At 32.9% G+C, this 144,179-nt stretch overlaps 12 protein-coding genes, 1 long non-coding RNA gene and 3 pseudogenes across 24 annotated transcripts; 5 read left to right on the forward strand and 11 right to left on the reverse strand.

The window, feature by feature from the left end:
- Positions 1-7,332: 7,332 nt before the first annotated feature.
- LOC137833459 (uncharacterized) lies at positions 7,333-12,190 on the forward strand. Its single transcript, XM_068641807.1, has 11 exons — positions 7,333-7,491; positions 7,588-7,779; positions 7,883-8,019; positions 8,092-8,197; positions 8,291-8,295; positions 8,448-8,580; positions 8,657-8,811; positions 9,003-9,123; positions 9,208-9,330; positions 11,831-11,908; positions 11,984-12,190. Exons 1-11 carry the CDS (start codon positions 7,333-7,335, stop codon positions 12,188-12,190), a joined length of 1,416 nt encoding a protein of 471 aa, XP_068497908.1.
- Positions 12,191-22,270: 10,080 nt separating this feature from the next.
- On the forward strand, positions 22,271-26,166 carry LOC137833141 (uncharacterized; annotated as a pseudogene).
- Positions 26,167-34,810: 8,644 nt separating this feature from the next.
- Positions 34,811-48,528, forward strand: LOC137831334 (uncharacterized). 6 transcript variants are annotated; one of them, XR_011084414.1, is made up of 5 exons: positions 34,844-35,998; positions 36,125-36,165; positions 36,274-36,398; positions 37,943-38,002; positions 48,335-48,528. It is a non-coding gene; the product is annotated as an uncharacterized lncRNA (long non-coding RNA). The 6 variants fall into 6 exon arrangements; XR_011084415.1 differs by having other exon boundaries at positions 34,844-34,937; XR_011084413.1 differs by having other exon boundaries at positions 35,913-36,053.
- On the reverse strand, positions 38,681-41,059 carry LOC137831333 (cytochrome P450 71D11-like). Its single transcript, XM_068638970.1, has 2 exons — positions 40,009-41,059; positions 38,681-39,569 (listed from the first exon to the last, which is right to left on the reverse strand). Exons 1-2 carry the CDS (start codon positions 40,909-40,911, stop codon positions 38,946-38,948), a joined length of 1,527 nt encoding a protein of 508 aa, XP_068495071.1. The 5' UTR covers positions 40,912-41,059; the 3' UTR covers positions 38,681-38,945.
- Positions 45,782-47,974, reverse strand: LOC137831332 (cytochrome P450 71D11-like; annotated as a pseudogene).
- Positions 48,529-55,738: 7,210 nt separating the features above from the next.
- On the reverse strand, positions 55,739-58,171 carry LOC137831335 (cytochrome P450 71D11-like). The gene is made up of 2 exons (XM_068638971.1): positions 57,126-58,171; positions 55,739-56,686 (listed from the first exon to the last, which is right to left on the reverse strand). Exons 1-2 carry the CDS (start codon positions 58,026-58,028, stop codon positions 56,063-56,065), a joined length of 1,527 nt encoding a protein of 508 aa, XP_068495072.1. The 5' UTR covers positions 58,029-58,171; the 3' UTR covers positions 55,739-56,062.
- Positions 58,172-65,149: 6,978 nt separating this feature from the next.
- Positions 65,150-70,461, reverse strand: LOC137831336 (cytochrome P450 71D11-like). Of its 6 annotated transcripts, none has more exons than XM_068638972.1 (3): positions 69,476-70,460; positions 66,149-66,255; positions 65,150-65,372 (listed from the first exon to the last, which is right to left on the reverse strand). In XM_068638972.1, the coding sequence occupies exons 1-2, from the start codon at positions 70,379-70,381 to the stop codon at positions 66,220-66,222; spliced, it is 942 nt and encodes a 313-aa protein (XP_068495073.1). In that variant the 5' UTR covers positions 70,382-70,460; the 3' UTR covers positions 65,150-65,372; positions 66,149-66,219. The 6 variants fall into 6 exon arrangements, with proteins under 6 accessions (XP_068495073.1, XP_068495075.1, XP_068495074.1 ...); XM_068638974.1 differs by having other exon boundaries at positions 65,244-65,372; positions 66,149-66,252; positions 69,476-70,461; XM_068638973.1 differs by having other exon boundaries at positions 65,250-65,364; positions 69,476-70,461.
- A 12,352-nt stretch (positions 70,462-82,813) lies between these two features.
- Positions 82,814-83,906, forward strand: LOC137833460 (serine acetyltransferase 1, chloroplastic-like; annotated as a pseudogene).
- Positions 83,907-86,524: 2,618 nt separating this feature from the next.
- LOC137831338 (serine acetyltransferase 1, chloroplastic-like) lies at positions 86,525-88,350 on the reverse strand. The gene has a single exon (XM_068638978.1). The coding sequence runs from the start codon at positions 87,963-87,965 to the stop codon at positions 86,763-86,765; it is 1,203 nt and encodes a 400-aa protein (XP_068495079.1). The 5' UTR covers positions 87,966-88,350; the 3' UTR covers positions 86,525-86,762.
- Positions 88,351-92,076: 3,726 nt separating this feature from the next.
- Positions 92,077-94,144, reverse strand: LOC137831339 (uncharacterized). The gene is made up of 3 exons (XM_068638979.1): positions 93,797-94,144; positions 93,151-93,210; positions 92,077-92,678 (listed from the first exon to the last, which is right to left on the reverse strand). The coding sequence occupies exons 1-3, from the start codon at positions 94,040-94,042 to the stop codon at positions 92,367-92,369; spliced, it is 618 nt and encodes a 205-aa protein (XP_068495080.1). The 5' UTR covers positions 94,043-94,144; the 3' UTR covers positions 92,077-92,366.
- Positions 94,145-95,877: 1,733 nt separating this feature from the next.
- LOC137833461 (cytochrome b561 and DOMON domain-containing protein At5g47530-like) lies at positions 95,878-97,444 on the reverse strand. Its single transcript, XM_068641808.1, has 3 exons — positions 97,356-97,444; positions 96,470-96,998; positions 95,878-96,402 (listed from the first exon to the last, which is right to left on the reverse strand). Exons 1-3 carry the CDS (start codon positions 97,442-97,444, stop codon positions 95,878-95,880), a joined length of 1,143 nt encoding a protein of 380 aa, XP_068497909.1.
- Positions 97,445-101,172: 3,728 nt separating this feature from the next.
- Positions 101,173-107,294, reverse strand: LOC137831340 (uncharacterized). 2 transcript variants are annotated; one of them, XM_068638981.1, is made up of 7 exons: positions 107,133-107,294; positions 105,954-106,968; positions 104,275-104,363; positions 104,063-104,185; positions 102,929-103,735; positions 102,082-102,298; positions 101,173-101,996 (listed from the first exon to the last, which is right to left on the reverse strand). In XM_068638981.1, exons 2-7 carry the CDS (start codon positions 106,333-106,335, stop codon positions 101,482-101,484), a joined length of 2,133 nt encoding a protein of 710 aa, XP_068495082.1. In that variant the 5' UTR covers positions 106,336-106,968; positions 107,133-107,294; the 3' UTR covers positions 101,173-101,481. The 2 variants fall into 2 exon arrangements, with proteins under 2 accessions (XP_068495082.1, XP_068495081.1); XM_068638980.1 differs by having other exon boundaries at positions 105,954-106,248; positions 107,133-107,286.
- A 5,491-nt stretch (positions 107,295-112,785) lies between these two features.
- Positions 112,786-113,780, forward strand: LOC137833462 (cytochrome b561 and DOMON domain-containing protein At5g47530-like). Its single transcript, XM_068641809.1, has 3 exons — positions 112,786-112,874; positions 113,221-113,392; positions 113,580-113,780. Exons 1-3 carry the CDS (start codon positions 112,786-112,788, stop codon positions 113,778-113,780), a joined length of 462 nt encoding a protein of 153 aa, XP_068497910.1.
- A 5,705-nt stretch (positions 113,781-119,485) lies between these two features.
- LOC137831341 (DNA-dependent metalloprotease WSS1) lies at positions 119,486-122,916 on the reverse strand. The gene is made up of 4 exons (XM_068638982.1): positions 122,526-122,916; positions 121,532-121,727; positions 120,126-120,803; positions 119,486-119,963 (listed from the first exon to the last, which is right to left on the reverse strand). Exons 1-4 carry the CDS (start codon positions 122,681-122,683, stop codon positions 119,772-119,774), a joined length of 1,224 nt encoding a protein of 407 aa, XP_068495083.1. The 5' UTR covers positions 122,684-122,916; the 3' UTR covers positions 119,486-119,771.
- A 1,902-nt stretch (positions 122,917-124,818) lies between these two features.
- LOC137831343 (large ribosomal subunit protein bL19cy-like) lies at positions 124,819-127,607 on the reverse strand. Its single transcript, XM_068638984.1, has 5 exons — positions 127,448-127,607; positions 126,275-126,529; positions 126,104-126,190; positions 125,872-126,005; positions 124,819-125,130 (listed from the first exon to the last, which is right to left on the reverse strand). The coding sequence occupies exons 1-5, from the start codon at positions 127,562-127,564 to the stop codon at positions 125,028-125,030; spliced, it is 696 nt and encodes a 231-aa protein (XP_068495085.1). The 5' UTR covers positions 127,565-127,607; the 3' UTR covers positions 124,819-125,027.
- A 954-nt stretch (positions 127,608-128,561) lies between these two features.
- On the reverse strand, positions 128,562-130,871 carry LOC137831342 (zinc transporter 11). The gene is made up of 3 exons (XM_068638983.1): positions 130,303-130,871; positions 129,643-129,698; positions 128,562-129,531 (listed from the first exon to the last, which is right to left on the reverse strand). Exons 1-3 carry the CDS (start codon positions 130,769-130,771, stop codon positions 128,998-129,000), a joined length of 1,059 nt encoding a protein of 352 aa, XP_068495084.1. The 5' UTR covers positions 130,772-130,871; the 3' UTR covers positions 128,562-128,997.
- Positions 130,872-144,179: the final 13,308 nt, after the last annotated feature.

Consider the following 144,179-nt stretch of genomic DNA (forward strand, 5'->3'; position numbering starts at 1 on the left):
GCACGGTTGTCTTTATTTCTTTTTCACATACGATTCTGCCTATGCGATCTCGTTCTCATCTTTTCCCTTCATACGCTTCAATTATTTTATCCGTGTTCTGCCCATTTCTCACACTTCGTTGGGCGGTTTGGTATGATTGGGTAAGGTCGCCCGCCAACCCTTACACCCATGGAGAGGCTCACTAAGTGATGCCGTATCGTCCACGGGACGTCTCTGATACCGAAAGGTTCTTTCTTTGATCTTTTAACGCTCGGCGCCCACGCCTAAGGAGAGGCCTGCTAAAGCAGCACCGTATCGTCCCCGGGTGTCTAAAACGCTGAGTGCTGTGGGGTTTTTGTTCCCTCCATGGTCTTTCCTGCCCATAGGTATCGGGGAACACCCTGCCAGTAACCCGCTGGCGTTCGGCGGTTTCGCCTCCCTCCATAGTCTTTCCTACCTGTGGGCATCGGGGAGGCGACGCCTGTGACTAACTTTGCTTTTCTTTGCTTTCGTCTCCCTCCACAGTCTTTCCTACCTGTGGGTATCGGGGAGGCGACGCCTGTCGGTATTTGGGTTGGCGACGCCCGCGACTTCTCGTCTGTCGTCGCCCTTTACGTCCTTCCTGGCAACGCCTCGGGCGTTACCTTTACTTCGTCATTGACCTTAATTCTTGCCTTGGTCAACGCCTAATAACAGCGAAGAGCCCAAGGCTTTGCCTGTGCCATCCACGTGGCGCTCCTTGTATAGCTGATGGGACCTTCTGTCATTCGACTTGATCCACGTGGCGCTGCTTGTATGGTTGATGGGGTGTCTAGTCATTCCATTTTCTAACTCCTGCTGTACCCCTGGCTCACTTTCGACGGCGGATCGTACCACTGGATATTCTGTTGACGGGACATTTTCTGATTTAAACCAGAGGTGCCAGCATCATCCTTTCATCTTCCACCACGTGTATCAATCGTGCGGTGCATCCATTCACGTCGTTTGGCGCTCTAACCGCTTTATTTAATTCTTCAAGCTCTGGAACTATCTTCATCTTTTCTCACTTCTCATAACCTACTTGCGTTCTTTCTTCTTGCACCCTTTCTTCTCTGTCAAAGGGCTGTTCTAACCTTCGCTCCCCTCGCTCAACCCTTGCATTTCTAGCCATCCTGATCTTGCTAAAGAATGTCTTCTCACGATGCTTCCCCCAGGGTCCGTCCCAAAGACTTGTACCCTTGGGCCTCGAGCGAACTTCTTGATGAGTGTTCATGCTTGCTCTCCACCAGGGCCGTACGAGAACACAAATGGGAGTTGTGTTCTTACGACCACCGGGCCTTCGCGAGGAGGCACGACGACGACATCGCTGTGCTCCCATGCACTCTGGGGGAGCCAGTGTGTGGCGACGAACGGGCCAACAACGGGGTCCCTTTCTTTTACTTTTACCAGGTGGTGTTCAAGACCATCGGGGTGCGCTTACCCTTCTCCTGGTTCGAGAAGGAACTGCTGACGGAGATCAACGTGGCTCCAGCCCAGCTATACCCCAACAGCTGGGCCTTTGTCAAGGCCTTCGATGTCCTCTTTGGGTTTCTGGGTTGTGCACCCTCGGTCGACCTCTTTCTTCACTTTTTTGAGGTGAAGAGACAGAGACACAACCTCTGGGTAACTCTCAGCAATGTACCCGGAAGAGTTCTCTTCACGCCCTTCCAAAGCTCGTTCACGGGGTGGAAAGGCCGGTTCTTCAAGATCTGCTGTACTGATCTTGTTCCCGACGCCCTCGATGGGTTTCCGTAGTACTGGGTGAGAGAGGAAAAGGTCCTCAAAGCCAAACCCCTCAAGAATCTGGCTCCAAGTGATCAAATAGCTTGCCGGATTCTTGCTGAGGCGGGAGGTTTTGACTCTGCTACGGTGATCAGCTTGGAGTTCAACGCTAGGACTCTTGAGAAGTACATAAGTAAGAACCACTGCCTTAGGCAACTTCGGCCTTCGTTACTTTCTAAATGTGCCTGTCTTTCTTCACTGTGTCTCTAATACATCTGTTCCCTTTGTGCAGGTTCGAAAATAAGCCAAGAAAAGAGGACACGACTTACTCGAGCGCTGCGGGCTGGGAAAGGGGCTTCGCCTTCCTCCAGTGATGACTCTGATGAGCGCTGAGAAGTGGCTTGTTTGTGTTTTTGCATTTTGTACTGAACATTGCTTGTAACAACAATTTTCCAATATCATAACTCTTTACAATGCCACTTTACTTTTCATATGCCTCATATACCGCGCGACTTCCTTTCGTCTCGTTCTGCCAACGATGCATGCTTTTACTTGGGCGACGCCTTCTTTCTGGGCGACGCCAAGGCCTAGGCGACGCCTTCTTCCTTGGCGACGCCATGGCCTAGGCGGCGCATCACATTACTTCTAACAAGGGAAAATGATGGCTGAAAACCAAAGCACTTCTTTTTCTCAACTGGTTATTCCATTCATTAGGGTGACCTCATTAAAAAACCCCCAAAAGGGAAAAAGAGCGTCCCCTTCAACTAAACTGTTACATGCTGCTTACATAAATCAACTGAAATAAAATTTTAAGTTGGCTGCATTCCAACTGCGCGGGATAGGGCCCCCATCTAAAGTCTCCAGGTTGTACGAACCGTTGCCCTTAGCCTCAGTAACTCTGAAGGGCCCGGTCCACTTGGGAGACAGCTTATTCTCCAACTCGTAAGGGTGAGCTTTCCTCATCACCAGGTCGCCCACCTGAAACTGTCGTGGCTTTACTTTAGAGCTATATTGTCGCTCCACTCTTCTCTTCATCGCTTCTGCTTTTATTCTAGCTTCTTCCCTGACCTCTTCTAGTAGATCTAGGTTTACCCGTCTCTCCTCGTTAGACTCCTCCACCACAAAGTTTTGAAAACGCGGTGAGCTTTCGTGTATTTCTACTGGAATCATCGCGTCCGACCCGTACACCAAACTGAACGGCGTCTCCATAGTAGAGGATTGGGGCGTGGTGTGGTATGCCCACACAATCCTTGGCACCTCTTCCGCCCACGCCCCTTTGGCCTTCTCTAACCTTCTTTTTAACCCCCTCAGCAGAACTCTGTTTGCTGACTCTACTTGTCCATTGGTCTGGGGGTGTTCGACCGACGCGAACACTTGCTTGATTCTCACTTCAGCGCACAGATTTCTCAACTGCTGACTGGCGAACTGGGTCCCGTTGTCAGATATCAGGCGCCTGGGTACGCCAAAGCGACACACGATGTTTCTCCACACAAAATGCTGTACCTTATGCGCAGTGATTTGTGCCACGGGTTCTGCCTCTATCCACTTAGTGAAGTATTCGATGGCGACAATCAGATACTTCATCTGCCTGATTGCCAGTGGGAAAGGGCCCAGGATGTCAATACCCCATGTGTGGAAAGGCCACGGGCTGTATATGGACCGCAACTCTTCAGGCGGCGCCTTGTGCCAGTCGGCATGCTTTTGGCATTGCCTACACCGTTGGGCGTGCCGTGCGCAATCTTCTTTCACTGTTGGCCAGAAGAAATCTGCGCGTATTACCTTGGAGGCTAAGGATCTTCCTCCTACATGGCTTCCGCAGATGCCTTCGTGTAGCTCTGCCATTATCCTGGTGCACTCATCGCCACTGACGCATGTTAGGATAGGGTGAGCGAAACCGTGCCTGAACAACACCCCATCCACCAAGGTATATCTTACGGCGTTCCTTTTGATTTTCATACCCTCTTCAGGGTCCACTGGAAGGGCCCCATCCGCCAGGTACCGTTTATAGGGCGTCATCCAGGTGTCTCCCGTGGACAGGACACAAACCTACATCTGCTCTTCCTCAGACACACCCGCGTACATACTGATGCGGGGCGCCCTCTGCGTATCTTGGGTTAATGAGGAATGATTCCTCGGCCTTCCCCTTGATGCATAAATCTGGAGGACATCCACCCTGTTGTCTTCCACGAATCGACGCGGAGCTTTGAGGGTCTCCTGGATCACTGTCCTCTGTCTACCCCCCTTGCCTGAGCTGGCCAGCTTTGCAAGCAGGTCAGCTCTGGCATTCTGCTCCCTCGGGACGTGTATCAACTCAAGAGCGTTGAACGCCCCTCTCAACAACTGGACGTATTTGAGATACGCCGCCATCTGTGGGTCCTTCGCCTGGAACCCACCCGACACCTGCCCCGTGACCAACTGGGAGTCGCTCTTCACCAGGAGGTTCTGTGCGCCCATCTCTTTGGCCAAGAGCATTCCTGCAATCAAGGCTTCGTATTCTGCTTGGTTGTTACTTGCCTTGAAGGCAAAACGCAAGGCCTGCTCGATTAGTATGCCGTCGGGTCCTTCCAGCACTATTCCTGCACCACTCCCTTGCTGGTTTGAGGAACCATCGACCGAGAGCAGCCACTGTGAACCCGCTTCCACTTCTTGCTCACCTCCGGGCGAAAGTTCTGCTACAAAATCAGCATACACCTGCCCTTTAATGGATCCTCTAGGCTCGTACTGTATGTCGAATTCCGACAGTTCCACAGCCCAGCGTACCATTCTTCCTGCCACATTGGGCTTCTGCAGCACCTTCTGTATGGGGAGGTTGGTCATTACCACCACCGTGAAACTGTGAAAGTAATGGCGGAGCCTCCTAGCCGAGAACACTACCGCCAGTGCCGCCTTCTCCAGCGCCTGGTACCTTGTCTCGGCTCCCTGTAAGGCTTTGCTTACAAAGTAGATGGGCTTCTGACTCTGGCTCTGCTCTTGTACCAACACAGAACTGATGGCCCTATCTGTTACAGTAAAATACAAACGGAGGGGCACGCCCGTTACCGGTTTGCAGAGAATCGGAGGCGTCGCCAGGTACTCCTTCAGTTTAACGAAAGTCGCTTCGCATTCCTCAGTCCATGCAAAGCGACTGTTTCTCTTGAGGCACTGGAAGTACGGGTGCCCCTTTTCTCCTCCAGCGGAAACAAACCTCGAGAGCGCCGCCATCCGCCCTGTCAACTGTTGAACCTCCTTTACCGATGTCGGGCTCCGCATGGCAATAATGGCCGCACATTTGTCTGGGTTCGCCTCTATACCCCTCTCGGTGAGCAGAAAACCCAAGAATTTACCGGCCTCTACCCCAAAAACACACTTCTCGGGGTTCAACTTGAGGCGGTACTTGGATATCGTGTTAAACAATTCCTCCAAGTCTGCCATGTGCTGCATCCTGTTCTGCGACGCCACCACCATGTCGTCCACATAGGCGTATACATTCCTTCTGAGCATTGGCGCCAAGACCTTATCCATTAACCTCTGGTACGTGGCGCCCGCATTTTTGAGTCCGAAAGGCATCACCTTATAGCAATAACTGCATGTTTCAGTCATGAACGCAGTTTTGCTCTCGTCCCTGGGGTGCATCTTGATTTGGTTATAACCTGAGAAGGCGTCCAGGAAGCTTAACACTTTGCTGCCAGACGCGCTGTCCACTAGGGCGTCAATGTTGGGCAGCGGATAGGAATCCTTCGGGCACGCCTTATTCAGGTCCGTGAAGTCAACGCACATTCTCCATTTCCCGTTTGCCTTCTTCACCAGAACGACATTGGCGAGCCATTCAGGGTACTGAATCTCCCTAATGTGGCCAGCACTCAGCAGCTTCTGCGTCTCGTCTTTCACCACCTGTTGTCGCTCCTCATTGAATTTCCTCCTTCTCTGACGCACGGGGCGAACCGTGGCGTCCATGCTGAGGTGGTGGCACAGAAAATCGGGGTCGATGCCCGGCATGTCCGAGGCGGACCACGCGAAGGCATCCATGTGGCGCGAAATCACTTCCGCCACCCCTTCCCGTTCTTCTGGGTTTAGCGAGCTTCCTAACTTGAAAGCTTTGCCGTCAATCTCCCTCTCTAGGATGTTGGTCGCGGGTTGCTCCCTATTATCATCATCGGCGGGCGCCGCTTCTTCTACGGGCGCCGCCTCCTCCACGTGTGCTTCCTCCATTGGCGCATCTGCTTCGGGCGTCGCTCTTTCTGCTATGGCCTCTTCGGGGGTCTGCCCAGCGGCCGTCGCCTCGATCATCGTTGCGTCCGCGCTCGGTGGACGCTCGTACACCATGAAAACGCCTCTCTTCGTCTTCAGGCTGTTTTCGTAGCATTTTCTTGCCTCCTCTTGGTCTGATCTGATGACTATCACCCGGCCACTGAGGTCCGGTAGCTTCATCTTCATGTGCCGGGTGGAGGATATTGCACTCAGACGGTTTAGCGCCGGTCTGCCCAGCAAAATGTTATAAGCAGAATTGGCGTTAACGACGAGGTACCGAATGCTCTCTGTTCGGGAGGCCTCTCCGTCCGTGAACGTAGTCCTCAACTCCAGGTACCCCCGGACCTCTATCTGGTTATCCCCGAACCCATACAAACATCCCGTATAGGGACTCAGTAGATCGGGGGACAGCCGTAACTTATTAAAAGTCGACAGAAACATGACGTCTGCCGAGCTTCCTTAATCAACAAGCACTCGGTGGACCTTTCTTCCAGCCGTGACGACCGAGATGACAACGGGATCGTTGTCATGGAGCACCACATCTCGGAGATCCCTTCTTGTGAACACAATATCTGACTCCCAGGGCTCCCCCGAGAGCCTCTCTTCGATTGAATTTACCCCCCTCGCGTATTTCTTCCGCTGGGAGGCGGTGGGTCCTCCGCCGGAAAAACCTCCAGCAATGGTGTGGACCTCGCCAAGCACAGGCATCTCGTGTGCTGGCTCATCCGCCGGCGACGGCAGGGTGGCGGTCGTGGTGGACTCTGCGACATAATCTTTCAAAAACCCAGTCCTCACCAGCTCATCTAGCTGGTAGCCCAACGACAGGCAATTATCAATTTGGTGCCCGAAAACCTCGTGAAATTCGCACCAAGAGTCTTTACGGGGCCCTAGCACCTTGTCGGTCTTCGCCGGTCGCCTCAGCCTCTCGGCTATGTTGGGCACGGCGATCAAATCCTTCAACTCGACTACAAAGTTGTACCTCGCCGGTCTTGCTCTTTCTCTGGTGGGGCGTTCGCCTCCTGCGGGGCCCCGAGGCTGGGGCTTTCTGGCCTCGTAGGGGCGTCTCGCCTCTGGCTTCTTTCTCCCCGTCGTGGTCTCATTGACTCTGACGGGTTGAACTCGCGCCGGTCCCCTTGGGCGTGAGGGCACGGTACTAGTGCGCTTCACACATACCTCCCCTTCCGAAGCGATATGCTCCACCGCCCTACGCCGTAATTCTGCGAAAGTCCTAGGTCGATTGCGGATATTGTAAATTTGTTTTTTTGATATTTTTGAAAATAATTCTGTATCACCTCCTCAGTATATATATACGTATATGGGTATTTTTGTGTTTCACATTGACCATTGCATTCTACATTTTCCTTTTACTCAAAGGTCACCCTTATAATGTCTGTGTCAAGACAAAATACAAATTGTGTGAAAGATGTTAATCCACAAAGTGAAAATTGGATCCTGATAGCAAGGGTTATATGTTTGTGGTTTGTTTCTGATTTTATGAAAACAAAGTTTCCATTCTCCATGGAAATGGTCATACAAGACAAAGATGTAAAATACTTTATCATTTTCTTTCATATTTTTTTTTGTATTACAGTTTAATGTAATTTTTATTAATCATGCTTAATGTTTGTTGCTATCTTTTAGGGTGATAGAATTCATGTTTCCGTTAGAAGAACTCTAATTTATAAATTTCAAAATGATATTTTTGAGGATAAAGTTTATTCCTTCAATTTCTTTAGTGTGTCTACTAATTCAGGATCTTATCGCACTACCTGTCACCAATACAAAATCAATTTTCAGTTTGGAACCAAAGTAACCTCTGTTGGTAATGATCTGGTCTCATGTCCAAAACCTCATTACACACCAATTTTTGTGTTAAAGGCGCCTGGTTTTGATACAGACTACTTAGTCGGTTAGTAATATTCTTTTACTTGAACAGATTTCTTTGGACATGTTTTTAAATGAATATGTTTTTACAGATGTTATTGGAATATTAACTGGTATGGGAACTGAAAGAGAGCTGAATAGATCAGGGTCAACAATTAAGTTAAATGTGATTTCTATTGAAGCTGATGGGTAAGCTAATATTTTGTACCATAACGAATCCAAAATATTTGTTCTTACAATTGTAATTTTAACTTACAACAGCTACCATATTGAGTGTACTTTATTTGGTAACTATGTTGATGAGCTCAATGCATTTCTGTCATCTGGAGAGCTGGAAAATATTGTCATCAGTGTGCATTTTGCTAAAGTAAAAATTTTCAAAGGTATGTGAAGTGATGAATTTCTAATTTATTTAAATTTTTTTATTTGATTATTTTATTTACATTATATTTTAATGTAGACAAGGTTTTTATACAAAAATGCTTGGACTGTACGAAAATAATATATAATGATAAGTCCAAAGATGCAACCGAACTCAAGAAAATGTTAGTTTAATATATTATTTTTCGATAATTAAAATGTATGAACCTTTCTAACTACAACTTTTACATGTGTAGGATGATTGAAAGTACAGATTCTCCTACACAGGGACTCAGTCAATTGTGTGACTCTGGAAAACAGAATGTTGAGGATGAATTCATCAGCTTCATTCATAGAAATACTATTCAAGGCCCAAAAGATTGCAAAGAGGTATTACTAATATTTTTTAACAGTTTATTGAAATGGATTATTAATATTTTAAGATCATTTTTTTTTCTTTTTACAGGAAAGCACTTTTGTTATCTTAGCTACAATAAAACATATTGTGGCTGATGTCAATTGGTGGTACAGAGCTTGCTTATGCGGTAAAGTTGTTTACCCTGATTCCAAAATGTTTTTTTGTGAGAAATGTAACAAACATGTTATCAAAGTCCAACAGAGGTAGTGTTTGTACTTGCTTGAATTTATTTTTAATTACATATTACATATTTCTTAATACTTATTACTTATTATATTATTATATTAATTATTTTTTACTAATTTTAATTAATAATTTGTTAATAATTAACTATTAATTATATTCGTTAAATTATAGATAAAATTTGTTAACCTTTATGTATTTTATATTTCAGGTATAAGCTGAAGCTGCGAGTGATTGATGAAACGGATTCCACGACTTTCGTTCTATTTGACAGGGATGCCACTACACTTATCAATAAATCTTGCACCGAATTATTTGAAACTCATGATAAGGTAAATTATTGAACCATGCATTTGTTTATTTATGCATATAAGAAAAGGTTATTATATTAACTGATATTTTTTTTTAATATTTAGAATGGTGATTCTAGTGTACTACCAAAAGACTTTGATCTTTTGATTAACAAAGTTGTGTTGTTTAAAGTTGGTTGTGTTAAAGATCAATCTCTTAGGTTTGATCAATCATTTCGTGTCAAAAAAGTTTGTATTGATGATAGTACTAAACAAAGGTGTTCCGTCCTGTTGACCGGGACGTCTTCGTGCGTGGCCTCAATCGTCAGCTAAGGACTCCTTCCCACTGAATGCCTGCAAATTCCCTGCAAAAAGAGGGCAAAGTGGCGCCCTAGCGGCCGTTTGCACTCCGACGCTCAAGTCAGCCAGCAAGAAACACCAAGAAAACTGTCCACCCACGTATCTGAGCACCGCGTGTGGCACTCTGAAGGGTGGCAAAGGAACTGTGTATATGTGTGTGTGTGTGTTGTCCCCTTCAGGCAAAAATATTCTCCAGTCACTTGTACGTAATCCTCAAGCACGGGCAAGCAACCAGAGAGTTTCTCCTAAATTTGTCGAAGGTTCCAACCCTTTTTCCGACATTCCCAGCGCTATTTAAACTGCCCCAGCATTTAAAGCGCCTTAAAGCGCTTTTAATCTCAAACGTAACGCACTCATTAAAGCGCTTAATTACGAAACGTAGCGCATTTAAGACGTTGAAACGCTCGGGAGCCCTAATAGTACCTGAATGCTCGAAAGGGAAACTGTATTGAATATCTTTAATTACCTGGCACCTGACTAGAGGGTGTTTCTATTCTGGCATGGCTGTCGTACACGTGGAGGGCCTCACGACGCCATGACCCCATCTGGGGGCGTTTCTGCCCACCTGGGGACGTCTCTACGTGTGAGCCCTCCTGCTTGGGAGTGCTACTGCGCTAGGGGTGGCTTTTTGGGTGCCAACTCATGCCCCCAAGTATCTAGCCACTTACTCTGAGAGCGTATCTGCCTTCCTCTCGCACCCTGCACCCGGTTATCCTGGGCGTGACCTTCCTCTTGGGTCGTATCTGTCCCGAAGGCGTCTCTGGGGCGGCAGGGGTACTTCACGAGTCAGGCTGCCCTTTACTGGTACTATCACTATGGCCTTGAAGCCACATTTTCCTTCTCTTTATCACTTTCCCGAGATATCGGGTCCTGAGGCTTTCCCACGGCGTCGCTCCCTCCATGGTCTTTCCTACCCATGGGTATCGGGGAACCACACCGTGATTGCCTTGCTTTTACCCTGTTTAATCTGGCGACGCCCTCACCTGGGCGACGCCTTCACCTAGGCGACGCCTTCACCTAGGCGACGCCTTCGCCTAGGCGACGCCTCCTCTTGGCGTCTCTACATCTGGGCGACACCTCGAGCTGACTTTGACTTTCCAGTCGTTGACTTTGACCTTGATGATGACTTTTTACGGCAAGTGCACCGCGTTTGTCAGAAGTAATAATTGTCCCTAAGGACGGATATCGATCCCACAAAGAACAGTGAATCATTGAGTACAATATTCGCTAAATATAACAACAGAACAATAAAAAAGAGTGTGAAGTGATTATGTTGGCATTGATCAATAAGAAAACAAACAAAGAATTAGTTGCTTCAATTGGAAAAATTGGGATTAAGTTTCATCTCTCTCACTCTCATGTATTTTGATTAGCATGTTAATATTAAGTTCTTTAATTGAAATTGATGCCCGTATAAAAATCATTTATATCGATTCCTCGCATATAAAATCCTTAAGAATGTTCCCTAACTATCGATCCCTCGCATACTTATAAGAACAACTTAGAACGAAGCTCAGACGTTTAATAGCAATTAACATTTCAAGTCTATTCCTAACACTCAAATATGTTAAGTATTGTTGTTTAGGTCCGAATCCTAAAAATACCTCCCGGTCAGATTTAAGATTCTCAATTTGTCACGGAGAATTAAAAGTAAAACAACAATACCAATAATCAATCAAGAACTGAATATTAATATATAAAATATCACCTCAATACATAAGAGTTTGAGCAGATTACTCCCAATCCCAAAGGGTAGAATTAGCCACGCATACTTCTATCACCTTCCATTCTCCCAATTGGGTTACAATTCACTCTATGGTGTTTTCCTCTCAATCTAGCACCCTAAGGTTGAGCCTCTAGCCCTCTATTTATCCTAGTTTTCTAGGGTTAGGTTGTTTATTGTGTCGCGCTAATGGGCTAAATGATAAAACATAAAAAAAAGGCCCAATCTTTCTTTGCATCTTTTCCATTCTGGGACCTTCTATCTTTATCTTTTTAGCTCAAATCATTCATCTTTAATCCAAATCTCCAATCTTCCTTAGAAATCTGCAATTAACACCAACTTTGGGAATAAAATACTCTTATTCAAATAAAGATCATAAAAAATGTAAAAAGGTATAAATTCATAAATTAGGGATTATTTTATATGTAAATTAGCAATAAATCCTCATAAGTGCCTATATTTTAATATGAAATATTACTGAAATTAGACACTTATCACTTGACTTAGTCAACGCCCTGATACGGGACGGTACAAAAGGTTTTGTGAAGGTCGTGTTGAAAATGTGGTATGTTTCCTAATTTGAGTGTATTCTTACTTACATTTTACCCTTAAATTGGTTATTTATACTGTTTTTACTTAATTTAATTTAGTTATCATTTTGTGAAGGAACTTCATTCTCAGAAGAAAAGACTGTGTACTATTAAAGATGTCCAACAGGATGAGTCTTCTGTACCACTTTCTCAGGTAATTATCATTTAAAGTATTAACTTAAAAAAGTGAATAAATTAATCTTACTAATATGTTTTGCTATCATCACAGGATTTATTTAATAAATTCTCCACTGAAGCTGCTGAATTACAATCTAAAACTATTGATTTAGGCAGCGATAGTGTGTTATGTACTGCTACTGAATTTGTTGCTCCACGGGTTACAAGAGATTTTGCTTCACCTGCTCACACACCTGATGATGATATCCCACTGAGGATATTAAGGAAAAATATCAAGATCGAAAAGGGAGTAGTATAATTTCATACTGTTTCTCTAACGTTTTGTAACTTGAATGATCTATTTTCATGTATTGTAGACTTTTTTTAATTTCTATGTAGAACATATTATGATGTATTAGTACAATTCTATTTTTAAATCTCTTTATGTAATATTGTTGGTTTCATATGTTGACATTATCTTTGAGTTACGTACTGACTTTATAGTTCATTTTGAAGTTATTATATTTTGTTTTTTTTTCAATTTTATGTCTACATTTTAATTTATTTAATGAGTTTGTTTTTGTGTAATTCATATTATTGCATACTTTTTGTAACTCTATTTTGTAACAATGGTTCTTTCATTAAATATCAGAATCGTAATGGTAAGTCCCTCAACTTTTACTTTTTCTTTAATTCATAAATTTATATAGAATTATATAATATTTTATTAATTATAATTTGTGTTTTTTTGTGAAGGTTATTGAAATATTGTTTTCCTTTCCCAAGTATTTTTTTTCCTTTATTACAGGTATTGTTTTCCTTTATTACAGTTATTGTGTTTTCGTCAATTCATTTTTTATACCTAATATCTTAGTATGTGATAAAAAAAATCTTTGTGTAATGATATGTTTTTCCTTACGAGAAAGATTTTTTTAAAAAAAAATTCCTCTTACACTCAACCTTCAAGGATTCAAACGGATATAGAGGATAGCATTAACTACGTGTCAGAGCAATTAATGGATCACTTCATTTTTAAATTTTTATTTTTGCATAAACTGTCCCTTCAGTATCTTTTACACTTTTTTCAACGTATTCATTTCATCTTCCAAGACTAATTAATTAAAAATTACGGATAGAAGTAATAATTACAGAAGTTAAGAATATTATATTTTAAATTCAATATGAAATTATATTTTCAATTTTAAATTTTAATTACAGGTATGTTATTTAATGTTAGAGGTTAGGGTTTAAGTATTTAATTTAAATATATGTATATATATATAATGATATATTAATAATAATATATAACATATATAATATATTATTTATTATGTTTAATATATTTTATATTATATTTATTTTATACTTATGTATATATTTATTTATTTATTTAGTTATAATATATATATATATATATATAATACAGTTTATGTTCACTATTTTAATTTATTATTATATAATGCTAATTAATTATACGTATCATTAATATTCTTTTTATTTATCTATTGAAATAGTTGTATTTTTATTAATTATTATTTATTATTTTGTTAATAACTTATTTAAACTGAAAAAACCCTGTTATAATAGGCAATGTAAAATGAAAACGTCAAAGAATAATAACAGGTAACAACTCACCTACTATGCTTTTTAAAGTTTTGTCTTTTCATATTTATTTTTCTTTACTTTAATATTATTTATTTATTTATTTATTAATTATGAATATTTTTTCTTAATTTATTTTAATATCATTATTAGATTTTAATTATTTTATTATTATTTAATTTAGTAACTGAAAAGACATGTTGCTTCAGAGAAAATTTAGCGTGGATTTGTGACTGAAAATGTATGATTCCTATATATAAGTAATGTAGGGCTTTTTATTACTCACAAACCTATTGTTATTACTCTTCTCTACTTCTTCCCTACTTCCATTATCCTCATATTTCTTTTTCTCATTGTCATGGTTGTCATTCCTGAAGAGATCGTAAAACTTTCTGCTAAAGGTTTATTTACAACAGTTAACATTCGTGGGGAGGTATGTTTTTGGTTCTGAAATTCCTTACTTTTCATAGTTTTTTCAGTTCTTTGAGTATTTTTATGGTTTTAAAATGGATAGAATGGACACGTGGATCGTGCATTCGCCATCGAGTTTGAAAATGAACTGGAGGAGGAATGGACCCTCAGCGATAGTCAAGGCAATATTCATATAGTATATTATAACAAAGATATACTTTGTCCCAAATTGTGTATGGATGGTCCCGTCTGAGTGATTTTTATGGGTTTAAAGGTGAACACAATATATTGTTTCGTTATGTGGGTAATAACTCCTTCAATATAACTGTTTTTATGGGGGAGTTATGTGAAATGATTATAAGAAAATTTCTGAAGGAAGTTGAAGAGAGGTTGCCGCTCAACAATGGCCCCTTTATACATTTTGGCTTAAAGTTGAGTTCAAAACAGGTCTTTGGAGGATATGTGATAAGTTTACCATCCTTTCTTTTTAAATGGATATTGATATATTCTATTTCTTTTATTAACTAATTATTAACTAATATTTTCGTTATTGTTTAAGGATCTGCCTTCTCCTTTTGCTGAATATGTTCGTAGAGGGAAGTTCGAGAAGGTTAATCTACATGGATGGCTACAAGATGTGGAATGCACCATTTTCAAGTCCAGGTTTCCTTCCAGAAGCGTTACACTCTGTAGTGGGTGGAAACAATTTTGTCGTCTTCATTATATTCGTGAAGATGACAAAATTATATTTGAATGTTATAACAAGAAGCCCTCTTCTGATATCAGGATTCTACTACTGATGACATGTCACTACAAAAGACTTAGTGCTTAGGATAATCAGTTATTGTTTTGAACTATATTAGTTTGTTTAAGTTAATTTATTTTTGCAAGTATTGCTTCGTTTTGTTGGGAAGTATCCAGTTTCCACTTTGAGGAAACAAGAACAGTTTATTTTGTTTACTCTTTATTTTTATTTGATTGTGGTTCTGTTTAATTAGCTCATCTTATTTCTTTGTATTTGTTGTTTAGTGTTCCAATATTTTCAATATGTATATATATGCTTTTAATTTTTCATTTCTTATCTAGCATATTAATAATGTGTTGGCATTTCTAAATATGCTCAATGCTATAAGAATTGCCAGTATATTAAAAAAATCATAAGCCTGTTTTAGATTGTGGAATGCATGCATATTAATTGGATTTTCTATACATTGTTTATGTTTATGTTTATATTGTTCATTATTAATTATTAGTTTATTAGTTTATTAGTTATTGATGTATTAACTATTTTTTTTTTATCTCGAAACCTTTTGATGTACATGTGTTTGTTTTTCTGTATCATTTTTCTAATTTTTAGAAATTTTTATGAGTACTATTTCATTTTAAAAATATTTCTTATATATTTCTGGAGGTGACTTCATAGTTCAATATGAATTTGCCTACAATCTGTTTCTATTGGAAGAAACATACATTTTTTTATTTACAAGGACTTGATTTGGTATAATGTAATAAATTATACTTTTACTTGCACTAATTATTTTGGAGTATTTTTTTTACAGGTTGAACTTAAAGAAGGAAGTTGGTCTTTAATACTTCATTTTTCATGTATATATCTTATGGGAACATAGTATAAGAAATCGTTTTATTTAATTTAAATTAGTTTAAATTATTGTAATGTATTGTAATTTACAAGTTATTGTAAAATTGTGTAATTTTTTTTGTATTATATTTAATTTAATTAAATTAAATTTAAACTTCTCAATTTCACTATTTCTATATTTCTATATTCCTCACTTTCACAATTTTTATATTTAGCTAGACTTATTATAATGTTAAAGTTCAATAAAAAAAAAGTTAAAATGTTGAATAGCATAAAAATATTATTAAGAAAAATTAAAATACCCGAAGAAAGGAAATATATATTATTTTCAAATAAAAAAAAGTTGTATAAAGTAATATTTAAGACTTCGCAAACTTTCAAGTAATCATTAGTTCCACACTGAGTACAAATTTCAGAGTTAAATTAAAAATAAAAAATAAAAATAAATAAATAAATATAATATTAGTGCAAATTCAAAATGACTTAATAACACAATTTTCACTGTAGATCATTAACAAAATGACTGAAGAAGTTTCTGGAAAAGCACATAAAGTTGGTTCGCCTAATATTAGTTCAAACTCACTTGTCCCTTATCATCTTCATCTTCTTCGACATTCATAAGCCAACTGATATCTATTTTTTACATTTTAGAAACAACCTTTGTCTCAACATCTTCTTTTTGTTCATTATATCAGATATCAGATACCAGATCTGCTCTCCATGGTCTACTATGTTTTTGCTTGGTTCTGGGAGATACAACTGAAACGCTGTAGAACGGAAAAGGTAATTAAAGCTTGGATCTTTTTCATTCTAACTATAAATATTAATTAAAGGTGCATGCATTTCATAAAAAAAATGTTTTTATATATATAATATTTCTGTATTCTTAAGCTTTAAGACATAATAACTCTTTCTCTTCTACTTTGATTTCCCAATATAGAACTTGGTAACCATAGGCACTGTAGAGGTATCCATGGAATGGAAAAGGTAATTAAAGTTTGGATCTTTTTTCATCCTAACCCTAAATATTGATTAAAGTTTCCATTTTTAAATGTTTTAAGTTCACAGATTTAAGGTATATACATTTCATAAAAAAAAAGTGCTTATAATAATCATTTTAAGTTCTGTTTTAGTGAAATTAGTAAATACAAAATGAGGATATCTGTTTTGGCGGTATACATATACTACATGTTCTTGCATGCTGTGTATTATTTCAAATATATCCAATGCAAGGATTCCTTTTTTTTGTTAAACAGAAAAGCTGTTCTACAATGGTGCAAAAGAAAGTTAGTCAAAGTTCCTTTTTTTTGCTTAATAGGGTTGTCAGATCAGGGTATATTTTTTTAAATTGATGTACTTTATGTTTCTGTTTTTGGAGGTTGTTTCGTTCTTCTGTGGTTTAAGAGATGATTGTTCCTAGATAAATGTCCGTCCAGATATATTACTATATTTAATATTTACTATATATATTATTATATATACAATCTAATAAATTTATTTCCTGCAGGTTTCCTGTTTCAAAAGTCAACCAACAATTCATTAATGAGAATGCTTAAAGTAGAACGTTGTTCTTTTGCACTGGAATAGGAATTTGTTTTCATATCTTAAAAGTTAAGTTCCCCTTTTTCACAACAACTTCTAGACATGCATTGCATGACCTTTCTTCATTGAACATTGATACTACCTAAATTTGTAAATGTTTTTATTGTTCTTATTATTTGATTTTTTAAGAACATTACATTTCGAAGTTTGATTGTTTATTATGCAAAATAAAGAAAAATTGTTCAAGTTTTATCCCTTTTCAAAGGTAAATTTTTGGTTTAACATTTTTAAGTATTAAATATCATTATTATACAATTATATATAAATAGATATGATTATTATATAAAAATATTACACCTTTTTTCAATATTTTAATATTTAATTAATAACTGTATTATGCAAAGTAATAACATAAAAGGGAGTCCCATGCGTGACCATATACCGTCAAAATTGGCGCCAAACAAAGCTACCGTGAACAATATATTTTACACACTTACTCTTGAAAACAGTACATACTTTTATGGCTGAAAATATTTGTTCTTACTACAATACTCCTGAAGTTCAGTCATTCAACTTTCAATAGTTATGGAGCAACTGAAGCAAAATATTAATAGAAGAAATAGGATTGTTAGCCTTTCTCAAACAAATTCTAATGCATCGGGTATAACAACTACAATGTATATTTATAGTTTTAAGTGTCATATATACATACATATAGATATAGATATAGATATAGATATATATTTCAAAATTATTTTCAGAAAACAATTTCATAGTCTATTATGATGTATATATAATCAACCCTCGGGCCAATTTATGGTAAAAATATATATAAAAAAATAAATGGTATGTTATAGTTCTTAATAGATTTTTTGTTTGTTTATGATTTGACCTATTTTTTTAAATGATTTTTATTTTTCAGAGAATCAAAATTCAAACACAACATGCATATCTGAATCCAGCAATGGTAAGCATAACTTTAAGTATATTGTTTACTTCAAAGTACTCTATGTTATTTATTTATGATTTTCTTTGTAATTTCTTTTTACTTTTTTAGTTCTCGCAGCTGATAATGGAAAATATGGCAGAAGAAAAAGAAAAAATATATTGTATGAATTGTGAAGCGGAAAAGTCAAAACAACAGGTAGTGAACATAATTACCTTTTTTTTATCATTAATAATACTAAATGTCAAAATTTATCCATGTATTTTTATTTTGAAACATGTTAATCAAAATGCAATACACTTAACTCATAATTCTATGAACTTAATTTTACTGGTATCTAATTTTTTTATTATATATATTTAAAAATTAGGTTCATAAAAGAAGTTAATAATTAGTTATGATGTAAGAGTGAATGAACTTTCAACACAATTTATGGTAAAAATATATAAAAAAAATAGATCGTATGTTATAGTTTTTAACAAATTATTATTTTACATGGGTTTTATTTTCTAGAGAATCAAAATCCAAACACAACATGCATATCTGATTCCAACAATGGTAAGTATAACTTTAAGAATATTCTTTACTTCAAAAGTACTTTATCCTATTTATATATGATTTTCGTTGTAATTTTTTATTTATTTTAGTTCTCGATGCTGATAATGGAAAATATAACAGAAGAAAAAGAATAAATATATTATATGAACTGCGCAGCAAAGAAGTTAAAACAACAGGTAGTGAAACCTAAGTACCTTCTTTTTATATAAAGTTAGATTTAAATTTATATTTAAAATATAATTAACATTATTTGTCATCCCTTTACCTTATTTATCACTCATTCTGACTTATTGTTGTAGGTGGAAGTACTCCTAACTCATGTGAAGATCTTGGTTCTTCAGTATCACGAATTATGATAACAAATATCCCTGTTATGAGAAGTTTACTCCCAACAATCAATTAATGCATTCAGCAACCAAAGTATTGTCATCAATGAGTACTGTTAGTAATGTAGAATTGCTTCAAGGTTAGTGAAAACGTATTATAAATTTTATTCATTACAATTTAAACTAATACTACATCAATAAACATTTGAATTTTTATATATACTTTTTTTGTGGAATCAATTTTTTTTTTATATTAATCAGATGTTGCCAAATCTGCAAGGGTAGAGGGAGAAAACTTCATTTATGATCAGCGAGAAAAGGTTGATCAAACAAGAGGTAATAACAATGACATTTTATTTCATTTAACTCTCGCAATATGTCATTCAATGAAATTTGTAATTATATTACTAAAGTCAAATCTTATGCCTAATTTATTTTTTTGTAGGTCAAACTATTGTGAACTCAAGTAAGAAATTTTTGTGTCAAACTTCTCAAAATACAAGCATAAATGATTCTATCTGTGCAAAACTGACTCCTGACAATGAATTCTACACAATGCATTCAATTCCAAAAGTATTGTCATCAATGACTACAGTTAGTAATGAAGAATTTGGGCTTACAGTGAAACTTCATGGTTAGTTCTAATGGATCATTCAACTGTTTTGATTACAATTATAATATTATTACAAATATACAGACAGATTAGATTTATTAAGTATAGTACTAATTTATGTTTTACTATATTTTTTCTAAATCAGCTGAAATCATTAAGTAGTAATAATTACCGTATATATATATGGTTAAAACACACTGAAATGCTAAAGTTCTTCAAATCATTGTTCAAAGATTAAATTTAATGTAAAATAATTTATTAGTTCTTATATACTGATGTTAATTTATTTATCTTATTCGATCACTCATTGAAAGTTTTTGTTGTAGGTCAAAGTACTCTTAAATCAAGTCAGGATTTTGCTTCTCAGACATCTGGAATTACAGGCTCAAATTTCCTTTCTTCTCATAACCTTACTCCTAAAAATGACTTAAACATGATGAATTCTACTACCAAAGCAGTGTCATCGATGCAAACAATTACTCATGGAGACATTACCCTCACTCAACTTCCTCATGGTTAGTTTACGATCCATGATTCGTTATATTTGATTACAATATCTAGCAATAGCACATTAGAATTTTATTTCTTTATTTTTTTTAAAAAAATATTTTTTTTCTTTGTATTTGTGCACATTTTGGTAAAGCTGCAAAAGGGTGATCAAGCTAGAGGTAGTAGAAATATAAATTGAATGAAAATTCATTTAATGAAAGACACTTTTTTAACCTAAATCATTGTGTTTCGCAATCAGTGACCCCTAAGAATCATTTGAACGTGATGGATGCAACTTCTCAATCATTGTCATGTTTACAAACAATTTGTACTACCCCTAAATTTCAAGGTTAGTTCAGGAAACCAATGTAAATTATTTTTCATTGATCTTTTTTGTCAATTAAATTTCAAAATCATACTCATGTTTTAGTACTAATTAATTGTTGCTTTGGAACATATTTTCTCTAGGTAATTCAGTTGCAGGGAGTTTAGGGTATGTATTTAGTAACACACTAAACTTACATAACAAGTCCGGTACACACAGTGTTGAAATCATTGAATAAGTGACTCAGAGATTGAATTTTGACGAAGATATCCAAAATGAAGAAAATAATGGTACTAAAAATTGTTAATTTATAATTCTTTTTTTTTTAATTTTGTAACAACCACTTTCTTTTATTATTTTTTGTTTCAGATGACACGAGTCAAGTTTATACTTCTGAATTATATTCAAAAGCTAAAAATGAAGGTGCATATCTTTAACTCTAACTTCTTCACTTCTTCATGCAAACTAAATCAATTTATATCAGAAAACTAATAGATCACCTATCTTTATTTTCTGAAAATAGCTACTGTTGAATTTGGACAACCTACTATTCAATGTGAATACTGCTTGGGCGAGGTTTGGTATGAAGAAAGATCTCAGAAATCTAAGACTTAGTTAACGTTGATTTTTCTATTTGTTGTCAAAAGGGAAAAGTACAACTCCCTTTCTTACAAGAACCTCCTAAATTGCTGTTAGATTTATTAAATGGGAAAGATAGTCGAAGTCAACACTATCTACAAAATATTAGAAGTTACAATAGTATATTTTCATTTACTTCAATTGGAGGGAATATTCATTCTTCGATAAATGATGGATATGGCCCTCCTCAATTTATTCTGCAAGGACAAAACTATCATAGGATTGGAAGCTTGTTCCCCAATAATGGATCATCTCCTAAGTTTGCACAACTTTACATATATTTGATGAGCATATATTTATTCACACACAATAGCCTTAATCATAGATTATTGGACTATAATAATAAATAAATTCATTGTTTTAATTAATATTCATATAATTGGGTTTATTTGGGCCTTAACTATTATCTTTGGTAACTTTTGTGTTTTTAGGGTAAATTATCTGAAGCATCTACCTTTGTGAATGGGCCAAACATGCAGTAAATTCCCCATTGAGTTCTGAGGTTTTGATCAATAAAAGTTTCTATTTTTAATTCTCTATAGCAGTTGTTTTTATTGTCTAATCTCCTGGAAAACTAGTTTTTGTGAGAGGTTGTACTTGAACGCATGATTGAGAGTCTTCCTTGTCTTAAACTTTGGTTTCTTAGTTAGTTCGCATTGTTCTAATTAATTTCTTGGGCGCATGATTCAAGAGTGAGGAGGCAAGCATTCCCATGGAGTATACGCATGGAACAAAGTGAGTTTGGATTAAACCAGTAGACGCATGCTTTACTGGTGAGTTTCAGTTGAATCAGATCGGCGCATGTTCAATCTGGTTTAGCTCTGTTGGAGGATTGAGAAAAGATTAATCTTTAGAGAACCTGTGAAGAATTCAATGGTGGAAGAACTTGGGATCAACCGCTTTTTATTTGCTATTTTAATCTCTTTTATATTTTCTGCACAACTATCTCAAACCCCCTTTTTATCTTTATTGTTATTGCTAACTTTTATTGTTTGCAGATAGATTTTAAACCCTGATCAACTGATTTTACTATTGGATTCGTTGGGAGACGACTTGGGGACATTTGTCCACAATTATACTCTCATCTCTCTAGTGTTAGACAAGTCTACGCTAGAATCATATTAATTTGACAGCAAAACGACAGCTATCAATATGACACTCAAAATGAAGTGTCAAATAGATTATCTCACTTTGGGTATGTGTTATATTTAGTTACTTTAATGACTTACTTTCTATTTAATGGATTAATTCAAAGATCATTTTTAATGATATATTTTTAAAAATTGCATGTAGGTCAAAAGTGAAAAATGTGAAGTTTGACAAATCCTTGATTGAAGATCTTACCAAGATGATTGATGACAACAATGTTTTGGCAAAAACTTTTAGAAGAGTAAGAGATTTTGTACATGATGATGTAAATTCAGATTTTGCATTGAGGTTATTTAGACACCGATGCAAAGATCCAAGAGTGTACAATACCCCTACAACAGATGAGATAGATGCATTAATTGTGGGTGATATGAGCAACATGGATGTAGGGCGAGATATCATAGTGAAAAAAAATTCAGGACAAATGTATAGACTCCATAAAACACATACAACCTTTATTCCATTACAATATCCATTAATATTCCCCTTTGGAGAGGATGGGTATCAAGAACATATTCCAATACAGAATTCTGGAAGTAACAACAGAGAACGTAAGAGAAGTCGTATTTCATTAAGGGAATTTATTGAATTTAGAATTCAAGAAAGAAATGTGGAGTTTGGGAATATAGTCCATTCACGTCGATTGTTTCAACAATTTTTGGTTGATGCATATACAATGGTTGAAGCTCAAAGATTGTCGTTTATAAGGCTAAACCAAAAAACAATTTGTTGTGATATTTTGCAAGGCGTACAAGAAGCGATGAATCGAGGAGAAACAAATTCTTCTGCAATTGGAAAGCGTATAGTTTTACCTTCATCTTTTACAGGAGGAATGAGATATATGTTCAAAAATTTCCAAGATGCTATGGCCATTTGCAAAACATTTGTATATCCGGATTTATTTATCACTATTACCTGCAACGTAAATTGGTCAGAAATACGTGACTTTCTTACTTCAAAAGGATTAACTGTTGTTGATAGGCCAGACATTGTTTGTAGAGTTTTCAAGATGAAATTATATCAAATGATGATTGACTTCAAAAAACATGACTATTTTGGAAAAGTTAATGCAGGTAATCCACATTAACCTATATTTAACAGTTTCTTTGCTATATTATTATGTATTACATTTTGAAGATTTTTTTTCATATTCTTTTAGGTATGTACATTGTGGAATTTCAAAAAAGGGGTTTACCTCATGCCCACATACTACTGTGGTTGGATGGAGAGAATAAGTTAAGAAATCGAACAGATATTGATGGAGTCATTTCTGCAGAATTACCCGATGCAATTTTATATCCTAAATTGTTGAAGGCAGTGACAACCTACATGATACATGGCCCTTGCGGGGTAAGTCGAATAAGTTCACCTTGCATGATTAATGGTAGATGTTCGAAATTTTACCCCAAGAAATTTAAACTGTTGACTACTATTGATGAGGATGGATATGCATGTTATAAACGTCAAGATAATGGAACATTCATTCTTAAAAATGGAATTAAGTTGGACAATAGAAATGTTGTGCCATATAGCCCTTTGCTACTACTGAGGTATCAAGCCCATGTTAACACAAAATATTGCAACAAATCAAATTCAATCAAACATTTATTTAAATATGTGAACAAGGGTCCAGATAGAGCCAATTTGAAAATTACTTCTGCTGATAAAGACTCTACAGAGACCCCAGTTATTGATGAAATTAAACAGTGATTGTAGATACATATCTCCACGTGAAGCTGTGTGGAGAATATTTGCCTTTGATATTCATCATAGTTGGCCTCCAATTCAACGATTAACTTTTCAACTATTGTACGAGCAACCAATTCTCTTTAAAGACAATGAAGACATTGATGAAATATTGAACTTCAATCAACATAAAACAACAATGTTTTTAGCTTGGTTTGAAGCTAATAAAATTTATCTACTGGGAAAAAATTTGACTTACTGTGAATACCCTAGATATTTTGTTTGGATGGCAAACAGAAGAGAGTGGAAGCCAAGGAAAATTGGTGTTAGTATTGGAAGGTTAACATATATTCCTGCAGGGTCAGGGGAATTATATTATCTGAGGTTATTGTTGAATTATCAAAAGGGTTGTTGTAACTATGATAATATCAAAACTGTTAATGGTTTCATTCACAAAACATATAAAGAGGCATGCTATGCAATGGGGCTATTGGCAGATGATAAAGAGTTTATTGATGCCATTATAGAGTGCAGTGACTTTGCTTCAGGAAATCAATTGAGAAGACTCTTTGTTACCCTTTTAATGATGAATACTATGTCTAGACCAGATGAAGTGTGGAACAAAACATGGAAGTTGTTATCAGATGATATTTTATACCAAAAAAGAAAGGAGTTTGTCCTACCAGGTATAATTTTTTATTTTTTTTAAATTTATAATTGTTGTATGACATATAATTTCTTTCCTAGGTCTTAGAATTGAAGATGCTCAAATTCAAAACCTTTGTCTTCTACAAGTAGAAATGTTATTAATTTCAAATGGTAAGTGTTTGAAAGATTTTCCAAGTCTGCCAGAACCTATTCATTTAGATTCTTTTATTTATCAAAATAGATTCATTATTGATGAATTGAATTATGACAAAATAGAAATGCCTGAAATGCATTGTTCTCTTTTTCAAACTCTTACTCCTGAGCAAGTGGAAGTCTATGAGAATATAATGACAGCAGTCCTGTCAGACCTTGGTGGTTTTTTTTTTCTTATATGGTTATGGGGGAATTGGAAAAACTTTCATGTGGAAAACTTTGCCCACTGGTATTAGATCAAAAGGGTTGATTGTGTTAAATATAGCTTCTAGCGGTATAGCTTCTTTGTTACTTCCAGGAGGAAAAACAGCACATTCTACCTTTTGCATTCCTTTGGTAATAAATGAAGAGTCAACCTGCAATATTCCTCAAGGAAGTCTTAGGGCCAAATTGTTGATCAAAACGAAATTAATTATATGGGATGAAGCCCCAATGATTAATAGGTTATGTTTTGAAGCCCTAGATAGAACTTTAAGGGATGTCATGAGAGCTGAAAGTGAAGAAAATGCTCTTAAACCTTTTGGTGGTAAAGTAATTGTATTGGGAAAAGACTTTCGTCAGATATTACCTGTTGTAAAAAATGGATCAAAATATGACATTGTGAAGGCAACAATAAATTACTCTAACTTATGGAAACATTGCAAAATCTTAAAACTTACAGAGAATATGAGATTAAAGAGTCACACATCAATGCAAAGTCAAACAGAAATAAAAGAGTTTGCTGATTGGATACTTCACATTGGAGATGGAGATATGGAGTTAAATGAGTTGGGACAGGGAATGATTGAAATACCAGAAGAGAATTTAATTTTAGATGTTGAACAACCTTTACTGTAGTTGGTTGAGTTTGTTTATCCCTCCTACATAAACAATGTGACATCTGATGGTTCTTTTGATGATGGTGCAATATTATGTCCAACAACAGAATGTGTGGATCAAGTGAATGAATTCATTTTATCATTAATACTAGGATCTGAAGTTACTTATTTAAGTTCAGACAGTCCTTGTGAATGTGAAGAACAAGAAAAAGCTCAAGCTGAGTGGTTTACAACTGAATTTTTAAATGAGATCAAATGCTCTGGAATTCCCAATCACTGTGTTAAATTAAAAGTCGGAGTTCCAATAATGCTTCTAAGAAATATTGATCAAGCCAATGGACTTTGCAATGGGACAAGACTACAGGTAACTCACTTGGAGAAAAATGTTATTGGTGCCAAAGTTATTACTGGGAAAAATATAGGTGATCAAATATTTATTCCGAGAATGAACTTGACTCCTTCGGAATCAGGTTTGCCATTTATGTTTCAAAGAAGGCAATTTCCAATATCTTTGTGTTTTGTCATGACAATAAATAAAAGTCAAGGTCAAACTCTGAATAAAGTTGGTCTATATCTATCCCGTCCAGTCTTTACACACGGACAATTATATGTTGCTCTTTCAAGAGTAAAATCTAAGAAAGGGTTGAAGATATTGATTTTGGATGATAATGGTATTGCCACAAATTTCACTACTAACGTGGTTTACAAAGAAATATTCGAAAATGTTTGAAGTATTAACTTACAGCCTTACATATGAGGTATGAAAATTCTTTAATTATTTGAAATATATTTTTATATCATATCTTTTTTTGTAATATATGAACAACAATTTAAGAACTAATATACACTATCTCTGATAGGTTTTTACCAATGCTTTTGTTTGACACAAATATTCATGGTCATCTGATCCTATTCTGACATATCTTTGTCAAAGTTTGTTAATTTAATTAATGTTTTACAGGAATTACTTATAAGAAGAAACAATTTTGTAACATTAAAGTTCAAAAATGATGAATCTCTAAAGCACTTCATGAGGATGCTTCTCTGAAGCACTTCATAAGATTTATTCTCTTAAGCACTTGATGAGGTATCCTTACTTAAATTATTAATTTACATAATTTATTATTACTATTACAAATTTCGTGTATCTATTTGTGTACTTAATCTATTATTCAGGCTCTTGAAAGGCAATGTGAAATTCTTGATTTATGGAGTCAAATTCTATTGAGGGCTACGGACTGGATGATCATATCTCATTCAAGATATTAAGGACAAATATCAACATTGATTGAAAAGAGTACCTTATACTTATTCTTCAAATCATATAAAACAATTTTTTAGACTTCAATACATTTATATATTATATATATAAATTTTTATTATTATCTTATTTTAATCAGTTTTTTTATTTATAACTGATATAATAAGTTTTTATCTTGAATATTTCAGGTGAGTTATTTGTTTCAAGAAACTTTACAGGTATGTATAATACCTTATACTTATTCTTCAAATCATATGTACTAATTTGTAGAACTATTTGTCAACAATTGTTACAGGAATGTAAAATTATTATTTTTTCTAAAAATCTATTATTCATGATTTTTTCATAACTTTTATCAAACTATTTTCTCTTATTGTCATCATTTTTGTGTACATTTTAACAGTTTGTTTTATTAGTAATAACAATGTGTTTTATTAATTTTTAGCGGTTTTACTATTTGGGCAGTTTTAGTTTGTATTCGTTACTCAGTACATATTATTTAATTTCTTTGTGTAATGTGTTGGTTTCATCATTGGACAATTTGTTACAGTAATTATGTTACTTTAAACAATTTTTTATTTATAAATAATATAATATAATATTTTTCTGAAAATTTTATGTAACATTGTTTATCATTAGAAACTTTACACGTATGTCAATTACATTATACTTATTCTTCAAATACATGTACTAAATTGAATAACGAATTATTATTTAAATGGTTGATAAATTGAGAATTCTTAAGAATTAGTATTTAAATGGTTGATAAATTGAGTATAATATTGTTACGACAAATTGCATCATATGTCTAACAATGATTTGTTATTTAATCATGCTCTGTTTTTATTACTTATAACTTATACCTTAAATGATTATATAAGTTACTGTGCTCATATTATATCAACATTATGGTCAACAAGATACAAGGGAGATCATTTCTTATTTTCAAGTCTTTTGTTTATTGATACATGGTTGCATTAAATAGGTATCAGAATAATTAACTCAATAATTTATTTTATTCTTTATGAGATAGAGTGTGCCCTTTGTATTTTCCTGATACACTTTTTTCAAAATTTAATTGATTTTTCCTATGCACAGTTAATGAAGCAGGTAATCATTTCATCCCAATTTCCAAATTTTAGGATTTCAAAATTTATTTTTTTACACAATAATTTATTTTAAACATTAGTTAAATTTTAACCTTTGGATTTACATGCTTATTATTATTACTAGCGGGCACACAGGCGAGAGCGCATGTGTATCTGCATTTTTTATTTTTATCATTTATATATATATATATATATATATGTTTAATATTAAAAATTTAAATAAATAATGTTATTATTTGCGCACTTATATTAACAATATAAATTTATAGTATATTATGAATAAAAAATATCATTATCATCATTATTATGTAAAATCATTATACCTTGTGTTAATTGGCTTAATCCATGCGAGTGTTCGATCATCTTTCTAAGTGTTCCATTGTTTTACAAATTTTATTCCTACTAAAGAATGTCAATTATGAATAAATTGCAAAATACATATATATATATATATGCAATATACATATATTAATAAATATCTGTTTGTGTAGATAAATGTGTAAATGCTTTGTGTTGATATCTCCATTCAACTGCAACGCCTGTATTCTCCTCATATCCTCTCTTTGTATTTTCAATCTTTGGAAAATTCAAGAATGGACAGTGCACCCACATGCATAAATAATTTTTAAAAAAAAAGAGTAAATTCACACATTGCATATCCATCTTCTATTTTATAATTGAAAAAACAATACTTACTGGTTGATTTCGTGGTTTTGGAATGATAATATAACCTATGAAAACGAAAAAAACGTTTGATGGGGATAAAAATGAAGATGAACAGAAAAAGATGCAATTGAGCAAGTCTCACTTTGCAATGTTTAATTTTGAATTTAAAAATAGTTATATCAATTATGTTAGTCTCACTTTAAGATATAAAATTAAAACTACTCACAAAAATATCTTCGATCATATATTTGTAAAATAATAAAATAAAATAAAAATATAAAGATAAAATTGAAATAAAATAAAATGTCAGTTAAGTAGGAATCCCTTTTATATATAGGTATAGAAGTATAAATAACATATATTAAAATTACATATAAAAATGTGAAAACATAAAACAATTAAATTATAAAAATAACATATTAAAGTTATATGTACTTTAATATAATAAAAATACAAAACATAAAACAATTAAATTTTAAAAATAACATATTAAAGTTATATATTTTTTAATATAATAAAGATATGCGAAAGATTCCTTTAAGAAGATTGGATTTACTTGAAATTTTAATAAAAAAAACTGTATTTACAATTATTTGTTTAAAAAAAATAAAATTTTATTTAAATAGTATCATATTTATAAAAAAAAATCTTTATGTAAATAAAATATAATTTATTTATTTAATTTAAAATAAATAATCAAATAATTTTTCATTATTTTAAAATAACTAAATAATTTATTTTGTAAATAAGATTATATAATATTTTAATACTATTTTTTAATAAAATTACAGTAAAAAAAACTAAGTTAGTTAATAATAATTTAAACGATATTTCTACATTAAATTCAAGTGACAAACATAAGATTGTTAAAATATAAATAATACTAAAATTAAAATATATTAAAATTAAATAATAAATTTTTATAAATTAAAAGTGCTTAATTTTATAATAATTTCTTTAAAAAAATATATTAAAATTGTAAAACTATTAACTAATTTTAGGATTTTTTTTTCCTTTTCTTTTATATTTTTCATCTTCCATTGTTAAGATTTTGAATGTTTATACCACATCAATCTTTTAAAAATAAAAAATAATTGAATGTAAAATAAATTAATTAGGATTAGTTATATAAAATTAATTAGGATTAGTTATATAATATTTTTAAAATTATTATATATGTCACAATTGTTATCATTCAATTTTTTTCACATTTTGCTATCATAAATACACTTTTTAATAATTAAATAAATATTAGTCTTTGCATAACTAAAAGGATATAATCTCTTTATATTTTATTATTTTTATAAAATTAATATAAACAAAAACTAAAAATTGTAGTCGAGAATAAAATAAAATAAAATATAAAATCCGATGAGAGAGAGTTAGCAACAATATTTTTTGCAAACTTTAGAGTAATATGGGAATTCAACTTTTTTCCAATATTAACAAAAAAGTATGAGATTCAATATGATGAGAATTAAAAGAAAAGAATACTATTATTGTGGAATACTTTTATTTCCAAACATTCCACGAATATGAAAATACATTAATCAACAGTGGTTGATGGTGCCTCATTGTTAACACTACTTTGTGAGGGTCTCAACATTGTTAGAATTTTTTTTCTCAACATTGTTAGAATGGTCAATCACCGGTTCTTCAGATGCTTCATCATTAGTAGTCAGTGTTTTAGAAGAAGGAAGTTTCCTTGTGAGACTTTGTTTCCAAATTGTACATCGAATATATAGAAATATCAACCATCATGCCTAACACCTGGAAGACAAAAGATACTAATTAATGGTGAATTACAATCAAACATAATTTTCCAGATATACAATTACATTACTATAAAAGAAAAAACACTTACGCAAACATTATTGAAAAAACAACTATATGAATAAGTGAAACCCCATGATTGATCTAATACTAAATATAAAATAAGATAATAATAATGATTTAATATGACAATAAAAGTGATTACAGTTCTAATGGAGACATTCTCTCTAAACTCATCCAAAAAAACTGCTAAATATCAAAATAATTGTTTTACCTTGCATACACTGGAAAAAAAATTCCTGCCAAAACTCAAACAAAACACATGAATAAGCAAACAAACAAATCAATGTTACGTTAATAATCATTTTTCCCCAATTAAAGGGAGTGAAGATGAAGCAATATAGTAGAATGAGAAAAAGAAGAATAAAAGTGAAACCTGCTCTTGGAGGGTTCAAGCAAGCGAGATCAGAATCAACCTAGTTGAGATTAGTGAAAGGGGTCGCAAAAGATTGGGAAGAACAGTTGATTCTCCTTCACCTAGATCAGCTTCTCCATTTTCTACTTCTTCCGCCTCCACTTGCTCTTCCAACAATTAAATAATCAAAATTATATAAACTTCTTTTGTGCTTAGAGAGCATTTTGAAAGAGTGGAGGCCGATGAAAAGGCGGAATGGATGTAGTGGACGTGAGACGGGTGAGAGTAGGAGAAGAACACGGAGGGTGAAGGAAGAAAGTTCAAGATGTGTCAAAATTTATGAGCATTTTTTTCTTTGGAGTCGAAATATAAAAGAGAAAATGAAGTGGATGTAACCGGTGAAACTGCTCCTTCCGAAGTGGATGTAACTGGTCCTTTTCAACTACTCCTGAAATCCACTATTCCTATGTAACCCGCTCAATAATAATGGAAAATGACAAAATGACAATATACTCAATAATTTTCAAAATTGCTCACGTTCGACCACTACTCACTACTCACGTTTCCTAATATTTATTTCTCTCTCATCAAACAGACACTCCTCTCATTTAATTTTCAAAATAAATTATCTCTTTAAATTCAAAACAGTTGCTCGATTTATTTAAAATATTTTTTAAATTTATTTCTCTCCCATAATTTTAAGAGACACTCCCTCTTTTTAGCAATTCATTTTCAAAAATAAACCATCTCTTTTAATTCAAAACCGCTCCTCCATTTATTTCAAATATTTTTAAAAAGAAGGAAATGACGCAATACCCAAAATAATGAAATAAAACTAAATATTAATCTAAGGATAAAATAGGAAGAAATTTGAGAGCAGTTAAAGAGGGAATCTCCTTTATATATAGGTATAGATTATTATTTATGTCAAATAATTATATGTTGTCAGAATTGATTTTTTTTTCTGAGACGACTTCTTTTTATGTTATATTTCTCATCATCAAACTTCTTAAAAATGAACAAATTCATTATTCAAAAATATTTATTAAATAAAACAATTTGTTTAAATAAAAAAAAATATTTAAAGGCTTTATTTATCGATACATGCGTGCTTTCCATATATCTGGTAGCAATCAACTCACAAATTTACAGATATTGTCACCTACTTGATTTGTACTTTTTTAGATTGAGTCTAACTTACTTGATTTTGTATTTTTTCAAATACACGTGGCTAATGTAATCTCACACAGTTTTCAAAATATTCATTCCTCTTCCCTATCAGATTTGGTAGATATAGATAATCATTTTAACATTAAACATTAATAGTTTAAATTTAAATTTCGCTTCCCAACAATCATTTCTTTATATAATTAAAATTTAATTCATTTTCAATATTATTTAAATTTAACTTTATTCTTATTATAATTAAATATTAAAAAAATTATATACATAATATATAATATTATATAATTACGTATTATGTATTATTATATTGTAGTATGCCTGTTATAATTCAGTTTAATTGTTATTTTTTAATATTATTAAATGATTATTAATTAATTAATGATGTACTTGAAATGAAAGAGACACTGGACAAACCAAAGGTCATAACATTGTGGTGTTTTTTTCATTTCTACTTAAATCTTCTATAAAATATCCTCCTCTGCTACTTTCTTTCTGGTGCTCTACTACTTTTTTTCTGGTGGTTTCTCTATTATTCTTTTTCTCTCCTACTGAATTCTTGGTGTTTTCTCCATTACTCATTTAATGGCGCCCAGTGCTGAAGAAATCATTAGACTTCAAACAAGAGGAGTCTTTTGGTGCATGAACAGCCGTGTTGAAGTATGTATATTTATCTTTTTTTCCAAAATTTCTTCTTTTCAACATTTTCTTCATTTGCTGACATTTTTGTTTCTTTATTTCAAAATCAATAGCTTGGTTATGTAGATCGGGCTTTCGCCATCGAGTTTCAAAAAGAACTGGGAAAGGAGTGGACCCTATTCAGAAGGAAATGTCCATATAGTGGAATATAACGAAAATTTATTGTCGCCGGAAATATTGAGTGGATGGTTTAATTTGTTTGATTTTTATGGTTTCATAGATGATAACTACATTTTATTTCGTTATGTGGGTCACAACGCCTTCCATATAACTGTTTATATGGATGACGTCCCTCAGAGTGGAGTAAATCGTTAATTGGAAGAAATTGAAGGGAAGGAACCCTTAAACATTGGTCCCTTCGACCATTTTTCCATAAAGTTGTCTCGATTAAGTATCAAACTCAGTTATCTGGTTAGTATAAAATTGATTTATTTAAAAATGCTCGGTATTATATTCTACTTCATTTCTATTTTCTTATTATTTCGATATTGTTGTAGGATCTTCCTGCTAAATTTTCACAATATATTCAAACAAGGGAGATTCAATAAGGTTACTCTGCATGGTTTACTAATGGATGTGGAATGCAAGGTCTTGAAAGGGAAGCCTCCTTCTAGACGGATTAAACTTGGCAAAGGGTGGAAGCATTTATGTAGTCTTCATTCTTTTCGTGAAGGAGACAAGATTATCTTTGAATGTGATACGAGAAATCCTTCTTCTCATATCAGGGTTTTGTTACTTACTTCTATTCACAGTTTAAGTTATCCTACATAATTTCTTTTATTATTCTCATAACATAATAGTTACCAGTGATTAAGAAAGCTCAGACATATTTATGTTTCTGCTTGGACTTTTTTGGAAAACTGAACAGTTAGGTACTCTTTATGTTTATATTATATTCACTATTGTTTAGTAATGTTCATATTCTATTTGTTCATCCATTTCTTGCAATGTGAATACATAAATTATTACAATTTTGTTTCATTATCTGGTATATTTATAATAGGTTGGCATTATTACATATGCTTAACGCTATAACAATTGCCAGTATATTAAAGTCATAAAAATCTTTGATCATATTTTTTATTTTATATATTTTGTGTTAATATTAGAGAATGCTTATATTAATTTTATTTTTTGTATATTGTTTATTATTAATTAGTCATTGAAGTATTAATTATTGTTTTTTTTTATCTAGACACCTGATGATGTATATATGTTTATTATTGTTGTATGGTTTTTAAGATCTTTAGTTATTTATATAATAGTATTTCATTGTATTTATATTTCATTATGTTTTATTTGTATTATATTACATTACATTTTAATTTAATTTATATCATAAAAGGTGAATTCATAATTTAATATGATTTTGCCTACCATATGTTTATGGAAGAAACACACATTTACTGATAGTTTTTTGTAATTTACTGATAGTTTTTTGTAATAATTGTACTTGGTATAATCTACTGAATTCTATTTTTTAATTGCAATAATTTTTTGGAGAGTTTTTTTTACGGATTAAATTACAGTATGAAGATAGCATGAATTTGGTGAAGAGGACTTCAACATAAATACGTAATGGATACATAGTATTAGATTATTTTGTTTATATAATAATGTATTTTTTCAAATTATTTTATTGTATTGTTATTGTATTGTAATGTATTTATTATGACAAAAATATATTCATAAATTTTTAATTATTTATGTTATATTATATTAAATTCATTAATATAATAAAAGTGTGTAAACTTATACTATGGTAATATATTTAATTTCATTTCATCAACTTAATAATTTATATATATCTAAATAAAATTATTATTTTTAATATTGATATTTAAAAATAAAATATTAGAAAAATTCTCGCACGTTGCACGGGTCAATGCACTAGTATTATGTAAACCAAATCATGCAACCTTTTGTCTTTCATTTTTTTTTTTTTAATAAATTTACAAATATAATCTAAATAAATTTCTTTCTACATTCGACAAGTTAATAATGAAATGAGTTATGTCATAACAAAAATAATTATTACTTGCTTATCCACCGCACTCACATCCCAATAAACTATATGTTAAACTTAAATTCTTGATGGTTAACTTTTATAAGTTGGAATTGCGTACCCATAATTCATCCACCATTGAACTATAAAAAAAAAAGAAAAAAAAAATAACTTATGTTATCCATATAAAAGTTGTAACTTATGATGTTATCCATAATATAAACATTTTTTATTCTTAACATTGGATTTCATTCTAACCCTTATCAATTTTATATTAATAATGAATTGTAGAATTGTGCACAACTCTGACGTGACAGTAGGTTCTCTTTTCATCCAAGTCTTTTCCTTCTCCACTACAGTGCTAAGGAACTCTTTCAAGCGTTTAACAAGGGTAATAAAGCTTTTCTTATTTCTATCATTTCAAAGTTTTCATTTCAGATTCTCAATATCTTTAGTTCATCAACAAATAACAAAAGGGTCTTGATTTCAGGGAGTGTTTTAGTTCAATTTTTCCTCTAGTCTGCTTCTTTCTTTTCTTGGTTTTCATGGGGTGGTTTCTTTCTTTCTTGTTTTCCCTAAAGTTGTGCTTTTTCTTCATTTAGTTTATGAGTTTTGAATTCTTGTTTTACTGTTTTGTGCTTTGCATGTTTATGTGGAGGGAAAATTTGTTCTTTCAAGTGTTCTATTGAAGTTTTTGTTTGTGACTTGTTGTGGTACCACTGATAGATATCTGTAACACAAAGTCTCCTTTTGAAAGTCCTATAGCAAAAGACATGGAGATTGTTCCGTAGCACTTTGCCCCATTGTTCTTTAGTTTTGTACCTTTGAACCCAGTGGTACCTTGGTTTATGAAGGTCAAGGCGGAAATCCTAATGTTAGGAGAAATATTTCACTTCGTGATAAACAAATTGGAACGATGAAATTTGGTGCTGAAAAATAGGATGCAAGCTATAAGTCCCATGTGGGTTATATTGAAAGTGATGGAAAGTTTGATGGTGCATTCAGTTAGAATAGCAGCAATTCTCATTACGCATATGTTTATGATAGTTTGTATTTGGTGGATACAATGAAAAATAGGAAGAGGGAGATATGGAAAGCTTGTGTTCAATTTTTCACTAAATAGAATTTTAGGACAACTCCAAACTTGTTTTGCCCTTAAGGATCATGGCGAAAATTCAAGATTTACTCCTAGGAAGAAACACAACAAACCGAAAGGTTGTGTTGTCGAAAAGGAGGTTGTTCGTGTTAAAGATCTTTCAAATGGTCGGAAGAGGTTTAGTATTAGGGTGGTGACTTCAAGTGATCGTGTCCAGCTACCCACATCCTTTATTTATGTCGTTAATACCATTCACTCAATAAAGTTCAAGCAGGAAATTCTTTGTGGCTGTGAAGAATGGTAGCAGAGGTTGACGTACAAAAATTGTCTTTCATTCCCTTCTGGAAGCTTTCTATGTGAGTATATTGGAGAAGTCAGTGCCTATAGATAATGACTATATATTTCACATGGGTATGTTCACGATGGATACTTTCTTTTGTTGTGTTTGGACTTTATTTAACAGTTTCAGTCTTCTTTTGTAGATGTTGGAAAGGTCTTCACTTATGCAAGTAAATGTGGAAATGTAGGAACATTTACTAATCATAGTTGTTCTTCAAATCTTCGTGTCAAAGATGTTATGCATGATCACAATGACAAGAATCTTCCTCACAAAATGTTGTTTGGTGTAAAGGATATTCTTGCTGGAAGAGAGCTGATTTATAAATATAATTCCTTGAATGGAAAATTGATTAAGAGTAGAAGTAGTAGTTGCTATTGGGGAACACCGCAAGGCAATGGACAGATCTACATTTAAAGGTGTAAATTTTAAACTGTACTTTTTTATTGCATTGTTGAATATAGTACATATACTCACATCATTATCATTGTTTGATATGTATAAGGTGGTTCTGAGTATGTCAAGGATGCAAGTATATCTAATGAAGTGTCAATTATAAACATACTAAGGAACATAGAAATAAACATACTAAGGGAACTTAGAAATAAGAATTCTAGTTGATGATTTTATATATAAAGTTGTCATTGACTCTTGTATAGTAATAATTATGTTCAATTATCTCTTGACACACACATCATTTTGTATGGTATGGTTGATGATTTCTGCTCTATCGGCAGAAGTTTTTTCTATTATTCTTGGTCTTGAAAGAGCCAGATGATAAATTGGGTTAGAAAATCTTGTGGCTCGTAAAGTGTCTTGCTAGCTTTTAGATTCTCCATATCTCACTTCTCTCTAATAGATTATGTTTCGTAGAGATAAGAATCATCTCCTTTACTTTGGATTCTCTTGGTTTTGGGGTTTTTCTTTTTTTATCATGAGTTTTAGCTTAGTCCACTCATGATTTGTATTTCTGTATTCTTAATGTGGCTTTGCATGCCAACCCTGTTTAAAAAAAAATTACCTTGACACTTACACATCATCGTAATTGTTTTTCAGTGCAACAAAATGTCAAGCTAGACTCACTTATGAAATTGGAATTTGGAAGCTTATTGTTGAACTTTAGTTATGTTATTGTCACATCTAAGATTGATTAGGAGTTACTAGACTTGTCAATTTGGTTCAGTTCACAGGGCTTGGCCTTGACCCATATGGGCCTTGGTAAAAAATGCTTGTAAGGTCAAAAGTCCCAAATAAGAAAATTTGGTAGGGCTAAAAAGCCTACAAAAGTCCCATGGGTGAGGGCCAACCCATGATCCATTTTTTTAAAAGCAAGTAATCTTTAAAAATGAAAATGAAAATAAAAAGAAACATTTACATAAAAGAAGTTTTTATAAGGATGAAAAATATATGATCAATCCAAATCTAGACCTAGGTTAGTTTGGGCAGGTATGGTTACACTTAAGTAAGTTAGGCTAAGTCAGGATCATGTCAAGTCGAGTCTAGGTCATACCAAGTTGTGGTGGGTCCAAATTAGGCTAAGTTAAGGTTAATGACAAATAATGTGGTACAAGTTTAGAAAAGTTGGTAAAAATCAATCCAAATCGTAAAAAACACAACCATGCTAAGTGGCATAATTTGTCACACCTAAAGATGAACATAAATATAGATATTAGCGTTAAGGAAATGTATTTCACTTATTATTTTTTCCAAAGAAAATAATGACATGGTTGTTTGAAAAAAAAATATGAAGGATAAGTTCAAACCACTTGGTCAAAAACACAAAAAAGAATCATTATTGTTCGGTCAAGAACCATGACAAGTGTCCTACTTATTTGCAACAAAATGATGAATTTAAATATAGAATCGGTCTTAAGGAAGTCCATTTCACTTAATGACATGGTTGTTTGAGTGTGAGTTGTTCTTCATTTTGAAGGTTCTCATTCATTGCAATGGGTGTTTGTAGGTGGTTCTTGGGGTTGTGGTTGGAGGTGGCTGTTGAAGAAGGTGAAGGTTAATTGATGAGGTGAGTTGTGCGTTTTTTTCATGGTTTTCGTTCACCTTTTTTATTTTCGTTTTCTTCTTGTATATTGGATTGCAAAAGTCATAACACCTCCAATTACATACCGAATTGTGTAATTCGGTATACAATGTTGAATCCGGTTTGTGCTTTCGAATTGACCAATCTGATATGCACTTTATAAAAAATAATGAATACCGAATTGTCGGATTGTATAATCCAGTATTCATTTGCTAATAACATAGCAAATTGTACAATTCAGTATGTAATACATACTGAATTGTACTAATTGAAAAATAAATACCGAAATGTACAATTCGATATGTATACCATCCACATACATACTGAATTGTAGAATCCAGTTTAAACAAAATAAAGTTAAGCTACCACCGGGATAAAATAAAATGAACTTACATTCACTGTAGTGCTTCCTTCAACCTGCTTCAAACCTCGCCCTCCATCAAATTGACTGGAAAAATGAAACCTCTTGGACAACAATGGAAGAGGTGTCGCGGCTGTGAAGATATAAGGGGTGCTCCGGTTCACAACAATATCAAATAAAAAGGTGCAGTGTGAGGTTAAGAGAAAAGTAAAGTTTTTAAACAATTTAAATAAAGGAAAAATTGGAATATCACATAGATGAATAATGGAGCTGCAGGAACACCCATTGAGGTGCAGGGAGAATTTGCCAAAAAATAACAACAGAGACTTGTATTTTTATATATTCCAATTCATGTTTAAACACACTTAAATAACAGAATAAAATATCGTGCTTCTTGACTTTAGGAACTCCTACTAATCATGAAAAATAATATAAAAACTTAAATCATCCACTACACACAAAGTGACGGACTTTTTTCTCAAGTTATTCAAAGATTAAAACTGCTACGATAGCATCAGAGTGCACGACCTCAACATCACCAAAGGTTTCAAGTTCTCATTCTGAAATTCATGGGACAGGCAGAGGAAGATAAGGAAAAGGAACCAAGAACAGATCATGCTTTCTTCTAACTGTGATTCCAAACTCTTCACTCATGTCCAATTCTTCACTTATCATTCCACTTGGAAGCTTCCAATCAAAGTGATATAACAACATTGCAAGGGTCACTTCGACAACTCTGGATGAAAATGTGCTTCCAGGGCATATCCTTCTTCCAGCTCCAAAAGGAATGAACTCAAAATTATTCCCTTTGTAGTCAACAGTGCTGTCGATGAATCTCTCGGGATAAAACCTCTCAGGTTCAGTCCAATAGTTTGAATCTCTTCCAATTGCCCAAGCATTGACTATGACCTTGCTTTTGGCTGGTATGTTATAGCCATGTATCTCACATGTTTTACCACATTCTCTTGGAAGCAAAAGAGGAAGTGGAGGGTGGAATCTCAAGGTCTCTTTCACAACTAGTTTCAAATATTTGAGTTCGTTGATGTAATTTTCATCAACCCTTCCTTTCATGTTGAATACCTCTCTAACCTCAGCTTGTGCTTTTCTCATTATTCTTGAATCCTTTATTATTTCAGCCATCGCCCAATCTATGGTTGTTGCTGATGTCTCACCTCCAGCAGCAAAAATGTCCTTAAAAATAGTTTATCAATCAAAAAGGTTTAAAGTAAAGAAATAAACAGACTGCATGCTTCTAGAGTTATTAGGCAAATGTTTTACTACATCAAAGATCTTTCGAGTAGAAAATAAGATATAGAGGGGGAAAAGTGTTTAGATATTTAGGAGCATTTTTGTTTCCTACTCTCTTTTTCGGTTTTAAAAATTCTTTTCCAAAGATGCTATTCAATTATCAGTTTCTCCCCTAGAGTGTGTTAAGTTTTGAAAATTTCTTCCGAAAAAAGTGTTTTAGAAACATAAACCAGAAATTTATAGTTTCTTCATATTTTTAAAACTAAAACCAGTTTCTGAAAATAGAAATCAAACTCATCCTTATTAACTAATTCCACTTTCATAGCAAGTATGAGAAAGGTTATGATCATAAAATGTATTTGCAAGAGGTTATGATCCATACCAGAATTATAGCCTTGACGTTGTTCCTAGTTAAAGCAAAATCCTGGTTGTTACCATCTTCATATTGCATGAGAACATCCACAAGATCTTCTGTTTCCCTTTCGTAATCCTTGGCCTCTGACCTTGCCTCTTTATGCTCATTGATGATGCCTTCCATTATTTGATCGGCTAGTTGATGCAACCTCTCAAGCTTGGGCCTGATGCCAGTAACATGTTGCAGCCAAGTAGCAGAAGGAAACAAATCTCCAATGTCAAAACCTCCTATAAGTTTTATCAAATTTTTAACCGCTGCTATGAAGTTTTGTTGGTCTTTGTATTTCTTGCCAAAGGCAGACCTCGAAGCAATTGAATAAATTGATGAAAGTACAGCTTGAGTGAGATTGATGGGGGATCCTTTCTCCGAATCTATCCATTTGACAAGATTGGAGAGCTCCTCTTCTCTAATTGGTTGGAATGAGTTGACACGTTTTAGGCTTAAAAGCTCCAGTGTGCAAATTTTTCTTAGCTGCCTCCAATAATTTCCATAAGGAGCAAAAGCTATATCTGTGGAATTGTAAGATATGATTTCACTAGCTAGGATTTTAGGCCGCGTGGCAAAGTTAATATCATGGGTTTTCATGACTTCCTTAGCACACTCAGGGGATGAAATGACAATAGTAGAAACCTCTCCAAGTTGAAGATGCATCAAGGGTCCATATTTTAAGGCCAGGTCTCTTAGTTTTCTATGTGGCTGAGAGGATAGCAGATTGTGTATATTCCCTATAATAGGTAGCTTTGTAGGGCCATGAGGTATTTTAGAAGTTGTTTCATATGTTTTTCTGGGTTTGTTTCCAATTTTTTGTACTATAAGGGCTAAGAAGATAAAGAAGATAAGAGCTGAAAAGTAGAGGAGTAGTTGAGCCATGGAAAAGAAGCAGATTTCTAATGTGAGTGTGATGCTGTTAGTGTCTGTTTATATATTATACACCTTACTCAGCATTTCTTAACATCGTTTTTTGGTACCTTGTGATCATCTTGGTTTCTCCTATATTGAGATTTTTGTGTATGAGTCCTTTTCATGAATAGTTAGACTAACAGACATAAGTGCAACTTGGTGGTTTTACATATCACTCTTTGTGCTTTTATTTCCCCATTATGGTTTTGCATGCAGATATTTGAACTAGTTGAGTTGGCACGTTAATTTAGATAGTCATGTGAGTGCCATAAGAGTTTACCTATAATACTGTGAATGGCACGAGAGTTCAGAGAATCACCTGAGTGACATAAGAGTTTAGGTAATAATACAAGTGACACGAAAATTTAGGTAATCATGTGAATGCTATAAGAGTTTAGACAATCATTGTTATCGCAATCAAATGATTTCTATAATACAAGAGTGAAAGAAAAGAGATTTTGTCTTACATAGCACTGTTTGTGTTTTTATTTCCCCGTACGGTACAATACATCCAATATTTAGCAGTGGCACACTTTTGCATACAAATCAGAATTTAGTTTGTAGACAACCTTGGATTATCTGAGCTGCACTCGAAAATCATTCAGAATTTGGGTTTTAGAGAATCGAATTTTGAGCTGGATTTTTTTTTATTTTTTTACGTTTTGATTTATTAAATAATATGAAAAGAGGAATTTTTTGTGTGGAAAATATAATAGTAATTAATTGAAAATAATTTTATTTAAAGAAAATATTAAAATTAATTTAATAATAGTTATTATTATATATTTAGTAAGTGTATAGAATTTAATTATTTAGAGAAGTAAAACGTGAGATAAATAAATATTTAGAAAAAGTAATGGAATGTATGTTATATAATTGCATTGGTTGAGTGTTATATATACAAAATGTTATTTAGGAACTATTGAAAATTATAAAATATAACTGGATATAATTTGGAGTTGATAAATGGATGAATTAATTTTGATTAAGGGAATAAAGTGTTTTATGTCATGTCTAAGAGGGTTTTCTACATATAGAAATGTGGAAAAATAAAAATTGTATGTGAAACTAAAAATTGTAATATTTATTTTTGAAGAATTTGAAGTTAAAAAAAATGATAAAGGCTAACTTGTAGAACTTTTCTTCGTCACAAAGATGAGAATTTGTTAGTGCATGATACTCCATAATCCATGTTTGTTTCGATATTCTTCTAATTAAAAAAAAAGTGACATGTTTTGCACCCAATCATGTTTTGCACATCTTCATCACTTGCAATAAAAATACATTAGTAAGTTTCTCTAGAAGGTAGCAGTGACCTATGATAAAAAAAAAACATTTGTAACATGAATACACAATAGTTCACTCTCAATAAGCATCTTTGTGTGGCTAAGAGTAACACCATTTGGGAACCTATACAATGTAGCATCCCATGTTTTTGACTTGTCATATCCATCATAAACGTGTGTTGACATAGATTGTGTTGGATGGGATGTAATTCGAACATGCATTGGGTGGTTCGAGTGGCTCAAGACACGTGTTATCATCCTATCACATGCACATTGCCACATGTTTATAACTTGTCATTTTCACTGCAAATGTGTGATGACCTAGACTGTGTGGATAGAATGTAAACCTGACATATATTAAGTGACTTAGGTGGCTGAGGAAACATGTCATAACCCTATGACATGCACATTGCCATGTGTTTATGACCTAGATACAAAGAAGATCAAATACGAGATTTAGTGTACAAAAAGTTGTGTAATTGTGTTTTGAATTGTGCATAGAATTTCTTATTTGCTAGAAGAGAGCAACCTGTGAGAATTTGGGTTGTGTGCCTAACCATTATAAATCCTTCATATTGTGAAATATACCCTGTGAGCTTTCATTATTCTCTCCAAACGAAAGGTTTTCTCATTATTGAGAGGTCTTGATCTCAAGGGGAGATTAGGACCGTGTACCTGGAGAGGTTAGAATACTTGGTGTACTTGGAGAGGTTAAAATGCTTGGTGTACCTATAGAGGTTGAAATACTTAGTGTACCTGGAGAGGTTAGAATACTTGGTGAACTTGCAAAGGTTGAAAATACTCTGTGAAAATTTCTCCTCTACATTTTTTCAATTGGTGAGACTCTGATTTAGATGTGACTTGAGTCATTCTTTAACTTTACCTGGTAATGGAAAAGGAAAAACGCAAATGAACATATTCAATATCATCTAATTAGAACCCCGTTTTTCCAAACAGCTCATAAATTGTAGACAGATATGTATACGAATTCTCATGGTCCATGCTAGTAAATTGATGAGTACTTATCAAACTAAGGAATGTTGGTTTCATCGCCAATATCTTAGTAGCACGAGGTATTGCAATGCTGGAAAATTGTTGTAGTCCCTATTGCATAGCATAATCACCAAGTGTTCTTCTGGGTGACAATTGTGTTTCTTCAACAATGTTGATTTCTTCTTGAATTGGTTCAATGTGATTAGTAGACGTGGTTGAAAATTCTTCAATAACTTTTCTTAATTTTGTTTTCCGAGCTGTCTTCTCAATTTCTAAATCCAAATTTCTAAATCCAACTATAGTTTATCTCTAGAAACTTGTCATCTTAATATCATATATCATAAACTAGCTCATGCAAGGATTAACACAAAAATAATAATTTAAAATACATAAAAAATAACTAATTTTTAAAAATAAAAGAAAAAAAAATTAAATAAAAAGAAAAAAAACTAACATAAAAACAAAAACAAAAAAAACTAACGAAAAAAATTTAAAATTAAGAAAAAAAACCAACAAAAAACAACAAATTTAAAATAAAGAAAATATAAATATTCTTAAAAAATAAAATAAAAAATTTAAAATAAATAATAAATAAATAATTTTTAAAAATAAAAGAAAAATTAAAAAATTAAAATAAAGAAAAAAAAATAACTATGCTTTTAAAATAAAAGAAAAGGAAAAAAAAGAATAAATAATTTTTTAAAATAAAAAGAAAAACAACAAATTAAATATAAAGAAAAAAAATCTAATTTTTTTAAAAATTAAAAATAAAGAAAAAAAACTAATTTTTAAAAATAAATGAAAAAAATTAAAATAAAGAAAAAAACTAATTTTTAGAAATGAAATAAAAATAAATACATATTTAAAATTAAGAAAAAAATAACTATATTTTAAAAAAAAAATACAAATCTCAATACTTGGTGAGTTAAACATTAAAATCTTAAACAAAAATTGTTGTGCAACAAGGGCGTCAAAACTTGTTCGCCTAATTTGACAAGTATACCAAGTCAAGTATTTTTATTTAAGTCAGATCATCAAAGATACTTCCCACTCAATTCCAAAGATTTAAATCAATAATAAAAATTCAAGCTTTAAGCGTAAAATAAAATAAAAAATATCAAATAAGAGCATAATGTTACATATAAATATTACCTCAAAACATAGGAGTTTTAAATTATTACATTCAATCCCAAAGAAAAGAAAAGGAATTAGTCATTCCTGCCTCTAGGAGTTCCTCCCTTATGTTGAGATTATTAAAGTCTAAGTTCAAAATGGGGTGAATTGAACTTACAAAATTTTCACAAAGAATATTATTTATCCTCAACACCTTCTTCTTTTCTCTCTGCCTTATACCCTTATTTAACCTAATTAGACTTGGGTTAAGTGACATTTTTATTCATAATATATCCATTTGTTTCATCTCTCCTTAAATTCATGAAAATAACACAAAATTGAGAATAAATAAATTTATTAATCTCAAAACTCCAAAATATATTATTAAATTCTAATTTTTCAAATTAGGGTTGAATCATAGTTTAATCAACAATTAAAATCAATAATATCTAACTTTTTACATGAAATTTTACTAAATAATGGCAATTATCATTTTTATTATTTTATTTTCTTATATATATACATATTGATCCATATCTAATTATTTAAAATTCTTGTTTTATTTTTTATTTTATTTTATTTTTATATTATTTAAAAACATAGTTTTTTATAATTCAAAGAAGTATGTGAAGTAATAATAAAATTAAAATAAAAGTAATTATTATTTTTATTTAATGAGTTTGGATAAAAGAAATTTATCTATATGCTTTCTTATTATTTTATACTCTTTGTATTTGTGTGAATGGTGGGTATAGATTATTGGCAAGAAAAAATATGACATATCTTAGTAGTCATCATGTTATGTTATTCTTGAAAGTGTCAAAGAATATGTCAGTTGGAAAAAATTCATAAAATTCATTACATTGAGTTAATGTTAATATATGAGTCTTTGTATTTGGGAAGTTACAATTTGATACATATGAAAGGCAAGGATCAGGTGGGGTAAGGAAGTTACCAAGTAGGTGATAATCTGGATAGCGCCATGGAATAGGATATTCATAGGTCAGACTTGGGACTGTCTGATACCTACTCAACATCACCAATATTAGATTGTTAATATATATCTCTTTTTATTAGCATATGACCATAATTCTTGAGAAAATTATGATTGAACCAATGCAATTGCCTAATCACTTTCCAAAGTAACTTTTGATGTTCAGAGTGGATCATCCAATGTGGAATATGAATCCATGTGTCATAAAGTGAGATTAAGTCTTATGGTTGAATCAAGTCATAAGGCCCCATTATTATGGTTATAGGTCAAGTCATAGGTTCTCATTGTCTACATTGTGTGAGATTAAGTCTTATGGTTGAGTCAAGTCATATGGCCCATTATGTCATAGAAAAGTTTCTCATTTATTATGTTTTTTTGGAGTTTATGTTTCTATGGCACGTTATCTCTCAAAAAGGAAAATTCATGTTATCAATTGCTAGTTTAAATTGTGGGATAAAAATAACAGCAGAGACTTTTATTTTTATATAGTATAATTCATGTCTAAACACACTTAAATAACAGAATAGAAGATCATGCTTTATTGACTCTAGGAACGCCTACTGATCATGAAATCTGCTATGATAGCATCAAAGTGCACGATCTCAACATCACCAAGGGTTTCAATTTCTCTGTCTGAAATTCATGGGACAGGCAGAGGAAGATAAGGAAAAGGAACCAAGAACAGATCATGCTTTCTTCTAACCTGTGATTCCAAACTCTTCACTCATGTCCAATTCTTCACTTATCATTCCACTTGGAAGCTTCCAATCAAAGTGATATAACAACATTGCAAGGGTCACTTCGACAATTCTGGATGAAAATGTGCTTCCAGGGCATATCCTTCTTCCAGCTCCAAAAGGAATGAACTCAAAATTATTCCCTTTGTAGTCAACAGTGCTGTCGATGAATCTCTCGGGATAAAACCTCTCAGGTTCAGTCCAATAGTTTGAATCTCTTCCAATTGCCCAAGCATTGACTATGACCTTGCTTTTGGCTGGTATGTTATAGCCATGTATCTCACATGTTTTACCACATTCTCTTGGAAGCAAAAGAGGAAGTGGAGGGTGGAATCTCAAGGTCTCTTTCACAACTAGTTTCAAATATTTGAGTTCGTTGATGCAATTTTCATCAACCCTTCGTTTCATGTTGAACACCTCTCTAACCTCAGCTTGTGCTTTTCTCATTATTCTTGAATCCTTTATTATTTCAGCCATCGCCCAATCTATGGTTGTTGCTGATGTCTCACCTCCAGCAGCAAAAATGTCCTTAAAAATAGTTTATCAATAAAAAATGTTAAAAGTAAAGAAATAAACAGACTGCATGCTTCTAGAGTTATTAGGCAAATGTTTTACTACATCAAAGATCTTTCGAGTGGAAAATAAGATATAGAGGGGGAAAAGTGTTTAGATATTTAGGAGCATTTTTGTTTCCTACTCTCTTTTTCGGTTTTAAAAATTCTTTTCCAAAGATGCTATTCAATTATCAGTTTCTCCCCCAGAGTGTGTTAAGTTTTGAAAATTTCTTCCGAAAAAAGTGTTTTAGAAACATAAACCAGAAACTTCTAGTTTCTTCATATTTTTAAAACTAAAACCAGTTTCTGAAAATAGAAATCAAACTCATCCTTATTAACTAATTCCACTTTCGTAGCAAGTATGAGAAAGGTTATGTTCATAAAATGTATTTGCAAGAGGTTATGATCCATACCAGAATTATTGCCTTGATGTTGTTCCTAGTTAAAGTAAAATCCTGGTTGCTACCATCCTCATATTGCATGAGAACATCCACAAGATCTTCTGTTTCCCTTTCGTAATCTTTGGCCTCTGACCTTGCCTCTTTATGCTCATTGATGATGCCTTCCATTATTTGATCGGCTTGTTGATGCAACCTCTCAAGCTTGGGCCTGATACCAGTGACATGTTGCAGCCAAGTAGCAGAAGGAAACAAATCTCCAATGTCAAAACCTCCTTCAAGTTTTATCAACTTTTTAACCGCTGCTATGAAGTTTTGTTGGTCTTTGTATTTCTTGCCAAAGGCAGACCTCGAAGCAATTGAATAAATTGATGAAAGTACAGCTTGAGTGAGATTGATGGGGGATCCTTTCTCTGAATCTATCCATTTGACAAGATTGGAGAGCTCCTCTTCTCTAATTGGTTGGAATGAGTTGACACGTTTTAGGCTTAAAAGCTCCAGTGTGCAAATTTTTCTTAGCTGCCTCCAATAATTTCCATAAGGAGCAAAAGCTATATCTGTGGAATTGTAAGATATGATTTCACTAGCTAGGATTTTAGGCCGCGTGGCAAAGTTAATATCATGGATTTTCATGACTTCCTTAGCACACTCAGGGGATGAAATGACAATAGTAGAAACCTCTCCAAGTTGAAGATGCATCAAGGGTCCATATTTTAAGGCCAGGTCTCTTAGTTTTCTATGTGGCTGAGAGGATAGCAGATTGTGTATATTCCCTATAATAGGTAGCTTTGTAGGGCCATGAGGTATTTTAGAAGCTGTTTCATATGTTTTTCTGGGTTTGTTTCCAATTTTTTGTACTATAAGGGCTAAGAAGATAAAGAAGATAAGAGCTGAAAAGTAGAGGAGTAGTTGAGCCATGGAAAAGAAGCAGATTTCTAATGTGAGTGTGATGCTGCTAGTGTCTGTTTATATATTATACCATTACTCAGCATTTCTTAACATCGTTTGTCGCATTGAACCTTAGTTTGGTACAATTGGAGTTGGTTTGTTTAGTTGAATGAAGTCATTATTTTTTAACCGAAGTGTCATTTTCATGAATAATGAATTGGTTGGAATCATTTAATTTAATTGACTTTTATGGCATGAGATAGTCTCTGGTTGAAATATCATTTCATAGGTACTTCTTTTTCTTTGTCTTTAATAATATGATACTGCGAAACTTTTTATGGTTGAAGTTATGTGATTTTTATAATACAAGAGTGAAAGAAACGAATTGTGTTTTTCTGACATAGCACTCTCTGTGATTTTATTTTTCCAGATGGCAAAGTGCAGCCAGAGAGAGAGCCAGTGGAAAACCAGCCGTAATTTGATTCCTGGGAACTGAATTTTGAGCTACTTTTTTTTGCCTTTTAATTTATTAAATAATATGAAGGGGGGATTTTGTGGGATTTATGACATAATTAATTAAATGGATGTATTTGGAGGAGATATTAAAATTAATTTTAAAAATAACTATAGTAATTAATTATATTTAATAAGTGTGTAGGATTTAATTATTTAGAGAGTGAGATAAATAAATACTTATAGATAGATATATTTTAAAGAAATATAAATAAGAACTGTTTTTAAAGAATTAGAAGAAAGTAGTGGAATGTATGTCATATAATTATATTGATTTAGTTTATATATATATATATATATTAATTTTTAAAAAATAAGTGTATGTAATATATTTAGATAAAGATAGTAAACAAGTAATTATGAATAGGTATTTGTTTATAATTACAAAATGATATTTAGGAAATGTTAAAAGTTAGAAAATATAATTCGTTAAAATTCGTTGTTAAATGAATGGATTAATTTTGATTAAGTGAATATTTTATGTCGTGTGTAATAGGGTTTTGTACACATAAAAATGTCGAAAAACAAAAATTGTATGTGAAATTAAAAATTATAATATCTAATTTTAAAAAAATTAAAAGTTTTAAAAAAATGATAAAGACCAACTTGTAAAACTTTCATTTATTACAAATATGAGAATTTTATATATTGTAAAACAAATTGCAACATGTAACGAAACACATGTAAAATTAAAAATTAAAGTAAATCCAACTTTGAGAAGTTTCCTTCACGATAAAGATAAGAACTTTTATATATAATTTTAAAGAAGACTAAAATATGTAAAGAAACACCACTAACAATAGGGATTAAAACAATAATAGATATGGTATAAACATAGGAACTACAACAACAATTAAAATTAATCATCAATTAGTTACTCTCCACTATTAGTCCATGATGCTCTATAATCCAAGTATACTGGTTCGACCTTCATCAAATTTACAAAATTGACATGATATTGGATTGAGAAAACTGAGAATGACTAAATCAGGTTCTGCACATCTTCATCATTTTTTTTTTATATAAAGTTTTCGTGTTAGGCATTACTATGCAACTTGACATCTCAGCTAAGCTGACACCTCAAGTAACAACAATTATCTGCCATCACATGAAAAAATATTATTAAAAAAAGAAAAAAGAAAGAAAATACAAAAATATGGGGGGACTAGACCAAAACCCATATGTTAACACAAACGATACATAGGTAGATTATACCTATTCATAAATAATTCTAAGAACAGACTAGCAGGGAGTCTATTATACCAATGAAAAGATTCTCTATGAATAAATCCTAAATTAGCCAACTTATCAGCACACGCATTCCCTTCACGAAAAATATGAGTTACCCTAAACCTGATTGTCCCACAAAAATTAAGACAAGTATTCCATCGATTCTGAAGCATCCACGGAACATTAGTCCTAGCAGTAAACGCAGCACAAACCAAGGCAGAATCACATTCAAGCCAGACATTAGTAAGTCCCATTTTTTGAGCTTCCTCCATAGCATGTATAACTCCATAAAACTCAGCAACCAAAGCAGTTTGAACTTCAAGAAACGCTGAAAAAGCACCAATAAATTCTCCCATACTCCCACGAAAAATACCTCCACAAGTAGCAAGACCAGGATACCAGCCCCATCAGTATTAATTTTGACCCAGCCTGGTGAAGGAAATTCCCATCTAATAGGAAGAGGACGAAGAACTTTACCGCTACGAGTCTTAATACCGAAAAACTTAATCACGTTGAAGTCCAACATATCATTCTTCATTGAAGCTTTAGACGAATTTCCCACTAGACAAGTTAAATCTTTAATTATCGAAATAGCCTTAGAAACCTCAATCTTATCCTGAAATCTAACATAATTCCTCATACGTCATATCATCCATATAGAAAAGGTTATCACCGCAAGCTTAATCAATTTAACCAGAGGACTACCATCACTCTTAATAAAAGAAAGTATATCATCCTTATTAGAGAAATGAGAAGTAAGAAAAATTTGTCGTACCCAACTCCAAATATGCAATGCGTTAGAACATTCAAAAAATAGATGTTGAATAGATTCCTCTTGCTTTTCACAAAGCGAACACATAGAACATATATGCAAACCCTTATTCTGAATATGTTGATCTGTAGGAAGTCGCCCATGAAAAATTTTCCAGAGTACTAGAGTTTTGGAAGGCGGAATAGATGCAGACCAAATGAATTTACCCCAACCACCTGGAACTCTGGTTCCAAGAAAAAAGTCCTAGCCGATTTAAGAGTGAAACGACCAGACTCATTTAGAATCCAATTAGGAATATCCTGTTCCTCTCTAATCATGATATGATTAAAAAAAAGAGGCATCTGCTGTAAAGAGAAGGGAATATTCCAATCACAACCTGTCCAAAATTGAGAGACTGTATCCGGAATGCTAACACCATCAGATAACCCTGCAATATTTGCTAAAGAAGTAGTAGAGCACCATTTATCATTCCCGAAATTAATAAAAGAACCTGTACCAACAGTCCAATAAGTATAGTCAAGTATGGTAGAATAAAATTGCTTAATTCCAGGCCAAAGAGAGGAAGATCTATAAACCGTTCGAAATTCATATTTTGATTTAAGAACCCTGGCTTTCAAGAGTAAAGACCAAGGTTTTTCGCTATAAGCAAAGTTCCAAGCAAGCTTAAGAAGATATGCATTATTTTCATGATGAAGATTAATGATATTCAAGCCTCCATCCTCAAGAGGTGAACAAATTTTCCCCCAATTAACGGTAGCAATACCTTTTTTCAGAATATCACCAGTCCAAATAAAATTCCGACACCACTGCTCAACTTGCTTAATAAGTGAAACAGGCCACTTATACATATTAAAACTATAAGCTAGAGATCCAGTAATCACTGTATTGACCAGCTGAATTCGACCCATCATGCTAAGAGATTTACCTTTCCAAGATGCGAGCTTCAATTTAACTTTATCAGCCAAAGGTTGAAGAAACCGACACTTTGGAGCACCAACAAAGATAGGCACTCCTAAATAATGGAAAGGCAAACAACCATGACTACAAGAAAGAATATTTTGAATTTTTTTGACAAATCTTGGAGAATTATCCATGGTGAAGAAACTACTTTTAGAGTTATTTATATATTGACCAGAAAAATCACCATATGTTTTAAGAAAAGAACTCAAATTTCTAAGAGACTTAATATCCCCCCTACAAAAAATAAATATGTCATCAGCATACAAAATATGAGAGGGAGTGAGATAACCGTGCGGACTGGCCATATTTAAAATCTTCTTATCATTCACAAGCTTAGAGAGACCTCTACTAAGAACTTCCTCTGCAAGACAGAAAAGTAAAGGAGACAATGGATCACCTTGTCTTACCCCTCGACTGCAAGGAAAAAAACCCACCAAACTACCACTTATTCTTATAGAAAGCATAGCTGAACGGAGAATTGTACTAATCCAACCGACAAATGAGGGGTGAAAACCAAAGCGTTTTAAAACTAATAATAAGAACTTCCAACTTAGAGTGTCAAAAGCTTTATGAATATCAACTTTGTAAGCCACATTACCTCCTCTAACCTTTTTAGAAAGAAGGTTAATAACTTCAAAAGCAATACCAATGCAATCCTGAATCTGTCTACCCTGCACAAATCCATATTGATTAGGAGAAATGATTCTAGCAGCCACAAGTGCAAGCCTATCCGCCAGTATCTTGGAAATAATCTTAAACTTGAAATTAGCAACAGCAATTGGCCTGTAATCTTTAATGGAATCAGCACCCTGAACCTTTGGAATAAGAGATACCACATTACTATTCATTCCAGAGAGAACCCAGTTTTGTTTAAAAAACTGTTGAACAGCATTGCAAACATCTGTCCCAATAATTTCCCAGCAAGAATGATAGAAAACACCACCAAAACCATCAGGACCAGGAGCACTATTACCGTTAAGATTAAAAACAGCATTTTTAATTTCAGAGAAATCTGGACACTTAATCAACATCATATTCTCCTCGGAGGAAACCAACGCAGGAATATAAGTGCCAATAAAATCTTCCATATTATCAATATCCAGAACATTAGAAATAGACTCAGCATAAAGATTTTTATAAAAGTCCAAAATATGATCCTCAATGATTTTAGGATCCTCCGTAACCTCATTATCAATCCGTAGACGATGAATCCCACTAGAATTATATCTCCTTTTGACCACCGCATGGAAAAAAGCAGTATTTCGATCTCCATCCTTGAACCATAACATCCTAGCCCTTTCTTTCCAAAACAAATATTGACAGTGAAGAGCATGATCAAGCTCCTCCTTAGCAATCTTTTCTTGACAGAGAAGTCCATCACTATCAAACAAACTAGCAGTCTCTAAGCTTTTTTGAATACCAAGAAGGATGTCCTGCTTAAGAAGAACTCCATTATGAACATTACCAAAAGAATTTTTATTCCAGTCTCGGAGCTCAAGTTTCAACCTTTTTAACTTATGTTGCAAGATAAACATAGGACAACCAACAACCTGATTAGCCCAAGAATCATGAATAAGCTTTAGACACGAAGTGTCTTGAAGCCACATCGAAAAGAAACAAAAAGTGCTAACCTTCCGCAAAGAATTACTAGCAAGACTAGCAAGAATAGGGGAATGATCAGAACAATTTTTAACAAGAACCTGATAAGAACAAGATTCCCATTCATCCAGACACACTCCATTACATAAAGCCCTATCCAGTCTTCTGTGAATTCTATGCAACCCTTTCCTTCCGTTACACCAAGTATAACAAGATCCAGTAAAAGGCATACAAGAAAGATCATTAGTATTAATCCAGTCCATGAATTCATTACAAGAAACCTGATTAGGAGACACCCCCCCTTTACAGTCATCCGCCGAGAGCACAGCATTAAAATCTCCCAGAATACACCAAGGCCCTGTGAAGAAACTAAGATCCCTCCATAAAAATCATCTAGACAAGTATGTGTTAGCACCATAAACACCTGCAAAGCTAAAACTCTTATCCTGCAGACGACAAGTTACAGAGATAAATTGATCATTAACCAAGAAATTTTGGACAAGATTAGGAACCGACAAACACCAAAGCTTAGCAACTTTATTAACAATAGGAGACGTAGCCACCAAATGCATATTAACAGATTTGAAAAGGACGTCGAAAGCATTAGTGTACGACATCATGGGTTCAGCAAGAAAAACCATGAGAGGTTTATGTAGGTTAAGTAAACTAAGCAACATCTCCACAGTTTTGTGGTTCCCCAATCCTCTTACATTCCAAAAAAAAGAAGAGACCTTCATTGCGACGTTGTAGAGAGAACTGCCTTAGCAGTTTTCCTGGATTTACCAGTCCCCTTAGGTGGTCTCCTTGGTTTTCTTTTAGTGCGAACTGCTTCCTCCCCATTATCACTGTCATCCTCCTCCATGTCATTAGAGTCAGTCCAAAATTTTGAAACAACCTGATTTTCAATATGATAAGAATTAATTCCAACAATGGTAGGCGGAATAGTTGATGCTCCAATATGAGAATCAACTCCCACATCTGTAGTTTCCAAACCATCAAGAGAAGAAAAGTGATTTTGAAGGACCAACGATATTGCTTTAACATCCCCAAGATATTTAGCCTTTCGAGGGGAGGGATGAGGCGACTGAGATGGTACAGTCACAATAGCAGAGACCTCCACATTAGGAACTGGAGCATTAGTATCCGCATGTGATTTAACCCTCTGAGGAGAGGTAGTACGCAACGGAGATGGTACAATCACAGGAACAGATACCTCCACATGATGATCATCAATAAAAGTTGTTGAATTTGACTCTGAGTCCTTTGCTTGCATAACAGCAAGTGAGTCCAAAGTGGGAGTGGACAACCCCTGCTTGGGTGAGGACCTATCATGATCTGAAGCATCCTCCAGAGGAGGCATATCTGCAAAAACATCCTCCCCTCCACCTGTTTCATCAACTTTCAACTTATCAATGAGGCCTTCCACGAGTTTTGTCTCCGGATCTTTTTTCCTATATTCTTTACGTTGTTTAGGAATCACGGTCCTCCCTTGGTCCCGTTCATCAGAAGATGCCTTCTGAGAAGGTTTATGTTGAGGCCCAAGAACACGACCCTGGTCATGGATCGCCCGACACTGAGCAAGCTCGTGCCCAATCATCTTACAATGAGAGCAAAAAGGAGGGAGCCATTCATATTCCACACCAGCTACAAAAGCAAAGTCTGGACGTTCAACCAAAAGTTGATCGGAGAGAGGGGACAGAAGATCAATATCCACCAACACTCTAGCAAACATACCCCTATTCTTTCTCATAGTATGCTCATCCAAAGACAAAGGAGTACCAAGGCCTCTAACGATGGAATATATTGTATTTGGTTTCCAATACTCCAAAGGCAAATGGTAGATTCTAACCCATGTTTGAGTTTTGGTATTCTTCATGGTAGCTGGGACAAAGTCTTTTGTCCAGGCAAACAATCTCAATAAACCAGGAGATAACTTGAGGGAACCCATTCCGAGGGTCCATCTCATGTCTTCTATAGAAGCAAACTCAAACTCATAGAAACCCTTTCCAAGAGGAATTGCTTTCCATGGTCCAAGAGCTTTCCACACCGGCTGCAACTTTTTAGTTGAATCCAGGTGTGTGAGAGGTTTATCCCCCTTAGATAGAATAACCCGACCATGGAGATGGGTTTTGCAATCCTCAAGACCAGCCAAGTAATCTGCCTCATCAATCTGGACAGCAATCATGTCACCCTTAATACAAGGGGTAGGTAGTTGGGACAAAGGAATATCACATGTATTTCCCAAAGCCTGAGCAAAAGTCTTCCTTTGACCGGACATGGAATATACTTTATTATCAGGACAGACTTTTCGATCGATCAAACAAGTCCATGGAATGAGGAAACCCGCAGAGCCCTCCGCCATGTTAAAAGGCTAACAAGTCCGAACCTATAGTAGGAAACCCTAAAACCCCCAAATCTTCAATTTAGGGTTTCACGGTGGTTGGGTCTATGCGGCGACGCTCGTTTGACAGTGGTGCGGCCCGCTCTGCAGTGTGGCAGCGTCGTTTGGTGTGGCCAGAGCACAACGGTGGAAGAATGATGTTAGAGGACGATGGTTCCTTCAACCTGTAGTGCTTCCTTCAACCTGCTTCAAACCTCGCCCTCCATCAAATTGACTGGAAAAATGAAAGCTCTTGGACAAAAATGGAAGAGGTGTCGCGGCTGTGAAGATATAAGGGGTGCTCCGGTTCACAACAATATCAAATAAAAAGTTGCAGTGTGAGGTTAAGAGAAAAGTAAAGTTTTTAAACAATTTAAATAGAGGCAAAATTGGAATATCACATAGATGAATAATGGAGCTGCAGGAGCACCCATTGAGGTGCAGGGAGAATTTGCCAAAAAAGATCGTATTTTTTTATATTGCAATTCATGTTTAAACACACTTAAATAACAGAATAAAAGATCTTGCTTCTTGACTTTAGGAACTCCTACTAATCATGAAAAATAATATAAAAACTTAAATCATCCACTACACACAAAGTGACGGACTTTTTTCTCAAGTTATTCAAAGATTAAAACTGCTATGATAGCATAAGAGTGCACGACCTCAACATCACCAAAGGTTTCAAGTTCTCAGTCTGAAATTCATGGGACAGGCAGAGGAAGATAAGGAAAAGGAACCAAGAACAGATCATGCTTTCTTCTAACTGTGATTCCAAACTCTTCACTCATGTCCAATTCTTCACTTATCATTCCACTTGGAAGCTTCCAATCAAAGTGATATAACAACATTGCAAGGGTCACTTCGACAACTCTGGATGAAAATGTGCTTCCAGGGCATATCCTTCTTCCAGCTCCAAAAGGAATGAACTCAAAGTTATTCCCTTTGTAGTCAACAGTGCTGTCGATGAATCTCTCGGGATAAAACCTCTCAGGTTCAGTCCAATAGTTTGAATCTCTTCCAATTGCCCAAGCATTGACTATGACCTTGCTTTTGGCTGGTATGTTATAGCCATGTATCTCACATGTTTTACCACATTCTCTTGGAAGCAAAAGAGGAAGTGGAGGGTGGAATCTCAAGGTCTCTTTCACAACTAGTTTCAAATATTTGAGTTCGTTGATGTAATTTTCATCAACCCTTCCTTTCATGTTGAATACCTCTCTAACCTCAGCTTGTGCTTTTCTCATTATTCTTGAATCCTTTATTATTTCAGCCATCGCCCAATCTATGGTTGTTGCTGATGTCTCACCTCCAGCAGCAAAAATGTCCTTAAAAATAGTTTATCAATCAAAAAGGTTAAAAGTAAAGAAATAAACAGACTGCATGCTTCTAGAGTTATTAGGCAAATGTTTTACTACATCAAAGATCTTTCGAGTGGAAAATAAGATATAGAGGGGGAAAAGTGTTTAGATATTTAGGAGCATTTTTGTTTCCTGCTCTCTTTTTCGGTTTTAAAAATTGTTTTCCAAAGATGCTATTCAATTATCAGTTTCTCCCCCAGAGTGTGTTAAGTTTTGAAAATTTCTTCCGAAAAAAGTGTTTTAGAAACATAAACCAGAAATTTCTAGTTTCTTCATATTTTTAAAACTAAAACCAGTTTCTGAAAATAGAAATCAAACTCATCCTTATTAACTAATTCCACTTTCATAGCAAGTATGAGAAAGGTTATGATCATAAAATGTATTTGCAAGAGGTTATGATCCATACCAGAATTATAGCCTTGACGTTGTTCCTAGTTAAAGCAAAATCCTGGTTGTTACCATCATCATATTGCATGAGAACATCCACAAGATCTTCTGCTTCCCTTTCGTAATCCTTGGCCTCTGACCTTGCCTCTTTATGCTCATTGATGATGCCTTCCATTATTTGATCGGCTAGTTGATGCAACCTCTCAAGCTTGGGCCTGATGCCAGTAACATGTTGCAGCCAAGTAGCAGAAGGAAACAAATCTCCAATGTCAAAACCTCCTATAAGTTTTATCAAATTTTTAACCGCTGCTATGAAGTTTTGTTGGTCTTTGTATTTCTTGCCAAAGGCAGACCTCGAAGCAATTGAATAAATTGATGAAAGTACAGCTTGAGTGAGATTGATGGGAGATCCTTTCTTTGAATCTATCCATTTGACAAGATTGGAGAGCTCCTCTTCTCTAATTGGTTGGAATGAGTTGACACGTTTTAGGCTTAAAAGCTCCAGTGTGCAAATTTTTCTTAGCTGCCTCCAATAATTTCCATAAGGAGCAAAAGCTATATCTGTGGAATTGTAAGATATGATTTCACTAGCTAGGATTTTAGGCCGCGTGGCAAAGTTAATATCATGGGTTTTCATGACTTCCTTAGCACACTCAGGGGATGAAATGACAATAGTAGAAATCTCTCCAAGTTGAAGATGCATCAAGGGTCCATATTTTAAGGCCAGGTCTCTTAGTTTTCTATGTGGCTGAGAGGATAGCAGATTGTGTATATTTCCTATAATAGGTAGCTTTGTAGGCCCATGAGGTATTTTAGAAGTTGTTTCATATGTTTTTCTGGGTTTGTTTCCAATTTTTTGTACTATAAGGGCTAAGAAGATAAAGAAGATAAGAGCTGAAAAGTAGAGGACAAGTTGAGCCATGGAAAAGAAGCAGATTTCTAATGTGAGTGTGATGCTGCTAGTGTCTGTTTATATACTATACGTTTATATATTATACACATTACTCAGCATTTCTTAACATCGTTTTTTGGTACCTTGTGATCATCTTGGTTTCTCCTATATTGAGATTTTTGTGTATGAGTCCTTTTCATGAATAGTTAGACTAACAGACATAAGTGCAACTTGGTGGTTTTACATATCACTCTTTGTGCTTTTATTTCCCCATTATGGTTTTGCATGCAGATATTTGAACTAGTTGAGTTGGCACGTTAATTTAGATAGTCATGTGAGTGCCATAAGAGTTTACCTATAATACTGTGAATGGCACGAGAGTTCAGAGAATCACCTGAGTGACATAAGAGTTTAGGTAATAATACAAGTGACACGAAAATTTAGGTAATCATGTGAACTCTATAAGAGTTTTGACAATCATTGATATCGCAATCAAATGATTTCTATAATACAAGAGTGAAAGAAAAGAGATTTTGTCTTAGCACTGTTTGTGTTTTTATTTCCCCGTACGGTACAATACATCCAATATTTAGCAGTGGCACACTTTTGCATACAAATCAGAATTTAGTTTCTAGACAAGTAGGGGTGGCAAAGTTGGCGGGCCATGTGGGCCGTCCCGCGGTAAAAACGCGGGGTGGGTTGATGTTTTCAACCCGCTAACCCGCATTAGTCCGTCCCGCATAACTCGCGGCCCACGCGGGCCAATAGCGGGGCGAGGCGGGCTGGCCCGCTAGCCCGCAAAAAAAAAATTAAAAAAAAATAATTGACTTGACTTGTTAGAATATAACTTTCTCTATTCATCAATTCTTAAAATTTATTTTATAGTGGTTCATTACATTACAACACTAAGGGTTCTAATTAAATCTAGTGTGATTAAACTATTTCTTACAAAATTTGAAGGTTCCTTTTAAGTGATCATCCCTTTATATTGAGACAATGATTTAACAAGACATAAAGTTAATTTTATATTTTGTGAGTGCATGAAACACGGGAATCAATCTCGTTAAAAAAAAACTTTCTCTATTAAGTAACTGGTATAGACATATACATAAATTTTATATCCTGAATCCTTTGTTGCGTTGGTTCTAAGCTTGGTTTCATGAACATTGATTTCCAACCTCTCAGGATTAGACAATAAACTTCTAAAAAGAATATAATAAATCATTAATTTTGAAATCTTTTTTTTTTCTTTTAGATGTTTCTGCAACACTCAATTGTTTTTTCTTCTACGGTTAAAAAAAAAAGCGGGCCAACCCGCATGCGGGGTGGGTCATGAAAACCAACCCACATTTTGTATGCGGGACGGGCCTAAGCGGGGCGGGCCTATGCGGGGTGGGTTGGCCCGCTTTGCCACCCCTATAGACAACCTTGGATTATCTGAGCTGCCACTCGAAAATCATTCAGAATTTAGATTTTAGAGAATCGAATTTTGAGCTGGATTTTTATTTTTTTTTTTACGTTTTGATTTATTAAATAATATGAAAAGAGGAATTTTTTGTGTGGAAAATATAATAATAATTAATTGAAAATAATTTTATTTAAAGAAAATATTAAAATTAATTAATAATAATTATTATTATTATATATTTAGTAAGTGTATAGAATTTAATTATTTAGAGAAGTAAAACGTGAGATAAATAAATATTTAGAAATATATATTTTAATGAAATATAAATAAGCAAATTTTTTAAAGAATCGAAAATGTAATGGAATGTATGTATGTTATATAATTGCATTGGTTGAGTTAAAAAATATATATTAATTTAAAAAAATAAGTGTATGTAATATATTACTTTAGAGAAAGATAGTTGTTCCTGCTAGGGAGATGAGACCTAGAGAACTGTTGAAGTCTTCTTCTCCTTCCTTCGGTCGGTCAGGTGACTGGGTAGTGAACTGAGGTTCTCTTTGTCCTCCTGCTTCTCCTTCGGCCCTCGGTCTCGGCTGAACACCGGATGGTGGGGGTACCTGCGAAGGCACTCCGACGCTCAAGTCAGTAAAGCGGGTGGTCAGCTCTCAGAGTGATAAATGACATACCTTACTCCTTGGGATGCGTACTATTTATATTATTCTAGTGGGCCTACCTTGTTGGGCCCATTTATCGAGGTGGACACCTCTTAGGTTTGCATTACCTAATTCTTAATGATAGATTAACTTCACTGATCTTGGTTTGAGCGTTAACTATAATAGGGGTCGGCCATCGGCCAAATCATCATGGCATGGGTCGGCCATCGGCCATGTTTCAGTGGTCTCGGTCGTCTCGGCCAAGTCTTCTAAGGTCTCGGCCCCTCGGGCAAGTCTTCTAAGGTCTCGGCCCCTCGGCCATCTCGGCCAAGCCATCCAAGGTCTCGGCCTCTCGGCCAAGCCTTCTAAGGTCTCGGCCCCTCGGCCTCTCGGCCAAGTCTTCTAAGGTCTCGGCCTCTCGGCCAAGTCTTCTCAGGTCTCGGCCTCTCGGCCATACCGGTACACTTGCCCCCCAGGCTCAAGGGCAGATGTGTTACATATGTCCGATGAGTCTTTAATGATGGGTGTCGGTCGGTTTCCCTTGATCATGCGGCTATTCCATTTCTCGAGGTGTGACGTGACCCTAGGTGTGATCAAATAAGTTGGATTTGGGCGGTCGGCTTTTTAATTGTGATTTTAATCGAACAAGAACGGGCGATCGGCCATTTAATTGTGATCTTTAATCGAACAACTAAGGATAGGTGGCCAGCTATTACTTGCGATGTTAATCGAGCAAGTGTAGCGGGCGGTCGGCCATTTTGATTGTGGACGTGTAACTCGAGCAAATAAAATATGGGCGATCGGCCGATATTTGCGAGCGTTAAACTCGAGCGAGTAAAATGTGGGCGATCGGCCAATATTTGCGAGCGTTAAACTCGAGCGAGTAAAATGTGGCCGATCGGCCAATATTTGCGAACGTGTAACTCGAGCAAATAAAATGTGGGCGATCAGCCATTTTAATTGTGAACGTGTAACTCGAGCAAATAAAATGTGGGCGATCGGCCAATATTTGCGAGCGCTAAACTCGAGCGAGTAAAGTGTGGGCGATCAGCCATTTTAATTGTGAACATGTAATTCGAGCAAATAAAATATGGGCGATCGGTCAATATTTGCGAATGCTAAACTCGAGCGAGTAAAGTGTGGGCGATCGGCCATTTTAATTGTGAACGTGTAATTCGAGCAAATAAAATATGGGCGATCGGTCAATATTTGCGAATGTTGGAATCGAACAAGCGGGCGTTTGCTAGGCCGGCACTTGCGATGTTAATCGAGCAAGTGCGCATTCGGCAGGCCGGCACTTGCGATGTTAATCGAGCAAGCGGGCATCGGCAGGCCGGCACTTGCGATGTTAATCGAGCAAGCGGGCAGTCGGGCAATACTTGCGATGTCATCGAGCAAGTTTGGTTGGCGATCGGCCGGCACTTGCGATGTTTAATCGAGCAAGCGGGCAGTGGGCGGCCGGCACTTGCGATGTTTAATCGAGAAAGCGGGCGTTCGGCCAATACTTGCGATGTCATCGAGCAAGTTTGGTTGGAGATCGGCCGGCACTTGCGATGTTAATCGAGCAAGCGGGCAGTTGGGCGGCCGACACTTGCGAATGTTGGAATCGAACAAGCGGGCGTTTGCTAGGTCGGCACTTGCGATGTTAATCGAGCAAGCGGGCATTCGGCAGGCCGGCACTTGCGATGTTAATCGAGCAAGTGGGCATTCGGCAGGCCGGCACTTGCGATGTTAATCGAGCAAGCGGGCAGTTGGGCGGCCGGCACTTGCGATGTTAATCGAGCAAGAGGGCGTTCGGCAGGCCGGCACTTGCGATGTTAATCGGTCAAGCGGGCGTTCGTCAGGCCGGCACTTGCGATGATAATCGAGCAAGCGGGCAGTCGGGCGGCCGAGAAGTCGGCCAAGCATTGAGACTTGATGGCGCTCCTCGGCTCATAGCGTATGTCGAACTTGGAGAGTTCGACCGACCATCCTATCATCCTCCCTGCAAGGTCCGGTTTAGATAAAATTTTAAAAATAGGGTAGTCGGTTCTTACAGTTATGGAGTGATTTTGGAAATAGGGGCGCATCCGCCTTGCCGTGAGGACGAGTGCGAGAGCCTCCTTCTCAATCATCTGATATCGGGTCTCGGCCGAGTGGAGGGTTCGGCTAACATAGTATACGGGTCGCTCCTCGCCCTCGGCTTCCAGCACTAGGGCAGCGCTGACTGCTTCTTCCGAGGTTGCTAGATATACCAGGATTGGGTTGTCGGGCCTCGGCTTCTGGATGACGGCCGGGGATGTGAGGAACTCCTTGAATTGTTTGAAGATTTCCCCACATTGGTCGTCCCAGACAAATTTTTTGCCCTTTCGGAGCAACTGGACCATCGGCCTCGTCCTCCTGGCGGTAGTCTACGCCCTTGAAGTCTTCGTCCGTGAAGGTGATGGGTGGCATCCTCGGCCGGAATGCCACTGCGTTGACCTGGTGTACCGCCCAGAGGTGTTTCTTCCGAGCGTTGTTTGTGCTTCCTCCCCCGGCGAAGCCGCCGGCTATAGTGTTGATAACTTCTCGATTACCTCTCATATCTCGGCCTCCCTGGGGGGATCGTCCCTTTGAGGGGGGTCGGCCCTCGCAGGTTGTCGGTCGCCTCTGTTATCTCGGCCATTTTGTCCGCCTGGGTGGATCCGCCCGGCCCGGAGGGTCTCGGCCATTCCTGACGAAACGGTGGAGATGCCCAGCCTGGATAAGTTCCTCGATCTTATCCTTAAGGGCCTGACACTCGTCGGTTGAGTGTCCGGTGTTTTGGTGGTACCGACATTGCTTCCTCCGGTCGGTATTATTTCGGCTGGCCACCTTCCTTGGGGGAGGGATCAACTCGGCGTTGAGGGCCTCGTCCAAGATCCTCCCCCGCTTGGTCGCCAGGGGTGTATACCTTGAGAACCGGATCGGTCGTTCCTTTGACCCGGCCGCCCCTGACGATTCTTCTCTTCCTTGTTTTTCTCTCCACCGGCCTCGGCACGGGCCTGGTTACGGAATTCTCTCAGCTCTTCTAGCTGCATGTACTTAGCAGCTCTCTTTCTTAGCTCGTCCAGGCTGTCGGCCGGCTGCATGCACAGGTTGTCGGCAAAGGGCCCGGACGCAGGGCCGTCAGCATGTGGTGCATGGCGACGTCCGGACTCAGATTTCGGATGCTCATCGCCACTTTACTGAACCTATCCACGAAGGTTCTCAGCGACTCTCCCTTCTCTTGGCGAATGCCTACCAGAGCGATGGAGGTTAGATGGTGCGGCCGGCTGGTCGCGAACTGCGTTTCAAACTTTGTGACGAGCATGGCAAAGCTGTCGATGGAGTTGGGTGAGAGCTTGGTGAACCAACTAAGGGCTGCACCCTTCAAGGATGTGGGGAACACTCGGCACAAGACGGCGTCGTCCGAGGTGTAGAGACTCATATGGGTTGTGTAGGCGTCCATATGCTCGTCCGGGTCGGTCGACCTGTCGTATCGGTCTCGGTTGAAACACTTCCACTTCTCAGGAAGTGGGACTTCGATGATGTTGTTTGTAAAGGGATGTCGGCGGTTCGGGTCGGTCGTCGGGGTCGTCCGGGTGGACCTGATTAGGCACGACTCGTCGCCCATCTCAGTCTCGCGGGGAGGGGGTCGGCCTCTCGTCCCCTCGGCCACATCCGGGTTGGGGGGAGAGGTGTAGGACTTGCCGACCACGTTCGTCGGTATGACAGAGGGTCCGCCCTCCCCCAGCTTCTTTCTCATATCTTCGTTCTCCCTGCGGAGAACTTGCAGCTCTTGTTCATTTTTCTGAGCGGCCTCCTCGGCCTTTCTTCGCATCTCGGCCATCTCCCTCTGGAGAGACAGCAGCAGCATTGTTTGGTCGGCTTCAGTCATTCTTTCCATGCTTCTTGTTGAAACCATCTACTTTTTTCCTTCAGCTAGTTTCCCTCGGCCCCACGGTGGGCGCCAATTGTTCCTGCTAGGGAGATGGGACCTAGAGAACTGTTGAAGTCTTCTTCTCCTTCCTTCGGTCGGTCAGGTGACTGGGTAGTGAACTGAGGTTCTCTTCGTCCTCCTGCTTCTCCTTCGGCCCTCGGTCTCGGCTGAACACCGGATGGTGGGGGTACCTGCGAAGGCACTCCGACGCTCAAGTCAGTAAAGCGGGTGGTCAGCTCTCAGAGTGATAAATGACATACCTTACTCCTTGGGATGCGTACTATTTATATTATTCTAGTGGGCCTACCTTGTTGGGCCCATTTATCGAGGTGGACACCTCTTAGGTTTGCATTACCTAATTCTTAATGATAGATTAACTTCACTGATCTTGGTTTGAGCGTTAACTGTAATAGGGGTCGGCCATCGACCAAATCATCATGGCATGGGTCGGCCATCGGCCATGTTTCAGTGGTCTCGGTCGTCTCGGCCAAGTCTTCTAAGGTCTCGGCCCCTCGAGCAAGTCTTCTAAGGTCTCGGCCCCTCGGCCATCTCGGCCAAGCCATCCAAGGTCTCGGCCTCTCGGCCAAGCCTTCTAAGGTCTCGGCCCCTCGGCCTCTCGGCCAAGTCTTCTAAGGTCTCGGCCTCTCGGCCAAGTCTTCTCAGGTCTCGGCCTCTCGGCCAAGTCTTCTAAGGTCTCAGCCTCTCGGCCAAGTCTTCTCAGGTCTCGGCCTCTCGGCCATACCGGTACAATAGTAAACAAGTAATTATGTAGATTTATTTTATATGTAAACTAATAATATGAGTACGTCTTTGTTTATATATACAAAATGTTATTTAGGAAATATTGAAAATTATAAAATATAACTGGATAAAATTTGGAGTTGATAAATGAATTAATTAATTTTGATTAAGGGAATAAAGTGTTTTATGTCATGTCTAAGAAGGTTTTCTACATATAGAAATGTGGAAAAATAAAAATTGTATGTGAAACTAAAAATTGTAATATTTATTTTGAAGAATTTGAAGTTAAAAAAAATGATAAAGAAGGCTAACTTTTCTTCATCACAAAGATGAGAATTTTTAATTATTATAAAAAAAATTACAACATGGAAAGAAAAAACTATAATAATAAAGATTAAAACAAGTTCAACTTTTTGAACTTTTCTTCCATCATGACCAAGATGATAATTTTTACCATATAATTCCAAAGAAGACTAAAACATGTAAAGAAACACTTGTAACAACAAAGTTCAAAACAACAATAGACGTGGTACAAACATAAGAATTACAATAACAATTATAATTAATCACCAATCAATTAGACTCCTTCATTGTTAGTGCACGATACTCCATTACATGTTTTGCACCCAATCATGTTTTGCACATCTTCATCACTTGCAATAAAAATACATTAGTAAGTTTCTCTAGAAGGTAGCAGTGACCTATGATAAAAAAAAAACATTTGTAACATGAATACACAATAGTTCACTCTCAATAAGCATCTTTGTGTGGCTAAGAGTAACACCATTTGGGAACCTATACAATGTAGCATCCCATGTTTTTAACTTGTCATATCCATCATAAACGTGTGTTGACATAGACTATGTTGGATGGGATGTAATCCGAACATGCATTGGGTGGTTTGAGTGGCTCAAGACACGTGTTATCATTCTATCACATGCACGTTGTCACATGTTTATAACTTGTCATATTCACTAGAAATGTGTGATGACCTAAACTGTGTGGACAAAATGTAAACCTGACATATATTGGGTGACTTAGGTGGCTGAGGAAACATGTCATAACCCTATGACATGCATATTGCCATGTGTTTATGACCTAGATACAAAGAAGATCAAATGCGAGATTTAGTGTACAAAAAGTTGTGTAATTGTGTTTTGAATTGTGCATAAAATTTCTTATTTGCTAGAAGAGAGCAACTTGTGAGAATTTGGGTTGTGTGCCTAATCATTATAAATCCTTCATATTGTGAAATATACCCTATGAGCTTTCATTATTCTCTCTAAACGAAAGGTTTTCTCATTACATTGAGAGGTCTTGATCTCAAGGGGAGATTAGGACCGTGTACCTAGAGAGGTTAGAATACTTGGTGTACCTGGAGAGGTTAAAATGCTTGGTGTACCTATAGAGGTTGAAATACTTAGTGTACCTGCAGAGGTTAGAATACTTGGTGAACTTGCAAATGTTGAAAATACTGTGTGAAAACTTCTCTACATCTTTTCAATTGGTGAGACTTTCATTCTTCAGCTTTACCTGCTGATGAAAAAGGAAAAATGCAAATGAACATATTCAATATCATCTTATTAGAACCCCATTTTTCCAAACAGCTCATAAATTGTAGATAGATATGTATATGAATTCTCATGGTCCATGTCAGTAAATTGATGAGAGTACTTATCAAACTAAGGAATGTTGGTTTCATCGCCAATGTCTTAGTAGCACGAGGTATTGCAATGTTGGAAAATTGTTGTAGTCGCTATTGCATAGCATAATCACCAAGTGTTCTTCTGGGTGACAATTGTCTTTCTTCAACAATGTTGCTTTCTTCTTGAATTGGTTCAATGTGATTAGTAGAAGGGTTGAAAATTCTTCAATAGCTTATCTTTGCTATTCTTTTCTTTTCTTAATTTAGGGTTTAGGGTTTCTAAATCCAAATTTCTAAATCCAACTATAGTTGATCTCTAGAAACTTGTCCTCTTAATATCATATATCATAAACTAGCTCATGCAAGGATTAACACAACAATAATAATTTAAAATACAGAAAATATAATTAATTTTTAAAAATAAAAGAAAAAAACTAACATAAAAACAAAAACAAAAAAAACTAACGAAAAAAAATTAAAATAAAAAACTAACAAAAAAAAACAAATTTAAAATAAAGAAAATATAAATATTTTTAAAAAATAAAATAAAAAAATTTAAAATAAAGAATAAAAAAATAATTTTTAAAAATAAAAGAAAAAGAAAAAAATTAAAATAAAGAAAAAAATAACTATGCTTTTAAATAAAAGAAAATAAAAAAATAATTTTTTAAAATAAAAAGAAAAACAAAAAATTAAAAATAAAGAAAAAAAACTATTTTTTTTAAATTAAAAATAAAGAAAAAAACTAATTTTTAAAAATAAATGAAAAAAATTAAAATAAAGAAAAAAACTAATTTTTAGAAATGAAATAAAAATAAATACATATTTAAAATTAAAAAAAATAACTATTTTTTTTAAAAAAAATCTCAATACTTGGTGAGTTAAACTTTAAAATCTTAAACAAAAATGGTTGTCCAACAAGGGCGCCAAAAACTTGTTGGGCTAATTTGACAAGTATACTAAGTCAAGTATTTTTATTTAAGTCAGATCATCAAAGATACTTCTCACTCAATTCCAAAGATTTAAATCAATAATAAAAATTCAAGCTTTAAGCGTAAAATGAAAATAAAAAAGAGCATAATGTTACAGATAAATATTTCCTCAAAACATAGGAGTTTGAAATTATTACATTCAATCCCAAAGAAGAGGAATTAGTCATTCCTGCCTCTAGGAGTTCCTCCCTTCTGTTGAGATTATTAAAGTCTAAGTTCAAGAGGGGGTGAATTGAACTTACAAAATTTTCACAAAGAATACTATTTATCCTCAACACCTTCTTCCTTCCTCTCTGCCTTATACCCTTATTTAACCTAATTAGACTTGGGTTAAGTAACATTTTTATTCATAATATATCTATTTGTTTCATCTCTCCTTAAATTCCTGAAAATAACACAAAATTGAGAATAAATAAATTTATTAATCTCAAAACTCCAAAATATATTATTAAATTCTAATTTTTCAAATTAGGGTTGAATCATAGTTTAATCAACAATTAAAATCAATAAATATCTAACTTTTTTACATGAAATTTTACTAAATAATGGCAATTATCAATTTTATTATTTTATTTTCTTATATATATACATATTGATCCATATCTAATTATTTAAAATTCTTGTTTTATTTTTTATTTTATTTTTATATTATTTAAAAACATAGTTTTTCATAATTCAAAGAAGTATGTGAAGTAATAATAAAATTAAAATAAAAGTAATTATTATTTTTATTTAATGAGTTTGGATAAAAGAAATTTATCTATATGCTTTCTTATTATTTTATACTCTTTGTATTTGTGTGAATGGTGGGTATAGATTATTGGCAAGAAAAAATATGACATATCTTAGTAGTCATCATGTTATGTTATTCTTGAAAGTGCCAAAGAATATGTCAGTTGAGAAAAATTCATAAAATTCATTACATTGAGTTAATGTTAATATATGAGTCTTTGTATTTTGGAAGTTACAGTTTGATACATATGAAAGGCAAGAATCGGGTGGCGGTAAGGAAGTTACCAAGTAGGTGATAATCTGGATAGCGCCATGGAATAGGATATTTATAGGCCAAACTTGGGACATCTGGATAGCGCCATGGAATAGGATATTCATAGGCCAGACTTGGGACTGTCTGATACCTACTCAACATCACCAATATTAGATTGTTAATATATATCTCTTTTTATTAGCATATGACCATAATTCTTGAGAAAATTATGATTGAACCAATGCAATTGTCTAATCACTTCCCAAAGTAACTTTTGATGTTCAGAGTGGATCATCCAATGTGAAATATGAATCCATGTGTCATAAAGTGAGATTAAGTCTTATGATTGAATCAAGTCATAGGGCCCATTATTATGGTTATAGGTCAAGTGATAGGGCCCCATTATGTCATAGAAAAGTTTCTCATTTATTATGTTTTTTTTGGAGTTTATGTTTCTATGGCACGCTATCTCTCAAAAAGGAAAATTCATGTTATCAATTGCTAGTTTTAATTGTGGGATAAAACTAACAGCAGAGACTTGTATAATTCATGTCTAAACACACTTAAATAACAGAATAGAAGATCATGCTTTATTGACTCTAGGAACACCTGATCATGAAAACTGCTATGATAGCATAAGAGTGCACGATCTCAACATCACCAAGGGTTTCAATTTCTCAGTCTGAAATCCATGGGACAGATTTATGGGACAGGCAGAGGAAGATAAGGAAAAGGAACCAAGAACAGATCATGCTTTCTTCTAACTGTGATTCCAAACTCTTCACTCATGTCCAATTCTTCACTTATCATGCAATATAGAGGGGAAAAAGTGTTTAGATATTTAGGAGCATTTTTATTTCATACTCTCTTTTTCGGTTTTAAAAATTGTTTTCCAAAGATGCTATTCAATTATCAGTTTCTCCCCCAGAGTGTGTTAAGTTTTGAAAATTTCTTCCGAAAAAAGTGTTTTAGAAACATAAACCAGAAACTTCTAGTTTCTTCATATTTTTAAAACTAAAACCAGTTTCTGAAAATAGAAATCAAACTCATCCTTATTAACTAATTCCACTTTCGTAGCAAGTATGAGAAAGGTTATGTTCATAAAATGTATTTGCAAGAGGTTATGATCCATACCAGAATTATAGCCTTGATGTTGTTCCTAGTTAAAGTAAAATCCTGGTTGCTACCATCCTCATATTGCATGAGAACATCCACAAGATCTTCTGTTTCCCTTTCGTAATCTTTGGCCTCTGACCTTGCCTCTTTATGCTCATTGATGATGCCTTCCATTATTTGATCGACCTGTTGATGCAACCTCTCAAGCTTGGGCCTGATACCAGTGACATGTTGCAGCCAAGTAGCAGAAGGAAACAAATCTCCAATGTCAAAACCTCCTACAAGTTTTATCAATTTTTTAACCTCTGCTATGAAGTTTTGTTGGTCTTTGTATTTCTTGCCAAAGGCAGACCTCGAAGCAATTGAATAAATCGATGAAAGTACAGCTTGAGTGAGATTGATGGGGGATCCTTTCTCCGAATCTATCCATTTGACAAGATTGGAGAGCTCCTCTTCTCTAATTGGTTGGAAAGATTTGACACGTTTTAGGCTTAAAAGCTCCAGTGTGCAAATTTTTCTTAGCTGCCTCCAATAATTTCCATAAGGAGCAAAAACTATACCTGTGGAATTGTAAGATATGATTTCACTAGCTAAGATTTTAGGCCGCGTGGCAAAGTTAATATCATGGGTTTTCATGACTTCCTTAGCACACTCAGGGGATGAAATGACAATAGTAGAAACCTCTCCAAGTTGAAGATGCATCAAGGGTCCATATTTTAAGGCCAGGTCTCTTAGTTTTCTATGTGGCTGAGAGGATAGCAGATTGTGTATATTTCCTATAATAGGTAGCTTTGTAGGGCCATGAGGTATTTTAGAAGTTGTTTCATCTCTTTTCCTGGGTTTGTTTCCAATTTTTTGTACTATAAGGGCTAAGAAGATAAAGAAGATAATAAGAGCTGAAAAGTAGAGTAGTAGTTGAGCCATGGAAAAGCAGATTTCTAATGTGAGTGTGATGCTACTAGTGTCTGTTTATATATACACATTACTCAGCATTCTTAACTACGTTTGTTGGTACCTTGTGAGCATCTTGGTTTCTCCTATGTTGGGATTTTAAATTTTACAAAGAAAGCAGTGAACCTTAGTTTGGTACAAATGGAGTTGGTTTGTTTAGTTGAATGAAGTCATTAGCTTTGAACTGAAAAGTCCTTTTTCATGAATAATTAATTGGAATCATTTAATTTAATTGACTTTTAATGCATGAGATAATCTCTGGTTGAAATATTATTTCTTAGGTACTTATTTTTCTTTGTCTTTAATATGATACTGCCAAACTTTTTATGGTTGAAGTTATGTGATTTTTATAATACAAGAGTGAAAGAAACGAATTGTTTTTTTCTGACATAGCACTCTCTGTGATTTTATTTTCCCAGAGGGCAAAGTGCAGCCAGAGAGAGAGCCAGTGGAAAACCAGCCGTAATTTTATTCCTGGGAATTGAATTTTGAGCTACTTTTTTTTGCGTTTTAATTTATTAAATAATATGAAGGGGGAATTTTGTGGGATTTATGACATAATTAATTAAATGGATATATTTGGAGGAGATATTAAAATTAATTTTAAAAATAACTATAGTAATTAATTATATTTAATAAGTGTGTAGGATTTAATTATTTAGAGTAAAGAGTGAGATAAATAAATACTTATAAGTAGATATATTTTAAAGAAATATAAGCAAAAATTTTAAAGAATTAGAAGAAAGTAGTGGAATGTATGTCATATAATTATATTGATTTAGTTAATATATATATATATATATATATATATATATATATATAAATTTTTAAAATATAAGTGTATGTAATATATTAATTTAGATAAAGATAGTAAACAAGTAATTATGAATAGGTATTTGTTTATAAATACCAAATGATATTTAGGAAATGTTAAAAGTTAGAAAATATAATTCGTTAAAATTCGGAGTTGTTAAATGAATGGATTAATTTTGATTAAGTGAATATTTTATGTCGTGTGTAAGGGTTTTGTACACATAAAAATGTGGAAAAACAAAAATTGTTTGTGAAATTAAAAATTATAATATCTAATTTTAAAAAAATTAAAAGTTTTAAAAAATGATAAAGACTAACTTGTAAAACTTTCATTTATTACAAATATGAGAATTTTACATATTATAAAACAAATTGCAACATGTAACGAAACACATGTAAAAATAAAAATTAAAGTAAATTCAACTTTGAGAACTTTCCTTCATGATAAAGATAAGAACTTTTATATATAATTTCAAAGAAGACTAAAATATGTAAAAAAAAACACCACTAACAATAGGGACTAAAACAATAATAGATATGGTATAAACATAGGAACTACAACAATAATTAAAATTGATCATCAATTAGTTACTCCCCACTATTAGTTCATGATGCTTTATATTCCAAGTCTACTAGTTCGACCTTCATCAAATTTACAAAATTGACATGATATTGGATTGAGAAAATTGAGAATGCCACTAAATCAGGTTCTGCACATCTTCATCACTTGTAAAAATAATATATTGGTAAGAGATGGAAGAGGTCCCAGCACCAACCCTTTGAGAGGCCACCAAAATGCTACATTGAGGCAACCACTAGAGTCATAGTCAAAGAGGGGTCAAGAGGACACATTTTACATGTCATAGACTCTAGTGTGTAATAGTTTTCTTAATTTTCTAGTCAAAATAGCATAGTTTAAATATTTTTGTAAATGTGATGAAACATGCAAAGTTGTACTTAAAAGGCTAAACCTAAGTTTAATTAGAAATGGATATTTCTAATTAAACTTAGGACCAACCCAATTTGACCCTAGATGAGCGTAAGTTCTAGATGAATTAGCACATGGAAGCATTCTAGAATCTTACCTCACATGGATTGAAAATAGGTGCCACTTTTCACATGTGCCAACACTTTGAATTTGGCTCTCATTTCATTTGTATTTGCCTCTTCCAATTCCAGCCCTCCAAGTCTATATAAGGAGGTGCTTGGTTCATGTTTTCACAAGATTAATTTGAGTAATGAAATGCTGCCAAAATGTGTCATTCTTACTCTTTTGCCTAAACTCTCTTAGGATTTAGGTGTTTAATCTTCAAACCTTTCACCTACAAAGAAAGTTGGTCGAACCTCTCTCACTCTCCTACTTCTCCTGCACCTCCAAGGCTACCACAACTCTTAGGAGAGCCTTGTTCCACCAACAATCCATTGATGCTTCCGCAAATTCCACCTCAAAAACGCTAGGATGAAGAGCTCAAGCTATCATTTGGTATCTAGAGCTATAGTCTTCAAGAGATAAGTGTCTCTTTTCATTTTTCTGTTTGAGTTATTCTTATTTTCATGTTGTTCATCTCTTGTTCATGTTGTCTTGCTGTTTTTACATTTTTAATTTGATTTAGATGTTGTTTTAAGCATTTCAATCGGTAGAAATTGTTCAAATTGTTCTTGAGCACCTTATTTTCAATTTTTGTGTAGGAATCTATGGTGAATTGTGTTGCTATTTTGATTTTAGGTTACTTGAGTCTTGTTTGAATTTTTGTTCGGTGCAATATGATGTTCTTGAGTTATTTTATTTTCTGAATCTATATGTTTTGTCTAGTCATGTAATTCCAAGAATGTCAACAAATCTTAGTAGTACTTTTCTTGATTCATTTGTTTCTTGTTTTGATTTGAGTGTTTAATTTGAATTCTAACTTGATTAGTTCCTTTGGTGCATTTTTCCTTTTAGTTTGAGTTCATATTTGTATGATAGATCCATACAAATTCCTATAACATTCACTCCATTGTGTTTTTTAAGTTTCTTTTTTTGTTTTTAATTCCAGAATTAGGATTCCTCTGTTTTTACAAATTCTGTTCTGGTTGTTTTGTGTTATGAAAATTAAATACGTTGAAAGAAAATTCTGAGATTCTGGAATTCAATGGTTTGATGTGATAGAAAAAGAAGAAAAAAAGAATTAGTTGAAAAGGAAAAATAGAAAAAAAAAAAGATAAATCACACAAAAAAGTGTGCATTCTGGCGCAAAAACTGGCAGTAATTGGACATTGATTTTGAAAATTTTATCACAATTAATTGGTGCATGTTTTTGGTGTGGTTCCAGCGCCAAAAGTTTTCTAAGAGACTGAATCGTTTGTGTTTAAATTTTCATAAGCAAATTCAAAATAGCCAGCTCAGCATAAATATTTTAAGTCACGCTTTCTGAACCTGAAATTTTCCAGTAGTGCTGTTTTGGTTTTTCAAATCAATTCTAGTGTCATTCTTTAGGTTCCTTTTGTGTGCTATCCTTTGTTGAGTGCCTATTTTTTTTATTTGCTTGTCCAATATCATTCTGAACTCTTTCTAGTTGTGTCATATCATTAAATCCAATTGCTGTGGTGTTGTTTTTAAAATTTAATTGTTTCTTGCTTTCTTTTCTTGACCTCTATATTGTTGGTGGATAAATTTCAATTGGTGCTTGTTAAGTGGAAATTGACTTGAGGAGAGTCTAGCTCTACTTAGTAGGTACTGCTTTGGAGAATTTAATTGCTTAAATCATAAGAGGTTCAAGGCAAGGAGCAGCAGTAAATACAAATACCAAAAACAAACCATACACTTTGAAGGGCACAACAAAGAAGAGCAAAAACAAGCCAAAGGAGTGCATAGATTAGCAAGCTGAAATTAAATTTGTGCAATTCAATTTCTTTGCATTTCTTGAGTTGTAATTACATTTCACTTTTGTTAATTAGTGAATTAATCACGATTAGACGGTGAGTGTGTCTTCAAAGGCTCAAAGTGTCTAAGAAGCTTCACCCAGGAAGCGACTAGTTTACAGCTTTGTAGATTAGCAATTCTTAATTGTGTTAGCTAGATTGTTTTACGTTAATCTTTGTTTAGCTTTGCTTAAAATTGCTTACGTCTATCTTTTGCTTAAGCTTTGATTAATTGTTTTAGTTGTTAAATAGCTTTGCATTGTTTTTCCTTGCATAAAATTTGATTTTTCATTCCTCATTGTGTTCTAAGTAATTTACTTAGAAAAAGAATTGTGTGAAGTTTTTTAAGGATAGTTTTTGGCTAAGGCAAGACTTGGTACTTAAGAAGTCCTTAGTGACTCACCTCTCTTACCTGGAAAGCTACCTTCACTAACTTTCCTCTTCTTTCTTGAAGTGAAACACTTTTAAACACAAAGCTTTAGTCATGTCTTCTCACTCCTCTAAATCTAATGAAAGTGATATGAAGTCCATTAAATCTCTTTTAAAAAAAAACTTGCCAAGGACTTTCAAACACTCTCATATAGACAATTGGATAATGAGGCGAAAATTAACGAATTGACTAAAGCAAAGGATGAGAATTCTCAAAAATAAAGAAATACACATTCTCATGCATCTATCTCTAAAGGTCATGATTCTCTTGGGGAGGAAAGCCTTAGGATAAATGAGTATTATCAACCACCCCCTAGGAGACATAGAAGAGATAGAAGAGAACAAAAGAGCCCAAGAGAGGTTAGGGTAGACCTACCCCATTTCCATGGAAAAGAAGATGAAGAAGTATACTTAGATTGGGAAATGAAGGTAGAACAACTTTTTGCTTGCCATAGAGTGAGTGAAGAAAGAAAAGTGCCCCTAGCCACTCTTAGTTTTCAAGGAAACACTATGTAGTGGTGGACATCTTTAGAAAGAGATAGGCGTCTTCATAGGGAGCCTCCCATAGAGTATTGGAATGACCTAAGGGGAGCCCTAAGACGCCGCCATATACTTTCTTACTATAATAGGGAGTTGATGGACAAGCTCCAAAGACTCCAACAAAGAACCATGAGTGTTGAGGAGTATAGGCAAAAGATGGAGCTTTATATGATGAGAGTCGTCATTAGGGGGGATGAGACCACCACCATAGCTAGATTCTTAAGTAGGCTCAATCTTGAGATAAGAGATAGGGTTGAACTTCTACCTTATCAAGACTTGAATGACTTGGTTCAACTTTGTATCAAAGTTGAACAACAAAATTTAAGGAAAACTTCAAGTCAAAGGGAAGGTTCATATCCTAACTCCTATCCCAAGAGAGATTTTAAAAGGGAGGAGAGTACATCTAAGGAAACACCAAAAGAGACTCCTAAACCCTTAGGCAAGGATACCTTCACTCCACCCATTCACACTAGGGATGTTAAATGTTTTAAATGCTATGGAAGAGGACATGTGCAAGCACAATGTCCAAACCTAAGAACCTTGTTTTTGAAAGGTAAAGATGAATATACTAGTTGTGAAGACGAACCTAGTGAGAAAAAAGAAAGGGGAGAAGAAGAAAGAGTGTATCCTTTAGAGGGGGAATTAATGATGATTAAAAGAACCCTCAACAATCAACCTAGTGCAACCATGGAAACACGAAGAGAGAACATCTTTCATACAAGATGTAAAGTTTTAGAAAACATATGTTCTTTCATTGTGGATAGTGGTTCAAGCTGCAATTGTTGTAGCACTAGATTGGTTGAAAAATTAAATCTACAAGTAGTCCCTCATCCTAAAATTTACAAGCTTCAATGGATAAATGAAGATGGGGAACTAATTGTAGATAAGCAAGTGAAAGTCAAGTTTTCTATAGGTAACTACCAAGACATTTTATGTGATGTAGTACCTATGGAAGCTTGCCACATTCTATTAGGTAGACCATGGCAATTTGACAAAAAAAAACCTTGCACAATGGTCTAACTAATGAGAAAACTTTCACTCACCAAGAAAAGAATTTTATACTTTATCCCTTATCACCTTCACAAGTGATAGAGGATCAAGTACAAATGAAAAAAAAGAGAGGAAGAAAAAATAACAAAAACAAAAAAGGTCATTCAACAAGAAGAAAACATTAAAAACACATTTGAAAATATGATTCTTGTTGAACAACCTTCAAATTTTGTGAAAGAAAGTCTTAGAAAAATTCATAAAGAAGTTAATAACGAAAATTTAGAACAAAAGAGGAAGCATCTAGAAAGAAAAATTTTGTACTCCTCTTTAAATTTTTGTGAAAAGTTGCCAAACACAAAACAAAAACAAGAGAAATGGCAACATAGTAAAATTGATTTTCAAACTAACACCTTTACTTTATTTGATTATTCCCATAGGTGGACGTTTTATCCGGGAGGGCAAGACTAGTTGAAGAAGCAAGAGGCTGCTATCCGAGATCAAATCTGTAGATCTGTGGATAGATCTTCTCAAGAAGGAGGAGATGATGGACACCATCCAGCCACATCCATCGCCCTAGCCATGAAGAAGAAGAAGAAGCAATGGATTTGAGGACAAATCCTTTTCAAGAGGGAGGGGATGATGGAAGAGGCCCCAGCACCAACCCTTTGAGAGGCCACCAAAATGATACATTGAGGCAACCACTAGAGTCATAGTCAAAGAGGGGTCAAGAGGACACATTTTACATGCCATAGACTCTAGTGTGTAATAGTTTTCTTAATTTTCTAGTCAAGGTAGCATAGTTTAAATCTTTTTGTAAATGTGATGAAACATGCAAAGTGGTACTTAAAAGGCTAAACCTAAGTTTAATTAGAAATATCCATTTCTAATTAAACTTAGGACCGACCCAATTTGACCCTAGATGAGCGTAAGTTCTAGATGAATTAGCACATGGAAGCATTCTAGAATCTTACCTCACATGGGCTGAAAATAGGCGCCACTTTTCACATGTGCCAACACTTTGAATTTGGCTCTCATTTCATTGTATTTGGCTCTTCCAATTCCAACCCTCCAAGCCTATATAAGGAGGTGCTTGGTTCATGTTTTCATAAGATTAATTTGAGTAATAAAATGCTGCCAAAATGTGTCATTCTTACTCCTTTGCCTAAACTCTCTTAGGATTTAGGTCTTTAATCTTCAAACCTTTCACCTACAAAGAGAGTTGGTCAAACCTCTCTCACTACTTCTCCTGCACCTCCAAGGCTACCACAACTCTTAGGAGAGCCTTTTTCCACCAACAATCCATTGAAGCTTCCGCAAATTCCACCTCAAAAACGCTAGGATGAAGAGCTCAAGCTATCAGTAAGTTTCTCCAAAAGGTAGAAATGGAATATGATAAAAAAAAATTTGTAACTTCTTAACCTTGAGTGCACAATAGTTCACTTCCAATAATCCTCTTTATGTGACTAAGTGTAACACCCTTTGAGAATCTAAACAGTGCAAACATTCCACCCTCATAATCAACTAAGGCACAAAATGAATTGTATGCATTCATTTCTTCAAAGCAAACTATTTTTAAGTACTACGAATTTGAAATTGCACATCCTTCCACTAATCTAATTACACTTATATTATATAGAAACAATGAAAGTGGGATAGGATGTAACCCAAACATGCATTGGTTGGGGGTGGCTTACGACACGTGTCATCAGATAGACATGTAAATTGTCACGTGTTTATGACTTGTCATATTCATTTGAAATGCATGCTGACCTAGATTATGTTGGATGCGATGTAATCTTAACATGTATTGGGTGGTTTGGGTGGCTCAATAAACGTGTCAACACCCTATCACATGCACGCTACCACATGTTTATGAAATCCTAACATACATTAGGTGGTTGGGGTGGCTCAAGACACGTGTCATCACCCTATCATATGCACATTGTCGCATGTTTATGACTTCTTATATTCACTGAAAATGTGTGTTGACCTAGATTGTGTTGGATGGGATGTAACCCTCACATACATTGGGTGACTTGGGTGGTTCAAGATACATATCATCATCTCATCACATGCACATTATGACTTTTCATATTCACTAGAAACATGTGGTTGCCCTAAACTGTTGTTGGATGAGATGTAACTCTAAGATGCATTGGGTGGTTCAGTGGCTCATGACACATGTCATTACCCTATCACGTGCACATTGCCACATATTTATGACTTGTCATATTTGCTGGAAAAGTATGCTAGCCTATATTGTGTTGGATGAGATGTAATCCTGACATGCATTGGGTGGTTCGGGTGTCTTACGTATCATGCTACTCATACTTCAATAAATGTCCATGTACATGAAATGATAGCTTGTAAGTCTCATTTTCTTTAAATACAATCATTGAATTGTATGCTAAATTGATAATATTTACAAAAAAAAAAATTATGATACTTTTAAACTAACCAACTTCAACCTCTTCCACAAACCTCAACATCATCACTTCCACACAACAAATACTTCGGAGGCATTACCCTAAGAGCCATCATAATGGAAGTCCAAATGGTTATAGTCTTACCTATAAATCTAACCATTCAACACAAAGTGGTCTTTTCATCAACTACTACACAACAATCCAAGTACTACAATATAGAGACCACAAAGAAGTTACTGAAATCAATTATCGTTGTCCCCTTAGAGTGGTTAATCAAATTTGACTTTGATGTTACACAAATGATCAAGCATCGGAAAAAAGCTTAACTACTACATTTAATATAAACAATCATGGGGCAACATAGAACTCTTTATCCAAACCAAAAATTTACAGTGAAATACCCTTATTAAATTGTGGTTCGTGATTTAAAATACAGTAACTATATCAACCACAACTACATAAAAAAAATCTGTATTTTTCTAATTGTTTATATCTTTAATTTCATTTTTATTTTCTTCCAAGTGTGTATTAGCTTTACAATTATTCATGTAAAATTTCAATTCCTCCTTAACTAATCATTTTAAATATTTTATTATTAATTCTACCTTACTATTTTCAAAAAAAATATTATATAAATTATTAATATTTATAAAATAAATCCTACGATAATAAATTTTTCAAACTCAGTTTTTAATTTTTTCACTATACAAATGTCAAATTTATTTATATTCATAAACCTCACTATTATAAACATAAATAATCAAAATAAAATGTAATAATTTTACTTCAAACATTTTTCTATACATTTTTAATTTCCTTTCTATCAATATTTCTAAAATATTTTTTCCAATTCATCAATATTTCATACACAACTTAAAAATAAAAAAATTCTACTATATAAAAAACTTTCCAATCATTTTTTTACAAGTCTTTCTTTCCTCTACTTTTTCATAAATTTTATATTTTCTCATATTTTTTAAATTTTTTTTTTCTTAATATATCTGTACTTTTGTTTTTTTATTTATTCAAAATTTTATTTCTCCAAATTTATATATACACTTCTCTTTTAAGATTAATATATTTCTCACTACTCAATAAGTTTAATTATATCACATACATTTCATTACATTCTTACAATCCTTTATTTTTTTCACAAAATTTCTATTTTTGAAAATTTATATACTTTTTACATATATTTATTTTTAAATATATCTTTACCTAATTTTCTACTTTCTCAATATTTTTAATTGATTTAAAATTGTCCTCCTAAAATTTATTTTGATTTAACTATATTTATATTTCTTTTCCCAAATTTGTCCACCTTCATATTATTTTAAAATCGAAAACGAAAAAAAAAAATATCAAAACCACCTTAGAATTCAATTATCCAGAAACCGAGTTCAAGGTGGAAATCTGGTGTAATCAGCCCCATAAGCAAGTCAGAATTCGGATTTCTGGTCAACAAATTCTGACCTCAAAACAAAAAACATCTGTGTAATTTTTATCTACAGTGTGCCATTGGATTTGCTCCAAATTTCATAGAGATGAAACATTTTATTTTCATCATTTATAAAAGCATATTTGTTTAAAAATTATAAAATAGCTATTTTTTATACAAGTTATTTTTTAATTTAGTTAATGTTTAATGTTGAAATATAATTTTTTTAAAGTAAAAAACATAATAATCATTTTAATTTAAAAAATGGTGTTTTAAGCAAACATGTGTTATTTATAATTTTTTATAAAAAAAATATGTATATACTTTTTAAATATTTTTTTTGCAATGTCATTTAAAAAAGTTTATAATATTTTAAATAAAAAACATTTTTTATAATTATAACCAGACATGAATTTTAAGTTGTTTTTATAAAATAAATGACTGATCTTAAAAGCGTTTATTTCAGAACTTCTCATTTCAGAATTAACTCATCAGTTTAGAAAAGTTAATTCAATATTTTCTGATGATGTATCACTGTGTAAGAATATTAACTTTAATATTATAAATATTTTATCAGATTGTTATACATGTCACTCAAACAATTCATTTGTGGTACTAACTACTTGAAAGATTGTGCAAGTAGTAATTATGGAGTTTCATAAAGCAAAAGCCGAAAGGCAATTTCTTCCTCCACTCAATCCATTGTGATTGACACTCGACGAACATTCTAAAATTCAATTGTACCCTTGTCATGTTTATTTTGAAAAAGCTTGTAGGGTGCACTGATGCCCTCATACCTTCGCGCAACAATGGAGGACGGACCTTCGCGCTCTTGGCTTCATCTTTGTTCAAGGAGTCCTTCCACTCAACACTATGCTGCCGGAGAAATGTCAACCAAGATGCAAGAATGCGAATGCTCGTGCGAGAGATGGTGTTGGGTGCGAGAATGGCAGAAACAAACTTGGGTGTGTGATTGGGTGCAAAAATCACTAAATCCTAATTTCATTTTCATTAAGGGTAATTCGGTACTTTCACAAATACAATTGGGTGCAGGTCCAATTTGATTGGGTGTAGGGAGAATCAGCCAAGCCAAAATTGGACACAACCAGAAATAGGAAATACAAGTGTTGCCAAGGCCTGTGCTACAATATTGGGCTTTCAAGTAGACTTGACCCTTTTGGATATGTTGTGGGCATTTACTTTTCACACCCCATGTTTTCTTCATGTCCATGGCAATGTTGGAAAAGTCTTAAATGTCCTTAGATTAGAATTTTGGGTTGTAGAATCTAGAAATATGATTAAGCTACACAATCTGTAATTTTTGAAATACATTTATGAATTTTCAGACTGGGTAATAAAAAAAATGTATTCCAAATAAAATTTAAAACACATTTTTAGATATTCGAATTAAGTTCTAAATTAAATAATCTAAAAATGTACATGATACAATTTGAAATATATTTCTACATTACAGAATTTATAAACATGAATTTTACAAGTGTCTGAATTGTGTAATTTAAAATACGTTCTCAATTGTGTAAATTAAAATATATTTAAGATGGAATAATTTATAATAATTTTTTAATCTAAAAATGTATTTTAGAATGCAACAATTTATATTACATTTCGAGATTATGTAATATGAAATATAGTTTTTAATTCTAAATCATGGAATCTCTAATAGGTTTTCATATTTTAAAATCTAAAATATTTACAACCCATGAAGAATGTAGACTTTTTTCACATATATGAAAATGTAAGAAAAAAAATGGATACTAAAAGTAAAATTGTATGATGTAGATGATGAAATCTAGCAAATCATGCTATGAAGCACAGAACTAAACAAACTCTGGCAAATAAAAGACTCCCTTTTTACACAGATATTTACTAGAAATAATATTTTAAGAAGATAAATAGTATCAATTAGGGTTCATGTGATTTTTTTTTCTCTACAATATCAATGTATCTTCCTTCCTTTTTGGCTTTATCCTTTAGAAGCATCTTTACTGTGTACACATTTTCTTTTAGTGGCACGCATGAGTTCAGCTGAACCACATTTGAAAGAGAAATGAATGTGTATTTATATGCATAGAAATATAATTTTCAAATAAATTATTTTCCTCTATTTTTTTAATTTGATAGTAACATATCACTGTGAAATTAAAAGAAAATGGTGAGTATGAAATAACTTTAACATCTTTTTCTCTAGGTCTGCATTTTTTATATATAAAATTTGAGTGAAGAAAATTATCCCACCACTCAAAATCTAAAAGACCCATCACTTAATTTTCACCACAAACTTGATTTTTTGAAAAAAGAAGAGTGCAGAATATGGACCACTTGAAAAAAAAAGTGATTCTGGTGGTGGACAAAGGCTTGCATGTGCCATATGAGGAATATATAATATAAGTGAAAAATTATGCAAAATAGATGAAGTAGTTTAAGCTTTTGATATGTAGTTATCTTAAATATAAAACAGAAAATATATTATTCTTCATAATGATTTTACCTAATTCAGACAAAAAAAAATAAGGGACTTCAATTGAATGTTGCAACTCCTCCTGAGTTGCTAATGATATGACATTAGCAACCATGATGAGGTTAGGGATGCACTCATAATGTCAGGAATGTATGTGGTTTATCAGTGAATCACAAACTCAGGTAAACCACATTTGAAGGAAAAACATATATTTATATATACACAAAAAGATAATTTTAAATAAAATATTTTTCATTCTCATTTTCTTAATTTTACAGTACCTTTCACTGTGAAATTAAAAGGAAATGATGAATATTGAAGTAACTTAAAAATCTTTTTTCACTGGGTCTGCATTGAGAGAACAAATTATCCCACAACACAAAATCTGAAAGACCCATGACTTAATTTTCACCCCTCTCACTTCCTCCTCACTCCAATTCACACCCATTTTTCTTGAGTTCGGGACTGTTGATCTTTGGTTGAAGATTCAAGAGGAGAAGAGGTTGGATGTGGATCAAGAACCCATTTTGTCTAGCTACTATTTCAGTTCCATTTTGTCTCACAAATCATTAGAGAGTGCTTTGGCCAACCAACTCTCTACCAATTTGAGCAGTTTGAACCTTCCTAGCAGCACCCTTTTTGATATTTTCTTGGGTGTTTTGATTGATGATTGTGGAGATGATATCATAGGAGCCGTGAAGGATGATTTGGTTGCTGTTAAAGAGAGGGACCCTGCATGCATTAGTTTTGTGCATTGTTTGTTAAATTTCAAAGGGTTTCTTGCATGCCAGGCTCACAGGATTGCTCACAAATTGTGGCTTCAAGGGAGGAAGGCTCTGGCCCTGTTGATTCAGAATAGGGTGTCTGAGGTTTTTTCTGTGGATATCCACCCTGGTGCACAAATTGGACGTGGAATTTTGTTGGATCATGCTACTGGGCTTATGGTGGGGGAGACTGGACTGGTAAGTCAAGTGGCGATAGACACCCTTAGATTGGTGATGGGGTGCTAATAGGTGCAGGGACTTGTATTTTGGGAAATATTAAGATTGGTGATGGGGCTAAGATTGGTGCTGGTTCTGTGGTGTTGAAGAATGTTCCACCAAGGACTACTACAGTTGGAAACCCTGCCGGGTCGGTTGGAGGGAAGGACAACCCAATTAGATTGGATATGCCTAGTTTTACCATGCATGGTTCATATATCTCAGAGTGGTCTAGAGGCTAATTAATTTTCTGACATGTTTTAGAGTTGTGTTTAGGTTTAATGGCTATGGTTATGGGGACTTCTAGTTGTGCATGAGAGAATCCAAGTTCTCCAGCTGACAACTGGTGTTCTTTTAATCCTTGTGTTAGGTTCTAAAAATAGTTATATGTAGTGTTTTGTTGTTGTAAGTTTCCATGATCACCACCCTTTCTCATATATCAAACTATTGTGGTGAATACCAATATCAAATAAAAGCAACATAGAATTTAGTTTTTTGAAAAGTTTGCTAATGGTACCTTAACACTCTGCCCTGCATAATATCATTTGGGTTTCTATCATTACCCCAGCTAAAGTGTTTCAGAGAACATATGAACCAAACTTCATATCCTGTAATAATCACTTTAAAAAATCATATCACAATATTGTATATAAATCTTTGAAACAAAACTTTCTGCTTTAAAATACTACACTTTCTATAGATCATTCAAACAAACATCAGAGCTTGAGATTATGTCTCTGATTCATCCAACACGTGTGGATACGTGACCAACAGTCTTAACAATTTTGGACACTACATTAGCAATATTTTGACTTCAAATTGTACTTAGCCAATAATATTGATGCATGGTTTGATTTTGATTTTCACATTCTCACACGGAATTGAATGGCGTGGGGTAAATGTGCTTAGTATGTACAACTCAACACGTTCACCTCAGACCAAGTAGCCTTATCTTTGGACTTCTTATACACGCTTTCTACTCTATTTCATCCACATGTCCTTATCCAATCTAACAGTTCTGCATCATTTCTACTATATTCCTGATATTTTAACTGGTTTAAGTGTGGTTATCTTTTGAAAACAAACTTGTAGTTTAGTACAAAAATGATTTCACTTAACAAAGTTAATATAAATGAAACCAAATTCTCCTCTGATTTCACTTAACACAATGATTTTTTTCAAATAAATGAAAAAGGCAGTATGCTTCTAAAGTGAGTGCAGGCATCACTAATTTGTGGAAAATATATGAAGAGAAAAAGAATTGACCTGCAAATCGCTTTTGCTAAAAAGAAATGAAAGAATAGCTTTCTTTTTTTATGAAAATTCCTATGCCCACTAATAGAAACAAATAAAATCTTGACTACTTTCTAACCAAAAGGGAAAGTCTTGCCCACAATGAATATTTGATGTAACAATGCCATGGGAGTGGAGAAAGAAAGAAACCAAACAATGTTTTACTTTAAAAGAAAAAAATTAAATAAATAAATAATGATGCAAATATGAGAACACGTCAACGTCATTATCTTTTATATTTTATATAATTTCCCAAGAAAATATGGTATAGGGTAATGCATTTTTTTAATTATTTTATTGTTGAATACATGTAAAAAAAAATTCTATTGTTTAAAATAAAATATCTTTGAAGACTTTTTCTTCATTTAAATGTTACTAATGGGTCATTGAAAAGTCTTTATTTTTGTAATTAGGATATTTTTTTTCTACAATTATTTAGTGTCTTATCCAAATAAGAGAGCTTTTTATATACATACATTTTCAATCTTAAACTGTTTAATGTTAATGGATTTCAATCATTGAAAAGTCTTTAAAAATTATATTTAATCTTTCAGAATATGTAAGATCTTAAAAATAACAATACTAATAAAAATATTTATACATTGAAATATGCTAATGTATGAATAGATCATAGAAAGTTTTTGTGAGATATTTTGAGAAGACCAAAGTGAAACTGAAAAAAAAAATAGTTAAATGATCAAACCTAAATAAATAAAACCAAATTACTAGCTTAAGCTAATAAATAATCATTTAGAAAACAAAAAAAGGACAAAAACCAGGAGTTGTTTTTAAAACAGAGTAATCTAAAGATGCCACAACTTTTGACCAACTTGTTTATCACGCTATTAAGCACAGCCACTACACGCTAAACTTTTCTAAAACCAAAGCATCATGGAATCTTTTCTAAATTCATGTAACCACTAAGAAAAAGAAAGGCCATAATTAAACTGTGAAAAGAGTAACAAGGTAAAAGTGCAATGCAACTTCTGCTGATAATTTAATTATGATCTTATTCTCCTTTCCACTATTGATTTTGTTGGCTATTGGAATCTCACCTTCAAAAAATTGCGGCCAAGTTGGACTTTCTTTATTGCTGATTCCTGTAGTAATTGGTATGCAAAGTCCAAACCATAATGAACAAAATCTTGACTCTTATGTTTTTGATGTTCCAAACCAGAACTAAAGCCGCTTTAGAACTTCAGTACGTCTCTTCTTTAATATATTTATCAACTCAACAGAAACAGTTTTTACAAGAAAAGTAGAAATAGAGACAGCTTGGGACAAGTTTAGATAAACAACTTGGTCTGTGTTTGGATAGAGTTTTCAAAGACATCAAAAGCCATTACACTTTTCAGAACACAACAGAACAACACTAATGATTCTATGAAACTGTAACCTGACTAATTATGTACTCATTGACCTAGTAGTTTTTCCTATAAACATTTGTCTACAAGAGAAAGCAAGATTGAACTGCTTATCCTAAATTGTTTTAGAATAAACTAAATATACCTCATCACCATATCATAAACCCACTTCATTGCATATATTCTCTGAAACACTTTAGCTGGGGTAATGATGGAAACCCAAATGAACTCTCCCAGAAGTCATCCTAATTTAGTTGAAAAATATTGATAATTCCACATATCAGTTATCACTGGCTGAACAAAAGCTCCATCCAAAAACATTCATTGTATTATGCAGGGCAGAGTGTTAAAGGTACCATTGTTGCTTTTATCTGGTATCCGTATTCACCACAACAGTTTGATATCTGACATTGCTAATCAATGCAATCCTCCAAAAGGATAAAGCAATGAGAGAGAACAGAAATGTAAAAACATGCAAAATCCTTATTCGTAAACTTTACACAAAGGATGGTGATCATGGAAAATTACACAACAACAAAACACTACATTTAACTATTTTTAAAACCTAACACAACAATTAAAAGAACAACTGTTGTCAGCTGGAGAACTTGTATTCTCTCATGCACAACAACCAAGTCCCCTCAACCATAGTAATTAAACCTAAACACAACTCTAAAACAGGTCAGACAATTAATTAACATCTAAATAACATAATCAGACCACTCAGAGATATATGAAGTATGGTCCATGGTAAAACTAGGCATCTTATCCAATTTAATTGGATTGTCCTTTCCTCCAACCAACCTAGCAGGGTTTCCAACTGCAGTAGTCCTTGGTGGAACATTCTTCAACACTACAGAACCAGCACCAATCTTAGCCCCATCACCAATCTTAATATTTCCCAAAATACAAGTCCCTGCACCTATTAGCACCCCATCACCAATCTTAGGGTGTCTATCGCCACTTGACTTACCAGTCCCTCCCAAAGTCACATTATGCAAAATTGAGACATTATTGCCAATAGCTGCAGTCTCCCCCACCACAAGCCCGGTAGCATGATCCAACAAAATTCCACGTCCAATTTGTGCACCAGGGTGGATATCCACAGAAAAAACCTCAGACACCCTATTCTGAATCAACAGGGCCAGAACCTTCCTCCCTTGAAGCCACAATTTGTGAGCAATCCTGTGAGCCTGGCATGCAAGAAACCCTTTGAAATTTAACAAACAATGCACATAACTAATGCATGCAGGGTCCCTCTCTTTAACAGCAACCAAATCATCCTTCACGGCTCCTATGATATCATCTCCACAATCATCAATCAAAACACCCAAGAAAATATCAAAAAGGGTGCTGCTAGGAAGGTTCAAACTGCTCAAATTGGTAGAGAGTTGGTTGGCCAAAGCACTCTCTAATGATTTGTGAGACAAAATGGAACTGAAATAGTAACTAGACAAAATGGGTTCTTGATCCACATCCAACCTGGCCTCCTCTTGAATCTTCAACCAAAGATCAACAGCCCCGAACTCAAGAACACCAAGACCATCCTCCGCACGCGTGTCCAAGTCCTCTACACGCGTGTCCAGGTCCTCCACACGCGAGAAGGCCATCTCCCGATTCTTGCAAATGGGTATGCAGGGGAGGCGATCGGAAAAATTGGGTCGGCAGAATTTGGTGTAATTGAAAGAATGGTCATCGGATTGGGGCACGTTTGGCTTGCGAGAAAGAGGGGTTGTGGCGTCAACGCAAGTGGCCATGGAGAGAGAGAAGAGGTGGATTGCGTGCAAAGGTTGGAGCTTTGAGGGATGAATGAAAATGGGTGTGAATTGGATTGAGGAGGGAGTGAGAGGCGAAGTCTTATATAATGGAGAAGTGAAAAAGCGCCCTAGAACCAGAACATTCATGGAAAATAGGAAATTTTTCAGGAAAATTTAATTATTATAAATAGGAGAAAGGGAAAATAAATTTTACTTCTTGATTGAGTGTTGTGTTGGTTGATGAAATATGAAAGATTGATGAGTGAATGAATGAATGTGATTCTTGTTCGGAAAGAAAGGACTGGTCCTGGTCTTAAGGAAGCCCACATCTCACAAAATTAAATTTGAGTCAGTAATCATACCTTCTTAATATCTCTTATCTGAAAAATATATACATAACATTAACAAAGAGATAGTTTAAAAGACATTAATATTGTGTCAGAAAAGCATTAATAATTTCATCACATCATAAAAGTGGGTAGGATATGAACCCTTTATCTTGGTGCCATCGCCTGAATGCGTCTACGTGTTCGATGTGAAGCTTCACACCCAATAATATAGGGTAGAAATCATGGATTTTGATTTCATAAGAGACTCCAGTATTTTCATATCTCTTTGGATTTCGTGAATGGAGCGAAATTTTTTGACATTTTACGTTCAAAATTAAAATTTCAAAATAATATTTTCTTGTTCTTTTCATATAATAACAGTTTTTACTTTTATAGCTTTTTGAAACTATTTTATATTGTAAATTTATGGATAATTAAAAGTAATTAATATAACATCATTGGTATAGAAAAGAGCAAAAATAATAATTGCGACATTTTTATCTAAATTTATAATGTAATAATTTTTAAATAATTAAAAAGTTAATAAAAATTTGAGAAAATAAAAGTTCTATGTCATTTCAAATTTTGTAAATGGTTGAGTTTAACCAAATCTGAGCTCCTTTAAGTTTTTTTGAAATTTTCTAATAATTCAAAAATGAACTTTTCATCTTAATGCTTAAATGTTCTACTTTTAGTTTAGTTTATTATAGATTAAATTAAAATATTTTATAATATATATATATATAGAAAGAGAGAGAAAAACTAATATATTAAAAATTATTTTATTTTTATTTGTTTTTAACAAAAAAAAATAACATGATTAATAAAATAACTATTTTAAGAATCTTTAATTGTATTTAAAACAACCAATATATTTATAATTGATAGCAAGTGTAAAAAGAGACTTTCAATACTTCCAACATTTTAAACTGGATAGCTATTGAAAATAACATTGAGAATGATTTTTGGCATAAAATAAAATAAAATAAAAGAATATAATAATTAAGAAATGAAATGAAAAGTGAGTTGTAATTTGTAAATAATAGCCGCCGTTGAAGTTCAATGATTCTTTGACTTTGTTATGTAATGCATTACGTCACAAAGATTCTCCTTCATCATTCTACCTCTTCAAATTGTGATCATGTTACCTCTTCAATTTGTTTGCCACTTCCTTTTCTTTTCCTAATTTATGTTTTTATCTCTTTTAAATAAACAGTAGAATTTCACACTCAATACTCAATCTAATAAAATAGTTTTGGATTGAATTAAATTTTTTATTCTTGATTAGGATAGGTTAAATTTTGTTCAATTAAATCATGAATTTTGAACTGTTTTCCTATAAAGATTTTCCTTAAATTTTATAAATAATCGTTTTAAAAAATAGATTGTATTGTTTAGTATCTAAATAACTTAATATTTGAAAAAAATAATATTTAATTAATAGAATGATTAAATATCAGTTATATTATTATTATTATTTATTTGATTTAATGAGACTGGGTCTCTTATTCAATACACATAATTAGTAAAAGATGGAGTTAGATTTGATAATAAAAAAAGTTTAACTCAATCAGATTTAATTAAATTAAATTACTAAATTATTAAATATAATCAAGTGTACTTAAATTATGTCTTATTTTAGTTTTATAAAGTGATAGTATTTTATTTTCTTGAGTTCAATTAATTGATTTATTTTAGTTTCCCCTATTTAAATTGAAACTACTTTATTCTATCTAAGTTTAAATATAGTAATGTAATTTGAAGAATTTTATAAGATGTGGGATTAAGTTGTAGAGTGAAAATTATATATATATATATATATATATATATATTGTAGAACAGAGAATATCTGAAAATATTTGAAATTTTAATGAGCATCCCTGTGTTTTCTTCCAAAGTTTTGGAATTACCTATAATAAAGAAACAAAACACTTCCTTTAGATTCTCTGTCTTTTGTTTTATGCTTAAAGTGAACCGGTGCAGAGGTATATGCTTATGAAATATACTTACTTTGAAATATATGAACAAAATAAAAACTAAAAAGTGAACTGCAATGAACAGCTTTTTAGAATGCATTATTTTTAAAGGATAGGCATATATCAACTTCTCTAACAAAAATGAAACAAAAACATTATCTAAAACAGTTACATTGTAATAATAAAACCTGAACCACAATACACCTCACAGTGATTACACATAAGATCATTGGTGAAACTTTAACAAAAGTGGAGGACCAAAATCATTTTTAGAGTAAGGTTTTATAATCTCCAATTAGATTAAGTAATATTTTTTAACATAAAAAAAGAATCTGAATACAATGCTATGAACACATTGCAATTGGGTAGAGTAAGAATATGTCTGCAAGAAGAATCAAAAGTAGATTTTAAATGACAATTATTTCTTACTTGCTTAAAGAAAACACCCAAATCAGCAACTTTTATTTTAATCCAATTTATGTTACCTATTATATTCAAGTAACTTCTTAATCTCTGAAAATTTGCACATTATCTAAATATGAAATATTTTTTCTTTCTTTTTACTTCATGTAGTCAACTTATTGGTTGTAATTTGAATACAATTTGGCCATTTGAGTGGTAAGGTTAGGTAGAAGGACAGAGAGAGCTCTATGAGACAGGCCTAGCAAAAGATAAGACAAATTGAGACTTCTTTGTCACTATATCTCATATCAACCATGAAAGTCTGTCTGAATTATTGAAGATGCTAATCCACCAAGTTGCACATTCAAGAGAACATAGCAATTTGGTAGCCACACAATGGAATTTTTAGGATTTGGTTCACTCCCTATTTTGGAATAACTGTCTAGCTAGACTTAAATGTTTTTGCTAAATATGTTATGCTGTGATGTGATCCCAGTCAAGTATTCTCTTATTAAAGATATAAAAAGAAATAGTTAATTGTTATGAATGTTGGTAAAAAGCATAAAAACTAAATTATGCAGTGGATGTTTTGACTTGGTCAATGACCAAGTTCTTTTGAAAATGATGTTCTCCATCAAGATCCATGTTCTATTGTGCATTATCAAAAGGACCTAATAAGAGACATGATAGGAGATATGGTTGGTACGGTTGACAGTAGTTCCACACTTCCACAAGCAAGAAAGAATAATTGAGCATGTATAAAAAAAAGGTAAGAAACTAAAGGATAAAGCATTCTAAATAAATTAATGAGTTAATATCCACAAAGCACTTTTCATCTTGTATTATAAACAAATATCTCGAAGCACTTTTGTTAGCTACTAGATTTTCAAGTGGTCATGGACCAATTCCACATAAATTGACCAAGGATTCAACTTGAAAATATATAGATGGTTGAGCCATATATGTCAACTTTCTCATTTGAAGAGATAACAAATTGCAAGTTTCTTCCACAATGAATTATGTTTTACTTTAACAAAAGAAACAGACACTACTGAGTTTAAATGTGTTCAGAACTGACATTATTTTCAGCATATTCTTGATCAGCTTTAAAGGTTAAACCACTTCTTATACTGCAATGGATATACATTAAATATAATGTCAGATAGAGCTGCAACTTCATGACTGACATTGTTTTTAGTGTATATTCTTATTTCTTAAAATTAAGTTGATGGAATAATCTTTACTAGTTTTAAACATATTTGGCCATATGTAAAAGAGGAGAGGAACAAAGTGAGGTCAAGTAAACCCAAAAAAAAAGAGGCCCAGCACTTAACTTCACTTTGTTTCAGTTTTCAAACTAAACTGTAACACCACTCGTTATTTTCACCATTTCTTATAAAACTATTAGTAAACATGAAATAAAATGAAAACAAGGAAACATTTGCTTAATTGTTTAAGAATAGTTAAGAAGAAAAGGTTCTCTCAGATCAAACACGCCACTAACCACTCCGTCACTTAATTAAAACCCACAAGAAATCAATAAAAAAGAAATCAATCAAAAGAAGTTCGTAAGCATAACTTAACAGGAAAAGAGAGAACATTGGGCAGTGTCAGATCAGAATTACATAACATTGAATATGATATACAAATATCAGGGATAGACAATGAAAACCTTGTTGAAGACAGAAGGTGAAACAACCAAAAAGGATTTTTTTGCATCGTGCACACAAGTCAAGTTTAGGCAGTGAGATACATGACATTTGCTAATGTATTTGGCTATTGATAACAAGTTGAACCTCCCTCAAATTCAAGATGGTTAGCAACCTAAGAAGAAAATATCTCTAGAGCTTGACCTCCACATCAACACCAGCAGGAAGATCAAGTTGCATCAGAGAATCTATTGTTTGAGCAGTAGGATACAGAATATCAATGAGACGCTGGTGAGTTCTGATCTCGAAATGGAACCGAGCATCCTTGTGTACGTGAGGGGATTTAAGAACACAGTAGACTCGCCTCTTGGTTGGCAATGGCACAGGTCCCATCGTTTTTGCATTGGTAGTTCTAGCTGCATCTAATATCTGCTTGCAGGAATCCTCTATCAAGGGCACCCAGTAAGATCTAAGCTTGATTCTAATCTTCTGCTTTGGTGCCATCTAAGAATAGGAACAAGAAATGTTATCAGATGATTTAATTTCATGGGAATACACCAAAAAAGAAAGGCATCTCATGCAATGTTTATTCTAATTTCTGGTTGGACAAAAGAAAAACAAATCAATGGCTTAATACCCAAACCTCCTACCATCGAGTTGCTTTTGGACCTTTCAACTGAACTTACAGAAAACTTCACAAAGGAACTTATGAAAAATAAGCTAACAGCATGCTTAATCCCACATTAATTCAAAGCCCAAAAAATAGAAGTATCATGAATACAACCCCGCTGATCCATGAATCCCAAACACTATTCACAGATTAAAATGTCCAACCATTTCTTATTATAATTCTTCAACCATTTTTACTGGATATAATTCACATTTGAAATTTGAGCCTCACATGTAAAAGATAAAGCAAAACCCCAAAATGCAACAAATATTAAATAGCAACTAGAAATGAGGAATTGATACATACTGCATCTGCATCAGCGCCAATGCTAATTGCCGAAGTGCTCGGAGTCCCCAGGTCACCAACCTAAAACACCAAAATATTGCATTAACAAGGATACTAAATGCACATGCCACCTAACATCTAAAACTCCCACTTCTCTAATGAGCTCAAAATAGTAATGATATGTTTGGATGGGAGAAAAGACAGTACAGCAGAAAGAAACACAGATCACAATGTAGTTATCAAGGGGAGAACAAAAATCAACTTTAACAAAAATTCAATTTTTTCCCTCACCCATTTGCTCTTCAACTTAAATTTTAAACTTTCTTCCCTCGGTTTCTTTCCGTACTACTCAACATGTGTAAGGAAAACCACTACACAAGCTAAAACATAATAACATTGAAGCCAGTGCCATTATACTTCCTAAATCTCCAAACAAAAAGTGATGACATTGCAAATACAAAAACAATAACATTGTCATAATTTTCATTATTCATTTCATCTTATATCCACAAATCTAACATTGTCAACAAACACAATAGCCATTGCTTTACAGATAAATAACAAGCATGCTGAATTAGTATATTCTAAAACACAATTAATCAAGCAATTGGAAAATCCTAGTAATACATCACCCAATGAAGAAATACCAAACTACACACCCACAAACCTGATAAGTGGTGGATTCAGAGTCATCATCAAGGGTTTCTGGAGGTGGGTCCAAGGGATCAGGGGAAGAATCCAACACTTCCGGAGCAACATGAACCACAATTGACGAGTGCAGAGGTTTGGGGCATGTGACCCTCAAGGAGTTACCCGAGAAAAGGCACAAAGATGGATACTTTAGCTTGGAAGATAGAGAGGGAGAAGAATTGGAGAGAGAAAGAGGAGTAACAGAGAGAGAAGAAACCGCCATTGAAGCTCTTCAACGATTCTATCTCACTCTGAAAGAACGAACTCGTGTAGAGCAATGCAACACTGAGCATAGAATTATCCACAATTTATTTTTTTTCTGATTTTTTTTCAGTATCACAGCCCAAAAGCCCATTAGAAAATGGGCTTTCAATACCAACCTTTTACGAACATTTCCCAATTATGTTTTATTTTACAGTTAAGAAATTGCGATACAAATGGTATAGTTAAGGATATAAACAAATGATAAAATAGTTTTCTTGAGAAATCACATCAAAATAGTTACAAAATGTGTATAAATTATTAATAGGTTATCTCATTAAATTTTATAAGAAAAAAATAAATTCCATTATTTGTATTATAATTTTATTTTATTTTCTCATTTCTTATTTTAGATGTGTGAGTTAATATTATGTTATCATGGTAACTAACATTTTTTTTATTTCTCTATATATATTTAAAATAGTATATGGCATTATTACTTTCAAAGAAACTAAATATTTCCTAAAACATATTGCAAATAGTGCAAACAATTGTGCAACAAAATTTTCATTTTCTCTTCAAATTATTAGATATGCTATCAATTAGATTTCAAAATCATGTTATATAGTTTGAGATAAAGTGTCTCACATATTACATGTCCTTCCTTAGTTCACGAATTATATTCAGAATTAATTCATTTTAACAAAATATTGTTAGGTCACTACAATTTGTAAACATGATTTTATTGTGATAGTAAGTGTTATTGATTAAAAAGGAAATTGGCAAGAATAAATATTTTTATTAATTAAAAGTTTAAAAAAACTATGGGAAGTTTGATCTAGAAATGTATAAAAAAAATTGATTTTTTTTACTCGTAGACTTTTTGTATAACCGATTAAAAATAAAAATAGATATCATTTAAACTTTTGTTTAGATATTAATGTAAACTTAGACTATATATCGTGTAACACCAAAAGCATCAAATATAGGACTTTACAAAACAAAATATTTCCAATATATATATATATATATATATATATATATATATATATATATATATATATATATATATATATATATATATATTTTGTAACCTATGTTCTTCTCTATAAGATTCTCTAGACCTATTTGTTTATATATAAATTATTATAATTATAGTAGTTTCTCAAACATAATAAAATAAAGGGAACTTATTGTATGTTTAAATATAATATACTACTTTATAAAAATAATCTCATATTATTTCAAGTATATCAATACTTATCTTACATAATAATTAATTCTATTTCTTACCATCTTAATATCTTGTAAAAAATAGATAAATATTTTTCATAAAAGACTTATATTAATCATTATTATGAGAGAATAATATTTGATCTTTTTTAAAATTTTAATCTACACCTTATTCATACATTAAATAAATGTTTTCAATAACTCTTTTTCAATTTATCACTTCTTCTTGATATTTCTTTTCTTGATATCTTAATTTATATTATCTAGACCATGAATCACTTAAGAAAAATTATATTACCAAGAAAAAATATATAGCAAATGCATGCCATCACAACTTAGTTATCATTTCATGTCTATTTAATCAATACAAAACACAATGTAGGATATTTTAAATTAATTATTGAACTAAAAAAGGCTTAGGTTTTCAAAAACTCACACTTGACAAAGGTTTCATTGGTTGAGTAAATAACATAATAAAATAATTTTAAAAAAAATACACAGAGTTTGGATCTCATAAAATGAAGAATTTATTAATTATTTTACCGCATGATGAAACTTTAAAGAAAAAAATCAATTACATGTAAAATAAAGATTGATATAGTTTAGGTCTGTTGTTGACCAATGTCAACATGGTACTTGAGAGTTCTTGGCCCTCCTCTTGTTGCAAACCCAAATCCATGTCATGACTTCCAAAATGACAGCAATTCCAGCCAACGATATGATTATGCCCACATAGCTCTTCTTCCACACATTGCCAACATTGAGAATGTCAAAACCTTTCAAGTTGTTCCATATGGCCAATGCAATAGTTGCATAACCAACTATGTAATGAAAAATGTTCCAAAATATTCTATACTTATGATCCTTCTTAGGCCTCAAACACACCGCAACAAGAACTTGTGCACATGCAAGACACATTAGAGTAATTCCAACACATCGATGAGGAGCATGATGAACCCCTGAGTGGCTTCCAATATACAAACCAGTCCCAAAGCCAACAATGTTAATCAAGAAGGCCAATGATTGGCATGCTCGATGCGAGTGAAACCAAGTGCTACCCAAACCTTCCAACACCTTCAAGTAACGACCCATTATCACTCCAATCGGCATCATTATTCCCCAACTCACGGTATTCAAAACTCCATGAACCTGCATAATTCACAAGGTCAAAATATATACTTTCTCTAAAAAATATCATGAAGTTCAAATTTCTTACATTTCTCAATATGGTTTGTGAGTTGACATCTCCATCAGATTTAGAAACCTTGCCAGATATGAAATCGATGGTTCCATAGGATTGAAGATTAGAGCGTGAAAAGGAGTGAGCCTTGAGAGTGCCATCTTCAGAAACCAAACCCTCATCCCAAACATGGTTCACCAAAGTCTTGTTGGGAGGAAGTTGAAAAGTCGCAAAGATAATGATGCCACCATTTGTGTATGATGTAGAAAGGCTATGAACCGAAAAACTGAGATTGTCCTCTTGTAGCTTAGTCCCATAACTCGTTATCGGTGATGTATATGCTTTGATGGTCCCATTTGATTTATGAACTGCCACGAATGATTGTGAACCCACCATGCCCTTTGAGGTAGGGTTTATGGCCCATGCAACCCAACTTGAGTCCTTTGCGTTGACCTTGTTGAATGCAACATCAACTACACCTGATGATGGATGGTAGTTCCAATGCAACGAGGATTCAAGAACAGGCAAATCCTCACAAGCCGCATACTTGATGTTTTTTGAAAACCTGTATTATTTTAAAATTATAAATATGAGCTTCATTATATATAATTTATAGGATAAATATCAAAGTACCCTTTCACCTAATATAAATAAAACACTAATTTGTTAAGTCATCAAGTATATATCTTCAAACCCCTTTCATTAAAAAGCATATTTATATTGCCCCAGAAATTAAAAAAAAAATTATGAAAAATTAATTGAGATTATTTTGTATTTACATTCACAAAATTGACCTTCCACAGATATTCAAGCAAATATAAGAAAAAGACTTTATGTTTTTTTGAAAACATGCTATTCACGCAAATATAAGCAAAAGATAAGAGTAACCATTGAAAATAGAAAGAAAAAAAAAATTGAAAACCTGTATGAGTTGCATGGCTGTGAAGTGACAGGGACAATAATGGCAATTAGAAAAGTGAAGAAGAACACTATATTTGCACTGAAAGTCATAGTAAGAGAAAGGAAAGGAGAACAAAACAATTGCTCTGATTTTTAGCACTGAAGAAACTATTGTCACACACATCTATTTATAGGTTTATAAGATTTATAAATAAATATATCTTTATCTTATCTAACCTTCAAATATCTTTTAAAACAGTTTTTATCTTTTTATTTTCTATATTAAAAGATAAGATTTCAAATTCAAAAAAATGTTTTACTAAAATATGTTTAATTTAATTAAAATTTTATTTTTTATTTAATAATTTAATATTATTTTTATTATCTTAAAAGTGGAAAAATATTTTTCTTTTATCTTAAAAGATTGTTGTGTGTGTAATTAAATTTGTAGAAATATTTAACTGAATATTGTTATATATATATATATATACCATTGGCATTCATCCATCCAAAAGATAAATTAGTTTTTTTCCTACAATTCTCTTATTTCTACAAAATTGTGCTAGAATTAGTGTTTAGTAAACCGTAATTTAAAAAAAGATGGTTATTAACCTTATTTTATATCATTTATATGTGATATACTTTTCTTTTCTATCTATATATTAACCAAATCATTGAATAGATAAAATATTAGTTATATAAATGTTGTTATCAAAATATATTTTCATTTGAAAATGTATATTTGATATATTCATTTCATATATTTAAAAATCTAATTTTGAACAATATCTGGTTCTCAAAATAATCATCAAAAGGGAAAATTAAAAGAGACTGTTATATATTAGTATCAAGGATTTTTATCAAAATCTGTATGATCCTCTGCCTGTAATACAATCGGATCAAGAATACGATTTCCAACCACTATACTTTTTAAAAATTCTACTTAATACAAGTGATAAATTTACACTAAAAGATAAAAAAATAAATATTTACGACGAATTATATATTGTTTTACATAAATTCTTTTGATATTAAAAAGTATTACGTTTATGTTAAATAGTGCATAATTTGATGTAAATTTTACATTTTTAAAAAAATATAAAATTTATTTAATTTGAAAAAGAGAAATTTTTCAAGAAAAATATTAATTTTAAAAAAATTCAATAATATTATCTAATCTAACCTAAAATATAAATACTAAATAAAATGTTAATTAAAAATAAAATAATCATAAAAATATAAATATATAAATTAAATTTATCTATATAAAACGTAAGTTAACTTTTTTTCCTAAATCCTTATTAGTTAATTTTAGTAAACCAACATTAAAAACTGGTTAGTTTAAGATTAGAATGACCTTATTATTTACGTGATATACTTTTTTTATTTATAATTTAGTCAAATCATAAATATCAAATAGATACATATTCAGTTATATAAATGTTCTTATAAAAAATATCTTGTCATTATAATATACCTATTTTTTAAATATATACCTATTTTTTAAATTATAATATAAGTTAAACTATTCTATCTAAATTAAGAATTTGAAATTTAATAAAAATTGAACTAATTTATAAAAAACATTTAAAAAAAAATTAATCAAAGAAATTTAAATTTAAATTTCAAAAACTTAATAACACACAGCCAAAGATTTGGTAGATTTATACCTACAATTCTTGTAGTATTTAATTATTTAAGCATTTTTACACTTGCAAGAATCTCTATAATACATTTGGATTGAAAACTTCAAATTTTTTTAAAAAAATAACATAAGACATTTAAATTTTGAATTCTTTTTTAAAATTGTTTATATTTTATTTAGATAAATTAGTTCAATTTGTTTTAAATTTTAAATTCCTAATTTAAATAAGATATTATAATGTTTACATTATTATTAAAAAAATTAAATATACATTTTGAGACTAATATCCTGTTGAAAAATGTGAAAATAGTCAAATATGTTATACCTTCCAAATTCCAAATTCCATGGAGACATTCATCATAAGCGTATGTTTTTGCTATATGCAAGAATCTTCACCACAAAATAATAGTCCAATTTCATTCTCCTTACGTGTTTGTGTTTGGATGAGTTAATTGTACTCGCGAGCAGATAAATGGTAGATATTGTTTGCGTTTGTCTTCACCAATTTGCACAAAAGAGATTAAAAATTAAAATGTGTGAAAATATTTGCAATATGTATTATTAATTATTTTTTTTACGTCATAATATTAGTTCTATCAAAATAATTATGGATTTTTTTCTTTAATTAAAAAAAGTTAAACACAAATATATAAACCTGTAAATGTAAACATTCATGTTTTTTTTTTTTAATAAGGATGATCTTCTTTCTTTTATTAAGAGTGATGGTAGTCCGTTGGTTAAATTGGTTAAGCTAGCTGTGATAACTTTTTCTATTTGGATGATATGATATATAAGGAATTATGCTCGTTTTCAGGATAAGATTGAGGTTTCTAGGACTATTTTGATTATTAAAGATTTAACTTGTCTAGTGAGTAATTCGTCTAAAGCTTCAATGAAGAATAATATGTTCGATTTCAATGTGTTCAAGTTTTTTTGTATTAACACACTCGTACTGGTAAAGTTCTACGTCCTCTTCCTGTTAGATGAGAGTTTTCTTCACCGGGCTGGGTTAAAATTAACACTAATGGGGCTACTAGGGGTTATCCAGGTCTTGTTGCTTGTGGAAGTATTTTCCATGGGAGTATGGGGGAGTTTATTGGAGCTTTCTCTGCGTTTCTTGACGTTCAGACTGCTTTGGTTGCTGAATTTTATGGAGTTATATATGCTTTGGAGAAAGCTCAAAAGTTGGGTCTTACTAATGTTTGGCTGGAATGTGACTCTACCTTGGTTTGTGCTGCGTTTACTGCTAGGACAAATGTTCCTTGAATGTTTCGTAATCGATAGAATACTTGTCTTAATTACTGTGGAAAAATCAGGTTTAAAGTTACTCATATTTTCCGTGAAGGGAATGTGTGTGCTGATAAGTTGGCTAATTTAGGATTTATCCATAGAAAATCTTTTCATTGGTATAATAGACTTCCATCTGGTCTGTTCTTAGAATTCTTTATTAATAGGTATAGTCTACCTATGTATCGTTTTTTTAACATGAGTTTTGGTCTAGTCCTTTATTTTTGTATTTTTTTTAATAATATTTTTTCATGACAAATGATTGTTGTTACTTAAGGTATCAGCCTAGCTAAGATGTCAAGTAGCATAGTGATATCTAATATAAAAGTTTTTTATAAAAAAGAAAAAAAAACATTCATGTTTATTTTAAGTAAAAAATATATTAATTCTAACATTTTAAAATAAAAATATGTTGATAAATCAATAAATTATATAATTAAATCTTATTTCTAGTTATCCCAATAACATCAAATACAAACAAAGCCTAAATCAACTCAAACCCATCACAATAAACCAATCTTGTGTTGAGCATCAAACTATTTGACAAGTAAAAGCCTACCAAATAAAAAAATTATGCACACATTTTAAGTATGAACTCCATTGTCACATCAGTAGTAATAAACACTATACAACACCAAATGGTACACAGTGGACACATCAGCAAAAGAAGAATTTTGTGGCCCTCATTTACCAATAAAGAAACTATAAATTGCTCAATTGGTTAACCCATCAGAATCATTTTACTATTCTCTACATTAACTTATGATACACACTTCCTGTTCATGAAGCAACACTCAGAAAAGAAACTTACATTATTATTATTACAGCACCTTTTGGCAAGTCTGAATGAACAAAAGCAAGGGTAAAAAAATATTATGCACATAAGATCTTATAATACACTGGCTCATATCAATGAAACTAATTGGATAGCAATTGAAATTACTCAACAATAGTTGTCTCGTGTGAAAAAAATCTACTTTCAGATACAATCAATGGAAGGAAAGATAACAACACACTTGCACATTACACTCAACACTGTACACCTATGAAGGCAACTACTAAGTTAACAATCAATCGGATTCCCCACATAACCGTGTAACTACTATTTACATTCTCACACTAACTTTAGACAGATTACAACACATTAGGAGATTATGGCATAGCTCTACAATCAGCAGTGCCATATACCTTTATGCATGACTTCTAAAAAATTTGTTTATACAGCCACTTCCATGAGGTCTACAGGTTCATGGTCCAATCCAGAAGTTCCAAACACCTTGATATCTTTATTATCATTATTATCACCATTCTTGATACTATCATCATCATTGTTAACTTTCTCATGCTCATCACTGTTATGTTCATCACAACAGCCATGTATCTCAATATTATCAGCTTCAGTATCTTTTTCTGAAGAGGGTTTATTATCCGGGATACAGACCTCATTGTCAGTGAAGCCCTCACAAGACACATGTTTCTCGTCTTCAATAACCAGTTCATCACACTTCTCACTAAAAGTATCACCATGACATGAATTACCAAAACCAACAGTGTCCGCAACTTTGTCCATTGATGGGGACACGGAAAGCTTTGTGTTAAAGCTATTATTAGCTGTGAAGAATATAGTTGTAGTTATTTCAGGTTTAGCCTTAATGTTAATCCAACTGTCCCCTAACCAATCTCTAGATATTCTTAAATCCTTCTTGCACACTTCCATCAGCAGGCATTCTCCTGATACCAAAAAAAAAACATTTCTATTAAAACACGGAAGATAAAATGATTTAAAAAGCTCCAAAAAGGCATTAAAACAACATACCAGGAAAGTATACTTGAACACTGTCATCTCCACAGTGATCAATTCTAGTTACAACCCCCTCCCACCAGCCGTCACTCCACCATGCATCAACTGCATGCCCAACCTCAACAGTCAGTTCTTGTTCTTCAAGAGTTGGAGTAGGTCTGATGGTGGGGCGGCCAGAATGCCTCATCCCAAGTTTATCAGGCCTGGCAAACTTGAAAGCAGGGACCCATTCCTAAAATATAGAGAACATTCAGATAAAAGTTTGAAAAGTGGGTGCTGTAAAAGTATGCAATAAGTGAATCTACGAGACCTTTTCTTTGAAATATTCTGCTTTTCATTTGGTTCTGTAACTTCATCTTTCTACCGTCTTAAATTGTATCATTTATAACTTTGCCATTCAATCCATGTCGTTATTGGCCATCCCATTACCCTCTAAATTTTTTAATATAAAAATAATGAATTTCTTGTACTCCACTAGAAAATCCATTCGTGCATAAAACCTGCCTACATAATCTCCTCTGCTTACAAAGCCAGTTCTTAGAAAAGCAGTCAAACAAATTGTCATAGAAATATCTCTAGCACAATTAGTTAATCCCATGAGATTCATCTAGATAGATCCTTGGTTAATTCAGTCTAAGTTTATACAATAATTCACATTAAACTTAAACTAGAATGATCTCTAATTCTACACAGAAACCCATTACAGAACAATTGCTAAAAGCCTAAAACTATATAACCTTAAATTTCTGGTTCATGATAAAACCTTTAATAGGGGCCCCCTTTATTTATGCATATACTTTACAAGCAAACTAAGTACTGACCAGAAAATTGAATATAGAATATCTCAAAAGCTTAATTGTACCTCCAGATTTCCACTTCCATCTTCATCCTGGACATCTTCGTATTGGACTTTCAACTGTTTCCGAGCTATCTGAACAACTGTACACCTGAACCAGCAGCCTCTGATGCCACTATCTTGACAAAGCAACTCAATCTTGTCATCAACCTTGTATGTGTGATTAGACCAAGGTTGACACTCAACCTGCTTCCGAGAAAGTAATCTTTTTTCTGATCTTGCATAATTTGCAACCTGGAAGGTTTTGTATACCATCATTTGCTTACTTCTCATCAATTTCCTGACTCCCTGTTGACTTATCCAAGACTGAGGAGACCCCTTATCACTTCTGCTCCTCTTGGCTCCTACCTTCACATCATCACCTGCACTCAAGTCTTCATTTTCTCCTGCAGGCCTCTCAGGGTTCTGAATTGAATCAAGGTGCAAGCAAGAAAGAATTGGTTGGGCATAGTAGCCACGCAGTTTACTCAAGTCAAAGGGCTTTACTTTGTTGCTTCTAAATTGCCTAAAGCACAAATGTGTTCTGTCCCTCGAAGTGGGCGAAAAAAAAGACATGCACTTTTCATAGTGTTCACGAGTCAAGACTGTGGCAGGACCATCTACGCACTCTGCACTGATAACTTGAGAATAAGGTGTGATAAAAACTTCTCGAGGATGAGGATTTCGTACAGGAACTACACCCTTGACTTCCTGATTATGGTGAAACCACCTCACCTTGACCTTTTTCTGCCCCCTCCTGTCTTCATACATATCCTCTACATAAGCAATATAATGATTCTCTCCCTTCCCCATAACAAACACAAAGGATTGAATCTAGAAATCAGGAAGAATGTAAATGTCAGATACAAAACCATTTATATATCATGTTCACAGAGAAAGGAAACTTCTTTGACTAAATTCAAGCATCTGTAATGTGCATGGCATCAAGCAAATATCATGCAACTAAAATTTATTTCAATGTCGAAAATTTTTCCTGTAATGGCACACCTAAATACAGACATCATTACGGAATTTACATGTCAATACTGGAAGAAATTGATTAAACGTTGGTTATTAATGATGGGAAGCTAATTAGAAGTTGACCACAAAACAAGGATTTGACACAAGTAAGCTAAGGAATTTAGTTCAAGGCCCTCTTACAGCTATTTTGATGCCATTCCTCCAAAAAGCAGGATAATGCTTAAGTTGTTTGCCACATCTCCATGCAACTCCTGACCAAACAATGTCTGAATTGGATAATTTGGAGTTACTCGTAGGAAAGTCCTGAGAAAGAGGAGTATGTAGATGTCAAAAAAATTCACTAGAAACAATATAAATGAAAATATTGGACGGGAGGACAAAAAGGGATATACCTTATCATCCGTTATTTGTGTACAGGTAATTTCATTGATACTGTCATTTGTGGTCTCATGAGCTTTTACCAAGTTATGACCAGGTGATACTGTGATTTAAAATACAAAATAAGAGATAAAAACATTAACACAAGACAGCAGATATAAACCTCAAAAAAATAGTAGTTATAAAAAGATGAACAAGATCATCGGTGGGCCTCCTTCATGTAACACACACCATATTTTTCTAAGCTAAGCTTTTTCAATGTTATTTGGAATGCAGAAATGAATAAAGGTGAGCTTAATCTCATTTTCCAGGAATTTACGGCTGCATTACAGATCAACTCTCAACTTCACTGTAATGATACTTACAGTTTTTATTACCCCAAATTATATCTCTAGCACTTTTTTGCATGGATCAACATTATTTTACATATATATAGAAAATTGTACTGAAGTCGAAAGTGTGAAGAATAAAGTAACAAGTTATAAAGTAACTAGGATAATATAATAGATTTCAATGGGCATCCATTGTCATTGTAAAAGATTTTACACAGCCAACTAATAAAATATTACAAGTATGACTTCTAAGAAAATTACTATTATAAAAGTCAGCAAAACCATACATGACAATTTGTAATTAGAACTTTTTACATTGTCATTGCATATATTATTTATTCTACCGAAACATTATCAATATTATCTTAATCCTTATCCCTACACTAAAGCCACTACTATGAGTGTGTCTCAAAAGGAGTGTTTTCAGCTGGGGAAGAAGAGAAGAAAGGGAGGGAGAGCTTGATGAAGAGAAAGAAAGGAAAAAGCTTCAAGTATTTAGAATTTTAAGGTGATTAAAGAATTCAAAACCCTTCCTCTTTGCTTTGCTCGTCTATTTCTTTTTTTCTAGTCGAAGAATCATATATTGAGTTATTCACCATCAAAATGGGTTTATACTGCTCTATCTTGTTTTTTCTTGAAAGAACCGAGTTAGAAAATTGAATTCGGCAGTGTTATAGACAATGATTAGTTTTGATGGTTATCTTCTTTGTATGCAAAAATTGGAAAACAGCGATTCTTTATCCTTTTTTGTCATAGAAGTATGGGATTGTGTATTTTGATTGATTGGAAATTTTCATGTTTGGAAAATGATTCCACACCAGTTAGCGCCTAGGTACTAGACTGTTAGCACACAGATGCTGAATCTGAAAGTGATTAGGCCAAAAAAATCTTCACCAATCTTCTATGATATTAAATTTCTTAATGCTTTCACTTTTTTTTTTCTATTTGAGAACATCTGCTGTTTTCATTATTGGAAATTGGAAGGATAAAAGAAGGGGTTTTATCAAAATGAACAGAGAGTACTAGTACATAGGTAGAAAAAATATTCTCACATTGAACAAATACAAGGAAGAATAAGAAAATATTAAAGAAAAATTCCAGTGAACAAGAGTATTCTTTGAGCCACATCCATATGATATGCGCTCCTGTAACAGAAAAAGGCACCAAATATCGGTTCATTGATAGAACCACATCCATGTGATTGCCTTACAAAACAATGCAGCTGTTCATTAGTCTACATCACTTTGTTGCTCATAAAGTCATAATTTCCTATGTTATTTCTCACATTATTATTGGACATACAATTATCAAAGACGTTATAAATGACATCAACAAGTTAAAATAAAGAAGTATCAACTTACCACTTCTATCTCCCTGCAGGTTCTGCTTTGATAGCGTTGATGTCAACCAATCCACCACCTCTCTTCTAGATCGCCATTTGAAACCTGTTGGAATGGAACCATCCTTACCACAGATTTCAAGGAACTCCTCAGCAACAACATAGCACATGTGCCTAACACTCCTCTCAGTACCCACCACTGCAAGGATAGATTCCCCAGCAGCATCCTTCAGGTAATAGTGAACAACACGATTACCACGCTCCTGTGAAACAAACTGCTCTTTCCATTCCACAAAACAGCGATTGTTCACGGCCATCTTAAAGAGAATACCAGCAGGAGTTAACAGAACACCAGATATGCACTTGATTTCAAAACAATGGCAAAGGGTGCAGACCCATTGCATTCACTAGTCCAAAAGGATATTCAAACAAATCCATAACATAGAGCAAGAAGCTTTCAGCATACCATCATCCAAACACAAAAAACCTTTGAACAACCTCAGTCTCCCTACTACTAGGAAGAACCCTACTCAGGTTAACAAAAATATGTCTTCTACATAAAACTAACCAGAATCCTCAAAAACCAAGTACTTTTTCATGAGGGGAAAAGGTCAGAAACCCTAATTAAGCACGCATACCCTCCAAATTACATCAAACAAAAAAAAAAGACAAAATCTCCTCAGAAATTAAAAAGGGCTTTAAAATCAGAGAAAAACATCATCTAAGGAACACTAATTGACCCCTTTTTTTCAATCTAACAAGCCTCCAGAGAGGCACGATCCTTGTCTCCAGAAACTGAAGATGCTCCAAAGTTGACCACAGCCACAAAAACCTCAAACTAACACATGTGCCGCCAAACAGATCAGAGAGAAACCCTTCAGGAAAACTGATCCAGGAGCTCAAAAATCCAACAGCAGGAGAAAAACAGGGCCTTTGGCTGCTCCAGAGGTGACAATCAGCCAAAAGGTCGAAAGGGTATTCCAATTGAGAGAAGGAAAGGGGTTCCCAATAGAAAGACTGAAACTTTATAGCATACCCTGAGTAAAAATGGTGACGGTGATCCCAGATGAGTCAAGAAAGAAGGACTGGGGAAAAGGTTTGGTCTGTGGGAACAGTGAAGAGGAAAAAACAGAGTGGGAGAGAAGAGAGAGGGGTGAGAGATGATGAAAGGGAAGGTAAATAAGAAGCAGAAGAAAGGTACCTTGAGATTGCCATGAACCGGAGATGGAGAGAAAGAGAGTTGCAGAACTGAGGAATTGTGCATCCAATGTAGCCGCAGACGTTGTATTATGAAAAAAATAAAAACAAAAAACAAGAGAGAGAAGTGGGGACCTGTTTGGTTTGGTGTGGTTGCAGTGAATATTTTCTTTTTCTACTTTTACACACAAATATTTATTTTTTTTCTTTAACACCAGGTTTTGAGAGAGTTGGAAAAATCGAATGTCACCACAATTATCATCTTTATTGAATATTGTATATCAAATTTCTTGAAAATATTTCATAATTATCAATTTTGATATGTTTCAATTTTATAAATATATAAAAAAAATTGGATTATTTTACTATGATAATAAATTAATAGTTTATTATATACAAAATTTAAATATAGTTAAATTTGTGAAAGCATATTAAATATATGTACTTTTATCTTTTTTAATGTAAACCAAGTCAACTAGATCAACCATTGATGTAATGTTTTAATTTAAGATATTTTCACAAAACTAAAAATTGTTGTAGTGCATGTAAAATTAAATAGAAAATTTTAATTATCTAGCATTGGTTCTTAAATACTAAATAATACTTATATTTTTTTAGTAAATAGAATGGAAACTGAAGAAAAAATTTCAATTACCTAGCATTGGTTCTTAAATACTAAATAATACTTATATTTCTTTAGTAAATAGAATGAAAGATGAAGAAAATATTTATGAAAGTTTATAAATGATATTATAGGTGTGATTGAAATTATATATTTTTATTATTAATAATTATTTTAACAAATTTATTATTATTATTATTTTATAAAAAAAATATTAATATTTTTATTATTTCAATAATAATAATTAATTATATTTATTTTATTATAATATAAATACAAATACTAATGAGCTAATAATATAAAAATTTAATATATATTTAATATAATAATTATAAATATATATATAATAAAACATATAATATATTAAAATCTAAACTCCAAACCCTAAACTTTTCTAGCAAATTTTGATTGGATTGCGAAGAAATATCATGCAAATCTTTCATCTTGCTTTCTGTTTTTTTATTTATTGATTTTTGTGCTTTCTTAGCTCTTTCTTACTCCATCAAATTGGTCGTTGGAAACACAAGAGCAAGATAGAATTTTTCTAATTTGATTTTACTTATGTTTAGAAACAAAGGAGTGTGAGTTAATATACTTATGTACAATTAAATTATAAGATTGTAAATTTAGACTAAATTTAATTTTACTTATGACTTTCTTTGAGAAGAGGTCATGTGAGTTAATATATTTGTGTACAATTGAATTATGAGATTGTAAATTTAGACTAAATAGCACTTTTAGTTTTACTGTAGGATATTTATATCATCAAACTTTACATAATACACTATGAGAAATCTTAAATACATCCAAAAAAACACTGTGTAACACCAAAAAAATACATCCAATTATTACAATACAAATTCTACATGTTTATACATAAGCTTAAAGTTTCTTTAAGACATTCCTAATACATGATTAGGACTTATAAAAGTACAAATATTTACAATTCACAGCTCAAAACAAAACTCTAAAGTCTTCTAGTCTCTCTTGCACTGTACTATACAAATATTTACTCGTGTACATAGTACAATCATTACAGTCCATACACAAACAAACACATGCAAGGGTAAGCTATTGAAATAAAGTTATGACATGCAAAAATATAAGTAAAATAACTAATTTGATTAGTAATTCATAATTAATTTAGTTTTCTTTTTATTCAAACACAATCATACAAAATCCAAATATCAACATAATTCTTTGATTTCATTTCAATCATACTAACTTGACCTGGATTCATTTGCCTCACAGTACCTTGATTTCCTTTCAATACAGACGAGCTCGAAGGGTGAACAAGGCGAAACGCGCACGAAAAGAGGAGTACAAGCCAAAAAAAATGAGAAGAAACTACAAAAAGAATGCAATGAAGAAGCTACCCAATTATATCAAATTCTTTTTAACATAATATTTTTTTTAATACCTGTATATACGGATATAATCCTTCGAAAATCATTTCCGCTCCATGACGCCAACATTACATTAAATTCGTATGTAATCAATTTTTGCTTACATATGTAATGTCTATTTACATACTGAATTAAATCTGTATGCAAATATCTGTATGTAACACTTTGCATACGGATTTGAATTTGAATTCGTACGTAATAATCAATATGTAAATAATTTTTTTCTTGTAATGTTTATGTCATGCTGATCTATGTTCATGTTTGATATACTGTTTGCAGTCTACCTATTAGCCAATCCATAGAATTAATTTATGGATAGAATAAAATGTTTCATAATTTCTTTATCAAGCATTAACTAGAAGGCAGGGAAATAGTAGTTCCCTTTCATGTTTCATATATCATGTTGGCAAGTAGATTTTTTAAGACAAATTGAAAGTGTTATAGGAAAATTGATAGACTTAACTATATAGAGAGAAAAAGTTTGAGTATACACTTGAGTCTTTCTAATAATGTAATGATAATCAATATTGACATGATTAGTAATCAAACCAACCGTTTTACATGATTAGGAGAAAGTTTAGAGTCAAACCAGTTTATATCAGCTAACCATAAATTGTTTTCATTATCTTTTCATGTCATATATATAGATGTCATAAGAAAGTTGTGATTCACCATCATCTCGTGAGAATAAAAGAAAAGAAAAGAAACATTATATGATTATATGTCCAAGTATGAAAACTTTTGAATATATATCTAAATTTGAATGTTTTTTTATTATATATCCACATCTGAAAAAAAAAAGTTTTGAATATCTCCAGGCTTGCAAAATAAAAGAAAGTAACATTAGATACAAATTTTTTCATCTATAATATATAAGTAATTACATTCATATTTTTTCGTATGCAAATGTTTGGTAAAAATACATAGAACGTAAATCCAATAGATAATTACCATTCTATGCTGAAAAATTGTATCTTCATTTAATATTCAAGATCTCAACCCTTACATTAAAAAAATCATCAACTCAATCTCATCTCCAATTACTATGGCTATCCAATTCATTACCAAATTTAAGTACAATAATCTTGCTTGTTGAATTTTTTTGTGTTATTTATTTTTAAAATTGTATTTTTAATTATAATTAAATATAATTTAGAAACTTTATTATTATTATTTAAATAAATATTTAATAAGTTTAAGTAATTTATTTATTTATTTTTTAAATTATGTATTAAATTATTTGTATTCGAATATAATATACATAATTTATTATTATAGTTTAAACAAATATTTATTTAGTTTAAGTAATTAATTCTATTATTATTTTAATTTAAACAAATATTTAATAATCAAATAATAAAATTGAAAAACCAAAAACTTGAAAAACTAAAATATATATATATAGAAAAAATCAGAAATTATGCTGCCCCAAACAGGATTTTGATTAAAAAAAAAGTCGAAGGTTTTTCTTCCAATAAATAATAAAAAATATGACTTATTCATTTTTATTTTTTTTTAAATTATTCATTATGTAAAAACGAAAATATAATACTATATGTAAATTTTCCAAAATTATCAACATATCAAAATCCAAATAAAAGGTTAATATCGATGAAACATAATCTCTTCTAACAAAAGTTTTGAGAATTCAAAACTTCAATTCACAAAAGACTAGAACAATCATTTATAGAATGAAATTACTCTATAATTTTTTTTATTGATTATTGTTACAATATTTAATTTTCTATTTATTGGGCTTTGTTTCTTTGGCCAAACTTTCCTTTTCTATTTTAGTTTGGTCTTAATCTTTCTCTTATATATACACCATGTATTTTACTCTTTAATATAAAAGTGAATAAAAGTTTATTTTATATTTAATTTTCTCTACGTTTATCAAAACCTTTTTTTTTCATTACGATTACGTACAATTACGTACACTACATTAAAACATCACATCAGGCAAGGAATATTCATCATCTTTATTTACTGTAATATGGTATCAGAGCCATTTTCGAGCCTATCCTAGTGAGTATTTGTTGGACTTATCAGACCACCCGCTATCGGGCCGCTATCGGACCACCCATAATATATAGTCTCACGCACGAGTTGGCAGTCTCGGTGTGAGGGGTGTGTTGGAGATCCCACATCGACTAGAGATTAGAGCCTTTCATTGTATATAAGTGGGTGCAAACCTCAACCCTAGCCGGTTTTATAGGGTTGAGTTAGGCTTAAAGTCTACTTCGTAATAATTATAAATAACATCTACTTTGTAACTAAACACAATCTAACCGAAGAAAAAAAAAGAATAAACTAGAGACATTAAAAAAAATAGAGAATAAAAGAGTTTAAAGAGATTGCTAAATTTTTAGACATAAATAACTAAATAATTAAAATTCTAATGTATGTAGTCAACATAAAATAGATTTTTAAATCTTATTTTCTTAACACAAAAATATTTACTAAACTAAAATAGGACCTTACAAAACACACATAAATTTAAATTGTAATGGTAATTAAAATATACAAAATAAATTTTTATTATTCAAATATATTTTCTAAATTCTTTTTGCATCATAATATTAGTTTTACAAAACTTATATAATTTATTTATAATTTGAAGAAAAAGTAGCTATATAAATAAAATAAGTTTTTGCATAATTCTTTTAGTAGTAGTTTATATGATAATAGATATCATAATTTTTATTTAACATAATGTCTTATATTTATAATTATTTGACATAGAAATTTAAATTAAATTATTTATAAAAAAACATTAAATTAAATGATAATTATTTAAACTTGTTTATGCAAGACCTAAGTATTCTTAAGATAAATATAAATGATTAAACAAATATATATATATAGATAAATATTACGTCATTTGTATTTGATCATTAATGATTGGATTAATATATAGAAAGAAAATAAAAATATATGAAATCAATATATCAAATCAAAAGATATTTTGATAACAATATTTATATAACTGAATATTTTATCTATTCATTGATTTGGTTATATATAGATAGAAAAGAAAAGTATATCTTTTTTTAAATTTCGGTTTACTAAACATTAATTCTAACACAATAGAAATAAGAATTGTAGGAAAAAAACTAATTTATCTTTTGGATGGATGAATGCGATTGGTAGATACATAACAATATTCAGTTAAATATTCCTACAAAATTTAATTACACACAATATTTTTTTAATTGAAAATAAAGTTTTTAGTAAAAATAATTTTTTAATTTTTAATTTTATCTTTAGCTTATATAGAAAATAAAAGAAAAATATTTTTCCAATTTTAAGATAAAAGATAATTTAATATATATATATATATATATATATATATTAAATTATTAAATACAAAATAACATTTTAATTAAAAAAAATTCAGAATTTTTTTTTTTGAATTTGAAATCTTATCTTTTAAAAGTATAGAAAATAAAAACTATCATTTGGACATAAAAAGATAAAAACTGTTTTAAAATATATTTTAAACAGTTAGATAAGATAAAGATATCTTCATTTACAAATCTTATAAACCTATAAATAGATGTGTGTGACAATAGTTTCTTCAGTGCTAAAAATCAGAGCAATTGTTTTGTTCTCCTTTCCTTTCTCTTACTATGACTTTCAGTGAAAATATAGTGTTCTTCTTCACTTTTCTAATTGCCATTATTGTCCCTATCACTTCACTGCCTTGCAACCCATACAGGTTTTCAAAAGCATCATCCTTTTCTTTTTCTTTCTATTTTCAATGGTTACTCTTATCTTTTGCTTATATTTGCTTGAATAGCATGTTTTCAAAAAACATAAAGTCATAATCTTTTTCTTATATTTGCTTGAATATCTGTGGAATTTTTCATAAAAATATTTTTTTTTAAATTTTTGGTTCTCTAAATGCAAAATAAATATGCTTTTTAATGGAAGGGGTTTGAAGATATATACGTGATGACTTAACAAATTAGTGTTTTATTTATATTAGGTGAAAGAGTACTTTCATATTTATCATATAAATTATATATAATGAAGCTCATATTTATAATTTTAAAATAATACAGGTTTTCAACAAACATCAAGTATGCGGCTTGTGAGGATTTGCCTGTTCTTGAATCCTCGTTGTATTGGAACTACCATCCATCATCAGGTGTAGTTGATGTTGCATTCAACAAGGCCAACGCAAAGGACTCAAGTTGGGTTGCATGGGCCATAAACCCTAGCTCAAAGGGCATGGTGGGTTCACAATCATTCGTGGCAGTTCATAAATCAAATGGGACCATCAAAGCATATACATCGTCGATAACAAGTTATGAGACTAAGCTAAGAGGGCAATCTCAGTTTTTCGGTTCATAGCCTTTCTACATCATACACAAATGGTGGAATCATTATCTTTGTGACTTTTCAACTTCCTCCCAACAAGACTTTGGTGAACCATGTTTGGGATGAGGGTTTGGTTTCTGAAGATGGCACTCTCAAGGCTCACTCCTTTTCACGCTCTAATCTTCAATCCTATGGAACCATCGATTTCATATCTGACAATGTGTGGAAGAAGAGCTATGTAGGCATAATCATATCGTTGGCTGTAATTGCTGTCATTTTGGAAGTCATGACATGGATTTGAGTTTCCAACAAGAGGAGTACCAAGAACTCTCAAGACCATGTTGACATTGGTCAACAACAAACCTAAACTATATCAATTTTTACTTTACATGTAATTGATTATTTTCTTTAAAGTTTCATCAAACGATAAAATAATTAATAAATTCTTCATTTTATGAGATCCAATTTGTGTGTCTTTTCTTTAAATTATTTTCTTTTGTTATTTACTCAACCAATGAAAAATCTGTCAAACGTGAGTTTTTGAAAACCTAAGCCATTTTTAGTTCAATACACCATTTATATTATAGTTATTCACATTCACAAATGTTACTCAATTCTTACAAGTAATTAAATTTGAAGCATTAAACAAAAACATTCAAAATATATGCATAAATATATTAAATTAAATTAAATTAGAACCATGAATATAAAAGTTGTTTAAATAATATAAGTCAATATTAAAATTTCAATTTTTTTTTAGTTTTTTTAGAATTTCATTAAGCAAAATTTGGTTAATGAGTACACTTTTTCATAGACTTATTAGCTTAGGTTTTATTACTATAAATATTTCATTGAACAAAATCCAAAAAAAACCTAGTTTTTTCACTGTCTCAACATTGTTGTACGATTTTGAGATCCACTAAACTAATAATGTAGAAAATATACAATAACACTTTAAATTTGACACATCTAACTATATTTCAGCAAGTTTAAAATACTCAAATACAACAATATATTCTCCAAATTTTATGTTCTAATCATTTTTACTCAAATTGAACATGCAAAATTCAAACTATCATTCAATAAAATTATAAAAACATCATTTCAAGCAGAATTCAATAGGATAAATTAGATATCATAGTTTTACAAATTTCAAACTACTATTTAAAATGATTTTCAAAGCTCAACATAACATTTAGTTAAATAATTAAACTTAATATATACTCACTCTAGCAATACTAAAAGTTTTTCTTTTTTATATAAAAAGACTATAAAGCTATCATGTTAGGTATCATTATAAAATTTAGCATATAAGCTAGGTTGACACCTCAAGTTTCAATAATTATCTGTCATCACATGAAAAACATATTATTAAAAAAGAAAAAATATAGAAAATACAAACAAATATAGGAGGACTAGGCCGAACCCATAAAAAAGAACCTAAGAAAAGCGATACTTAGGTTAGTTATACTTATTAATAAAGAATTATAGGAATAAGTTGATGGAAGCCTATTATACCAATGAAACTTCTTCTTATGAATGAAATCTAAATATGATTTTTCCATAATAATCAAGATATTTGTTCCACCTATTATGAAGGGTCCAAGGAACATTAGTTATAGTAGTAAATGTAACAAACTAAGATAGAGTCACATTCAAGCCACATACATGAAAAATTTATCTTTTTAGCTTTTTCAATAGCATGAATCACCTCATAGAACTCCGCAACCAAAACATTTAGAATATCCAAGAAAGTAGAGAAACCACCAATAAAATCTCCCATATAAATTTACTCATAAGTCTACATTCAAATTTCAAATAAAGAAAGCACAACTTTATATAAAGAAATGCTTAGATTTTCTTGCAAAATAGTCCCACAATAGCAATTCAATATTTCATATTTATTCACAACTTTTTTTCAACTTTCTAGTTTCATCATACATGCATGAGAATAGCCATCCATATCCAACTTCAACTAAATTATCAAATCTAACCTATTATTAATAGTTTATCAAAGATAACTTCTCTTATCATCATTTCTATGTTATTTAATGAATTATTTCAAAAACTTAGAAAAAGTAGAGAAGTCTCCAAAAATGTTTGATTCATAAACTGGACATTTTATTACAATTTTGATTTAATAGAAATGTCTATTCGTCTCAAATCTCCCATGCGGTAATATGCAACTAACACAAGAAACTTAGAATACACTAAAAAATATCATTAAATAGAAATCAATCTTAAAACCAAAAATAATTAGTTGTTATATTAACAAAATTAGATATTATTTTAAAGACTAAAAAAATTATTGGTATCTAAATTAGTTTCTATTATTGATTATTGATAAATGATTTCTAAATTGGTATCTAATTAGATACCAACTTTAGAATCTAAATAATTGGTAGCTAAAACTTAGATAATTAATTAGATACCAATTTAGAAACTATTTATCAATAATAGAAACTAATTTAAACACTAATATTTTTTTAAGTTTCTAAGATAGTATCTAATTTAGTCAATATAGAAACTAATAATTTTTTGTCTCTAAAATTTGATTATAATTAATGATTTTCTAGTAGTGATATGAGAAAAAAAACTTAATAAATTAAAATTCTAACCACTCTTGATTGTTAAAATGATAAAAAATCAGTTTCAGAAAATTAGAGAAAACTGATAAAAAATTTAAAAATAATTATAAAATTTAGAAATAAATAACTAAATAATTAAAACTTTAATTTACATATTCAACACTGTTCCTACAAGATCTAAACCCTGTAGAACACTTCCTCTTGTGATATCTTGTGATGTTCTTCTTGTCTTCCCGACCTTTCGGTTAGTCTTCTTTCAGCTGGATCTTCGGTCTGGACACGATGGGGGGAGTACCTGCGAAGACACTCCAACGATCAAGTCAGACCGAGAGCTAAGTACCAGAAGAGTGGGGAGTGAATAGTTACCTTGGGTGTTGTGCCTCTTCTGCTATTTATACTGCTCTAGATGGGCTATGGCTGTTATGGGCCTGCTTTAGGGTCCAAGTGAAGGCCCAATTGTGCTTTAACCGTGCTTATCTCTTAAGTTGGCTTGTTTACCCCTAATTGTGTATTTAGCTTTGTGTCTTGTCGTCTTGTCGACTTTAGTCGTCTAGTCAGTCTTTCGACCATCGGGTAGTACAAGCACTATCCATAACATCGACCATCAAAATAGTATAGATAATTTAAAGTATGACAGTGATGATGATAGTTATAATAATTAACGATAATATTAAATAATGATGATAAGATAAGTTCAATATTTATTGGTATAATAATTGAGATGAGATAAAGATTAAAGTTTTTTTTCGTGAATGTTTTATAATTTAATTGTTATATATTATTTTAATTTAAAATTTAGCTCTTGTTAGATAGGAAATTAGTCTAAATTAGTATATATATATATGTGTATGTATATATTAAAATGTGTTAAAAATTCAAAATAATTGTCTCAGTCTCAAATTTATCTAAAAGTATTACGTAAATTTTTCTATACTATACTTTTAGGTTGATTAAAATATTTTTCTTTGAATATTTATGATGTGTTCGGATTTAGGGGTATATTGTAGTTAAGAAGGAAAATAAGAGTAAGTCATAATAACTTGGATTTGTGGGAAGTTATCACTATAAAAAAATTATTAAATAATCTTCTCAGGTGAGTATGAAGATATTTTTTGTGGTAAGATAACCTAAATCTAATCGATGTTTATACTTAAACAAAGTCAAAATAATCGATTTTCAATATCTGTTTGGTGTATAATCGATTATGGTTGCTTATATGATGCACCATAATCGATTTGTTGTATGTGTTGCTTATATAATTGATTTTGTTACCTGTATAACAAGAGTGTTAATCAATTTTATTTTTATGTTTACTTAACAAGTATAATCTATTTTCTCCAATGTATATTAATCAGGTGAATCGATCGATTTTATCTGAACCCTCCTTAATCGATTTTGTTTTTTATGTAATAACAAGCTTAATCTATTTTTGTCAATCGATTTTGTTTTCTATGTAATAACAAGCTTAATCTATTTTTGTCAATATAGTAAGCATCATAATTAATTGTCTTTTGTGTATAGTAGACACCATAATCAACTGTCTTCAATTTATAGTAAGCACCACAGTCAATTTTGTATAACGCCTAAATCGATTTCATCCATTCTTGTATGTGTACAAAAATTGATTTTACCATGCAATAATGTATTTTCAATTTTTTTAAGGTCGTGGGAGTTGTTGCTCCTTTGTCTTGGTGTGTTGGATTTTTCAAATTGCGTATTTCCCATAAGTTAAAATAGTTTTGTTAAAATTTATTTGTGTCTGATCTTGGTTGTTATTGCATGTTAATTTTCCAGTGTTTACATTTGTTTTTTATTAGTTATATAATTTTGGTTATATTTTATTTCCTATGTTTAATATTTAAAAAATGATTGTTGTTATTTTTTATTTAATTTGTTGTGATGTTTGTTAATATATCTTAATTTATTATGTTTATATGAATATGATTTAGTTTATTATAATTTGTTATAATTTTATTTTAGTATTTTAATTGTTTATGATGGTAAAAAAAGTTAGGGTTGTTTGAAAAAAGTTATTGGTATTATAATAAATAAATAATTATGTTTTTCTTTTTTATTGGTAAAACTCAATGTGAGCTGCTACTCAATCTGTTGTTCATGGATGATTGGTCTAAGAAGATATATTTTTAAATATTTTCAATTTTTGTATATAAAAAATTATTTTAAATAAAAAAATGTTAAAATTGGTGTTAGTTTCTGATTTTTTGTGTTGATGTGTATAATAACGTTTGCCGTGAAAAAAAAAATAACTCTTTGGACAAAATTTCTTTCACTAGTTTCATAAACTTTAAGTACTCATGTGATCTAAAGTTTCATTTAGAGATTAAAATCAATTTCGAGGAATAGTTCATGTTGAACAACATATTTAATCATAAATATAAGTATGGATAAATAATTATAAATTTAAAAATATCTTAAAATAATTTATATTTATTTTAAATTTAAACAAACACATATAAAAAGGTAACATAAAAATTAAATACGATAAAAAAAATATGTGACACATAAAAATATATTGGTATAAATAATTGTGATGACATTTAAATTCACTCATATTTTAAACAGATATTAATTTTTTTATTTGAAATTGAAACAAACTAATTAAATATTAATTATTTTGTTTTATTCTTGTAAAATAATATTAACAAAATAAATTAAATTGGTATCAAAGTAATGATAATATTATGGACGTAAACCTGATTGAACTTTTGAGATTCAATCTTTATGAGAATTAGGAATAAGATAATGTTCTTTTGTTTTTCTTATCGTCTTTATTTAGTTTTTCTTATTTTTAGTTTAAGCTCTAATTTAATTGCTTATACTATTTTTTTAGAGTTTGTTTGCTTTTTTTTTTGCTACATGAATTTGTTTCAGTCCCTTAGTCTTTTTTTTTTATGTTATTTTTCACATGATAGTCATACTGATTAGCATGAATTTTATAAAAAAAATATAACTTTGTTGGTAAAAATTAAAATTTGATGTTCCACTATAATTTTGATTGTGCATGTGTTAATTGAAATGTTGAAACTTGGTATTGAATTAAATATGAAAATTATGAATTTTATTATGTATCGCATAATCCTCTAATGATATTGACATTCCTGCGAATTAGAGGTACTGAGCATGAATATCTAATTGTAGAATTCCATCTTGTAAGTGCCATTGCAACTATAGTGCCACAGTCAAGGGAGAAGGAAGATGATTTATAAGGGTGCTTGTTTTGGAATGTAGTTATTAATGTAAGCGAATTTATATATGATCATGAGTAATGTCAACTGCTAAAACTCAGATTATTTTGTGCATGTTCATTCTTCATTGTTATTTTTCTTTGGGTCTCCCTGTTTAATTAACAAGCCAGCATAAAAATGTAAATACTTGCTTTTTTTGAAAACTAACATGTATGAACATAACACGAATCGCTAGATGAGACAAGAACACATAAATTATCTATCCCAAGACTTCATTAACTGTGCATATGCCTTCTCCTTTATCAACTCCCTCGTGACAGAGTTCAAAGATGTTTCTATCCTGTTGTGAAATGGTAGGAGCGTTGAAGATATGAACTAAATCTAGACCCGTGCATAGAAAAATAAGATACCAACAATAAATAAATAGGTGGGGAGCAGGTTTGTGAAGACTAAAGCCAAAAATGAATCAAGATTTAATAAGCAAATTACACAGTTCTGCTATGTACCAACGTTAGGTGCCAGGGTTGACACTGGTGGACCACAAGAGTATCTCCATTGATCACAGGCAGAGCACTTCTCCAACTTCACATTGTTCTCCAACGTACAGAATTTGCAAGACCAAGTGTTGTATTTGGTACTAACATCTTTTGGCTGGTGAGTGCCACACAACTCACATATTGGAGCCAATTTCTGCAACGATCCACATCATTCACACACATTAGAAAAGTCTATTTTTTAACGCCAGGGATAGGTAGTGTGCTATCTAATCTAATTATATATTTTAGAAGAATGGTTGAAAATAATATACTTTCTAACAACGGAAAAAACTCTGCAAAATATTTGGATACTTACTTTGTTCAGTAGAGTACACATCGTACACTCCCACATTCCAGATTCATCAGAACGAAATGTTCTATTATCACCATATACCGACACACTTGATAAATTTGCCGAACTAGATCCTGCTTGAAAATTTGATTGAGAATGTGAAATGGTTTCTGATCCACAGCATCTTCGTTTAGATCCAGTTTTTGGTGTATCCATAGACAAATCTATAAATTCAGGACTACTAGATGATGAGCCAACAGGTAAACTTGAATCTGTATCCTGACTTCTTTTTCGAGATAACAGCTTTGATGGTAGAGTAGAATTGTCCGTTAGTCTTGAGGTTCCCACATTTCCCCCCTTATGCACAATGTTCTCAGCATCATCATCGTCAACATCTTTCTCATCCAAATGTGCGGAAGATTGAGAACCACACCATATTTCATCCTGTAATCTCTGCTCTGCAGCCATTGCAGCAGCTTGTACTGGAGTAAGGGCTTTCATTATAACACTATCACCACCAATACGTTTTGGTCCAGATGGAAGAAGAGATCCCAATCGTGCCCTCTTTTCTACAGCTTCTAGTGCAGTTTTACGGAGGGATGGAAGTGGAGGTTGCCGGGAATAACCACCTAAACGCCTTCCTGGAAGGTCAAACCCCTCTCCTGCACCAGTTATTCCCTTGGCCATCAACTCTTCACATTCCTGTGCATGATTAAAATCATATACACATGAAGGAGGTTCATAAATTTTATATGTTGCTAAGAGAAAAAAAAAACTTTCTTCTTAGAAATGTGTTGCTGCAAACAAGTATTTAGAACAATCATAAGCATTAGTTATCCAACTATTACTCTAATAAAATATTCTCCACTGTAAAATACCTTTTTTTTTTATTATAAGTAAACACAATTCATCAAAAGAGAATGTTAAATGGAGAGGATTCTGCAAATGTCTATCTTGATAGTAACCAGCAGTTCCCAGCATGACCAGAAGTTAAGGATAAGTTGCCGGGAAAATAAAATTCCGGCCTCCTATTACATTTCTTATTTATTTACTCATTTATATTATTATCATTTTTTGTTGGGAATCTTAGCTAATAAAAATGCTAAACAAACATATCTTCTCATCAATTAAAATTGACAATCTTTGAGTATGGTACACATATAGATCATAACAATCTGATCCTATATAGAACATAAATCCTGGCAATGAAATTCCTATGCCAAAATCTTCTAGTGTGGCAAGAAATGATAAAGTTGAGGACTAAACCAGTAAAATATTAGTTAAAAAATACACTTGAAAGTAAATATGACAAATAAAGGTCACATAAAATCCAGAAGGTATTTCTCAAATGCAAAAAGAGGGCATTTTAAAAGGCAGGAAATCTAAAGATCATTTACAGATTATAACAACATCACAGGAACAAGAAGAACCTTTCTAAGCTCATCCCAAAGCTTGTAGAAGTTGGCATTATGAGGGCCATGGGCATTATGGCAAAGCTCATGAAGCATCGTGTCAAGAACTTGATTAAATGGGTAGAATTCCAAATCCCTGTTCGGCCTCCGTAGCCGCAACTTCACATGTATACCAGCTCCAACATTCAACCCGAGGAGAGATGAATTTCCTGGGCTACAATAACATTAACCAGCTCTTCAGTCATTCCCCAAAAAATTAAAAGGTGAACAGATATAAATGAAGCCAAAATAAAAATCTATTCACCAAACGAAAAGCAATTTTCTCCTGTCTAAGCAAAAGCATAATTCAAACTAATCTTTTTAGGTTATTAGCAGAATCCAAAATCGTAATGCAAAAGAAAAAAAAATGGTCCAAATCTTATTGTAAAAACTTTCGATGAAATCAACAATTACATAATCTGTAATGCTCGTACTTCCAATCACAAAAGCTGTTAATTTAATTAGTAACATAACTTTAGTGATTAGAACAGTGGTATTTACTCCAAAAGGAAAACTCCACTCTTTCAAACTCCAATGCTTCATTTTACCTTCATTGCCCATTAACAGAAAACACAAAGGATAATTGAAATTTGTTATACAGTCAATAACAGGTATCATCCGTAGGAGATAACAAGTATCTTTCAGGGGAAACAATCTTCTTGGGTCCGAGTGTGATCACTATAAGCAGAAAACACTAAACCCTCCATCCAAGTATATTTAAATAAAGAAAAAACTCAAGTACTGGTTCTGCTTCTCTCCCGTTATAATAGAAGTTTCACTTCGATAACTTGCATAATCCATTCTTACAAACCTTTATTACGGGGTTGTCGAGCTAAAACTCCAATATGATCGGAGAACAGCAAAAACAGTGATACAAGGTGTAAGCATTCTCCTTTAAATAAATGAAAAATGAATGGCATTGCATACATAAACAAACAAATAAATAAATAATGAAAATGGAAAGTTGAAGTACCAAAATTCAGAAAGGAGCTTGACCCTCCACTTGTGTTTGCGCATGATGGGTTGGACCTGTTTAGCGATCTTCTCCAGCATCTTCGTCGCTTCTTCTGCCGCGGGTTTCCTCTTCAGAGCTCTGATTTCCCATACCTTGTTGAGGTCGCCCACATTCATCCTCCCAAACCCTGAAATCCCAAACTAAGCAAACCACAGTAATTGAGAGAGAAGGAGGGGAATTGACGGTGAAAATTGAAGAATTTGAAAACGACGATGATGATTGGTGAAGGATCGCAGAGAATTTGGTGTGAAGGGAGAACAAAAAAAGAGAGAGTCGAAACGACGACGCAACGAAAGGATTTGGTCATCCAAACTTAACGCGCGAGTCTGGGCAGCATTTTGAATCTGTCACACGTGTGACAGCCTTCTTACCTTTTCAGCACTTACTAAATTAGGACAGGGAACTTTCTCTTTTCACCCCATATTTTCTTTCTCTACCCTTACAAATATAAATTTTTTCATTTTATACTTAAAATATGATTATTATGTAGTTTAAAAATTATTTTTTACATAATTTTTTTATATTACACTGAAAGCTATTTTTTATGAAAAAAAATTTGCAAATTTAGAAGCCATTATTATTTTAGTATTTACGGTCCAAAAACTTTTTTGACTAATGAGTTGTACCATTTAAAAGTTATTTTTTATATAATTTTTTTAAAATTACATAATCAGGATGTAATTTAAAAAAAAAAATCAAATTATAATTTCAAGTGTTTTCTAAATTGTATAATTTAGACAGTCTTAATTTATTTATTTTAGATTATACAATCTAAAATGATATTTTTCTTATGTCAATACATAACACAATACATAGAGAAGAATAACAAGGATGATAAGGTGACGACAACAACAAAGGAGTGCCAATAACAGGATGGTAAGGGCACATGAAAGGGGTGCAAAAAGAAATTACCTCATACCACTTAATACGTAATTAGTTTAATTTATTTTAGAGAAATAATTAATTTTATAATATTTTTAAATATAAGAGAATTTTTTTTTCTATTTTTTATGAAAATATATGATCATTTATTAAATTAAAAAAAAATAAAATAAAAAATAAAAAATAAAAAATAAAAAATAAAAAATAAAATATATATATATATATATATATATATATATATAAGAGTTTTAGTATTAAATAGGATTTTTTATTGACAAAAATAAGTTCAAAAAAATATTTACCAAACATTTAGAAAGAAGAATCTCTAAATTCAAATAGAAGCACTTCTAGAAGATACTAAACGCTAGATATATAAACTATATTAAGAATAGAAAAAAAATCTCTAAAAGAAAAATGGAGACAACTCCTAGGTAAATCAACTCATATATATATAAATGATCCTATGTGCTTTGTAGAATGGAAAGAAATAGAGATATTGGAATAAGCAGAAAAAAGGAAAAATAGAGGAATATGTAATAAATGAATGGAAAAAAATTGATTTTGTAGAAAAGTAATAAATAAAAAATAAAAATAGAGATATTTAATTGAAAATAAAAACTAAAAGGGAAGTACAAGAAATTTCTTTTGAATTATTGTTATAACGGTGAATAATTGATTACATGGGCTTGAAGTACACAAGAAAAGAGTTTTCATAATTTGTAATATAATAATTATGTTGTGTCTGTTCAAGAGTTTTCCTGTTTTTCTTTTCTCCGAATTTTTTTTATTTGTTTGTGATTTTATTCATTTATTTAAACAATGCCATTCACCTGTCTTTTGTATTTTCCTAATGAAGGAAAGTAAGATACAATATTACTGTTTTTGCTGTTTTCAAATTAAAGTTGGAGTTTTGGTACAACAATTCTTGTAATAGAAGTATGTATTTATAATATATGAACATTATAGAGGTGGAACTTTAATTATAATATAAGAAAAGCACAAGTAGCTAAGATACTATACCTAAGTTTTGTGTTTATTTTAAATTTAAATATTCAAATGGAGAGAGTTCAGAGTTTGCTACTTGCATACACAGCTCAAACAAGGATTTTCTCCTGAGAAAGATTGATGTTATCTCCTACAGAGGCAGAAATAATTATATTACCTATAATACCTATATTGTTTTCTCTTACCAAGTGACACTATGTGTCATTTTTCAAACAACTATATTCCAGTAACATAGGCCTGACAAGTATTTGCCTTTTCAATTTTCCTAGGGCAAAAAAAACCATGAACCTTCCAGATCACAATTTCATCATATGGTCGACAAAAGGCAGCTAAAATACTAGCCCATTTTTCAGGGAAACTTGCCTTCAAGAAAACTAACTTATTACTATCAAAAAACAGTGATAGGTTCCAAGGAGTCAAACAAAACTGCAGAACCATATTCTTAGGTTGTAATAAGCCAACAGTGAAAAACCAAAAAATCTAGTTGGTGACTAAACAGCAGCAAATACATTAATACACATGTCGATATGACAAATGAATCATAAAAAATGTCCACCAAGATGAAGATTGATGTCAATTTTTAAGTGCGTTCATTCTGTCCCTCAGATAATAGAGTTTAGCCCTTCTCACTTTCTTCTTGTCAAGCACCTTTATCTCCTTTATGTTAGGTGAATACCTATTATAGTTCACACATGGCACAAATCTCAAGCATTAACCATTATGTAATAAGACTACATGCACAACCAACTGAAAATTAAAAAACCCCAACAAAGAATCACATCAGTAGATAAACAATAGTAGATAAATCATGACAGGTTGAAATGAAGATAAACAGAAGATCCTTATTGTATTACAAACTCAAGAACTCATCCTAAACACAAAAAAACACCTTAAATTAAGCTCATGAAAGAGAAAAAATTACAGTCTGAATGTACACTGAAGCAAAGCATATCACTTTTTCCCTAAAGATAATGCTTGGGGCAAATTATAGATTGATCTGAAATTAAAAAATAAAATGTATATTCCAATAAGTCCTTTCCAAAAATCTAACTCTTTATTTGAATAAGTTTTGAAACAATCATGTTCACACTTTGTAGCTAATAAGAAAAACAGTAAAATTGCTTTTTCCATCCTTTTAGTTTTCTTCTTAAAACACTCATTAATCATAAATTTTTTAGACAATTTAATTAAAAGGGAGCTTAATAGTAAACAACACAAATAACAAGGCCATAACTAGAATTTCAAATAATTATCACCACCCCAAGTAATTATTTCTATCACCCCTTTATCTTTATGGTTACTGAAGCAATTTAACTACACCGTCCTCAAATGCCAACAAATGTTAAAAGATTGTTTTACCAGTTCAGATAGCTTGTATAAATACAGATTTACTTAAAATATGGGAAGGTCAACTTACAGAGGGAATAGAGATTCAATCCCAACCCCAGCCACCTGCCTCCTAATTCTGAAAGTAGTATTGAGTCCAGCATTGCGCCTTGCAATAACAATGCCTTTTATAATAGAAATACGCCTCTTATTCTCAGGTACTTCCTGTAATATCAGATGTTAGTAAACAAAAGATCATATCACTATCACACACAAACACCAAGAAAATAACAAATATGAATAGAAAATAAAAACTATCATACCACTTTAAGTTGCACAATATAACCAGGCTTTATGTCAGGTATCTCTCTTTGTCCTCTCACCTCCTCTACTGCTTCCTTGTCTAAAATCTAAAGGATATAAATACCAACCATTTTTACAAAATGGAAAAAAATGAAATTCTTATTAAAAAGCAATCCAGAGCAATCACTTGCCTGCATAATGTGCCGGCCAGTTTTGTCTAATCTCTTAAATTTGATGCGAGGAGGAACTTCAGGCTCCGGGATCAAACTGTCTTGAGAAGAAGAATCAACAGAAGGAGCCTCTGTTGACATATACCTGCTAGCAAAAGGTTGGGTGACCCCCCCAAAATGCTTACACGATCCCAGTTCAGAACTTCTCCAAACTGATGCTAAACCATAACCAGATTCAAATCTTGAGAATGCCTCAGTCTGAGGGAATTTCGTAATCTGCAAACGCAAGCACCCATAAGAGCTTATATCCCACATAATATGTGCTAAAGTCTATATATCAAGGTCACACTTTCAAGCTTGGCCGACGATAAACTTCTCCATGAACACTTTTAGGAACATAAAATAAGCATTTCCTTTCCATAAGCTAAAATCAGTTATGTGTAAGTTAAAAAATAGCTTTTGAAAATGTTAATGTGAGAACTTCTACAAATTTGCTTCCATATGCTAATTTTTAAGTTATGAAGAAGCTTATTTAATTTCTCCTTCTAGTTTTATTGTCCTACATGAGTGATGTGGAGAGATTTATTCAAACAAACCCCAAAACAAACCCCTTGAAGAGCTCTAGATACTATGTCATTTTAAATTCCTGTATTCATTCCACTCAATCTTGCATAATTAACAAGAACTAAACAAGAAAACTGAGAAGATCAAACCTGTAGTAAACAATATTATCGGTAACTTAACAAATCTCCCAATCACAGTTCAAGATTATATGATATTAATTGGTCTTCTTTGTTACTTTATTTATGTGTCCCAAAAACACAAATGAGACTGAGATTTGAGATTCTATACATAGAAACACACACAGTACTAAAAGAGATCATTCTTGTAAAATACTATTCAATGAATTAGATATATGCCACACTTACAGTGACGATTCATTCTTTATTTATGGGATTTTAAGATGTAAATTAATATATTAAAAAAACATGTATCTAATTTCAATATCAATACATTTAGGAGTATGTACTATTCTTTGTCAATTCTCAAGCATAGACAAACCAAACGACCGAAAGAAGTAGCTTTTGGTGAAAGAATGACATCGTGCTTAATTATAAGTATAGAAATGGAAAAAAAAAATGTACGAAAGTGAATGACACGAGGTGATGCTTATGGCGATCGGATAAACCTGACCTGAGAGGTAAACTTTGGGACAGAGAATGACCGGGAAGAGGCCGGAGCTTGAAATTGCGGCGGAGATCGACGGAGAAATGGTCGGAGGAGAGATGATGAGAGCCTTCGAGAAGCCATAACTGAAACGCAGTGAGTGAGAAGGGGAAAAGCCCTTTCGTTTAGGTTAGGGTTTATGACTTGGGCTTGCGCATATGATACGGGTCGGGGCGAAGAAACCGGTTTCCCGACCCGAAACCCTATTATTTTCAGTTTAAAAACAATTGTATAATGTGTCAAGATTAGTTTTTACTCTGATAATAGATTTCTGAAAATATGATCTCTCATTACACTTCAAAATTTATTAATATATGTAATTTAAGCGATAATAATAATAATAACATCTATTTAAAAAAAAAATTAAACATGTTGAAACAATTAAAAATTATAAAGAGTTAATTATAAATAACACCAGGGTAAATTGTTTCCATAGCGTGTTTGGTTACTCGTACGTTCCAAAACTTAAATACAGAATAATTAATATTGTTGCTTTAATGTTTTTCCAAACAAGCTATTAGAGTTTTTCTAAATTAACACCAACATTACCATTTTGCTATGAAACTTTATAGTATAACACGACCTAATATCAAAATAACATAAAACAGAATCAGATTAATATTTTTATTAAAATAAGTTTGTTTCTACTCAATTAAGTTTAAATTCGATTTTTTAGTTCATATAATTTAAAAAATATAAGTGATTTACTAATTTATTTTAATTTTATATTTTTTTATCATCAAATACTCAGCTAAGTAATTTTTTTTTCTTTTAAAGTGTTATTTAACCAGGTTTAAATTGTGAGAAAAATACTTGTGCTTCAAGGGTATAAATCTATTAATTACAATACAATTTTACTATTGTGATTATACAGATCCTAATAATTCCAACTTTCCAATATATACCTTTTTTTCAGAGAATTCAAATTAAATAAGCATTTCCTATATATTAGGAAACTTTTGTTTTTTTAAATAATATCATAAATTTAACTTTATAAAATAAGATTTATTTTATTTTTTAATCTATGTAGAACTTTTAACATATTAATTAACACTTTATTTTTTAAGATAATAATACAAAATTGAACAACCTCCAAAGCATCTTTCCCATATAACAAATGTTTACTTTTCAAACCTCAACATTACTAAATCATAACAATTCAACAACCTTTTTTTCCCACAAGCTTACATGAATTAAACACCATAGTGTTACTATAGCTTTGTATATATTCCTTCTCCGACCTTTGTCTCTCATGATTTCAGCTACCCCTCCATGTGAACTAACGTTAGTTCTCAATAGTTGCTCATCTTTTGCATCATTTGAGGAAATTTCTGCCACCTTTTCAACAGTAGGAACTACCCAACTTTTTCTATATCATATTCACCATCAACTAATGATGATGACTATAACAAATAAGAGATAAAAAGGAATAAGAAAAAGATTCTGCATATGCTGTACACAGAAGTTATCTTGGAACTCAAGCTATCATTATGTATGACTCCTACTTCTGAACAACCTTAGGTATCCCAAATCATCACAACTGCTATCACCCCCACGCCCAACAACACTGCAAAAAACTTGAAATAGGCTGAATCAACCTTTGTTGGGTTGTGGGGCTTGTATCCCTTTGCCAACAGATGGTTTACTGATACATAGATGAACACTCCACAAGCCAAACCCATCGATATGGCAAAGATCCAATCTGCCACATGACCTTGTGTTGTGGCATCCAAAATGATTCCAATGGCCACACCAATTGGACTGGAGATGGCAAAAGCGAAAGCATAGGCTACACATGACATAAGGGGACGGTTTGGAATCATTCTAAGGAGTGCAATTCCCATGGCTATGGCTGCAAATATCTTGTGCAGACAGATTGTCCATAAGGCCTTCCATGCATCTGCTTTTGTCTCAGCAACTCCTATTGCTAAGCCCTCAAACACAGAATGTGCACAAAGGGCAACAATCAACAGAATGGTGTCTCCAAGTGAATGGGCAGAGGCAAGTGCAGGGCTTGCGAAGTTGTGATCAGTGCTGGAAATAGAAAGGTTCTGATAGCACACAAAACAAGAAATTAGTACCAAATAAGAGGTAGCAAGCCTAAAATTACAACACCTTCTTCACCACTCATTCAACTGATACAAAACACATGAAAATCTTACCCGGTTTTGTGACTGAGAAGTGACACCGTTGGTACTTACTTTGCTCGTGTCACGCCCTGCACAATTAAAATAGAATGTAACTTTCTTTTCTTATATAAGTGAACTCAAGGATATTCAAATCCAATTTCATATTTGTCAAATTGATGTGCCATGATAACAAACACATATTCAAAAGTGCTACTACAATTCAATAGCCAATAAGCCTGTACATACCCTGTACACCACAATGATCATGCTGCAATAAAGCAAAAGGTGATCTTTGTTTTTTAATTTCTTTGTGGAATTCAACACCATGGATGAATAAAAAGAACAAAAATATTATTTTTACATCATAAAAAAAATATACCCAGCTTACAACAAACTTTAATAGTATAATAATACATATTATAATCCAAAATCACACCAGAAAAGTAGAGGACAAAAATTAGGAAAAAACTTGGATGAAAGTTCTTAGAAAAAAGCTTCATTACACCAATTACCAACAAAAACACCAAATTGCAAATTTTCAAAATTTTGCTACTAATCATCCTACTTTCTGATAAAAAAAGAACACTGTTATTCCTTGAAAAAACACATGATTCAACAGAGTAAAAAAACTAATAGTAGTAGCAATACTGACAGAATCACATTTTCGACAGAAGCAGAAGGCAAAGTACGAACCTTGGATTTCGACATCTCCTGCATCTCCATCACGCCCCGCCTTCTCTAAAATGGAGGAAATGACGGAATCAGCAAGCATGGTCATCAAATAGCCGGCACACGCCAGCATGAACGCGAAAGGGTACTCTTTGGTAGTCAAATCCCCGAAAGTCTCATTAGCATCACTGAGAAAATGCATCATGGCAGTTCCCAGAAACACTCCTCCGGCGAACTGGGTCCCCACAACAAGGAACCCCTCGTTCCATTTCAGCACATAGGGAGACACCCCCGACACGAAGGTCGCGAAGAAGATCACGATCAGACACCACACCTTCGCCAGGATCAAGGGCCTCGCGCGGAGGTCAACGGGGGCGTCGTTGGAGTCGGTTTCAGCGTCAGCGTCGTCGTCGTGGCCGCCGTGGGCCCATAGGTGGGAGAAGAGAAGGGTGAACGTGAAGAGGAAGAGGAGTGTGCGTGAAGAAGGAGACATTGTTGGAATGTGAGAAGTGAAGATGAGGACGAAGAGTGAAGGTGAATATGCGCGTGATTGAATGTGGTCTTTGGGAGTGATAAGGTTTCGAAGTTTGCTTTGTACTACACATAGGTGAGAGTGACACAGTTTGTACTACGTTGGACTAAGTCATCCTAATCATCTTTTCTTCTTTCTTCTTTTCTTTTAAATCTAAACAAAACTCAAATTTATCCCTAATATCACAATTTAATACTTATTAAATCACTATCAAATTAGTTCTTAAAAAATAATTTTAATCACGAAATAATTATTTTCAATTGATGCCGGAACGTGTAGTTAGTTAGTTCCAACTGAACCGGAGAAGGAAGAGCGCGTGTACTACGACATCTGACTTGAATTGAAAGAAAAGAAACAACGTATGTCACGGGTCTTTAGTCATTAGAATCTTAATTATTATATTAAAATGCAATTAGTCACATGATTTGATCTACAATTTTGTTTTTTTCTTTAACTTTGACATATAACTGTCTCTAAACCTAAATTAATTATCCTTTTGAAATAAATAAGATATTATTAATTTACATTTTCTACCTACTCATTATGGTACCTATTAAAATAACAAAATAGAGAGAAGTTTGTTTTCTATTTATAAAACATTTCTTCTATATTTGTTTCTCCGTAGACTCTACGTCGTTTTCTTTGGTAGACTTTAACGTTGCTCTGTTACCTTCTTTAGCGGCTGTCACCGTCGTCTCATTGATATTTTGTTATTCCAGACACCAAAATAGATGTTTGGTTTACGCAATTAATCATTAATTGATGATTGAGAGATATGGTGAGTGAGAGAAGACTCTGATTTAGTCTTCTGTTGTTATTTTTAATTTTACTTTCTCCTATAAGATATTTTGAACTTAATTACATATCTTAAATTAATGTTATAATTAATAATTTTAAAATTTTCTTCTCACTGTTTATAGTATATAATTTTCTTACTGTCAGAAGTTAACACTTGTTTTATGTACTATGTGTTAATCACGTTGCACTACAAACTAAGAAAAAGTGATGTTGGCAATAATCTTGTAAAACAAACAAGACAACCTCGTCGAAATTCTTGGCAAAATAGAATATTGTCAGCTTTTGGAACTGACATCACTTTTGACACGGGAAAACTAATGTCTCTCGTGTCCAAATGTCAACTTAATAATATTTGAATTTAAGTACTTTGTGTTAGTTATTTAAACTATCATTACTCCATTAATATTTTATATTCTAAGTATTCTTTTATGTTGAGCTATAATTATTTTAGTAAAATGTATTTTTTAACACAATACTTAATGTTAATAGTATATAATATATAAATTAAAAAAATATGAAAATTTATTCAAAAATTTAAAATATCATCAAAATAAAAAAAGTAATTTATTATTAATTATATAATTAAAAAAATATAATGCATAAATAATTTTATAAATTAATAATTATTTCAAAATTAATTAATTTAATTTTTTAAAATGAATAAAGTGATCAGAAAAAACATTAAGTTTCGTATAGTATTTTTCATGGTTAACTATAATTTTTTGACAAAATTTAATTTTTAATAGAAGTTCTTAATTTTAATAGTGATTAATATATAAGTTAAAAAAATATGGAAATTTATTAAAAAATTAAAAAAAAATCGCTAAATAAAATCCATTTTTTTATTTTTAATTATATTGCAATTTAAAAATGTAATAAATAAAATATTTTAATTATATTTTATGTTGGAGCATAACCATAACAATAAAATAAAACATAGATAATAAAATAAACACCATGTCCTTTGAGTTTACAAAACTTGAAGTTTGTTTTTATGAAATAAACACCACTTAAGAATTTTACTTTAGTAATATAATAATGATTAATAATTCAATTTTTAAAAAAATATAAATAAAATGTTAATTTTTTAGTTGTTAAATGATTGATTGCTTATTATATATGTAATAATACTAAGAAATTGATAAAGTTTTAATTTATAAGGACAAACATATTTTTTTTGACATTTCAATAATTTCTTACAAACACTTAATATTGTTGATTTTGGTTTAATCCCGAGTCCTACATCGGTTGGTTCATTGTTTGGGAAAGAGGTTAGAGGGTTATAAATTAAACGCTCCTCCTCCACTGTTAAATATCCCAATTTGTAATATCTTTTCCCATAATAATAAGAGTGGGTTGTTTCAGCTGTGCTCAGAGATTAGGCTAAATTCGTTGAACTCTGTTAACAATTTTCTTGTGTGTTTTTTCCTCTTTATCTCTTTTATTATTCCGTTATGTTTATTCAATATTATTTGTTGGGTAGCTCTGTTAGGGTTCTGTTTTAGTGGGAAAATTACCCGTTTTTTCCAACAAGTGGTATCAAGAGCTGAAGGTTCGCCCTTGGGTTGTTTGAAATTATTTGTAATATTGAATATTATATTTTGAGTTTGTAATGGCAAATCAAGAAGAAGAAGCGAAGGATGTATCCAGAGTCTCGGGCTCCTCGTCATCATGGTCGAGGTTCCCGATGTCCACTTTGAAATTGGCGGTGGAAATATTTGATGGCACTGGACATTTTGGCATGTGGCAAGGAGAGGTCTTGGATTCTCTTTTTCAGTAGGGTCTTGATATTGCTATTGAAGGAGAGAAACCAAAAGAGGTAGAGGAGAAAGACCGGAGCATCATCAACCGGTTGGCATGCGGAACTATTCGATCCTGCCTGTCCAGAGAGCAGAAGTATGCTGTAAAAAACGAGACTTCTGCACACAAACTGTGGAAGACATTGGAGAACAAGTTTCTGAAGAAGAGTGGTCAAAACAAGCTCCTGATGAAGAAAAGGTTGTTCTGATTTGACTACCAACAAGGTACTACTATGAATGCACACATCACTATGTTTAATCAATTAGTAGCAGACCTGTTGAATTTAGATGTGAAGTTTGAGGATGAGGATTTGACTTTGATGTTGTTATCATCTCTTCCTGATGAATTTGAACATTTGGAGAATGTGTCGTTAGATGCTGTTTGTTCTGCTTTATATAGTCATGAATTGAGAAAGCAGGATAAGATGAAAACCAAATCAACGACATCAGAAGAAGCATTGGTGGCAAGAGGTCGTCAGCAAAGCCAGACAAAGGGGAGAAGAGGGAGGTCTAAGTCTAAAGGTCGAGCAGTTGCCAAAGATGAGTGTGTTTTCTGTCATGAGAAATGACACTGGAAGAAAGACTGTCCAAAACTGCAGAAGAAAGGGAAGGCTTCACAAGATGCAAATGTTTAAGGCTCTGTTCGTTTCTAGGCGGAGAATGGCGAGGAAAGGAAGAAAGCATAGAAAGTTGGAAAAACGAGGCAGAATTGAGGTTAAAACACGAAAAATGAGATAAGTTTTTTGCTCAAAACTTTCTTTGCTTTCATGAAGGGAAAGTTGATAATATGTTATTTTTTTATTAAATTTAATAAATTTTATGTTAATTATATATATAAATTATATTTTAATATATACATATAACATTTATAATTTATTTATTAATTATTAATATTAATTTTCATATTATAATAAAATAAATAATAAATAAAGATTAATTTTAATTTTAATTATTAATACATATTTTTAATAATATTTAATATTATTTTTTAATTTGAATTTATTTTTATTTTAATATATATTTCTAAATTATTTTATAATATTTTTAAAATTTATTATATTTATTAAATTTGTAAAAACTTATATTTTATACCTTTTACATTTTAAAAAAATTAAAAAATATTTTCCAATCATCACATCACACACAAACTTCAATAAACTTTCCTCACAAATCTACTCTAACATACCTCAATCCAAACAACCTCACTTTCCTCTCAAATCACTTCAAATCCACTCCCTCAAATCTTTTCCCCAATCCAAACACACCCTAATTGTTTTGCTTTCAGCATCATCGTATCTAGATGAGTGGATATTGGATTCAGGTTGTACCTACCATATGTGTCCCATTCGGGAATGGTTCTTTGAATTTCAAGAACTTGATGGCGGGGTTGTTTACATGGGTAATGATAATCCATGTAAGACAGCTGGGATATGTTCAATCAAGTTGCGGAATCATGATGGATCCACCAGAATTTTGCGAGATGTACAGTACGTGCCAAAGTTGAAGAAGAATCTCATCTCATTGGGGGCTTTAGAATCTAAAGGCCTAGTTGTGACGATGCGAGATGAAATTCTTAAAGCAACTTCAGGAGCACTGGTGATGTTGAAAGGCGTGAGGAAGAACAATCTGTACTACTACCAAGGTAATACAGTGGTGGGGACAGTAGCGACAACAACTTCTAGCTCTAAGAAGGATGCTAAAGCAACAAAGTTGTGGCATATGAGGTTGGGACATGTTGGAGAAAAATCCTTGCAAATTCTTACCAAGCAGGGATTGTTGAAAGGTACGAAAGCTTGCAAACTTGAATTTTGTGAGCATTGTGTTCTGGGAAAACAACGAAGAGTGAAGTTTGGCACTGCAATTCACAATGCCAAGGGTATTCTGGATTATGTGCATTCAAATGTGTGAGAACCTGCCTAGACTCCGTTAATCAGAGGTAGACATTATTTTGTCACTTTTGTGGATGATTTTTCCAGGAGAGTTTGGGTGTTTACTATGAAGAACAAAAATGATGTGCTTGAAATTTTCCTTAAGTGGAAAGCTCAAGTTGAAAATCAGACAGGAAGGAAGATTAAGGTTCTCCGAACAGATAATGGAGGAGAATACAAGAGTGATCCGTTCCTGAAGGTATACCAAGATTGTGGCATAGTTCGACACTTCACTGTTAGAAAAACACCACAGCAGAATGAGGTGTCAGAGTGTATGAACAAGACACTTGTGGAGAAAGTTCGTTGTATGTTGTCTAATGTTGAGTTAGGCAGAGAGTTTTGGGCTGAGGCTGTGACATACGCTCAACATCTCATCAATCGTTTGCCATCTTTTGCTATAGATGGCAAACCCCCGTTAGAGGTATGGTTTGGAAAACCTGCTACTGATTATGATTCTTTGCATGTTTTTGGTTCTATTGCATATTATCATGTGATTGAATCAAAGTTGGATTCACGGGCAAAGAAGGCTCTTTTCATGGACTTTAGTCCTGGAGTGAAGGGATACCGTTTGTGGTGTCTAGAGGCAAAGAAGACGATTATCAGCAGGGATGTTACCTTTCATGAATCTGCCATGTTAAAGAAGGTAAATCCAGAAGGAGCTGATAGTACTCCGCAACAGGTGGAGTGTGCCCGGAAGCAAGTGGAGTTTGAGCAGACGGTGGTGATCCCAACACGAAATACCATAAGTGGCTCTCCTATGGAAGAAGAAGAGTCAGATGAGGAAGAGGTTCCTACCCAAGAATCTCAACAACAATCAGCGCTGATTGCAGTTAGAAGACACATACGAGATATTCAGAAGCCTGCTCGTTTCATGGATATGGTTACCTATGCACTTCCAGTTGTTGATGACATTCCATCCACTTATCCAGAAGCCATTATGAGTTCAGAGAGGGTAATTCGGCAGGTGCGATGGAAGAGGAGATGCAGTCTTTGAAGAAGAACAAGACGTGGAAGCTGGCACAATTACCAAAAGGTAAGAAGGCAATTGGGTGCAAATGAGTATTTGCAAAGAAAGAAGGATTTCCTAATAAAGAAGATGTTCGCTACAAGGCAAGGTTGGTTGCTAAAGGCTTTGCTCAAAGGGAGGGAATTGATTATAATGAGGTATTTTCTCCAGTTGTTAAACATTCCTCCATTCGAATTTTGTTGGCCTTGGTAGCACAATTGAATTTGGAGCTAGCTCAATTTGATGTAAAGACCGCGTTCATACACGGTGGTTTGAAGGAGGAAATCTATATGACTCAACCAGAAGGATACAAGGTTGCTGGTCAAGAAGATTGAGTTTGTAAACTTAGCAAATCGTTGTACGGACTGAAACAATCTCCGAGATAGTGGTACAAACGATTTGATAAGTTCATGAACGATCAAAAGTACAAGAGAAGCAAATATGATCATTGTGTGTATTTGTGCAGACTTGAAGATGGTTCTACATTTACTTACTCTTATATGTTGATGATATGCTGATTGCAACAAAGAGCCAAGTTGAGATTGACAGGTTAAAGGCTCAGTTGAGTAAAGAATTCAAGATGAAGGATTTTGGGGAAGCCAAGAAGATTCTCGGCATGGAGATAAACAGGGACAGAGAGAGGGGAAAACTTTGGCTGGAAGCAGTATTTGCAGAAGGTACTACAACGTTTTGGTATACACGAAGCTACAAAACCTGTAAGTACTCCACTTGCTCCTCATTTGAAATTGAGTAGTCGTTTATCTCCGACGACTGATGAAGAAGGAGAATACATGGCGAAAGTCCCATATGCAAATGCAGTTGGAAGCTTGATGTATGCAATGGTGTGTACGAGACCAGATATTTCACATGCTATGAGTGTTGTTAGCAGGTACATGCATGATCCGGGCAAGGGTCATTGGCAAGCTGTGAGATGGATTCTACGGTACCTCCAAAATACCTTAGATATTGGATTTCCATTTGAGCAAGATGAATCACTTGGTCAATGCATAGTTGGATATTGTGATTCTGATTATGCAGTTGATTTGGATAAGCGACGGTCTACAACTGGCTATTTGTTTACTTTAGCAAAAGCGCCAGTTAGTTGGAAGTCTACCTTGCAGTCTACGATGGCTTTGTCTACGACAAAGGTAGAGTATATGACGATTACAGAGGCTGTGAAGGAAGCAATTTGGCTTTATGGGTTGCTTAAAAACTTGGGAGTTGGTCAGAAACAACTTGAGTTATATTCTGACAGTCAGAGTGTTATTCATTTAGCAAAGAATCAAGTCTTTCATGCACGGACGAAGCACATTGATGTTCGCTATCACTTTGTGCGTGAGATTCTCGAAGAAGAGGAGATTGTTCTCCAGAAGATTCACACTATAGAGAATCCTGCAGATATGTTCACCAAGGTGGTTACAAGGGCCAAGTTTGAACATTGTTTAGACTTGGTTAATATCTTGCACATTTGAAGTTGGCGCCCGGAGGCACAAATTTGAAGCACTGCAAAGTTTGTTTTTGTTATGTTTTGAGAAGATTTGTATTAGGTGAGACTTGAAAGCCAAGGTGGAGATTTGTTGATTTTGGCTTAATCCCGAGTCCCACATCGGTGGGTTCATTGTTTGGGAAGGAGGTTTGAGGGTTATAAATTAAACGCTCCTCCTTCACTTTTAAATATCCCAATTTGTAATATCTTCTCCCATAATAATAAAAGTGGGTTGTTTCAGCTGTGCTCGGAGATTAGGCTAAATTGGCTAAACTCCGTTAACAATTTTCTAGTGTGTTTTTTTCCTCTTTATCTCTTTTATTATTCCGCTCTGTTTATTCAATATTATTTGCCGGGTAACTCTGTTAGGGTTCTGTTTTAGTGAAAAAATTATCCATTTTTCCCAACAAATACTTACTATTTTTCCTTTATTTTTTTTACAATTACAAAAAATTGCTTTTTTTCTTCTAATAATCATATTATTCATAAAAGTAAAAGAAAAAAATAGCATTTGTCATTGTGGGAAGTCCTTTAAAACCCACCTGGCTAATTTTTTTTTCTTGCATTTTCAAAACTCTATTCTTCTTTTCAATATTTTCTCACATCTTCGTGATCTTCTTCTCCTTCCACGCCTTTTCTATTCATAGAAAAAAAAGTAATGTGAGAATTGCTAAACTTTTCAAGAAAAGCTGCAAGCTATAGACATTTTTTTTTAAGGATTTCCAAAATTATTTGTATCTCCAAACCGAGCTAGAAGCTAGTGAAAAAAAATCAGCAAACCTGCATGTGCATTCATCATAATTTTGACTGAGCCTCTACAATTCTCTCCCTAGTGAGAACAATTATATCCTTCAATCCCTCAAATAAACTCCAATTATTTCCTCTTTTGCCTTCTTCTTACGAGCCTGGTGATCTTAGTTGTGGCAACCTAATCTGCACTGCACAGCACTGCACTATCAAATGTGTCGAACATAACATGAAAATCATTCATGGACATCCATGTTAGTTGAAATCTTTCTAAGAGAAAGAAAGGAGGGAGTTTATTAAGAAAGATTTCTATAGAAACAAACAACTTTGACCTTTCTTCATATTTCTCTAGTGTTTAGTTTTGAGTCTACATCCTCTAATCTTTTGTATACTCGATTCTCTTTTATACATGTTATTGAAGCAATACAACAACAAATTATAGATAAACTATAGGGTGTTAGTCTGGGATTTTAGTCCAAATAGTAACTTTCTGTCTTTATCGATGGGATCAATTATAATTCAAGGATTAAAAATATGTTAAAAAACTAAACATTAGTAATATCATAGAGATTATTTTGTTAACATAATTTTACTTTTATTTTCTGAAGATATAGTGGTTTCACCCTAAGAATAATATTATTTTTGAATGTTTATAAGAATTTGTTCTTATTCAAAGTTATAAATTTATAAAAAATTGTTCTCATAGAGAGTTATGAATTTAACTAGTGGATTCAAATCTTATTTTCTACGTCAGAGTTATAATATATTTACATGAAGATTCTCGTTAGATTCTCTTAGAGGTAAATATTGGGTATTAGGAAATAAACTCTTTGAGGCTAAAGATTTGGAGTACTCGAAAACAAACTCCTCTTTTAACTTTATTAAATCCTTTATTTTTTGATAACCAAATATCTTTATGATATTTAAGGATTTAGTTGTTCCTCAACCTCCTAAATGAAAAAATCATCATGCCAATGATGGTAGGTTTGGATATGATTATCCCATGGAAACTAGTACAATGGTCGTCCAAAGAGCGTCCTTTAGTGAAAAAATCCGACACTTAAAGAGTGTCCATTGGTTGTCAAACAACTTGGAAAGAGAGCGACATGCCTTCACTCACTTAGAATTTAGATTTCTTAGCACCATCACGAAATGTCCTTATACCACATGTTTGATCAACTATGGATGATCTCCCTAGTTTGGGACAATACACAAACCCCCAACCTCGAGCCAAGTAGATAAAGAGGTTTATCCAACGAAAAATATGAAAATAAATTATATGTAAGTTGTGCCTAATAAATTATGGTCATACATGAAAACATTAGATCATCCATTTCATTATGACATAAGTTGAGTCTAATCTAGGACAAGGATAAAAAATGTATACTCATTTAGAAACTACTCAATTTTGTTTTATGTTTTATGATACTCCACTTATTAAACTTTTCAATGGTGATGCTCATTGGTCAACCTTTTAATAATCTGATAGTGTCGGAGTCGACCGCTCATGCCGGGATCGAGGTTGATTGATCAACCTATTAATAAGAAGTGTCGAGATCAAGGTTGAATGGTAAATCTATTAATAGTCGACTCACAGTATCAAGATTAAGGTTGAGCAATCAAGCATGTGAATAGTTGACCGATAGTGTTGAAATCAAGGTTGAACAATGAAGCATGTGAATAGTCAACCGATAGTGTTGGGATCGAGATTGAATGATTAGCCTGTGAATAGTCAACTAGCAGTGCCAGATCGAGGCTGAATTATCAGCCTGTGAATAGTTAATTAGGTTGAACGGTCAATCTATTAATAGTTGACTAACAATGCCAGGATCAGGTTAAAATAAATTATTAAATTACTATTATTATAATAACTATTTAAAATAAAAATATAATTAAATTATTAAATTATTTTTATTACAAATAATTATAAAAATAAATATATATTTTTTTAATTTTGTTGTATGTATTTTTTTATTGTGTAGGTGGTTTTTATTAGAAAGAATTATTTGAATTTAGAAAAAAATAGTTATTTAAAGGGTAAAATTGTAAGATATGTTTTTTTTGTTTTTTCTTTAAATTTAATTTTTTAAACTACAATTTTCAATTTAAAATAAGTAATTATTAAATTTATTATATTTTAATATTATAAAGAATACAATTAAAAAACCAAATGTATAGAAAAAGAAAGTTCCCGTTATATATTATTATAGACATTATTATTATTATTAATGATAAATATTAATATTAATAATATTTTATTTCTTTAATTATTTATTTATTAAATTACTATTCTTTTATTATTATTATTAATATTTCTATTAGTAATATTAATACTAATACTAATAAGAATAATAATCATAATAAAAATAATAATAATTATAGTATAATCGTAAAGTCTTTTTAGTATAGTGGTTATGATTTCATGTGTTCCATGGAATTACTATCCTCTGATTACTCATAGCTCTGATTACTGATAGGTAATTCGTAGGTAATTTTTTATTATTTACATATTTTTAGTGTATATAGATGCAATTTTGTTTTTATATTGCTTGACCTGTGAGACTTTTGGCGACATTTTGGTCAATTTTTTAGCGTTCTTTTTATGTCTTGTGAACTCTTTTTGCCCCAACCTATATGGATCAGATGAGCCCCAAATCGTGTGTTGGACCAAGTTAATAACCATTTCTTGTATTTTCTCATGTCCTTTCCAATTGAATGATGGGTAAAGGGGCAAGCTACATAACCTTAATTCGTCGGATACTTAGTGTTTGAATAGTGATTAGGGTTGCATTACCTAACTCCTAATCATAGATTAGCTTCGGTGATCTTGCTTGAGCGTAATTGGACTTATGTTGTTGATCGGCCTTATAGACGTTGGCAGTGAGGTCTCAGTCGGCCTAGTGATGGGACCTGAGACATGACATCGGTCATACGGACCTTACCAGTATAGTGAGTTTTTTTTATTGGGTCAGATTAGAGAGTTGGACCGTGATTAGGATTGTATTACCTAGTTCCTAATCATATATTAACTTCACTGACTCTGCTTAAACGTAAGTGTCAGTTGATCCATTGATGTGGATTAGTCTATCCAGTGATAGAGACCGAAACATGTCATCAGTCGTACGGTACAAAAGTAATTTAGCATGATTTCATTCAATTAAAAAACTGGAAATTATCTATAAATAAAATCATCAAAACACAAAAAAACACAAAGTAGGGATCGAAAAATTATTTGGGCCGGTTCAAAGGGAAAACTCGAAGAATCCAAAACCCATAATCACCTTTGAGTGAGAACAATTACTGATTGTGAGAAATTAGTTAAAGTATCATTGTCCTTCCTTGGAATTGAAGTGCGAGGGAGAGAGAGGATTGTGTGTCTATAAGATAGATTGCTGATAGAAAAGAGGTTCAAATGGGTCCATATTCTGAGCACTGAGACAAAAAAGTTGAGAGTAGCATCTTATATCTTTTTGTGTATGCCAAATATGTGTTTTTTTGTAAAGTACTTGTTAAGCATCTAGGCCTTGCTTGAGTGCTTGATTATGTCAGTTGAGAGTGGGGCCTGGTTGGCTTTTAAATAGCCACGGTATCACTAGACTAACTAAAACACCCTATCCTTACTACACTTAGAAAACAACTTGAAGAGACCAACCTCATATTTTTCACAGGTTCCAAACACTAATAAGAATAAGAAAACAAAGCAAAACGAATTTTTGCAGAAACCCAAGACCAAACCTTTATTTGCACCAAAGCAAATACTTCAAACGCGTCAACCACTCTCTTTTTGAAAATGGTAGAATTCATGTGGTTCCATATTTCATTTACCACCCCAACCCAAATTGTGTTTTTTTTTTCTGTGTTATAAGGATTGTGGAACTCTTCAATAGTTTAAGATTCTTGAGTTAAATGATGTTTCCCTTAATATGCTTTGTGATGATTGCTTAAACTTGGAGCTACCTGAGCATCCCTAAAATTTCTCTCTATATTCTATTAATTCTTTACTGATTTTAAAAAAAAATTGTTAGAAAATATGTTGATTATAGAAAAGTCATATTTCAAATAAAGAAAACCAAAGGTATTGGTTCTTAAATTTGACATATCAAACATTAAAAATCACATATCTGCTGCATGAAACCAAACAATATTAGTAAATTCATTGGCCTTACCCTAATTTTACATTATCAAATTATGCAAACTTTAATACATAAAGATTGGACTGAGTTCATTATTAATCCCTTCAACTCAGACAGAATTATTGGACTCCACAGTGAATGGAAGCTATTGTGGTCCAAAAAAATTGACATTTATAGCACCATTGAAATGACCTTGAGTCTGTCCACCAATAGAATTAATGAGTCCTGTAGCATGTGCAGATGCATGAACCACAGCCATAGTTTGTGTGTTAATGGCTTTCTTAGCTTTTGCAGAAGGTAGCGTGCAACCGTTCTGATTTATTTTCAAGAGGGTATGTTCATCTCCTTCAAATTCACTTTCAGCATTTGCAATCAACTCTTTTGGAGCCTCTCCCGAGACCTCACACTTACTCTGTAAACCTAGTTCATCGTCAAAAATGACACCCTTGTACATAAAAGGCCCACTGAACCCCACGCTGAGTCCTGTCTCTTTATTACACAGAATACTCACAAAATATTTAAGTTTTCTTCTCACACCAACATAATAGGAATGACAAAACTCCCAATATGTTCTCTCCGTATTCACACGATCAACCTTTTGTTCTCTTGACTTCAAAATAAAATCACCTGCTTTTTCCTTACACAAATAGGCGAAGCATGCGCAATTGTCATTCAGATATGGATCTCCGTCATCCCCATATTTGGAAACTACGACTTCCCCAAACTTGCAATCTCCTCTGCTGTCTCTCAGAGCTGTGATCTTGGCATGACATCGTACTGGATGAGTTTTACACATATCGTCAGCATGTCTGCATAGTACTATGTCTGTGTTGACGCTCAATCGTAAAGTACTGATTCTAGATGCTGTAGAAAATTAGGCTTTAAAACGAACAAAAAAAAAAGGTTTCCCAAGGCATGAGTAATCACTGTCCGTAAGGACTTATCCGCGGTGTATTCCGCAAGTCCCCCAGGATACAACAGAAACTTCCCGGTAATTTCCGAGGATCAGAACTAGCAAGTTTCTCTTCTTCGAAAAAGTAAAACCCAAAAGGAACCCAGAAAAATTATAATAATAGGATAATGGGGTGAGAGAAAATGAGAAGGGAAAAAATGGAGAAGGAAGAAGAAGGCACGGTGGTGAGTGCTGTGAGGAAGAAGAAGAGGAGATCGATGTGCCGAAGCCAATGTGATTTGAGCATTCTCGTGCCTCTTATTTATAGGCAAGGAGAGAAGCTCAAAACCCACGAAAAAAGGGGATATGGAGAAAGCTGTTCCGGCGGTTCAGAGGTGACACCGGAGACGCGCCGAAAATGGCGGAAGGCCACCACAACAGAAGGAAGATCGTGGAACAGGTCTTGCAACGTTCCAAAAACCCTTTCAAACTCAAAGGCACAAACTTGAAACAGAAAGCGAGTGGAGAAACGGATTGCCGGAAAAATCGGAGGAGATCTCGCGGTGTCCGTCGATCTGCA

This window comes from Phaseolus vulgaris, chromosome 6, assembly GCF_000499845.2.
Source record: "Phaseolus vulgaris cultivar G19833 chromosome 6, P. vulgaris v2.0, whole genome shotgun sequence".
Taxonomy (NCBI): domain Eukaryota; kingdom Viridiplantae; phylum Streptophyta; class Magnoliopsida; order Fabales; family Fabaceae; genus Phaseolus; species Phaseolus vulgaris.

What these genes read in the sequence shown, in the direction of transcription:
- LOC137833459 (XM_068641807.1), top strand. Translation starts at nt 7,333, where the DNA reads ATGTCTGTGTCAAGACAAAATACAAATTGTGTGAAAGATGTTAATCCA. An exon ending in CCTCTGTTGGTAATGATCTG is followed by an intron (nt 7,780 to 7,882) that starts GTCTCATGTCCA and finishes TTACTTGAACAG; the next exon opens with ATTTCTTTGGACATGTTTTT. An exon ending in GTTATCAAAGTCCAACAGAG is followed by an intron (nt 8,812 to 9,002) that starts GTAGTGTTTGTA and finishes TTTATATTTCAG; the next exon opens with GTATAAGCTGAAGCTGCGAG.
- LOC137831333 (XM_068638970.1), bottom strand. Translation starts at nt 40,911, where the DNA reads ATGGCTCAACTACTCCTCTACTTTTCAGCTCTTATCTTCTTTATCTTC. An exon ending in ACGTCAAGGCTATAATTCTG is followed by an intron (nt 39,570 to 40,008) that starts GTATGGATCATA and finishes ACTATTTTTAAG; the next exon opens with GACATTTTTGCTGCTGGAGG.
- LOC137831335 (XM_068638971.1), bottom strand. Translation starts at nt 58,028, where the DNA reads ATGGCTCAACTTGTCCTCTACTTTTCAGCTCTTATCTTCTTTATCTTC. An exon ending in ACGTCAAGGCTATAATTCTG is followed by an intron (nt 56,687 to 57,125) that starts GTATGGATCATA and finishes ACTATTTTTAAG; the next exon opens with GACATTTTTGCTGCTGGAGG.
- LOC137831336 (XM_068638972.1), bottom strand. Translation starts at nt 70,381, where the DNA reads ATGGCTCAACTACTACTCTACTTTTCAGCTCTTATTATCTTCTTTATC. An exon ending in ACATCAAGGCTATAATTCTG is followed by an intron (nt 66,256 to 69,475) that starts GTATGGATCATA and finishes CTTTTTCATCAG; the next exon opens with CAGGTAAAGCTGAAGAATGA.
- LOC137831338 (XM_068638978.1), bottom strand. Translation starts at nt 87,965, where the DNA reads ATGAATGTTCTGGTTCTAGGGCGCTTTTTCACTTCTCCATTATATAAG.
- LOC137831339 (XM_068638979.1), bottom strand. Translation starts at nt 94,042, where the DNA reads ATGGCGGTTTCTTCTCTCTCTGTTACTCCTCTTTCTCTCTCCAATTCT. An exon ending in CTGAATCCACCACTTATCAG is followed by an intron (nt 93,211 to 93,796) that starts GTTTGTGGGTGT and finishes TTGGTGTTTTAG; the next exon opens with GTTGGTGACCTGGGGACTCC. An exon ending in TTGGCGCTGATGCAGATGCA is followed by an intron (nt 92,679 to 93,150) that starts GTATGTATCAAT and finishes TCCTATTCTTAG; the next exon opens with ATGGCACCAAAGCAGAAGAT.
- LOC137833461 (XM_068641808.1), bottom strand. Translation starts at nt 97,444, where the DNA reads ATGACTTTCAGTGCAAATATAGTGTTCTTCTTCACTTTTCTAATTGCC. An exon ending in CAGCCATGCAACTCATACAG is followed by an intron (nt 96,999 to 97,355) that starts GTTTTCAATTTT and finishes AAAATAATACAG; the next exon opens with GTTTTCAAAAAACATCAAGT. An exon ending in CACAAACCATATTGAGAAAT is followed by an intron (nt 96,403 to 96,469) that starts GTAAGAAATTTG and finishes TGAATTATGCAG; the next exon opens with GTTCATGGAGTTTTGAATAC.
- LOC137831340 (XM_068638981.1), bottom strand. Translation starts at nt 106,335, where the DNA reads ATGCAATGGGTCTGCACCCTTTGCCATTGTTTTGAAATCAAGTGCATA. An exon ending in CACAAATAACGGATGATAAG is followed by an intron (nt 104,186 to 104,274) that starts GTATATCCCTTT and finishes CCTCTTTCTCAG; the next exon opens with GACTTTCCTACGAGTAACTC. An exon ending in GGAATGGCATCAAAATAGCT is followed by an intron (nt 103,736 to 104,062) that starts GTAAGAGGGCCT and finishes CCTGATTTCTAG; the next exon opens with ATTCAATCCTTTGTGTTTGT.
- LOC137833462 (XM_068641809.1), top strand. Translation starts at nt 112,786, where the DNA reads ATGACTTTCAGTGAAAATATAGTGTTCTTCTTCACTTTTCTAATTGCC. An exon ending in CTGCCTTGCAACCCATACAG is followed by an intron (nt 112,875 to 113,220) that starts GTTTTCAAAAGC and finishes AAAATAATACAG; the next exon opens with GTTTTCAACAAACATCAAGT. An exon ending in ACCCTAGCTCAAAGGGCATG is followed by an intron (nt 113,393 to 113,579) that starts GTGGGTTCACAA and finishes CCTCCCAACAAG; the next exon opens with ACTTTGGTGAACCATGTTTG.
- LOC137831341 (XM_068638982.1), bottom strand. Translation starts at nt 122,683, where the DNA reads ATGAATGTGGGCGACCTCAACAAGGTATGGGAAATCAGAGCTCTGAAG. An exon ending in AAGCTCCTTTCTGAATTTTG is followed by an intron (nt 121,728 to 122,525) that starts GTACTTCAACTT and finishes ATGTTATTGTAG; the next exon opens with CCCAGGAAATTCATCTCTCC. An exon ending in TTTGGGATGAGCTTAGAAAG is followed by an intron (nt 120,804 to 121,531) that starts GTTCTTCTTGTT and finishes AATCATGCACAG; the next exon opens with GAATGTGAAGAGTTGATGGC.
- LOC137831343 (XM_068638984.1), bottom strand. Translation starts at nt 127,564, where the DNA reads ATGGCTTCTCGAAGGCTCTCATCATCTCTCCTCCGACCATTTCTCCGT. An exon ending in TCCCAAAGTTTACCTCTCAG is followed by an intron (nt 126,530 to 127,447) that starts GTCAGGTTTATC and finishes TTGCGTTTGCAG; the next exon opens with ATTACGAAATTCCCTCAGAC. An exon ending in CTGGCCGGCACATTATGCAG is followed by an intron (nt 126,191 to 126,274) that starts GCAAGTGATTGC and finishes TATATCCTTTAG; the next exon opens with ATTTTAGACAAGGAAGCAGT.
- LOC137831342 (XM_068638983.1), bottom strand. Translation starts at nt 130,771, where the DNA reads ATGTCTCCTTCTTCACGCACACTCCTCTTCCTCTTCACGTTCACCCTT. An exon ending in AGGAGATGTCGAAATCCAAG is followed by an intron (nt 129,699 to 130,302) that starts GTTCGTACTTTG and finishes TTAATTGTGCAG; the next exon opens with GGCGTGACACGAGCAAAGTA. An exon ending in CTTCTCAGTCACAAAACCGG is followed by an intron (nt 129,532 to 129,642) that starts GTAAGATTTTCA and finishes GTGTGCTATCAG; the next exon opens with AACCTTTCTATTTCCAGCAC.